Below are 144,179 nucleotides of genomic sequence, written 5' to 3'. Positions count from 1 at the left end.
TGGCTTTCCCTATTATCCTGTCCCTGTAAAAGTAGCTCCCAGTGTCTGTACAGCCAAAAATTGAAGTAATTTGAAATTCCCAACGCGTTTCCTCCAATACAGTTGTGACCGGATTCATCAGGGGAAAAAAGAAGATGTAAATATATTGTATAGATGTGGCATAATAGCCCTCAGCAACAATGGCTCTTCTGTTGATAAATCCAACTGGGTAATGCAGTCCAGGGATCTCTCTGTGACTGCACCTCTATATATACGCTAAAGTAAACTGGACAAACTTTAGATGAATTAATTACCTCATGGTGTGTATGATAATCGGCGTGCGTTCCACCGCCAGCCAGGCAAAACCGGAAGTGCGTCAGGTCACGTGCGCCAACCGCTGCTATTGGCCGGCGGTGGAACGCAGGCCGTGGATGAACCGCATGAAAACCGGAAGTATGTCACATACACCGGAAGTGACACATGCGGAGCGCTGAGGCGCATGGTATATGCGTTCCAAGATAATCACCAGCGAATAAACATACATGGAAAGGAATAATAGAAAAAAATACTATTTGAAATTTAAAGATACATAGTCAATGGACGTTATTAGATGAATGGTTGTCAAGTGAAGCATATATGAGTTGATTAAAAAGGAGGGTTGGATTAATAGTGTGGGAGATTAAATAGAAACAGGAAGGAACATTATATTGTCATTACTTATGACTAATAGAGTCCTAACAACCGATAAAGATTCCATTTAAATAAAGATATTACAAAGTAGACCTATTGCGGTCTGATGCCTTCATTTGTATAGTCCGAAAAAAGATAAACAGTAATTTTGATCAATGCAATGAGGTATATCAAGTTATCGAAATGGATATCCTATATTTTATATCAATTGGACCATGACCACAAAGAGATTTATGATGAGAGCATGGTAGAATTGATGATATATAAGACTAAATAATTATAAAGTAACGCCATTCAAACGCCATACTCAGATAAAGCAACTAAATGACAAAATTTCGTTGAGTCCGGACGGGCTCACAGTTTTTAAACGGTAAGGTCCATTCGGACTCTTTTTGTAGAATTCTCTTGTCGAGGTCACCCCCTCTGGGGGATGGACGAATGACCTCAACAACGCAGAACTTCAGACATTTTGGATTTCCACCATGGAGATCATGCACATGTCTAGAGATGGTAGTGTCCCTTTTGTGCCTTATGTCTCCAAGGTGGTCTCCAATTCTTCTTCTGAGTTCACGTTTTGTTTTGCCGACATACTGAAGTTTACATACACAGATACAGAGATAGACTACCCCAGTTGTTTTGCAATTTGCAAAGTCCCGAATAATATAGGTTTTGTTGGTAGTGTGGCTTGTAAAGTTTTTAGTTTGGTATATGTATGGGCAAGCTATACACGATCCGCATCGGAACATACCCAGAGGTTTTCTATCTAGCCAAGTGCCTATTTGTTTGGGCGCTGTGTAATGACTATGAACAAAACGGTCACCTAAAGATCTACCCCTCCTGTATGTTATGGCTGGTTTTGATGGAAGTATATCATGGATATCAGGGTCCAGCAAGAGCATATCCCAATATTTTTGGAAGATATTTCTAACTTCTCTACTACAGGTGTCATATGTCCCAATGATGCGAAAAATGGGATCCATATCAGTTTTTTTAGGGTTGGGTGACAAAAGATCCGTTCTGTCTTTACTCAAGGCTGACCTGAAGGCCCTTTTTAAGGGGTAATCAGGATACCCTCTTTGATTAAACCTGGTTTTAAGGTCTTTAGCTTGGCTGAAGAAATCACTCTGGGTAGTGCAATTTCTGCGGACTCGCAAATATTGCCCCTTAGGGATACCACACTTGAGATTTTCAGGGTGATGGCTTTCCCACCTAAGCAAACTATTAGTTGCTGTGGGTTTTCTGTGAGTCCTTGTAGTGATAGTCCCATTCTGTAGGGTGATAAAAAGATCCAAAAAGGCCAGACCTTGGTTATACACCTCACAGGTGAAGTGCATACCTATATCGTTCTTATTTAGATCGGCCAGAAAGTCTGAGAATAGTCGTCTGGGGCCACCCCAGAATATCAGTATATCATCGATATAGCGGCCCCAGAAGACTATTCTCGACGTCCAAGGGCATTCATCTGCAAAGACTACAGTATCCTCCCACCAGCCCAGGAACAGGTTAGCATAAGTGGGGGCACAAGCGCTCCCCATTGCCGTGCCCCTGAGCTGGTGGAAGAAACGGGCATCAAAAAGAAAGTAATTATGTCTGAGGATGAAATCCATTAATTTCAGAACAAAGTTACTATGCGCATGATATTGTGTACCACGGCTCCTGAGGAAATGATTTATGGCATACAGTCCCTTGTCATGTGGGATATTGCTATATAAAGCCTCTACATCAATAGAGGCTATGAGAATATCATCTTCAAGATGTATACCGTCTATCTTGCTCAATAGATCGGACGTATCCCTAATATAAGAGGGAAGGGCTGTGACATAATCTCTCAAGATCTTATCAATGTAGATACCCGCATTTTGTGTAAGGGAATTAATACCTGAAACAATGGGACGTCCTTTTAATGGGCTTAGTCCTTTATGGATTTTTGGAATAGTGTAAAAGGTGGCAATTTGGGGGTGTGGTACAAGTATGAATTTAACTTCATCATTTGATATTACTTTATTATCTAGGGCTTCTATCAAGATGATTTCAAGGTCCCTAGTGAAATCATCTGTAGGGTCGGCCCCAAGAATCTGATAGTAATTTTTGTCATTTAAGATGGTATTACACATTCGTTTGTATTCTTGGTGGTTCATAGCCACCAAATTGCCACCTTTATCAGATGGTTTCAAAATAATATCATGGTTTGATTGAATTTGCATCATGGCCTCTATTTCCTTTTTATTCAGATTTGAACCGTTTTTAGGCTGTTTATTGTCCAGTTTTTCTAGCTCTTTAGTTACTATTGTCAAAAATAAGTCAATAGAGCTATTTTCTGTTGGGGGAGGGAGTTTAATCCCTGGACTGCATTACCCAGTTGGATTTATCAACAGAAGAGCCATTGTTGCTGAGGGCTATTATGCCACATCTATACAATATATTTACATCTTCTTTTTTCCCCTGATGAATCCGGTCACAACTGTATTGGAGGAAACGCGTTGGGAATTTCAAATTACTTCAATTTTTGGCTGTACAGACACTGGGAGCTACTTTTACAGGGACAGGATAATAGGGAAAGCCACCGATAAGTGGGGTCGCCTCCTCTGGAGGTGATTCTCCCGCATTTAGGCGGGAGATTTCTCCGCTTTTAGGCAGGATTATATAGTTTGATAGGGATATTTCTCTCCCCACCTTCTGCCTTTTCCATCCCGCAAATAGAAAATATCGCTCTATTTTCAAATTCTCTCAACCAAGATGCCTGTGGACATTCTCTCAACCAAGATGCCTGTGGACCTTCCCACTACACCTGTTCTGTCGTGGTTTACAGATGATTTCACTAGGGACCTTGAAATCATCTTGATAGAAGCCCTAGATAATAAAGTAATATCAAATGATGAAGTTAAATTCATACTTGTACCACACCCCCAAATTGCCACCTTTTACACTATTCCAAAAATCCATAAAGGACTAAGCCCATTAAAAGGACGTCCCATTGTTTCAGGTATTAATTCCCTTACACAAAATGCGGGTATCTACATTGATAAGATCTTGAGAGATTATGTCACAGCCCTTCCCTCTTATATTAGGGATACGTCCGATCTATTGAGCAAGATAGACGGTATACATCTTGAAGATGATATTCTCATAGCCTCTATTGATGTAGAGGCTTTATATAGCAATATCCCACATGACAAGGGACTGTATGCCATAAATCATTTCCTCAGGACCCGTGGTACACAATATCATGCGCATAGTAATTTTGTTCTGAAATTAATGGATTTCATCCTCAGACATAATTACTTTCTTTTTGATGCCCGTTTCTTCCACCAGCTCAGGGGCACGGCAATGGGGAGCGCTTGTGCCCCCACTTATGCTAACCTGTTCCTGGGCTGGTGGGAGGATACTGTAGTCTTTGCAGATGAATGCCCTTGGACGTCGAGAATAGTCTTCTGGGGCCGCTATATCGATGATATACTGATATTCTGGGGTGGCCCCAGACGACTATTCTCAGACTTTCTGGCCGATCTAAATAAGAACGATATAGGTATGCACTTCACCTGTGAGGTGTATAACCAAGGTCTGGCCTTTTTGGATCTTTTTATCACCCTACAGAATGGGACTATCACTACAAGGACTCACAGAATACCCACAGCAACTAATAGTTTGCTTAGGTGGGAAAGCCATCACCCTGAAAATCTCAAGTGTGGTATCCCTAAGGGGCAATATTTGCGAGTCCGCAGAAATTGCACTACCCAGAGTGATTTCTTCAGCCAAGCTAAAGACCTTAAAACCAGGTTTAATCAAAGAGGGTATCCTGATTACCCCTTAAAAAGGGCCTTCAGGTCAGCCTTGAGTAAAGACAGAACGGATCTTTTGTCACCCAACCCTAAAAAAACTGATATGGATCCCATTTTTCGCATCATTGGGACATATGACACCTGCAGTAGAGAAGTTAGAAATATCTTCCAAAAATATTGGGATATGCTCTTGCTGGACCCTGATATCCATGATATACTTCCATCAAAACCAGCCATAACATACAGGAGGGGTAGATCTTTAGGTGACCGTTTTGTTCATAGTCATTACACAGCGCCCAAACAAATAGGCACTTGGCTAGATAGAAAACCTCTGGGTATGTTCCGATGCGGATCGTGTATAGCTTGCCCATACATATACCAAACTAAAAACTTTACAAGCCACACTACCAACAAAACCTATATTATTCGGGACTTTGCAAATTGCAAAACAACTGGGGTAGTCTATCTCTGTATCTGTGTATGTAAACTTCAGTATGTCGGCAAAACAAAACGTGAACTCAGAAGAAGAATTGGAGACCACCTTGGAGACATAAGGCACAAAAGGGACACTACCATCTCTAGACATGTGCATGATCTCCATGGTGGAAATCCAAAATGTCTGAAGTTCTGCGTTGTTGAGGTCATTCGTCCATCCCCCAGAGGGGGTGACCTCGACAAGAGAATTCTACAAAAAGAGTCCGAATGGACTTACCGTTTAAAAACTGTGAGCCCGTCCGGACTCAACGAAATTTTGTCATTTAGTTGCTTTATCTGAGTATGGCGTTTTGAATGGCGTTACTTTATAATTATTTAGTCTTATATATCATCAATTCTACCATGCTCTCATCATAAATCTCTTTGTGGTCATGGTCCAATTGATATAAAATATAGGATATCCATTTCGATAACTTGATATACCTCATTGCATTGATCAAAATTACTGTTTATCTTTTTTCGGACTATACAAATGAAGGCATCAGACCGCAATAGGTCTACTTTGTAATATCTTTATTTAAATGGAATCTTTATCGGTTGTTAGGACTCTATTAGTCATAAGTAATGACAATATAATGTTCCTTCCTGTTTCTATTTAATCTCCCACACTATTAATCCAACCCTCCTTTTTAATCAACTCATATATGCTTCACTTGACAACCATTCATCTAATAACGTCCATTGACTATGTATCTTTAAATTTCAAATAGTATTTTTTTCTATTATTCCTTTCCATGTATGTTTATTCGCTGGTGATTATCTTGGAACGCATATACCATGCGCCTCAGCGCTCCGCATGTGTCACTTCCGGTGTATGTGACATACTTCCGGTTTTCATGCGGTTCATCCACGGCCTGCGTTCCACCGCCGGCCAATAGCAGCGGTTGGCGCACGTGACCTGACGCACTTCCGGTTTTGCCTGGCTGGCGGTGGAACGCACGCCGATTATCATACACACCATGAGGTAATTAATTCATCTAAAGTTTGTCCAGTTTACTTTAGCGTATATATAGAGGTGCAGTCACAGAGAGATCCCTGGACTGCATTACCCAGTTGGATTTATCAACAGAAGAGCCATTGTTGCTGAGGGCTATTATGCCACATCTATACAATATATTTACATCTTCTTTTTTCCCCTGATGAATCCGGTCACAACTGTATTGGAGGAAACGCGTTGGGAATTTCAAATTACTTCAATTTTTGGCTGTACAGACACTGGGAGCTACTTTTACAGGGACAGGATAATAGGGAAAGCCACCGATAAGTGGGGTCGCCTCCTCTGGAGGTGATTCTCCCGCATTTAGGCGGGAGATTTCTCCGCTTTTAGGCAGGATTATATAGTTTGATAGGGATATTTCTCTCCCCACCTTCTGCCTTTTCCATCCCGCAAATAGAAAATATCGCTCTATTTTCAAATTCTCTCAACCAAGATGCCTGTGCACCTTCCCACTACACCTGTTCTGTCGTGGTTTATTTCCATATAAGAAAATACCATCAAACCGTGAGTGGGACTATGTTGGTCCAAATCTGAGCATATGAGATTATTTATGTATTAGCCCTTGGGTCCTACTGTACTTAAGTCCTTATTATTTTACTTGTGCAGGTATCAAAACATACACATTGTTTCTTGTGGGACTTATTTTTAATTAATAATTACTAAAAGTTATGTTTTAAGTAGGATAATTATTCAGTGACACGCAGTTTATATTCCTACATTGTATTTATATTTTCTACTGTGAATTTATTTTGAATAGACTGTCACCTAGAACCCATGCGTGAAAATCGCACCGCATCCGCACTTGCTTGCGGATGCATGCGATTTTCACGCAACCCCATTCATTTCTATAGGGCCTGCGTTACGTGAAAAACGCACAAAGAGGAGCATGCTGCGATTTTCACGCAACGCATAAGTGATGCGTGAAAATCACAGCTCGTGTGCACAGCCCCATAGAAATGAATGGGTCAGGATTCAGTGCGGGTGCAATGCGTTCACCGCACGCATCGCACCCGCACGGAAAACTCGCCCGTGTGAAAGGGGCCTTACGTGTCCCAAATTGGGTGGGAAAAAGTCAAGATGGGAATGCAAGAAATGCTTTCAATGACATTCGGCAGCCAAGTTGTTCATATGCTGTAAGCATGTTGTCTACTAATTCAGCATGGTTTGCAGCTCGTCTGTTCCCAAGGAAGTTCTGCACTACTAGCACAAATGCATCCCAAGCTGCAGATGCACTCGCTTTGTCAGATTCTTGCGCTGATCATAATTAGTGCATCTGCCACATATATAGAAGAAATTGTCTTGATCGTTAACACATTTGCGTTTATCCACCTTAAGTTTAAAAAATGATAGCACTATAACAGATCACTTTATCAAAATCTGTCCAGCTTGCCTTCTATACTTATTACTGACATCAGCCTGAGTGCGTCCGAACAGGTCTGGACATGTCAATTGCAATATCTCCAATATAATGCATTAATATTATAACTGAATGGGCTTTGCATGTATAACTTAAAATCTAGGCATGTCAGGCAAATTCCGAGTTCATATTTAGAATCAGTGCGTTCATTTTAGTATAAATCACATGTTTTTCTCTCAGTAGCAAAATCATTGTTGCGCGATGTTATAAAAAATGACAAGTTGAGAACAGAAACTCAAAATGCTTTGGAAATGTCAGAAAAGAGGAGAAGAAGAATTGTCGAGAGAGAGTGAGAACAAGAGTGTTATTGTGGAAGATGTATCACCAGTTAAATGTCCTATTACCACAAAACTTGTTTTAGATGAAGAAACAAAATAATTGTTGGTAAGGGTCTACAAGAACTTGGTCACAAAACTGAAACCCCATCACATTGAAGGTGTCCAGTTTGTGGGATTCTTGCTGTGAATCTGTGAAATAAACCAATAAAGAGAGAGGCTCTGGGTGTATTCTGACCAGTGGCGTAGCAAGAAATGACTGGGCCCACAGAAATTTTTTGAATGGAGCCCCCCTCCCACAGTAATTTTTTCTCAACCCCTTTCTTTCATGCCGCCCCCAATGTGGCTAGTAAAGATCGCTTTCTCAGACCAGGGCCAGCAGCTGTTCCATCCGTTTTATACACTGTCTATACTGCCACTGTATATAATTTCATTGTGTAATACTGTTGAGGGGGCCCTGACAAAATCTTTTAGTCCTCCTCCTCCTGGATGGGCCCCTTCTGGGTCAGGGCCCCAAAGCAGCCGCTTACCATATAGTTATGCCCCTGATTCTGACTCACTGTATGGGTCTTGGAAAGACAATACAGGTGGTATCATTTTTTCACACTGTACTTCTGAGTGACAAGCTGGACTTTTTCACAGCTCTAGTGGTTTGTCCTTTCAACAGAGTTTTGAATTGGACAAATGAATTTGAAAAATGGCAGGATGGCCTCGATGATGATAAAGCTTTAGGGGTTTGTAAACTAGCTACTGTCAAGTGTCCACAAGAGTGGGGATTCATGCTACAATGATGGCATGATAATGGAGGAGTGTTGAGCATTGGCTATGAGATGTATCGAAACCTCAAGGAAGGAATGGGAAGAGTGAAAAGCTCAAGGAGACGTACCTGAAGACCTTGTTGATTGAGGCCCAGACTTTGTGGTATGTGATGTAGGCCATATTCTTAAAAATGAGGCATCTGCTGTTTCTAAGGCTATGAATTCTATAAGGACAAAAAGAAGGATACTCTTGACTGGAACCCCACTTCAGAATAATTTGGTGGAATATGACTGCATGGTTAACTTCATGAAGGAAAACTTGCTTAGCTCTATTGAGGAATTTCAGAATCGCTTCATAACTCCAATACACAATGGGCAATGCGCAGACTGCCACCAAGGTAGATGTCAGAGTAATGAAGAAACAGGCTCACATTCTGTATGAAATGCTAGCAGGTTTAGTGCAAAGAAGAGACTACATGGCTCTGACAAAGTTTTTACCACCAAAGTATGAGTATGTCTTATCTGTTCGGATGACTCCTGTTCAGCGCAAACTCTATTGCTACTATTTGGACAATATAGCTGGTGGACGTGCATGAGGCAAATCTGGAACCAAGCTTTTCCAGGAGTTTCAAGTTTTATATAGGATCTGGACTCGCCCTTAGTGCTTGCAGCTGGAAAAAGGGTTTGAGTCTTGAGATGACCTCTTCCAGTTTGTCCACAGACCACTGCAAGCCCAAGCTGTGGAACTACTACACAAAGCTTGGAGATGCCTACATGGAATGTAAGGTCTGCAGGAAACAGCTGTCTTCCCAAAACAGCACTGCAGCCATGCGGGAGCACCTCGTGAGGAGCTGGACTATATTAGTAAAGAAAATAAGGGTTACTTTGAAGAGGACAGCATGTAGGAGTTTATAGCGTGTGACTCAGATGAATCCTCAATGTCCCTGAGCTCTGAAGAAGAAGCCTCAGTGGAGAAGATGCTATTTGGACATACCCTGGGGGAAGTGATCTTCATAAAAGCACCAACATATTAGCTGAAAGGTCAAATGAATGGGTCATAAAGACTTACTTTGTCTAAAAGTGGAATTGTGTCCTGCAATTCTCATAAAATCATGGAGGACGAACATAGAAGCATAATTAATATTTCAATTAAAACTCCATGGAATGTCCTACAACACTTCCATGGCTAGAACATGGATTATTTATTGAACGGACTCAAGCTTTGTATATAATGATGTTCGTTTTGTTTCTTTGCCTTTATTATTGAATTTTTCATTGTTTAATATTCCAGAGAGTTGCCCAGATACAATGACAAGCTGGTTTAAAGCTGTTTTCCAAAACCATGTGGATTTATTTTGGGATGCTACACAAGTGATCAAATTCAGGAAAGTATCAAAGGGGGATCTGGGTACTGATATATTATCAGGACTCAGTTTGGGTACATCAATTTTGAATAGGATAGACTGAGAAGGTCTTAAAGAAGACCTTTTACCTCTCCTGACATGTCTGTTTTAATAGCTGTATGCATTCCCATGTAATAACAATTTATTGCTTTATTATTTTAATTAGAAGTTATGAATGAATTGCTAGCAGTCTGCAGTAAGGGTACAGAGGGGTGTGGGGGTATATACCTTCACAGTCTGAAAATGGCAGCGCTGATTGGATAGAGCGAGTCTGTGCATGTACACACCCCCAACTAGTTACCACTCCTCTGTATTCTTACTGCAGACTGCTAGAAATTCATTCTTAACTTCTAGTTAAAATAATAAAGGAATGGCACAACATAGAGACATAAGAATAGATGTTCCTGAATTGTTATTACATGGGCAATGCATGAAGCTATTAAAACAGGCATGTCAGGAGGGGTAAAAGGTCCTCTTTAATATCAGAGACCAAAATTTGGTAGGAGGGTTGGAGCAGATACTGCTTAAAGAGGGAAGAGTGGATTTAAACACTCTAGCAGACATTCACACAATTGGACATTCACACAATTGCTGCAGATTTGCAGGGTATTCAGAAGAATGTGAATGCACTGAATGATTTGCTTTGTCATAATAATGTGTCCAAAACTATGGTTTGTGGTATGATAGGGAGCCTGTTAAGTGAACACCTAAATCTAGGACTTCAGGAAATAAAGCGAGGAGAGTGGCTAAGAATAATAGACTCTAGTCTTGTACTCCATCTCTTGAAGAAAAATGGACTAAGCTGTAAAAATCTGGCCCTTGCACAAATAAAAGGTCTTCAAAATTTGTGCAACAAAGATTAAGTTGGAAAGAATGTCATAACTCTGACCATGGACATTCCTGTACGGACTGAACCACCCACCCTGGTCTACAAAGCAATGGTACTGGGGGAGCTGGAGATGAGCAATTGCACCTTAATACACAAACAACTTCTTCTACAGAAACGTTTTCTTATCAGGGAAAGCCAAGTGTGGAAATCGATGGACCCCAACTGCTGTGACAAACTAGACCAGGCATGGCTGTGCTCTTGTACACCACAAGAGTTAAAGATGTGGATGGCAGTGCTGGTACGCACACAGGAAGCTGTCCAACTGAAAAGACCCAACTCTGGATGGAAGCAAATAATTCATGGAGATGAACTCAAAGTGCATTAGGGGTATCCTTGTTCACATGGCAAGGGCAAGTACAGTGCCTGGGGCCTCTCACAGGGTGGTGTGTGAATCTGACACATGGACTGGTGACAATCGGAGGAGAAAACATATGAGCTAACACAACTGAAAAGACCCAACTCTGGATGGAAGCAAATAATTCATGGAGATTAACTCAAAGTGCATTAGGGGTATCCTTGTTCACATGGCAAGGGCAAGTACAGTGCCTGGGGCCTCTCACAGGGTGGTGTGTGAATCTGACACATGGACTGGTGACAATCGGAGGAGAAAACATACGAGCTAACATAAAATTCAACCAAATTTCTATGGACATTATTCAGAGGGACTTGGGTGATTGGGAAGAAATGGTTTTCCAATGTTTAAAAAAAATACCACCATTTACAATTGAATTGGACACATTATTTAAGAGGGATGATATGAGAGTTTTAGAATTAGATAATATATAGAAAATATAGCCAATACTAAAAAGATAACTGAAGAATTTCAGGAGCCCTGGTGGAGTATTCCATACAATGCCTATACTTACCCTTTACTACGAACCATGTCCACAATGTTCATACTCATGCAGTTTATGTTAATATGTGTTTTGTTTGGATTATATTGCTGTGGGAAAAAACAACCTAAGAGGATAAAAGAAAGAGAGAAACACTTAAAATTAGCAGCTATACTTTAACATGAACCAGAATGTGTATTTTGTTGTGAATTAATTCAGATCTGATGTGGGGGATTGTTTGGTATACTATATATTGTTATATATGTATTATACATTATATTCACACATGGCCATTACATTGATCTAGCATTGGAGTACATTTAAAGGGGTTCTCCGGGAATTAAGAAAATGAAAATACGTAAATATTACTTTATTATAAATATATTCCCAAATACCTTTCATTAGTTATAATGGCTCGTTTTGTCTAGGGAGCAATGATTAGGAGAAACAAAATGGCTGCCGCCCTGTTAGTACACACAAAACCTGTCCTAATCACACAGCAGGACAAGTTACTTCACAGAGAGAAAGAGCTGGCTCATCCTCCTCTCTGCTCTACTGGTCAGGGATTATGATCCTGACTACAGTTTAATATGATATTTAGCTGAATCTTTGTTGGAATGGAGTTTATCAGGAGACATGAAGTACCGAGAGAACAGACTGTGGTAATGGAGACTGCACACAAGTGCTGCTGCTTATTAGCCACATCTGCTCATGAACTCCGTTGAAAGGAGGATGAGGCAGCTCTCTATCTCAGTGTTGTGAAGTAACTTGTCCTGCTGTGTGATTAGGACAGGTTTTGTGTGTACTAATAGGACAGTGGCCATTTTGTTTCTCCTAATGACTGATCCCCAGACAAAACGAGTCATTATAAATAATGTAAGGTATGTGGGAATATATTTATAATGAAGTAATATTTAAGTATTTTAATTTTCTTAATTCCCGGAGAATCCCTTTAATCAGGTGGTAAGCATAGTTACACTCAGAAGCTATTTACAACTCTTAGGTGATGTCTAGAGCTTAGATTGGAAAGATAAAGATCCTTTTGTTTAAATCAAATGCAAAAATGTAGACCTCAGGGTTTTCTAGGGCAGCAGAGACTCCCTGACAGTCAGAACAATGTATAAAATTTTCTGTCTAGAGGAGTTTCTGTCTACAGTAAAGGTGACTACTGTATGTCAGAAGCGCCTGGACAAGAATTTTCACTCCGTATTTTATATCAGTTTAGTTTTAAAAAGACCGATAGACTTATGTTTAGGTTTGAAATTTAGCTTCAGCCAATTAGATGTCCTCCAATTAGTCAATGGGTAAAAATCGTATAAGAAGGACACCTGAGAAGTTTAGAGGTGAATGAACTGAGGTAACATCATGCTGGGTATAAGTAGGTTCATTCATCATAAGAGCTATAAACCCTGCTGTATCTGGGCCTGATAATCGAACTAAAGCTTCATCTTCTCAGCCTTTTGGCTCAGATCAAGTGTAGTCTGCCCTTTGTCTGCTTTGACTTGACGGCTTAGGTCCTTTGGGTACCCCCTACCATTGGCCTTTGGGCATCGTCAAATAAATTCGGCTTCAACCACAGTGCCAAAACTGGTGTACATGCCATGCTTCGGATTTATTAAGATACTTTTTGCTCATTGCTAGACAAGAGGTCATGGCTTAGTAGAAAGAGCAAATAACCTGACTGGAGCACAGAGGGACTGGCCAAAGCCCTCAGAGCACCAGTTTGTTACTTACTGTTTCTTTTAGTTTTGGGAGAAATTAGATGACAGAAGATACAATATAGGCAGGAGAATACGGGTCTCGGCACTTGAAGAGCAGTAGTCACCAGAAGACTAGCCCTATCAACTCAGGGGAAGGGAGGAGGGACAGAAGCTGAAGGGGGTGTATTTACTGGTGCTCTGAGTGCTGTGGCCATCTCCTTGGTGCTCGAGTTAGGTCATGTGCATAAAAATAAAAATGTATTTTCCTCAGCAATGGGGCCACATAGAGTCATAGTAAGGATATTGTTTTTAGTAGAATGATCAACCCAACCAGCCTGTATGCCTAAATACGGTTGATCATGCTGACAGATGTTCTTTATAATGTTGTAATGACCGGCAACACGCACAGGGAGGAAAACAGGGAAAGCCCTGCCCAAGGGAGAGGGAAAGGTGGTGACCCCTAACTCACCTTGAAGCTGGCACCTGCCTGCCCTGACGTCCCTAGACGGGTTCCTCACCCGTGCGGCGATCACGTGCCTAAACCCTGGCTTTCCCTGAAATGAGCCCTAGATAATGAATGGGCCGGTGGGATCGCTAGTCCTCACCACTGCACTAAGAGGGAAACACCAGGGAGAGGACAGACAAACACAGACAAACACAAACACCCAGGTGGACGGCAACAATTGTCCACAAAGGTCCAACAGGGATCCGGAGGGTAGCGTTCTGGATCAACTACCAGAGAACGCAGCAACACAGCTCCAGTGGGTCAGAATAGATGTCCAGGCAGGATACTCTATATCTGGCAACCAGAGAAGTGTGAGAGGGGAATATAAGGAGGATTGGGAGTGCTGGACAAGGAACAGCTGAGAGAAGGAGCTACGGATCCCTGAGTGAGCCAAAAGGGTTTGTAAAGCAAACCCAGAAAGCTACAATAAGGAAACTTCCCTATCTGACATAGAGCGTGCAGCCAACCGCTGCGACCTCCTGACCCTGGGTACAACGGAGTCAGGCGTGGCTCTTGACACCCTCGTGACAGTACCCCCCTCTCTACGAGGGGCCTCCGGACACTCAGGACCAGGTCTCTCAGGATGAGAGGCATGAAAAATCTGGACTAGCCTGTCGGCGTTTACCTCAGACGCAGGAACCCACATTCTTTCCTCGGGACCGTAACCTCTCCAGTGCACCAGATATTGGAGAGAGCGGCGGACCCGACGAGAATTAACAATTTTGGATATCTGAAATTCCAAACTACCATCCACGACAACAGGAGGGGGTGGCAGCGGTGACGGTTCTAGAGGTGGAACATATTTTTTGAGTAACGACTTATGAAAGACATTATGGATTTTAAAAGTCTGAGGTAACTCCAGGCGAAAAGCCACGGGGTTGATGATGGCTACAATCTTGTAAGGACCAATAAACCTAGGACCCAGTTTCCAAGAGGGAACCTTCAACTTGATATTCCTAGTAGACAACCACACATAGTCATTCACTCCTAGGTCCGGACCTGGCGACCGTCTCTTATCAGCCATGCATTTGTATTTACCTCCCATATTTTTCAAGTTAGCTTGCACCTTCTGCCATACTGATGAAAGAGATGACGAAAACCGTTCCTCTTCGGGAACCCCAGAAGACCCCCCCTCTTTGAAAGTACAGAATTGGGGATGAAAACCATATGCACCAAGAAAAGGTGACTTGCCAGTGGATTCCTGACGGCGATTATTTATGGCAAACTCAGCTAACGGTAAATATGACGACCACAACTCTTGGTTTTCAGACACAAAACATCTTAGATATGTCTCCAGGTTTTGGTTGGTACGCTCAGTCTGTCCATTCGACTGAGGATGGAAAGCTGAGGAAAAGGACAAGTGAACCCCCAAACGGGAACAAAAAGCTTTCCAAAATTTAGAAATAAACTGGGTTCCCCGATCCGAAACAACATCGGAGGGGACCCCGTGAAGCTTCACGATCTCACTGACGAATACCTGAGCAAGAGTTTTAGCATTAGGTAGTGCGGGTAACGCAATAAAGTGTGCCATTTTGCTAAACCTGTCCACTACTACCAAAATCACTGTTTTACCCGCAGACAAAGGTAAGTCAGTGATAAAATCCATAGACAGATGTGTCCATGGTCTATTGGGAATGACGAGTGGTAATAGAGACCCTGCAGGACGTGTATGTGAAACTTTTGCGCGCGCACAGGTAGAACAAGAAGACACAAAATCCAATACATCCTGACGCAACCTTGGCCACCAAAAACGACGAGACAATAGCTCTAAGGTTGCTTTACTACCCGGGTGCCCAGCAAGTGCCGAATTATGATGTTCCTTTAATAATTCGAGACGTAGGTTCAACGGTACAAACAATTTCTCTGAGGGGCAAGAGACCGGGGCGTCCCCCTGGGCCTCTAACACCTTCCCCTCCAAAGCAGAGTGTACCGCAGAGACAACTACTCCTCTTTGTAGAATGGGTACCGGATCACTCACATTACCCCCTCCAGGGAAACAACGAGATAGTGCATCAGCCTTGGTATTCTTTACCCCAGGACGATAGGTAATCACAAAGTTAAACCTGGTAAAAAATAGCGACCACCTAGCCTGTCTAGGGGTGAGACGCTTAGCTGATTCGAGGTACAGCAGATTTTTGTGGTCCGTAAACACAGTGACGGGGTGGACTGCCCCCTCTAAAAAGTGACGCCACTCCTCAAACGCAAGTTTAATAGCTAACAGTTCCCTATTGCCAATATCGTAGTTCTGTTCTGCTGCAGATAGTTTTTTAGAAAAGAAAGCACAAGGACGCCATTTGCCAAGAGACGGACCCTGAGACAGCACAGCCCCCACTCCCACCTCTGACGCATCGACTTCAACAATAAAAGGCTGAGAGACATCAGGTTGGACTAGTACAGGTGCTGAGGTAAACCTCTCTTTTAGAGAGGAAAAAGCAACTTTAGCGGCGTCAGACCATTTAGAAAAATCAGTCCCCTTCCTAGTCATGTCAGTAAGGGGTTTTACGATCACCGAATAATTTTTAATGAATTTCCTATAGAAATTCGCAAAGCCCAAGAACCATTGTAGTGCTTTGAGGTTCTCAGGAAGATCCCAATCCAAAATTGCCTGGACCTTCCTAGGATCCATACGGAAACCTGACGCAGATAAATAATAACCTAGGAATTGTATCTCCTGAACGGCAAAAACACATTTTTCAATTTTAGCATATAATTCATTTGTCCGTAGGACCTGTAGTACTTGTCTGACATGCTCCTCATGTGTTTTCAGATCAGACGAATAAATTAAGATATCATCTAGGTATATTACCACAAACCTGCCGATTAGATGACTAAAAATGTCATTAACGAAATGTTGAAAGACGGCAGGAGCATTGGTCAGGCCGAAAGGCATAACTAGATTTTCATAATGCCCCTCAGGGGTGTTAAAAGCTGTTTTCCACTCATCCCCCTCTTTAATACGAATCAGATTGTAGGCCCCCCTAAGATCGAGTTTGGAGAACCACCTAGCACCCGCAATCTGGTTAAACAGGTCAGGAATGAGAGGAAGAGGGTATGGGTCTCGGATGGTTATCCGATTTAATTCACGAAAATCAAGGCAAGGACGCAGGCCCCCATCTTTCTTTTTAACAAAGAAAAACCCTGCAGCCACGGGTGAAGAAGAGGGTCTGATGTGTCCCTTAGCCAAACTCTCGGAGATATAATCCTTCATGGCTTGTCTCTCTGGACCTGAAAGATTATATAACCTGGTCTTGGGTAATTTTGCGCCGGGAATAAGGTTAACCGGGCAATCATAAGGACGATGAGGTGGTAACTTCTGACAACCCTTTTCAGAAAAAACGTCCTCAAAGTCTGAAACAAAAGTAGGTAGGGTAGTTATGGAGGCGACTAAGCAATTGCTATTTAAGCAATTTTCTCTGCACGGCTCACTCCACTCCAATATCTCCCTGGCCTGCCAATCCACCACTGGATTGTGCGCTACCAACCAGGGAAGGCCCAGCACCACCGGAGTGGGAAGCCCCTCCAGAACATAACATGAGAGCATCTCGTTATGGTGGTCCCCTACCCGAAGGTGTAAATTATGAACGATGTGGGTGAGGTTTCTCTGAGACAGAGGAGCAGAATCTATAGCAAATATGGGAATAGGTCTCTGTAACGTACAGAGAGACAAACCCATAATGCGGGCAAAATGGGCATCTATCAAATTTACCCCTGCTCCACTGTCTAGAAAGAAAGAAACAGTCTCTGTCTTATCACCAAAAACAATAACCACTGGCAACACAAATTGCGATGTACGTATGGAGGAAACGTATACCCCCCGGCTGACATCCTCCACACAGCCTGGGGTTAGTAGTTTTCCAACGGTTTTTTTGTTTCTGAGGAAAGAAGGACAGACGTTAATGAAATGACCCCTCTCCCCACAAAAAAAACAACCCCCACGCCTACGGCGAACCTCAGGAGGACGGACCTGACGAGTAGTTCCTCCTAGCTGCATAGGCTCGTCTATGTCCGTACAGACTAACTGCTGCTTGGGAGGGGTTACCAATGGCTCCGGTTTTTTCAACCTGTCCCTAAGGCGTCTATCTATACGGATAGAAAGGGACATAACTGCATCAAGGGAAAAGGGGGTCTCATACAATGCAAGCGCATCCTTAACCCTTTCGGATAACCCAGAGCAGAACTGACTCCTGAGAGCCGGGTCGTTCCATTGGGTATCCGTAGCCCACCTACGGAAGTCAGAGCAATACTCCTCTACCGGCCGCTCTCCTTGTAGGAGTCTCCATAATTTTGATTCAGCCAGTGCGACTCGGTCAGGGTCGTCATATATGAGACCCAAGGCCCCGAAAAACTCATCCACTGACCGAAGAGCCTGGGAATCAGTAGGTAAAGAGAACGCCCAGGACTGCGGGTCCCCCTGCAGCAGGGAAATAACAACACCCACCCGCTGTTCTTCATTACCAGAGGAGTAAGGACGCAGTTTAAAGTATAGTTTACAGGCCTCACGGAACGTCAAAAACTTGTCCCTTCCCCCTGAAAATCTGTCAGGGAGAGGGACCTTGGGTTCCGCAACAACCTGGTTACCAGTAGCAACCGCTGGGCTTGCGGTCTGTTGTAATTGCTGCTGTTGCTGGAGGACCGACGCCTTCAATCCTGCCACCTCCAAAGACAGGCCATGAAATTGTTCGGACAGAGCAGCAATTGGATCCATACTGGATTCTAAGTAGGTAAAAAAAAAAATTTATTTTTTTCCTACACAAAAATAAGGGCCAGATATAATGTAATGACCGGCAACACGCACAGGGAGCAAAACAGGGAAAGCCCTGCCCAAGGGAGAGGGAAAGGTGGTGACCCCTAACTCACCTTGCAGCTGGCACCTGCCTGCCCTGACGTCCCTAGACGGGTTCCTCACCCGTGCGGCGATCACGTGCCTAAACCCTGGCTTTCCCTGAAATGAGCCCTAGATAATGAATGGGCCGGTGGGATCGCTAGTCCTCACCACTGCACTAAGAGGGAAACACCAGGGAGAGGACAGACAAACACAGACAAACACAAACACCCAGGTGGACGGCAACAATTGTCCACAAAGGTCCAACAGGGATCCGGAGGGTAGCGTTCTGGATCAACTACCAGAGAACGCAGCAACACAGCTCCAGTGGGTCAGAATAGATGTCCAGGCAGGATACTCTATATCTGGCAACCAGAGAAGTGTGAGAGGGGAATATAAGGAGGATTGGGAGTGCTGGACAAGGAACAGCTGAGAGAAGGAGCTACGGATCCCTGAGTGAGCCAAAAGGGTTTGTAAAGCAAACCCAGAAAGCTACAATAAGGAAACTTCCCTATCTGACATAGAGCGTGCAGCCAACCGCTGCGACCTCCTGACCCCGGGTACAACGGAGTCAGGCGTGGCTCTTGACACCCTCGTGACAAATGTGCTACATAGTGCCAAACATTTGGCATAAAACATTGGTCTAAAACACACCAACTAATAGGTGGGAAAAAGTTTGTAAAAGCGTCTAACTAAATTTTTATCATACAACATTAAGTTCTAAACTGTCTATATTTAAAGGGGCTCTCTAAGACTGGGACATGTTGACACCTGTTGACATGGCCAGGCATGGTGCAGAAGTTATATTTAGAAAACTCTCACTGATATACAGATGAGGAAAGCACACGGATGATCCGTGTGCTTTCCACATCCGTATGTCCATTCCACAAAAGATAGAACATCTCCTATTCTTGGCCCCAAAATGTGGTCCATGGACCCATTAAGGTCAATGGGTCCACAAAAAAGCAAATGCTATATGGACATTACATGGACGCCATCCATATTTTTCAGATCTGTGTTTTGCAGACTGCAAGAGCATGAGGCCTTAGTAATATAAAGAGTGTATCAATTCTGCTGTATCAAGTGCTGACCATGAACAGTAGAACCGCAAGGCAAGCACCTAGAAGTCACATAATCATATTGTAGAACGTGCAGGATAGAGTTTTTATTTTTTAAAGGGGTTATCCCATCCTGATACTGACAATTGATACTGACTGTCCCACCCTGACCGCCTTCCATGAAATGGCAGCTTTCAGCCAGAGAAAAACTGTTCTTGTCTGGACGAAAACTGGCACTTATGCATACTTACCAACGTTTAGGTTGGTAAAATTGCAGAATCCAAAATCCTGCCCATGGGAACACCCTGACGCGCCTAATTATCCCAAGCACTGCCCATTTTTGGCCTGGGACAGCCCAAATTTGCAGCGACTGTCTCTAAAAATCAGGGACAGTCCCCGCAAATTCTGAACAGTTGGCAACTATGTTTATGCCGGAAAGCGACCGTATCCCATTATAGTCAATGGGGTCTGGCAATGAACGATAGTATATGGCAGGGCCGGATCTGACTGAGACTGAGTTGCAGATCCGCAAAACACAGATACTGGCCATGTGTGCTCCAATTTTTTTTTATTTTTTTCGTTTTTTTTATTTTAGCTTGATCAAAGGACCATTTTGGATACCCCTTTTCTTATTGGGCGAACACACATTTTCTCTTCTTTGCTTTTCTGATACAGAGAATGGAAAGGCAAAAGCTCACAGGGGGCCCAACAGACAGCCGGGGTCCTAAAGCAATGGCTGGGATCAAATATAAGCTTGTTTTGGCTTTCAATCCCTTAGATGCAGTGATATAAGCAACCGTGACATCTAAGGGGTTTCAAGGGTGACTGACATCCCCACCAGCAACCACTTTGATACGTTCACAGGGTGCCCACACATTGCTATGGCAGGCAGAGGTCTAACATTGGCCTCCATGCCTGCCATATACATAAGCCTATTAGGTCCTACCAGAGGCAGGGCCTACTAGGGTGTATGTCAATGTATAGTTATAATACATTTCAATAAAGAAGTATCCTCTGTCTCCATGGGCTCGAAAAAGGCAGCAACCGCTTCCTCAGGTTGCTCCCGGGAACCCCCCATTCCGCACATGTTCAGAAACGCAAGTGGACGCGGCTCATGCATGCACAGATACAGGGGGTTCTGCTGCCTGGATCTGCTCCTGCCCTGGCCCCATCCACTTACCACCTGAGCGCAGTTCCACATTTTACAGAACGTCTGGCCCATAATAGAACAGTCCTAGCCTTCCATGTAATGCAGACAAGAATAGGACTATTCCTAAATATGTTTGAAATCACCCCCGTCAAGTTATTCAAAACCGATTTTACAAACTCTGTTAACCCTTTAGGTGTTCCACAAAAATTAAATGGAAAAGGAGATGAAATTTCAAAATGTCACTTTTTTGGCAGACTTTCCATTTTAAACCATTCTTTCCTGTAGCACAGCAAGGGTTAACAGCTAAACTAAACTGAATATCTATTACTCTGATTCTGCAGTTTACAGAAACACTCCATATGTTGTTCTCGACTGCTGTAGGGGCGCATGGCAGAGCTTAGAACAGATGCAGCACAATCGCATTTGAAGTTACTCTGAGATACCCCGAAACCCCAAAAAAGTGACCCCATTTTGGAAACTACACCCCCCCAAGGAATTTTTCAAGGGATGCAGTGAGCACTTTGGCCCAACATGCTTTTCATAGAATTTAGAAACCCTTGGCTGTGAAATAAAATAATCCTATATTTTACTGGAAAATTTCACTTTAGGCCCAAGTTTTTCATTGTCACAAAGGGTTACAGGAGGAAGTCACCCCACAATTTGATACCCATTTTCTCCTGAATACGACAACACCCCATATGTGGTTGTCAACTGCTGTATGGGTGCACGGCAGAGCTTAGAACAGATGGAGCAGGATATGGATTTTGGAGGGCAGATTTCCTGGAATAATTTTCAGGTGCTGTGTCGCATTTGAAGGTGCCTTGAGGTACCCCAAAAAGTGACCCTATTTTGGAAACTACATCCCCTAAAGTATTCATTTACGGGTATAATGAGAATTTATTTTTACATTTTGGAGTTTGTTTAATTTTCCAAATTATAAATGGCTAATAATATAATAAAATGTGGAGTGTTAAAAAACTGTGGATTGCATAATAAATTAAAAATGGATAAATGTGCATAAAGAAGTAAAAAAAAATGCAAATTGATTAAATTAATAATCTAGGGAAGTATGGTCAATGCGGAAACACTGCTTAATGCAAACTCTAGGCCTGTGATGGAGTGCCAGAGGTTAGACATCACTGGTTTAGGCCTCATGCACACAATCGTTGTTGTGTTCCGTTCCGCAAAATGGGGTTCCGTTGTTCCGTGATCAGTTTCCGTTTTTGTTTCCGTGTCTCTTCCTTTATTTTTGGAGGACCACCAGACTTAAAGGAAGGTAAAAAAAAGTATAAGACAGGTTTGCCATGCAAATGGTGGGAATAAAACGGAAGCGGACGACAATCTTGTGTGCCTCCGCGTTTTTTAGCTGTCCCATTGACTTGAATGGGTCCGCGAACCGTTTTCCGCAGACAAGAATAGGACAGGTTATATTTTTTTGACGGACTGGAACCACGGATCACGGACGCGGATGGCAAACGGTGCACTATCCGCATTTTCAACGGTTCCATAGAAATGAATGGGTCTGCATCTGAAATGCTAAAATCGGCAGAACGGATGCGGAGACATAAAACGGTCGTGTGCATGAGGCCTTAGGCTTATCAGGACAGGTGTCACATTGATACAGTTAGCGCCATATATATTTGGACAGAGACAACATTTTTATAATTTTTGTTCTGTGCATTACCACAATAGATTTTGAACAAAACAATTCAGATGCAGTTGAAGTTCAGACTTTCAGCTTTAATTCAGTGGGTTGAACAAAATGATTGCATAAAAATGTGAGGAACTAAAGCATTTTCAATCCCTTCATTTCAGGGGCTCAAAAGTAATTGGACAAATTAAATAATTGAAAATAAAATGTTAATTTCTAATACTTGGTTGAAAACCCTTTGTTGGCAATAACTGCCTGATATCTTGAACTAATGGACATCACCAGACGCTGTGTTTCCTCCTTGCTCGCCCAGGCCTTTACTGCAGCGGTTTTCAGTTGCTGTTTGTTTGTGGGTCTTTCTGTCTGAAGTTTAGTCTTTAACAAGTGAAATGCATGCTCTATTGCAGTGGTGGCGAACCTATGGCATGGGTGCCAGAGGCGGCACTCAGAGCCCTCTCTGTGGGAACCTGCACCCTGGAAAAAGTCTATGGTGTATTGATATGCCTTAGACTTTCCCTGCCATTCATCAGCGCAGGGCGCACTATAAACGGCGCAGGCAGCACATTGAATGTAGGCAGGATATTATAGCTAAATAATAAAGTACATGGAAGATTTACTAAATTGCTGTGTTGACACTTTGCGATAAATAAGTGGGTTTTGGGTTGCAGTTTGGGCACTCGGTCTCTAAAAGGTTCGCCATCACTGCTCTATTGGGTTCAGATCAGGTGACTGACTTGGCCATTCAACAATATTCTACTTTTTTCCTTTAATAAACTCCTGGGTTGCTTTGGCTTTATGTTTTGGGTCATTGTCCATCTGTATTATGAAACACCGACCAATCAGTTTGGCTGGATTTGAGCACACAGTATGTCTCTGAAAACCCCAGAATTCACCCGGCAGCTTCTGTCCTGTGTCACATCATCAATAAACACTAGGGACCCAGTGCCACTGGCAGCCATGCATGCCCAAGCCATCACACTGCCTCTGCCGTGTTTTACAGATGATGTGGCATGCTTTGGATCATGAGCTGTACCATGCCTTCGGCATACTTTTTTATTTCCATCATTCTGGTAGAGGTTGAGCTTGGCTTCATCTGTCCAAAGAATGTTATTCCAGAAGTGTGCAGGTTTTTTAAGATATTTTTTAGAAAAGTCCAATCTAGCCCTCTTATTCTTGAGGCCTATGAGTGTCTTGCACCGTGCAGTGAACCCTCTGTATTTTCTTTCATGCAGTCTTCTCTTTATGGTAGATTTGGATATTGATACACCTATATCCTGGAGAGTGTTGTTCACTTGGTTGGCTGTTGTGAAGGGGTTTCTCTTCACCATGGTAATTACTCTTCGACCATCCACCACTGCTGTCTTCCGTGGGCATCCAGGTCTTTTTTCATTGTTGAGGTCACCAGTGCTTTCTTTCTTTCACAGGATGCACCAAACTGTAGATTTTGCCACTCCTAATAGTGTAGCAATTTCTCGGATGTTTTTTTTCTCCTGTTTTCACAGATGAAGGATGGCTTGTTTCACCTGCATGGAGAGCTCCTTTGACCATATGTTTACTTCTTAGCAAAATCTTCAAAATGCAAGCACTACACCTCAAATCAACTCCAGGCCTTGTATGTGCTTAATTGAGAATGAAATAATGAAGGGATTGCCCACACCTGCCAATGAAACAGCCTTTGAGTCAATTGTCCAATTACTTTTGGTCCCTTTAAAAACAGGGTGCCACATGTAAAGGAGCTGAAACTCCTAAACCCTTCATTTTCAGAATATTACAAAAAAATTATACAGGGCTACTTGCATGAGGTGGGCTGCAAGTTTCTTATACCAAATGCAGGATTTCCTGACCGCTCTGTAGGGCTGCAGCATTTGGTCTGCACACTGTATATTTATTGTAATCCTGTTTGCAGACAGGCTAAGGCTACTTTCACACCTGCGTTCGATCGGATCCGTTCTGAACGGATCCGCTCATATTAATGCAGACGGTGGCTCCGTTCAGAACGGATCCGTCTGCATTATAACTTAGAAAAATTTTCTAAGTGTGAAAGTAGCCTGAGCGGATCCGTTCCGACTTTACATTGAAAGTCAATGGGGGACGGATCCGCTTGAAGATTGAGCCATATGGTGTCATCTTCAAGTGGATCCGTCCCCATTGACTTACATTGTAAGTCGGAACGGATCCGCTCGCCTCCGCACGGCCAGACGGACACCCGAACGCTGCTTGCAGTGTTCAGGTGTCCGCTCACTGAGCGGAGGCTGAGCGCTGGCAGGCGGATGCATTCTCAGTGGATCCGCCTCCACTGAGAATGCATTAGGGCCAGACGGCTGCGTTCAGGGCCGCTCGTGAGCCCCTTCAAACGGAGCTCACGAGCGGACACCTGAACGCAGGTGTGAAAGGAGCCTTACAGACCGTGGTATTTGTACTGCGCACAGGAATAGGGCTGCTGCTGTCTGGATGTATAGATAAACTCAAAGATTGGCAGCACTACTCATCCCACACACTTGGGTACAGACCAGTGAAGAAGAGGCTTGCAAGCCAGATGGTGCACGCAGATAGGGATCCTGGCTGGGGGTCCTGACTCTTCCAGAAATTTCAATAATCCGCAGCACTCACCAGTAGTTGGTGAAAAATGGTAATTTATTCACTCAGACAGCTAGATTACAGCGACCAAGGTCGAAACATCGCTGTAATCTAGCTGTCTGAGTGAATAAATTACCATTTTTCACCAACTACTAGCGAGTGCTGCGGATTATTGAAATTTCTGGATGTATATATGTTATTATGAGGACATCTTTTTTGTCTCGAAATTTTACAAGTAGGATGTCCTCATTGCAAAGGCCCTTTATTTTCCGAGACTTCAATTTTTGTTTGACAAAAGGCTTGAGTAGGCCTCTTTGATTGCACTGCTACGGTCTTTCTGACTGAAAAGCACCTGAGAAATGGTACGCTGGTGTAATAATTGTTAAGTGGTACCCGTTACATAAAAGAGGGTGCTAAAGATCCCACACTTTTACCAGCCACACTGAGGGCAAAATGGGGTATCTTTGCCCTCATACACTCTAAATTTATAGGTATAGCCTAGAGTACTCTGGCAAATTAACTATGGCTATCTAATTACCAGTAATGTGTGTGTGTATATATATATACACACACACATATACATACAGTTGTGTTCAAAATAATAGCAGTCAGACATCACTAACCTGATCAATCACTGTTTTTGGTAAAAATTATATTTCTACATGGAAAATAATTTACTAGCAGGTGTAGTAGAGTATGTAGGGGATCAGCTCTCTTTCGGGGGTCAGTCTCACAGATATCTACAGGACACCAAGTTTAAGATCCAAACACTGTGCTTTATTGTGGCACATCCGCATAAACATAAACAATAATACAAAATAACAAACACTTGCCCGGCTAGGCTCTAACTAAACAAATAGATCCCTGACTCACCTAAGTCCCTGTTCACACCCTGTGAACACGTGCGGCTTTCTGAGCCAATGTCCCCCAGCCTCCTGGCTGTACAGAGCACAGTACGCCCACTGTCTCCAGTCCAGTGTCTCTTGGGGAATCGTGGTCACTCAGCCCCCCTGGCTTGGACCACACTGACAGAGCCTCCAGGCCTCTGTCCACAGGCAACACACTCCCCCTTGCTGACACTCTGGGAGGTGCCTTATGCCAGACTGATTACCTCCAGCTTCTCTCACCTGTGGTGGAACAGGGGTGTGGACCGCACTATCCACCCCTTCCTTACCTCCAACCTGCGTGAGACCTGTCACTGTCTCACAAGTAATAGAAACCCAACAGTCATGACATGCATGCTGCTGATTCTCTGTAATTCAATCACTTATTGAAAGGGGCATGTTCAAAATAATAGCAGTGTGGAGTTCAATTAGTGAGGTAATTCAGAGGATAGGTCATCAGTTAAAACAAAGTGCAGAAGCCCTTTAAGGAAGGAAGAAAGGGCATTACTACAATGAAGTGGGCATTATTACTGTGCCCCCTCCACTGTGATAAAGTCCTCTGTTGCCCCCTCCACAGTGATAAAGTCCTCTGTGCCCCCTCCACAGTGATAAAGTCCTCTGTTGCCCCCTTCATAGTGATAAAATTCTCTGTGCCCCCTCCATAGTGATAAAGTCCTCTGTTGCCCCCTCCACACTAGGGTTGAGCGATATACCGGTATCCACGATATATCGCGATATTAACAAGCGGCGATATAATATCACCGTTTCCGAAAAACCGCAGTATTTAATAAAGTCATAGGAGTGGTCACATGTGTGCTGACCTACTTCTAAAATGTCCGATTCCACCTGCTTATGTTCGCCGGTCACTGGCCTCTGCCTCCTGCATTACTACTAGCACGCGGAGGGCTGAACCTGGCTGCAGGGACGAGCAGGCTTTATTTTTTTTCTTCTTCACTTTATTTAAACCTGTGATGGCAACTTTACCAAGACTTTGTACAAACATTAAAGAAGACCTTTCATGGGTCCAAAGAATATGAACTTAGTAGCAGGCTGCATAGAGCGGCGCCCAGGGATCTAAGTGCCCTTCCTAACCTCCCTGGCTCTGAGCTCTGCGCTGTGATTGGACAGCGCTGCTGTCAGGGAGAAGGAGAGACACTGGCGTCTCCTCCTACTTGCACCGAATGTTGAGAAATTACCGGGGGCCACAGTGGACGAACGGGGCGGTGCCCAGGAATAATATGAAATGCACTTAGATCCCTGGGCACCGCTCTATGCAGCCTGCTACTAATGTTCATATTCTTTGGACCCATGAAAGGTCCTCTTTAATATGTGTCACCAACGCATGTGTCTTCACTCCAGTGTCCACCTGTGATGTGATACGCATATAAATAGAGATGTCATTGTGTACATACATGACGTGTATATCTGTATATATTGTGTGTACTGGGCTCCGGTAGACTGATGGTTTACATTGATGGTGTTTTCTGTGTTTTCATCTGCGTCGCCCTTCTTGACCGACAGCCCACTACTGACTGCTAACATAACCCCTGGCTATGTCACTACTCCTTCAGGTAATGACTGCAGTCACTGTCCATGGGGGTGATTTATAGGGGTAGGAAAACTTCATATTTGAAGTCAGCTTCCTTATGTAGTGCTATTTTGGGGGTGGAGAGTGACATTACCACAGAATGACCCCCCCCCCCCCCATACCAGTTGTCACTTCTAGCCCATGTGGAGCCCTGTCCTCTTCTTTAAAATCTCCCAAAGAAGACTTTCTCCACGAATTATCCTAATAGGATTTTACCCCAGTTAGATGGATCGTAAGAGGCGTCCCTACACTACCATACACCACCCCATACAGTATAACATTTCCTTGTGGCCCACCGCCCCATACAGTATAATGTCTTCTTGTAGTCCACCGCCCCATATAGTAAAACGTCTCCTTGTGGCTGCCCCATACAGTGGAACGTCTCCTTGTGGCTGCCCCATACAGTGCAACGTCTCCTTGTGGCTGCCCCATACAGTGGAACGTCTCCTTGTGGCTGCCCCATACAGTGCAACGTCTCCTTGTGACTGCCCCATACAGTGCAACGTCTCCTTGTGGCTGCCCCATACAGTGCAACGTCTCCTTGTGGCTGCCCCATACAGTGCAACGTCTCCTTGTGGCTGCCCCATACAGTGCAACGTCTCCTTGTGGCTGCCCCCATACAGTGCAACGTCTCCTTGTGGCTGCCCCATACAGTGCAACGTCTCCTTGTGGCTGCCCCATACGGTGCAACGTCTCCTTGTGGCTGCCCCATACAGTGCAACGTCTCCTTGTGGCTGCCCCATACAGCAGTGTAACGTCTCCTTGTGGCTGCCTCATACAGTGCAAGTTGTGTAACCTACAGTCCATAAGAATACACTGCACTATGGTGTGTAGCCTACAGTCCATAAGAATACACTGCACTATGGTGTGTAACCTCTACTTGTGGCTGCCCCATACAGTGTAACGTCTCCTTGTGGCCCCAAGTGTTTTTTTTCTGCTAAATGGGTATTTATCGCGATATATATCGTTATCGCGATAAATTTCTGAATATCGTTATCGTGGGAATATTTTTGATATCGCCCAATCCTACTCCACACTGATAAAGTCCTCTGTGCCTCTTCTGTATTAAAAAATAAAAAACACACTAACTCACCTTGTCCCGTTCCTGTAGTTCAGTCCTTTCTTCCCTGCAGACACAGATCGCTATGCAGCACTGTGTGGGGGCGGCGCTTATGCAGATTTCCCGGCTGCAGGCTCCGCCCACACACTTGCTGGCAGCGCGATCCGTGCCTGCAGGCTGAATGGTGGAGTGGGGAGAAGTCTTCCTGCTTCACCATTCAGAGCGCCGCAGGAGGGGAGGAGCGCTGGGAGCTGAGCGGTGAGTGACAGGACATCAGCTCCCTGCGCCCCCCCTCCCCTTAGTACGCCACTGTTTAGCTCGGTCTCAGTTCCCTGCCTTTTGGTGTGGGCGGTGACCGTGCGCTGTGCATGCGCACTTCAATAATCGGCACACACACACGGACACCAGCCCTGAGCACTCACACAGGGCTTTTATTAGTATTGGTACCCCCCCTTCTGCTGGATATATGGTTTTGATTTCAAGGGGATGAGTATGAGTGATAGTCTTGCTTGATATCACTCATACGCGATCACACAGAATATTTAATAATACAAGTTATCCCCTATCCTACCGTTGGGACCCCAACCGATCATGAGAACACGGACCTGTACCCCCTGCAGGCCCCTTGTTACTCCCCTAAATTGACCGGAGTGGCCAGTCCCACATCCGCTCCATTCATTTCTCTGGGAGTTCTGGAGATAGCGGCCGTGCATATGTGCGGCCGGGCGCCCCGGTCATTTCAGGGGAGCAGCAGGGGGTACGGGCCCCCATTTTTGTGATCGGCGGAATTGTACCTACCGGAATACCCCTTTAAAGTTTTATTCAGACATCAGTGTTTTGTCAGTGATTATGAGCCGAAACCAGGAGTGAAGCTACACTGAGATAAGGTATAATGAAGATTTGTACTTGTTCTGTATTTTTGACCCGCATCTGGTTTTGGCTCACAATACGGGCTCAAGCACGTAACCAGGTGCCGGCCAGGTCCGTAATGCGGCCTGCAAACAGTGGGTCCGCAAAATACAGGCCCCGGATGCATACACTACTTTTTTGCTGTGCAGACCGTCGGATGTGGATGATTTGCATGCAGCGGCCCCGCGGTTGTTTCCCGTGCCATGCGGAACACAATTTGCGGTCTGAAGCATTGGCCTGGTCCGGCACACAGTCGTGTGCATGAAACCCTTACTGATAGAAATCACTGACCAAACACTGAGGCCTCGTGCACACAGCCATTCCATGCATTGGGGACCTCAATTTGCAGTCCCCAATGCATGGGCACCATCCGTGCAGCTGCCACAGACGGATCCAGACCCATTGAACTTGAATGGGTCCATGATCTATCCGCACTGCAAAAAAAAAAAAAATAGAACAAGTTCTGTTTATTTGCGGTGTGGAGGCATAGAGAGAAACCCCCACAGAAGCACTCTGTAGTGCTTCCATTCTGCACTGCACCTTCTGGATTGCGAAGCCATTCAAGTGAATGGGTCCGCATCAGTGATGCGGTGCACAAACGGCCGGAGCTGTTTGCGGTCGGCAATACAGGCACTGGGAACACACGCTCGTGTGCATGAGCCTTTGTGTTCTACTAATGAATAAAGCAGTATGGAACATTTGGGTCAAGCAGTAAGTGACCAGTGCCTGGTCTGTTTATGATGACAAAGCAGTTCAGTGATAATCTATCCCCGCACTCAGGCTTATGGCTACCTACTTGAAAATGTCATTTTAATACGGCATTTAGGTTTCATGCACAAAAACGAATCCACAAAATATGGATATCATCTTAGCGATTTTCACATTCCTCTCAACCCCATCAATAGACAGGACTCTTCTCATCCACATATATGGGTAAGGCCTCTTGCACATGAACATTGTGTGCCCCTGGCCATATTGCGGCCCGCATACGGTGGGTCCGCAATACACGGGCACCGGCCTATGTGCACTTGAATGGGTCCGCAATCACGGAGATGCGGAACCCCGCGGAAGCACTACGGAGTGCTTCCGTGGTGTTTCTGTCCGTGCTCCGCACAGCAAAAAATAGAACTTGTTCTATTTTTTTGCGGTGAGGACGGATCACGGACCCATTCACGGTGAATGGGTCTCGATCCGTCCCGGCCGCCGCACGGATGTTGCCCGTGCATTAGAGACTGCAAATTGTGGTCCCCCAATGCACGGAATGGATGCACAATGTACGTGTGCAAGAGGCCTAAGGGTAGGACATGTCCTATAATTTGCGAAAGGGCCACACAGATCCGCAAAAATATGGACGTGTGTATGGCACAATAGAAATGAATGGGTCAGTGTGCTATCTGCAAAAAAAACGCAGATGCAAAGAGATGAAAAGTACGATCGGTGTGCATGGAGCCTAAATCAGTCCCACTATTTTCAGACATATGGTGGAGATTTATCAAACTGGTGTAAAGTAGAACTGGCTTAGTTGCCCATAGCAACCAACCAGATTGCACCTTTCATTTTCCACAGCTCCTTTGGAAAATGAAATGTGGAATCTGATTGGTTGCTATGGGCAACTAAACCAGTTTTACTTTACACCAGTTTAATAAATCTCCACCATATGCTCCAAAAAGATGAGAGGATTTGTGGTATTTTCTCCATTTCACCACTAGATGGCGCCCAACGCCATCATTAGACGTGTCAAACACAAAAACAGCGAATGAGTCAATGGGTTTCCTCTGTCTGACATCCCCCGGGATCTACCTCACCCCGCCTGGCTGTGTTACTTCCCATCTATCCGCTGCTCTCGCGATATCAGCCGGGCGGATCCATCATGGCGGAAGGTAAAGAAGTGGCCCTGGGGGGAACCTCAGGGGGTGTTGGGGCAGGGGGTTGGTGGCAGGTTAGTGCGTGATGAGGCTGCTGCCACCGCGGACAATATTGGGCGGAAGCCCGGGTGTGTGCGTGTGTTCAGGCCGGGCAGGTGACCCCGGCTCGCTCTCCGCTGGTCTGTCAGTGTGTAGGGAGGTGTGTGCGCAGGCTGTCTGACTGTAGGCGCTGTGCAGTGGATGTCACTGAGGCTGCACAGGGAGGAGTACACCGTTATCTGGAGGGACACAACCACTGCACTGTGGTGTGTGAGCTACAGTCCAGAAGATACACTGCACTGTGGTGTGTAACCTACAGTCCAGAAGAATACACTGCACTGTGGTGTGTAACCTACAGTCCATAAGAATACACTGCACTGTGGTGTGTAACCTACAGTCCAGAAGAATACACTGCACTGTGGTGTGTAACCTACAGTCCATAAGAATACATTGCACTGTGGTGTGTAACCTACAGTCCAGAAGAATACACTACCTTATGGTATGTAAGCTAAAGTCCATAAGAATACATTGCACTGTGGTGTGTAACCTACAGTCCATAAGAATACACTGCACTGTGGTGTGTAACCTACAGTCCATAAGAATACACTGGCAGAAATACAAATGGCATAAACTTAGACCGGCGGGCTCTCCTCTACGAAGTTCCTTGCAGCACAATTCTGCCCTAAGTGACACTTTTTTGGTGCAAATTAATTTGGACAAATTTATTATTAAAAGAACAGACGTCTCCACCTTGTAAAGCACCGAGTAGACAAGGGAACGTGGGTTCCTAAAATATGCCAGATTTATCAAAGACGTGCGCGGTTTTTGGCCCAGTAAACAGTGTACTGTTGGACCAGCCCTGAGCTCCAGTAAGTAATAGAAAGCGTCTACCTTCCCAAGTGACATCATGCCCCAGAAATGCACAATTACATTAGTAAATTTGCCCCCATTGAACCTTGGTAGGATAGCCGCAGTCCACAGCAATCCATTGAGCCCTAGACCATAGAAATACATACATTGACCTGTGGTGCGGCTATGGCAGGCTACAAAATATGGTCAAAAACCTCTGTTTATCCCTAAATGCTTTTATTCACTATAGGCGAGTAAATAACTGCAATCTATTGAGTTGATGATGAAAATGTGTCACAAGCAAGATTATTCCTCGGCAGGAGACAATCTGCAGGCCATTTCCGTGGACAGACTGTAGGTGTGAACCTTGAGGGCAGAGCAGCTTCTGCTTATCACAATTGTGGGTCAGTGTGCCGCCTTCTCAGTAGAGAACCAAGGAATATACCGCGGAAATAGATGACATTTTGCAGTAGTGAATTCTTTTGAATAGCATGTCAGTAATATTAGTAAGAATTCGGAGCATACTTTGATCATGTGTGATGATACCGTGCTGTAATATACGGATGAGTATATGGTGAACTTTGTTGTACATTTAAGTTACCGGCCTATTTGATGGAGCGATTATTGTTTGAATTTTCGTGTGATCGTTTGAAGTTAAAAGGGGTTGTCTCACTTCAGAAAATAGCATTTGTCATGTAGAGAAGGCACTTACTAATGTCTTGTGATTGTCTATATTGACCCTTTACTAGTTGGATTCATTTTTCCATCACATTATATACTGCTCGTTTCCATGGTTACGACCACCCTGCAATCCAGCAGCAGTGGCCGTGTTTGCACAATGTAGGATAAAGTGAATGCCTATGTGCCCTCTCTCCCTTTACCTGTAGTGTGCAAGCACGGCCACCGCTGCTGGATTGCAGAGTGGTCGTAACAATGGAAACGAGCAGTGTATAATGTGATGGAAAAATGCATGAAGCCAGCAAAGGAGGCAAAATGGACAATCACAATACATTAGTAAGTGCCTTGTGTTAACTGTGTCTACATGATACATGCCATTTACATAGCCTCCAACGATCGAACGACAAGGGATACATTGTTTTTCTGTGGATTGGACAGCTCTGTCTGACTGGAAGATTATCTTAAGCAGTGATGGCCAGTTCGCAGTGTTCGCAGACGAACACGTGCGATCTGCCATCTTTATTCCCAAGTCCGGCGATGTAGAGGTAAGTCCTTACCTGTGCCTGCTCCGCAAGCCGCTCTGAAACACATGCGGTCACTGGGAGCAGGCAGTTCTGAGAACAGCCCGATGAAGGCCCCCAGAGGCTGTTCTCGGAACTGCCTGCTCCTGGTCACCGCATGTGTTTCAGAGCGGCTTGCGGCGCGGGCACAGGTAAGGACTTACTTCTGCATCGCCGGACTTGGGAGTGAAGATGGCAGAACGCATGTGTTCGTCGGCGAACACTGCGAACTGGCCATCACTGATCTTAAGTCGCTGCCACATCCCCTCATCTAATCAGAAATCTGCCGGTCATATTAGTAGTGTAAATTCTCTAGGGGCGAAAACAGCAACTATCGCAGTAACGAGCAAACAGCACAAATATTAAAGGATAACTATCATATTTTCACTCAAAATAAAATTTTCATATATGCTGTTGCTGCTGTGGTGATAATCCATAATTACTAATTATTGTGTTCACAGACCACTTGTTTAATTAGATTCCGTCTATAGCAACCGCTCCTCACAAGACTTCTTTCTCACTATTTTCTCAAGATGGCCGCCAATGCCCTTACCCTAAGGCCTAGTTCACACGAACTTTTGGCTTTTATAGTTTTTTGCTGTCCGTTTTTCACGGATCCGTTGTTCCGTTTTTGAGTTCCGTTGTGTTTCCGTTTCCTTTCCGTTTTTCCGTTCCGTTTTTCTGTATGCAATGTACAGTATACAGTAATTACATAGAAAAAATTGGGCTGGGCATAACATTTTCAATAGATGGTTCCGAAAAAAACGGAACGAATACGGAAGACATACGGATGCATTTCCGTATGTGTTCCGTTTTTTTTGCGGACCCATTGACGTGAATGGAGCCACGGAACGTGATTTTCGGGCAATAATAGGACATGTTCTATCTTTCAACGGAATGGAAATACGGAAACGGAATGCATACGGAGTACATTCAGTTTTTTTTTTGCGGAACCATTGAAATGAATGGTACCGTATACGGAACACAAAAAAACGTCCCGTACACTCGCAAAAAAAACGTTTGTGTGAACTAGGTCTAAGGCTAAGACCTCCCTCCCTAACTACCCAGAATTCATTCGGCTCGTCTCGGGAACGCGCAGCCTCACCCAAACCAATCAGCTTTCTCCAGACTTAAACACGCCCTCTTCCGCTTGAGTAATCGCGAATATCCTAATCGCTAATTTTTATCGTGAATGCCGGCACTATCCCGGTCCTACGAGAGCGCGCACACAGCGTTCGGGACTGCCCATTACTACGTCCTCCCTCTTCTGTTTGGCCGCACCACTGAAATGCCTCGGGGAGGAAAAAACATGCTGCAATTACTAGGTAATTCAATACCTTTACCAAAGTATTAACTAGGGAACTAAGATAAACTTTAGTCAGACCAATCCAATTACATAAAAAAAATATATGACAGTCACCCTTTAAGTGATTGAACACAAACAACTTCCTAAATCGTTTCTCGACGCTCTTTAAAGCGGTTGTGTCACTTTAGCAGATGGCATTTATCATATAGACAATGTTAATACAAGCCACTTACTAATGTATTGTTATTATCCATATTGCCTCCTTTGCCGGCTGGATTCATTTTTCTATCACATTGTACACTGCTTGTTTCCATGGCTACGACCACCCTGCCAGTCCATCAGTGGTGGCCGTGCTTGCGCAGTATAGGACAAAGCACTAGCCTATGTGAGCTCCCATGGTCCTGGCCACCAGAGAGGCCGGCACTTTTTCCTATAGTGTGCAAACACGACCACCGCTGATGGATTGTAGGGTGGTCGTAACCATGGAAACGAGCAGTGTATAATGTGATGGAAAATTGAATCCAGCCGGCAAAGGAAGCAATATGGACAATTGAAGTCACTGGTGCTGGGCTGCAATACCAGGCACAACCGCTGTACAATGTATGGCGCTATGCCTGGGAGAGATGCTGGGAGCCGGCTGCGCTCACCAGAGCTCCTATGAGCATGGCGGCTTCTCGTAACAGCTGATCCATAGGTCCTGAGGATGGGTCATCATTATATATTCCTGGATAGCCCCTTTAATGTTGGATACCTGTAGTACAGACTTCTTCCTAGTTACGGTGCATTCACATAACCATATCCATTTTGCAGTCTGAAAATTCTGGATCCTCAAAATAGGGATGCGGGCCCCATTGGAAAAAATGCCTATTCTTACCAGCAAAAAGGACAAGAATAGGACATGTTCTATAATTTGTGGCTCAGCTGCTCTGATGTGGACAGCATGCGGATGGGCTCTGTGTGCTGTCTGCATTTTTAGCGGCCCCCATATAAATGAATGGGTCTGTGTGCGATGCTCAAAAAAAGTGTATCGGATGCGGACCCAAAATACAGTCGTGTGAATGCACCCTAATTGTAATTGAAAATTGACATGTTAAAACCGCCATTTGTTTCCATTTTACTGCAGTAATAATGTGCAATACTTATGTCACTTTTAAATACATCCCCGTTCCACTAAGCGTCTGCTTACACGCCGACTTGTCGATACTATTGATCATCATTACAAAAAAAGTTGACTTTTCTGTGGCGAGAAGCTACGCGACACATGCCTCCATGTAGTTGTAGCTTTGTCACTCGACTTCCTGTCACACGGCAGATGTCACTGTGTAGCGGCTCCTAACCAGTCAGCAGATTGTCAGGAGGACCACGGGGTCTTAAGGTGTCCCTGTCACAGCTGAATGCACAGACCTTTGTCAGAGGATCTGGAATGTCCTTTCATTAACCAGTTCTTAGCTGGTTTTCTCAAATATTTCATTAAGAAAGCCACAAAGTCCTTTCTTTCACAGTTACATAAAATTAGAATATCTTCTGCGACTATAAATCCATCATTTCTGAGGCTGGCTGAAACCTCCGACAATCTCTCCTGGCTTTCCCGGTATCCTGAATGGCAAGTTTGCACAATAAGGCGCCGTGCACACGACCATGTCTTTAGTGCGCGGGTGTGGACCCATTCATTTCTACTGGGGCTGCAAAAGATGCGGACTGCATACCGTGCGCTCTCCGCATCCATGTGCCTGTTCTGTGGCTCCGCAAAAAAGATAGGCAAAAAGATTTTTTTACAACAGCGCTGGACGTGCGGAAAGGGAAAGTGCGGGGTGCACACGGCCGGTATCTGTGTTTTGCAGATCCACGGTTTGCAGACTGCAAAATGGGTATGGTCCTGTGCATGAGGCCTTATACAGAAAATTGAAGGTATCATTGAGAGGACACAACACTTCAGTAAGTGGTACTTATCATGTAGAGAAAGTTAATACAAGGCACTTACTAATATATTGTTATTATCGATATTGCTTCCCTTTGCTAGCTGGATTCATTTTTCTATCACATTATACACAGCTCATTTCCATGGTTACAGACCATCAGTGGTGGTCGTGCTTGCACAATATAGGAAAAAGCACTAGCCTATGTGGGCTCCCATGGTCCTGGCCACCAGAGAGGCTAACGCTTTTTCATATAGTTTGCAAGCATGGATGGTCTGTAACCATGGAAACGAGCAGTGTATAATTAATCCAGCAAAGGAGGCAATATGGACAATCACTATACATTAGTAAGTGGCTTGTATTATCTTTCTCTGCATGATAAATGCAACTTGTGAGACAACCCCTTTAATAATGTTCATCCTGAAGTGTAAGACCAGTTACAGGCATGATGCAATAAAAGTAAGAAATCTAGACAGTCTTGCAAGGAACTAAGTGTTTCCTTAGAAGGGCGGTTGAAGTATTTCAACAGGAGATAAGTCTGTGTCGTCACATGAACGGAGGGATTAATGTTTGCTCAGCTTCTTTTTACACTTGGTAAATGAACATTAGCCTCAGTGGCAGAGGTCACAATACCGCCTGTACAAGCGTCATTGACGCCTGTTCAGGCCATTTTACTCCCTGGAAAAAGTCTAAGGCGTACCAATACGCCTTGGACTTTTCCCCTACATTCAGCACTGTGATCGGCACAGGCAGTGCAGCGATGCTGCCTGTGCCTGCAATAACCAATAGCAAAGCTCCTCACAGCACGGAGCTTTTCTGTTGGTTAGTTTGGGCGGGTGCCGGAGCAATACAGACCTCTGCAGCAGGGGAAGCTGGCGGGAGATGAGAGGAGGAGGGGCCGGCTCCCGAGGATGGCTGTACCAACGAGAGCAGGGCACACTGCCCAAGGACCACAGCAGATATGTCCCAGACATCAAGAAGACTATGACTATGTCCCAGACATCAAGAAGACTATGACTATGTCCCAGACATCAAGATGGAGGCACAGAACAAGGTGACAGCAGCAGCCTGTGATGTATGTAGTGCAGTGTGTGTAATGTATGTGGTGCAGTTTGTGATGTATGTAGTGCAGTGTGTGTGATCATCACACCCTGCCTGCCCCTCATGCATCCCACCCTGCCCCACACGCATCCCACCCTGCCTGCCCCACACGCATCCCACCCTGCCTGCCCCACACGCATCACTGATGTATGTAGTGAATGCAGGCAGGCTATTATAGCCAAGTGATTAGTAATGGTTCCCCCACGGAAATACCCACCTCTTCACACCACCACTATATATTTCTGTTGTTCTGCTCCATTAGATGAGCAGAACAATGAATATAATGGAAGTGCTGGATCAGGCATGTAAGGCTGGGTTTTTGTCATAAGTTCAACATACACAAAAACCGTATATGTTAACAGAAGCCTCAGACTCATGCCATACTGTGACATCCGTCACCATAGAGTTACATTTTAAGGCCTCATGCACACGACCGTTGTTGTGTCCGTTGTTCCGTTTTCTGTGATATTCTGCGGACCCATTGACTTTCAATGGGTCCGTGGAAAACTCGGCAAATGCACCGTTTGTCATCCGCGTACTATTTTTTTCACGGACAACAGTTCGTGGACCCATTCAAGTCAATGGGTCCGTGAAAAAACACGGATACACACAAGATTGTCATCCGCGTCCGTTTTTTTCCTATCATTTGCATGGCAAACTAAACTTAGATTTTTTTTTACTTTCCTTCATGTTTGGAGATCCTCCAAAAATAAAGGAAGAAACACAAAAACGGACACGGAACAATGGAACCCCTTTTTGCGGACCGCAAAAAAATACTGTCGTGTGCATGAGGCCTAAAGTCCAGCAAAAAAAAATGTATAGGCTAATACTTTATTCTATTTAAATTTTTTTTGCAATGGAATTCTGTGGTGACAGATGCCACAGTTTGGCGGCGTCTATTAACATATATACATCTTTTGTGTGTACAAGTTAAATGTATGACAAAATCTTGATGTGAACCCGGCCTAACTGACAGGGAAGAAGCTGAACAGACCCCGCTTACTATGATGGAGTCCGTTCAGTTTCCGTTTGGGATCTGTCTTTTTACCAGACAAAGTGCTGCATGTGAGGCTTTTTTCTCTGGTATTTTTGACAGAATCTGCAACAGAAGCTCCAAACTCAGCCTCTAACACAGATGTGAACAAGTGTAGGCCGATATATTATGTATTTGAATTACCGCAAATTTCATACTCCTCAAAAATGGTAAGAGGAGTATTTTTTACTCTTCTGGAAAAAATGTCACCACTGAGCAGAGGTCGCACTACATGTCCCCAAGTGACACATCACTGCTGAGGCCATTTGGATGTGTACATGGAACGTGGGATCGGAAGAGTAGGTACAGTGCAAAACTTTCTAAAGCTAGAATATCCCTTTTAAGGCCCCTTACACGGGCCAGTGCATAGCCCTTGGTTCACTGCCGTCTTGCTGAGTAGAGAATAGCTGCATTTACATGCAACAGTCCTCTCCTTTTTATGGGCATAAGTGATCACTGCTGTGATTGTTTGTTCCCATACTCATTCATTGTTTACCAGTAGCAGATTTATGTTTACACTAGACCAGGGATCAACAACCTCCGGCGCGCCACCTTTCTGAAACTACAACTCCCAGAGTCCTTCTCTCACTTTTTTGAGGTTTACAAGAACAGCTGAGCAAGTGTGCATGCTGGGAGTTGTGTGCTGATCCTTGCACTGCCAATCTGCAGGACAAAAGCTGATTTTATGGACCACATCACGACAAACGAGCTGGTCCCCGATCATTGCTGTCATCCTTGGCCCATGTAAAAGGCCCTTTAAAGCTGAATATGATTAGTTCCTGTATATAGTTTTTCTAAAGCATTTTTTCCAGATTAATGGCATTTCATCGTCATGTTTTCACCTGTAGACCAAAGCATTGTGAAGAATTGCAGGTTGTAAAATGTTCACGTTTCTTTCTTATTTCATGCTAGTTTTCATTTGATTTTCTGTTAGAGGAAGTGGGCAAATTGCAGAAGCACTTGGCGCTTCTACGCCAGGAATATGTCAAACTACAGCAGAAACTGGCAGAAACAGAAAAGAAATGCACCCTTCTAGCCGCCCAGACGAGCAGAGAGGTTTCCGACGAGTCTTTCATCAGCCGCCTCCTGGCAATTGTCGCCCAGTTGTACCAACAGGAGCATTACAGGTCAGACGCTGGGGGGAGTTTCTTACTTTTCTGTATTGTCTCTTACCTATGTCTTCCTTTCTTTATATGCTTATTGTTCTCTGATTATTCTGTTGGCTAAGGTGAACCCTTGTCCAGGTGACACCCCAGTATATCTTCACATACACGTTAATTCCATGTCTACACATCTGGTTCCACAGGGGGTATGCCGTATGGCAGTGAATTCTTGAAAACAATGGACAATTCTTCTCCTTTTTTCAGTGGGAGAGACCTTAACAGGTTATATTGTGCTTCAAGGTGTGGTATTGTGTCTTCAAGGTTTCTTCAAGTTTTGCACTATGTACTTACATAGTTGTAAACCAGGAAAATCAATTAAAGGAAGCTGAAAGGAGCTGGATTGTATTTCATAATTCTCTACACATTAAATCAATGCCAAATCCAATATGTAAATCCAAACAAATTTGGTTGCCTATGAAGTATGGCCACACAGGGCTGATTTTGATGCAGTTTTGTTGCGGGCTTTGCTGTGGATTTCATCCTGTGAAATTCTTGGTGGAAATCTGCATAAAAATTTACGTATTGCAGGGTTTTTATCGCACTACGTGGATGAGATTTCTTACATTCTCTTCCACCTTGATGGTACTGTAAAACTCTCACATAAATCCTCGAGGGCAGATCTCCAGCATATGCGTCCTGTGGGACGTACCCTAAAGCCTCCAGAGAAAAGATTTGATCTCACCACAGCTATTATTGACTGCAATTTCTTTAATTTCAATGGATGGTGTTGCTCTATGGAGATGTGTAACTTATTGCATAGGGCTGACATTTGAGACAAAAATATAAATAAGGCCTCTTTCACACGGGCGTCGCGCGTGAGGGTCAGATAGGATGCGGGTGTGTCGCTGGAAAATTGTGTGATTTTTGCCTGCGAGTGGGGGGAGTTTTGTATACGATTGCGTTGCGTTCTTCATTTTTTTCCGCACTAATACAATGCGTTTTGCATGCGCGTGAGAAAAAACTGAATGTGGTACCCAGACCCGAACTTATTCACTGAAGTTCAGGTTTGGGTTAGGTATTCTGTAGATTTTAATATTTTCCTTTATAACATGTTTATAAGGGAAAATAATAGCATTCTGAATACAGAATGCTTAGTAAAATGTAGATTGAAGTGTGAAAAAAATAAATAAATTAACTTGCGTGTTCCAATTTATTGCAAGCCGGCATCCTCTTCTTGCTTTTTCTTTCAGGACCTGCAAAATGACCTTTGGTGACGTCATCGCGCTCACCACGTGGTGAGCGCGATGATGTCACCAAAGGTCCTTTTCCAGCCAGGTCCTGCAAGAAGAAGAAGAAAGAGGACCAGCCCGGCTCCCGGGTAATTCATCCCTCGTCTCCTTAGCAACCATGCATGAAAATCGCATTGCATCCACACTTGCTTGCGGATGCTTGCGATTTTCAGGCATCCCCATTCATTTCTATGGGGCCTGCGTTGAATATAGAACATGCTGCGATTTTCACCAACGCACAAGTGATGCGTGAAAATCACTGCCCACCGGAAACCCCCTATTGAAGTGAATGGGTCCAGATTCAGTGCGGGTGCAATGCGTTCACCTCACACATGACCAAAGGTACATTTTCATGCACTGGAGAGCAGCAAGTTATCTTGAAAGAAGCTTTCCTTCCAGACAACTGGCTGCTCGTTCATTGGTGTTGAAGCACTGTATTTACATGCAGTGATCTCCTCCACAGTATGATGAGTGATGGCTATTGCGATCACTCGTCCTTATACAGATGCATTGTTTCCCGGCAGCAGATCGCTGTTTACACCGCATGATATCGGTGATACGGCTTTATGCTCTTAAGGCTCCATTCACACGTCCGTATAATGGTGCGGACCCATTTATTCTCTATGGGGACAAAATGGATGTGGAGAGCACACTATGTGCTTTCCGTATCCGCATTTCCGGAGCGTGCCCCCGATCTTCCAGTTCGCGGCTCCTGAAAAAAATAGAACATGTTCTATTCTTGTCTGCAATTGCGGACAAGAATAGGCAGTTCTATGGGGGTGCCGGCCAGGTGTATTGTGGATCCGCAATGCACTATGGACGTCTGAATAGACCCGGAATACAGCGGCTCCCCATAGTATGATTATTGTGTTTACTGAAGACATGTCCCTGGATAGTAGCTGGAGCAGGGTCAGGAGGGAGCGGGCTCAGCTAGCAATGGCACCATGGAATTCTCCTCCAGCGCTACAACCCAGCCAGATGTATATAATGATTATACCTCATGGCAGTGACTTGCACTAGACAGCACATAAACTTCACATTGCTGTATTAGACAGTGTTCACATCTGCATTGGAGTCTCTACATGAGCCTTCATCGCAGATTCCGTTATCTCTGAATGTAAACATTTCACTCACTGCGATAATATTTTTCCAGCATAGTGAATAATATGCAATGAATCCATCACTTTATGGAAACCACAACACGGATACAAACAGAGCTTTTCACAGCATCACCCAACAGGGATTACCCTCTAATAAGTGGAATACAGATGCATGTATGATTAAAGGGGTTGTCCGAATTTTTTAGGACGGTATAAGTATTAAAATAATTAAAAAAAACATAGGAAATATATGAAGAGAAAATAATAATTAAAAGGAAAAACCATATACTCACCATTCTAAATCCCCTCTAATCCAGCACCGCAAATTTGTCTTCTTCTACAGCTGGGACCCTCACTGATCATGAGACACCCACACCCCCTCAATGATGTAGTAGTTATCCCCTATCTTCCAAAATGAATAGAGTGGCCGGTGGGGAATGTGCGTAGCCGCTTCATTCATTTCTATTGTAGTTCCGGAGATTGCTGACTACAGCGGTCTTCTGTCTCCGAAACTACCATAGAAATGAATGGCGCAACTGCACACAGGCCCCACCGGCCGTTCCGTTCATTTCAGAGGACTGCACGGGTTCCTCATTCTCGTGTTTAGTGGGGTACCAGCTGTAGGACCTCCACCATCTAGTAGTTATTCTCTATCCTGTGGATAGGGGATAACTTTCATAACTGGAATATCCCTTTAATAATTCCTCATATACAAAATGGCTCAGCAGGTATGTGTGATCACGTCTCAGCACTTGTTGGCTAGAATAGCGCAGCATGCAGCAATATTCTTGCTATCAGAATGACAGAAGCTGTGATGGAAGTCCTACAAACCATGTTTTCAAACATTGTATGGGTGATCTGACACCAAATAATGTCTTCCATAAACCAAAGGGATGACCCTACTGTGCACATAATCTGATGTGTGGGGGGTCAAAAGAAACCATTTCATAGGCTGAAGTCCTTGTCATTATGCAGTTCTGCAGATCCATGGGTTTGGGCTGTTTGTGCATATTGTATCAGAACTAAAAGCCATGTGATCACCATGGCCATAATATTTCCATGTGCGAGATGTCAGCTACATTGTGGATACCTAGAAAGCATTCTTCCCATAGAGAAGTATGTTGCTTTTCAGTTGCCTGGCATAAATAAACCAGGTATGTATGAAGCTCACTGGCTTGCACAATGTATCACAAGCATGGTACTTACTCTTCCATTGACACTTGCAATGTGACTGGGTTCTTTCATTGGGAAAATGTGCCTATTTTGCACAATTTGATAGTCTACTAACCGGTATAACTACAGATTTATTGCTAAGTTAGTTCCTGTGTGCATTTATCACAGGATACGAGTGGGAAGCTCATTTCCCTGCGATGGGAGCAGATTTTGGCTCCTTCCAGATTTTTGCACTGGTCAGGTTTCCTGCTCTGTAGCGTGGTGCATTCCTGCCACTGATTCCATTCATTCACTGTATGCAGCCCTGTATGACCTCGTTTATTGCTCACTTGCTCAATGGGCTATAGTTGAAGTTGACCTAAAATCAATTATATGTTTACTGACTGCTTGATGTGCTTTTGGTTCATTGAGTCTGAAAAATTAGACCTGCAGTATAAAGCACGTGGGATGGGCAGCATTGTCCTGAACCGTTTATAATACATTTAAAGGGGATTTCCAAGGTTCTGATATTGATTACCTCTCAGAATAGGTCATCAATTTCAAATAGGTGGGGGTCTGACACCCTGGACTCCCACCAATCAGCTGTGTGCTCCTTTTCGCAGCTTACCAAGCACAGCGCAATCTATTAGAAAGCGTCCATGGTTGGTATTGTAGCTCAGCATCATGAACGTTGTAAAAGAAAATATTAATTATTAATATTTTGGATAATTCCACTCCAAAATCTAGCTTAAACATACACTCACACACACGTAATAGCAGCACCCTCCCAAACCTAACTATAAGCTGTCCTTACAGGGTAAAAAGGGTTAATGCAGGGGTTAACAGTGCAATACAGGGGTAGCTGTGGGATACAGGGGTATGGCAGGGGTTAATGGGATATAAGACTGCGTTTGTGGTATAAGGTAATACAGGGATATGGCAAGGTAGGGGTAAATGATTTATTTGGGGTAGGCACTGCAGGGGTTAATAATATTTCAGGGATAATGCAGGGTTAATATTGTATCGATAGGGGTTAATGCAGGGGTAATATTGCAGGGAGTAGGGATATATAATGTAGGGGTTAATATTGCGGGGTGTATGGATATATTGGTGGCAGTGGGAAGGGGTTACAGGGGTTAATGATACTCAGCCAGCCTTTAAGGGGTTAATGCTTGTTCCTAGAGGATGATCCTTGCTTAGGCTCGATTTCCAAGGATTAAGGGCACTTTCACACAAGCGGATCCCGTGCGTGGAATCCACTGCTTGAAAGAGTGCCAAGCCCCATTCCGGACAGCAGGGTGGGGAGAGCATAATAACTAGGCTGGTATATACTGTATGTATATATATATATCGACGCTCACTGTAACTACACTGCCTTTTCAAACAGCCTATTGGTTGGGGTGCTGGGAGTCAGACTCCCGCTGATCTGATACTGATGACCTATTGGTAGGTCATCAGTATTAGAATGTCGGAAAACCCTTTAAAGTCCAGATTTATCAAACTGGTTTTGTCTTAGTACTGGAGTAAATTTTGATTTCTGTTGTTTTCATTGTAAGACGCTTTTGTTTATTTTTTGCACCTGCTAAGTCAGTTTCCGAAATCCTGCTGTTTTGTGGGCGTTCCTGTGGAGCACATTGATTTTCGTCCTCAGTTATGATAGGAAATGTCCCAAAAAATTGTCTCGCCTGCACTCCGCCGTAGCTGCGATAGGTGAAAATTAGCCAGAATGTGAGAGTTTGCTTGTGCTAAATTCAGCAAGTTCTGTGCCACTTACATAGATTTGTCTCAGACCTTTACCTTTAGGCCTCTTTCACACAAATGTGTGCGCTCTGTGGCCGTATTGTGGACCGCATTTGCGGATCCGCAATACAAGGGCGCCGTTCTGTGGGCATTCCGCATCAAGAATGCGGACCCATTCACTTGAATGGGTCTGCAAATCTGTAGATGCGGAATGGTGGGGAACGGAACCCTATGGAAGCACTACGGAGTGCTTCCGTGGGGTTTCGTCCCGTACTTCCGGTCCGCAAAAAGATAGGACATGTTCTATCTTTTTGCGGAACGGGCGGATCGCGGACCCATTAAAGTGAATGGGTCCGCGATCCGCTGCGGCTGCCTCATGGTTAGTGTTCGTGCATTGCGGCCTGCAGCACAGCCACGGGGGGGCGCGCACGTTCGTGTGCAAGAGGCCTTACACAAATAGACAAATGTGAAGACAAACTTCAATTTGACCCCTGTTGATAAATCAGGGCCTAAGTGTATGTAGGATAGGAGCATTGGGGCATTTCCTTGCTCCGATGCTCCCCTTGGATTGCGCTGCATCATGCAGGGCAAGGTCTATTTGTTGTGAGCCGTTGACATACCGGGCTTCACAATCGCTGTTCTGGGCAGTTTTAGAGGCAGATATCACTAGTTCCCACCTTTAAAACCGCCCAGAACAGCAATATACACCGCGCTGTTGGCGTCACCGTGCTCTCTGCTAGGTGGAAGTCTGCGCCTAGCATAGTGATGTGAAGCCCGGCTCACAGCAAGCAGACCTTGCCATACGAGGTGCAGTGCAAGGCACGGGGAGCATCGGAGCAAGGCAGTGCTCTGATGCTCCTATCCTACATGGTAAAGGAGTGAAGGGGAGCTTATATCTGGGTTCACTTCTGAACCCGAACAACCACTTTAATAGAGCAACAAGGTAGAAGTTGTTCATAGCTGTGCCTTCCTTTGCTATATCTGCCTAGTAGCGTTATGTTGTAGTCAATTCTTTTTAACTGATTTATAAAATGAAAGAAAATAGTAGGACTCTGTAATGAACTTTAAAACGGCTCAACTAGTTTTATTTCAGTCAAGATTATTTTATCATTTTGGAATGCCCTTTGCATGGGGTGCTTGTAGCCCTGATGCTTACTGACATGTAAAGTAAAATATCACCCCTTTCCTAGTTTGGAGATGGGAAAGGGCACTGATACATTTTTATATGTCACATTAGTGCCCTCCTAAAATCGGGGAAGGGTGCCATCCGAGCCCGAGTTCTGACCTTGTGGATAGTGCACCCCTGCTGGTGGCAAAAATAAAACTGAGCACACGTTAGGAGACTACCGGTAATTCCTGACTAACTTTTGACCTGTTTCATTCTAAGCCCTTTTTCATTCTAAGCCCTAAGTGGTAAGAAAAGTGGACAGGGTTCCCTGAGTGGTGCCATGGCTAGAACCTTCTGTCAGATTTATCATTTATCATAGTAAAATTTAGCGCAGTGTTGTGATTGGCATATGAAACACTGGTCTTAAATCTGCTCCACAGTTTTTAGTTGTTGTAGAGATACATTTGTACATTGCTTACAATTGGTGAATAAAATACAATCTCAGTGAGTTTGTGAAGTCTGGTTTTATTTAAAAAAATGTAATTCTAATGTCAAAGGCTATGGACATCATTCTACTGATTTGGGACTAAAAATCATTTTTTCCACTTTAAACATTTTCAACAGTTTTTCCTCTACAGCTTTCACTTTCATTACATGTGCAGGCTGTTGCTTTCTTCTTCACAGTGCTATAGCCCTTATCTGTATTTTCCTAACTGCTCACAGACACTCCTTACAGCAGCCACTTGGTTCTTGGCATTGATGGGTTTTTGGTGGTTAGACTTCACCCGACCAGATAGAAATGGCATATCCTTGTATATCATCACTTAGTATGCTGGGAAAACGCTTTCAGGTGCTGAAAATACTGTGCAGTTCTCATGACTGGTAATGGATGAAATTGTGAGCAGTGTGAAGAGAATTATTTTTGGTAGACTGTGATAAGCTAAGAGATCACACAGGTCTTAATTGTTTGCTTTACTTCTGTGCCTCAGTGACCTGAAGATAAAAGTTGGAGACCAGAACATCAACGCTCATAAGTTTGTGTTGGCTGCCAGAAGTGAGACATGGAGTCTGGCCAACCTGGCATCTACAGAAGAACTAAACCTGTCAGGTGAGTTCTGCTCTGCAACATTACATTTGCTTTATCGGTTGTGTCTTCTCCTATCATAAAGGGGTTTCTTATGATTTGAATATTGATGACCTATACTCAGGAGAGGTCGTCAATATCTGATCATTTGGGGTCCGACTCGTGGCACCCTGCTGATTCCCAAGTGAAGGGTTTTGAGATGCAGTAACAAGCGAACGGCTCTGTGTTTGGCATAGTATAAAGAGGCTACACACCAGGAGCTGAACCCCTATGATCAGATATTAATGAACTATTCAGAGGATCATCGTTTAGTTCCTGGAAAACCTCTAAATACAAATTAATGTTATGTCAATTCTTGCATACATTTTTATTTTTTACTTTTATCCTAATATGCAAAGTTTTTACTGATTTAATTTGTTAATGACTCTGGACACCTCTGGGCATTTTTATTTTGTTCATTTGCTTCCTAAATCCAAAATTCCTTAACTTTATAGTCTTCAATAAAAGTTATTACTGCTACTGCTGACATGCAGATCTCTTAGCTCAGCGAACCAGGCACAGGTAATCCTGGCATAGCACATGGTTACAGGGTACCCATGTGCCATACCAGCATTTAGTAAACCTCAGGGGCCACAGGCATCAGCAGCAATGTGTGCTCCTGCCCCTACAGCGAAGCGTGCACTTTTGGGAGGGAAAAGTGTATTAAAAATACAAAAAAACATTAATAAACTGTATTACAAAAACTGTTATTAGGGTATCCCATGATGCACACGTCTTGTTCATTTTAGAGGTAATACAACTGGATCTGTTCAGAACGGATGCAGTCGGTTGTATTATAATGACAAAAGCGTTTTTCCTGATCCCTGCCGGATTAAGCAAAAACGCAGATGTGAAAGTAGACCAATCTAGGCATATAGCTGCTGCCACTAGAAGGCGACACTAAGCTGCAAAGTGTTAGCTCCTCCTCTCAGCTATAAGCTTCCTGCAGACACTGAGCTCATCAGTTTTTGTAGGAGGCAGACACCTTTTTTTGCAGGTCTGCTAAAGTTTCAGGTTCAGCTCCAAGCAGTCTTAAACCACCCGTTTTCCCACACACGAGGGGGGAGACCAGTGGGTCCCCAACCCTGCCTCTCGTTCCTCTCCTCTGAAAGGCGAGGAGGAACAGTAGATCTACAAATTGGATCACCTTAATCACTCCTTCAAGAAGTTTCCCCCATTACCGGAGTAGCTGCCCTCCCCAAGGGGCAGCACACCGATAAAGGCGACACGGCTGGAGTTAGGGTGGGCAGAAACCGTCAGATAGGTATATTACTGTCTCTCTGTTCCTGGCCCTGGTTCTATGGGGTTAATCTGTTCCCTGCTGGCTCCCTCTTCCTCTCAGGGAATACAATGAAATAGGTTGTTACAACCTCTTGTTTCCCTTACAGCTTGCGGCACCTTCTCATCACGACCTCCCCGCTTCACTTCCCTCCCTCCTTGGTGTGTTCCCAGCAGTCGCTTCTCTCCTGGGGCGGCTGCTGCTTTTCTTTTTAGGGTTTGGTGTGCCGTCTTGGGCTTCTGTGTTAGGTGGAGTAAATGCACTACCGGTGGATACTGTACATCCGGTCGCATTAGGGTCCATTCACACGTCCACAAAATGGGTCTGCATCCGTTTCACAATTTTCCGGAACAGGTGCGTACCCATTCATTTTCAATGGGGCCGGAATGTGCTATCCGCATTTGCGGATCCGCACTTCTGTTTTGCAAAAAAAATAAAAAATAGAACATGCCCTATTCTTGTCCGCAATTGCGGACAAGAAAAGGCATTTTTTATGAGAGTTCCGGCGATGTGCGGTTTGCAAAATGCGGAACGCACATTGCTGGTGTCCGTGTTTTGCGGATCCGTGTTTTGCGGAATCCGTACGGACGTGTGAATGGACCCTTATTCGGGTGGAGTATTTACGCTAGCACTAGATGTCGTGGCTACTTCTGTATGGCCTTCTTCTCAGGTGCAGTATCTATGCTAGCTCTAGACACCGTGGCTACTACTTTATGGCCTCCTTCTCAGGTGCAGTATTTGCGCTGGCCCTGCATACTGTGGCTACTACTGTTTGACTCCCTTTCAGGTGGAGTATTTGCGCTACCACTAGGTTCCGTGGCTACTACTGTCCTTCTCAGGTGGAGTGTTTCCAGTCATCCGAATTGCGGTAATGGAAACTGTGTTACCTAGTTCCTCACATGACACATTTGCATGGGGCACTGGATCTGTAGTTTCTGCCACATTGACCTCTGCTCCATGCAGAGGATCAGCCTTGGCATTGAATGCTGTAGCTGCTACCGCATTCTCCCTGCTGTAGGTGGAACCTTCATTCTGGTCCTAGGTGGGTGATTGTATCTACTCTTCCTTCTCAGATGGATCTCCTGCTCATTTTACGCTACCAATGGATGCCGTAGCTCCGACAGTGTTGTCTTCATGTTTGGGCTTGGTGTCATAGCTGACAAGTCCTCTCCATTGCTTCCATCAACATACCAGGTATTTGCACAGGACTCTGTAGCTGAGGACTCTACTCACTTCTGGTGTTCTCTAGTTTGGGGTTCTTCAGCTGGCATAACATACTCGTTTCTATGGCACTTGTTCCCTTCACAATTGGGACATTGGCTTTAACAATTTCTGCAGTTTCAGCATCAGCTTTGCCCCTTTTTATGAGATTGTGTAATTGCCCTGACGTCCTGCTGTAGTGAACATGCCTATTCAGTTCACGTGCTGTGAGTCGCCTATATTGCCCCCTCTCACCGGACGGAGCTGTTGTGCTGTCACAGTAAGTAGCTGATTTGTTGCTGAGATGCGACACCCTCTCTATTTTCTCCTTCCATAAGACATTGCACTCCTCCCAGATGCCGTTTTGGTCTATTTGACGAGTATCCATGTTCCTTGGGTTAGCGTATTTCTGCTCTGGCTTACTGTTAGGTCTGCCCAGTCCAGGCAGTATTTTTTTCAGAGGAGTGTCAGGAGGATACTCTCCTCTCTTGTTCTTTTTTAACAGCTATGAATGCTGCAGTCTTTACCTTTTTGGATATGCATCCATTAGCATTCTCATGGTGACATCTCTAGATATTCCTGGCGAGGGTATGTCATCTCCCTCATGTGTTGTAGGCTACTCTATTCATTTGCAGTGCTGTTGCTTTGTCTCTGCTCTGTTTGTCCAGCCTGGCCAACTCCAGTCATGATATTGTCCTGGGTCCAGCATCACTTCTGGGGTCTGATGTTGGTGTGGGTACCTCTTGACCGCATGGCTGACAAGGATGTTATTGATCCCCAAAGGCACTGTCTTTTTCCTACCAGGCTACTCCCCATTTTCTTATGGTTTTAAACTTTTAAGTTACTGCAACTGATTTGTCCCCGTTGTGGTTTTTCCATCTACCTTGGTCACTTCTCTTTCTTGATGGACTTTATTCCTTAATTTTTTTCCTTTTACGGTGGTTCAGCCTACAGACGTTTTCATAAATAGTTTATTCCTTTCAAGATTTAACGAGTATCCCTTCCTAGTATTTGCACGTTTGCATATTCCTACTTCTTTGTCCCCATGGAGGCGAGATTTGCTGCAACAACAGTTCTGCGGTCCTCGATATCTAGCTGTCCCTTCCAGGACATAATGTTCAGTCGGTCTCCTTCCAGTTGGTGTTTCACTGAGTGGTTTTCCTTGGTTCTTTCTGCACTGCTCCTTCGCAGACTTCTTTTTCTTCTCATCTCCTATTGTCACAGTTGATGACTCCAGGGTGTTTTTTCCTGTGACACCTTTTTGACCCATCTCCAGCTTTCTTTCTTCTGTTGTTTTTGTTCGCTTCTCCTGCCACTTTTGTACAAATTGATTAGTGTCTGCAGGAGGGGTGTAGCTGAGAGGAGGAGCTAATGCTTTTCAGCTTGGGGTACCTCCTAGTGGCAGCAGCTATACCCATCGTCTTTTGCGTCCCTCAATCAACTCAGTGAGAAAAGGATTTTACAGGTAAGCGCAAAAGCAGGATGACCCAGCTTCTCATGGGTATATTTCCACTATTTCATTTAATGTTTGTTTGCAAGGTTAAAAGATATCCACAGTGTCCCCCATAATAGTGTCCTCTACAACAGCCCAACCCCTTAACTTTGACCTACACAGCAGCCTGTCCATTTAACAGAGACCTCCACAGTGCCCCATCCCGTTAACTTTGACCTTCACAGCCCTCTGTCCCCATAATGATAGGTCGGACTATGGTAATGGAGACTACATATAAGTGCAGCAGCTCAATACTACACTCCCACCCTCCTCTCTGTACCTCATGCCTTCTCATGAACTCCATTCCCACAGAAATTCAGCTGAAGATCATATTAAACTGGATAATAATCCCTGACAAGTAGCGCAGAGAGGAGGATGAGGCAGCTCTTTAGCTTAGTGTTCTGGAGTAACTCGTCCTCCTGTGTGATTAGGACAGGTTTTGTGTGTACTAATAGGACGGAGGCCATTTTATTTTCCCTGATGATTGCTCCTTAGACAAACGAGACATTATACCGAATGAATGGTATTTGGGAATATACTTATAATAAAGTAATATTTTAAGTATTTTCAGTCATTTTATTTTCTTATTTCCAGGAGAACCCCTTTAAAAGTGCCCCCCCCCCCCCCCCGCACCACTCCCTTTTAATATAAAACCTCCACAGCACCCCATCCCCTAACAGTGACCCCTAACAGTAAAGAAAAGTGTACTTGTTATGGAAACCTGGTGTAACCGTGTATGTCAAGACTGAAGGACCTGCGAATTTCTGTCGGATAATAAGGGTCATGTGACTGTGTGAATGGCAGTTAGAATGTGAGGAAAACTAAAAGCTCCTATTGGCTAATACATTTTTTGGAATATCTCAGGAATGGTACATCCTAGAGGGCTGACACCTGATGCCTTCCAGGACACCTGATGTACCTACGTGCCAAATTTGGTGCAGATCGGTCCAGTTGTTTGGCCATGCATATAGAACAGACAACAGAAAGACAGACAGAAATTATTTTTTATATAGAAAAGGCCGCTTGCAGATGAGCGAGTGTCTCGCTGCGGACTTGCAGTGAGGCACCAGGCCTGAACTCCCAGCACTGCCAGGGTCACATAGCATCATAAATCAATATAACGCTATGTGACCCTGGCAGTGCTGGGAGTTCAGGCTGGGTGCCTCGCTCGCTTGTTTGCAAGGGGCCTAAGAGGTATGACTACAAGGGGCTCCCGCTCAGTAATGTGTTGCATGGACAGCTTTTTGAATGGCAGCTGTGCAAAAGAACCTTCCCCGTCCTGCCCCCTCCTAGTAAATCATGCCCACTTTCCTTGCCACTTTTGGTGAGAAGTGTAAAGGCCAATTATAGTGCAAATATAGCATGCGCCATAATTTGTGACTTTTTTTAAGCCTCTTTTGTGGTGCAAAACCAATGATATATCTTCCCACTGGTTACAAAAGCTTGATCTGTTCTCAGATTCTGACCCCGAGGTGACCATGGCAATGCTTCGCTGGATCTATACTGATGAGCTGGACTTGCGGGAGGACGATGTCTACTTAACAGAGTTGATGAAGCTTGCAAACAGGTTTCAGCTTCAGCTCCTGAGAGAAAGGTATGCTTCTTCTTCCAAGCATTATCGTATTTGTCTTTTCCTGATATATGATGTGTGTTGGCATGAATCTTTTGTCTTTGTGGCAGGTGTGAAAAGGGAGTCATGTCGCTGGTGAATGCAAGGAACTGTATCCGCTTCTACCAGACAGCAGAAGAACTCAATGCCACCACCCTGTTAAACTATTGTGCTGAGATCATTGCAAGTCACTGGGTATGAGGCTGTTGAACTAATGTTTTTTAGTCAATGTTACTTTATTGCAGGTATTTCTAAACACAAGCAGTAAAAATAAAAATGATATAGGACAAAACTACTGTATAAACATTTGATCTGTTATTTCAAGTGATCTAGCACAGTAGTTGTAGTCCACGCTGTAATAAAGCAGCGGTTACAGGCTGGGGTCCACAGGCTGGGTTTTTTTTTAATGCAGTTTTTGAAGTCCGGGTCAAGAATGAATCGTAAAAGGAAGACACCCACGGTATATAGCAGGGATGCTAAACCTATGCGCCTCCAGCTGTTGTAAAAAGGCAACTCCTACCTGCTGTAGAATAATCGCTGTAGGCTGCCTGGGCATGCTGGGAGTTGTAGTTTTGCAACAGCTGGAGGGCCGCAGGTTGGGCATCCCTGGTATATAGGAAAGAATGAGACTTCTATGTTATATTCCCTGGGGGCTTTGGTTTCAAAAACGGCATAAAAAAAGCTAAGCACACCCTTAGGGTATGGTCATGTGGAAAGGAATTGCTGCTGCAAATTTTTCTGCAGCAGAAATTCCGCTGTGGATTCGTTTTTGCTGCGCACTTGTAGCCGATTTTATCCTTTGCATTGCAAAGGGGCTATGAGCCTCAGGCGTCAGGCCTTCTTTCAGATCAGCAGTGCTGGCTGTGTGACCAGTGCCCACCTTGTGTACTGCTGATGAACTAGGCCTTAGGTAAAATGTGCTGAAAATTAAATGAAAAGAGAATTGGGATTAGGGTAAAATGACTACTTATCAAGCGAGCTCTCCACAGAACTAAACTAACTAAGGGGACTCAGGGTGCCCCACCCTCCACCACTGCCCATACACCCCCACATTATCAATAAGTGTGTGGGGGAGGTGGCCCTCCCTGAGTCCTCTTAGTCAGTTTAGAAGGGCCAGAGCCCTCAGTTTAGTGGTGTGAAGTACTCCTTTAATAACTATAGGTGGTGGTTAGGGGTGTAAATGTAAGAGTGGTACTGGAAGGGGACCCTCAGTCAGGCCCTTTGTCAACTATGTTTTTGAAAAGGGGCATGTGACACAACCTGTCCATCAACGAGTTCTATTGAAATGCACAGCGTCCACACTAGTTTCCGTCTCATCCAAAAGATGCCTAAGGGCAGAAAAAAGCTAGGTGTGACATTAGGGCACAGAGATACTCTATTGTACACCAGGTGGGACAGTTGCTCAGGTAGACGAGCAACATCTGGCAAGTGCACAAGTCCTATTATTCGATAGGACATATACCCGCTGGTTGGGTTAAATGGAGCTTGTGGGGTACTGCCCTGAAGGGAACATGTCAGCTGGCTTTTTATCTAATTTAGTTGCTCTGCATGTAGCGCATTGTGCTATAGCCATTTCAACAAGCAGGGGTTTCCGTGGCCTGGGATTAAGTTCAGATAAAATAAATGCATGGCTACAAGACTGGACTTCTTGGATGAGTCCCGTTTAGTTAAAATTTGCCATGGACTCCCTCTCCCTGTACATGATAGTTGTCAATCATTCACTGATAGGTGAGGGATCTGGAGGGCTAATATAGGACTCTATGGGCTAATATAGACACTATAGCTTGTGTGCATATGAAATACCACAACTACTACCTACCTATAGGATAGGGAGCCAGTAGACTTGCTAAACTACTGGGACCATTTGGTTGTTTCTGTCTTCTCCATAGAGTTGTATGGAGTGGCAGTGCTGCTATGTGTGACCTTACCCAGTCTCCCTTTGCCATAACATGCAGTCAACAGATCCACGTATACATGTTCATGCGTCTGGATCATTCCCGCAGTGCCACTGTTTTCTATAGTAAGCCATACATCCAGACTTTCCTGAAGCAGTGCCACTTTGCTTGCAGTATTCAGCATTTGCTGGTTATGTATCTCCCATAGGAGATGGGTTCATTGATGATTTGTTTGGTTGCATTTTTAGGACGATCTAAGGAAGGAAGACTTCAGCTCAATGAGTGCTCAGCTATTGTACAAAATGTTTAAATCAAAGACTCAATTTTCTTTACACAAAGCAATTAAAGTGGAAAGAGAAGATGTTGTTTTCTTGTATCTGATAGAGATGGATTCCCAGGTATAGTAACATGGTGAACATTATATAAGAACGGTTGCTATTCTTTCATTTACTGCCGATAAGAGGGGTGTGGGTGAAATCTTTTTTTGCATGCTGCCAGTGAGCTGTCTGCAAGCTATATGATAGTAGTATCTGTATACTATGAGTGCAGTCTGTAATTTTACAATAGCAAATGTTGACCACAGAGCCTCATAAATCATAACTGTTTGCCTTTAGAATCCAAATCAGCATAATAATAGAGTGTAACCTTTTTCTTTTAGTTGCCTGCAAAATTAAATGAGCTGGACCAAAATGGAGATCTTGCCCTGGATCTTGCTCTGTCTCGGAAGCTAGAGAGCATAGCCACCACCTTAGTCAACAGTAGGGCAGATGTTGATATGGTAGACAAGAAAGGTTGGAGTCTGTTGCACAAAGCAATCCAAAGGGGTGAGTTGATACCATTTTTTCCTGAAAGTACATGATCTTGCATATTATTTGCCTAAAAATTGTTAAATTCTTTTTTTCTCTACAGAGGATAAATTTGCTGCCAATTTCCTAATTAAAAATGGTGCACGTGTAAATGCTGCTACGATTGGGGAACAAGAGACTCCACTACATCTTGTAGCTGCTTGCTCAATGAAGGAGCGCTCTCTAGAAGTGATGTCCGATATAGCACAAATTGCTGAGGCACTCTTGCATGCGGGAGCTAATCCCAACATGCAGGACAGTAAAGGAAGGTAGGCTGATTCTTTGCTGTTTCTTTTGGCGCATGTTGAAGAGGCTGACTTCTTATTGAACACCCATTATAATCTATCCTATTAGAGAAATTCTGAGCGAGTAGATGGGAATCCTCTGTCCTGTTCTGGGAGACAGTGGAGACCAGTTATGTAGTCCACCTCTTGCTCTGGAGGACCTGTCATGCATCATCTTAACAACCTTTTGATTTGTTTGGGGCTGTGTAATGCTTTATTTCATCTGTGTTGAAAATTTTGCCAGGTTTTTCTGCATATAACAGCTGATTGCCAGGAATCCCAGCACATTGTGATCAGCTTATTGTGACAGATAACAGTTGATGGCTGAGGCTACTGGTGTAGTGTGGGGGGAACTCAGAGAGAGACTTGGTCTAGGCACCAAATTGCATGGGGGTGGTAGCCCCATCTCCCATCTCATCTCAGGCAGCTGATAGCAGAGGACATGAGCCCTTGGCTCCCGTTGATCACTTTCATAGGCCACTAGGCCTGAAGGCTATAAGACAGTGGAACAGCACAGGTCACAATGACATCATTGCGACCTCCTGTGCCCTGTCATAGGAAGCACAATGGCGTAATTACCACCGCCTTTGTGACCGTTATCGCACTGCCCAAGACCTGGCTCAAGAGGTCACAGGCAACCTAGGCTGAATTAGAGAAGTCATCATAGTCATCCGTACAGGATTGAGAGAATAGAGAAATAGAACTACTCCAGTCTGAGGAGACATCACCTGTAAATCGCGAGTGAAGACTAAACGGGATTATTAATGACTGGGACCGAAATGAGTGTGGTGTATGGTCATAGTGGAGTGGTATTATTTGGCCTTTAAATAGTGTTATCATTGGTAATGTTGGTTGTGGGATACTCTGAGGCATGGTTGTATAAAAAGAAACGTATCTATAAGTTACAAGGCGCAATACTTTTCTTGTGTCCAAACGGCAAGAGGGAAAAATAATAATTTTCTTGCAGCACTTAAATAAAAAGTAAGCCTTTATTGTCACACGTTAAAAAACATCAAAAAGGTTTGCTACGGGCGCTCACGGGTTTCGAACCATAAAATCCAATTTCTTAGTCATAGCATAACATGTAGTATCTGAACACTCCCCTATAATACGTCAGTCAACACCTCAGGTGCTAATTCATTGGCTCGAACTATTTCCTCACTAGTGGCAGGCTGAATAGTCAGAATACACAGAATCAAAAAAAAGAAAGAAAATAATGTTAAAAAAAAAGGAGAGAGAGAAAATGCAGCACAATACAAAATCAACAAAAATCTGTTAAATCTGTTCATTTGTTCATTCCAGCGGGGTGTCTGGTATCCAAAGTCAGGATCCAGTATGCCTCCCTTAGATGTAGCTTACGTTCCCAGTCTCCACCTCTATTAGGTCTCTTGACCTTTTCCAAGCCCATAACCTTTAAGGTATCGGTGTTCCCTTGATGTAACTGATGGAAATAGGTAGATGCTGCAGAAAGAGTGCTGTTAGATGGGTTAGCAATATGTATAACATGTGCAGCTATGCGTTTATTGAGAGGCCTGGTCGTACAACCTATGTATTGGACTCTCCAAGAAACGCAAGCTATGACGTATATAACATGATCAGTGGTACAATTGATACATGAGTTAATTTTAGCCTGATATCCAGGGGTGCACCACCATTGAGGCCAGGTGAGGCGATCACCTCAGGCAGCACCAGGTAGGGGCAGTCGAAGGGCCATGTGCTGAAGGGAAGGGGTTAGGTTAAGAAATTGGCATTGGGGAGGGAGGGGCGCCATTTCAGTTTTCAGTTCAGTTCTGCCTCAGGCAACAGAAAGGCTAGGTGCACGCCTGCTGATATCCTGTATATTATCTGATCAGTTTTGGTCATAAACTTGCATAATCCACATCTATTGAGCCACATTTACATGATCCTTTTAAATGTAACCATGTATCTGAATTAGTTAGATGCCTGTTAACATTATACATACTAGGTGATATTCTGTTACCAATGGTACGGGATCTCTTGGCAACAAAACTCACACTTTGTACTATACTTTATACAGTACTGGTAAAATACTTCTTAATAATACTACCCACCTTGGGGTATTCAATGCTATAACCAGTACTAAAAGTGACTTGGCCTATCTTCTGGCAATTGGGGGCTCTAGGTTTTCTGCGGCGACATAAACAGTTCTCTGTAGTTCTGGATTTGGCTATGATTTCTGCTGGTTTTAATTGAGGAGTAGACTATCCTCTTTGTGAAAGCTTAGTTGCAATATATTCTCTATAGTTCCTATATTCTCTTTAGGATTCCTGTATATTGAGGCATCTACTTTATACTGTACTACAATTACCGGATAGCCATAAATCTAAGAACGAAATGGCCTGTTCAGACCCCTGTGCCGTAAATTTGAGGTTAATTACAGGAATTATTGTTCCCGAGGAGCACGTCATCGATATAACAAGCGCACCATTGAATATCCATGACAAAGGGGTTATTCTCTGAAAAAGCAAAACAATGTTTCCACCAAGAAACACAAAGGTTTCCTAAAGAAGGGGAAAAACAGGCTCCCATCAGACATATTTTTAAGTGTAAAAATAATTGATCATTAAATGTGAAAAAGTTATGCTGAGTAAAAAGTACTTTGCTTGCCCTGGGTGCTGGCACGCCATGCTACACCACTGGCTGGGGGTCCCAGCATTCTGTGATCAGCTTCTTGTCAAGAGATACTTCTACCGAGTAGAGTTTGTCCAAATGGAGAACACCTTTCAGGATTGTTTACATCTGCATTGACTGTTATGTTCCATCAGAGGAACAGAATAAGACATCCATTAAATGCATCGATTGACTGATACTAATAGAACACGTTCCATTTCTCTCCATCATCCATTGATGATAAGAAAAAATGGAAAGCTCCATTCTGTCATGCATCAATTATCTTTGGTGGAAGGAAAAGACAAATGTTTTTTTCCACCAAATGTAGTGGAAACCCAACGGAGCAGACACTGATCACGATTCATACTCAAAAGTAACCCATTTAAACAAATAAAACGGATGCTTTTTTCCATTTTCTGTTCCTCAATTCTTTCTGATGGAACAGAATAACGGAAAGGTCAATGCAGATGTAAACAAAGCCTTAAAGAAAACGACTGTATAGCTCATTTTTTTTACTCTTTTATACAAGAATTGAATGTAATTTAAATGTAAGTTGTCTGACTTTTAAGCACTTTTCTTATTTTAGTAGCTTCATTTCATGTGGTGCTATAAAGGGAACATCTAAGATCTCTTTCAGTATGGCAGAAGCTGTATTGTTGGTTAACATGATACATGAGCTCGGGTTCATCTCTACAGAGCTGAAAAATACCATTGAGTGCAATTAAACTGCTCTACGTGACAAGCAGACCAGATTAAAATAGAGTCCTGTGACCACTGCTTCCTCAGGGGTAACATAATGACTGCAATGGGTATTCCTCTTATGTCTTCTGGCTGGGTTTAGTAATAGTTGATGGGGCACTTAATGAAGCCTACAATAGTTTTCTTTGATTCCCGAATGAAAGTTCATACAAACCGTTTTTGCTTCTAATTTAGTATTACTGCTGTATTTTAATTATACCAGGAACATCCAATAATGCTACCCTGTGATGTCCATTGAGCTTTTGCTTAGATTATCAGGTATATGTGTTGATATTGAGAGCTCAGTCAGTAGTAATGTATTGTGAGGCATTACCAGTAGACCAATGATGTCTACAACTGTTTTACTGAAAGGGTATCTGTCGCCACGATTTTAGGTTATATCTGCAGTAGAATGCATGAGTAGTACTGTAGATAAGGAATCCATATCACTATTTTTTGTTCCCCCCCCCACCACCCCGCTCCCCACACACAGTCTGGATTGCTGTGCCATTCTAATATAATGTAGAGGACTGCTGTGCATATGCACAGCAGTCCTGATAATGTATCTCAGGGCATCTTTGAGCCCTGACAGTGGGGGAATGGAAAATAAAAAGACATTTGGACTCCTAATCATTAGTACTACTTCTTTATTACAGCAAATAATAGTCAAGATTGTGGTGACAGATTCCCTTTAATAATTCACAAACTTAGGCAGGAGCTACACTTATGCTGCCCATACACATTCATGTTTTGATCAGGTATGGAGGCTCACTTTAAATGGACTATGCTACCAGTACCTTTCACAGACTGAACAGCAGGCGTTAGCGTTATTTTTCTACTAATACTTGTTCCTTCTTGCTTTCAGGACTCCTCTACATAGAGCTATTCTTTCTAGAAATGAATATGTGTTCAACCAGCTGCTTCAATGCAAACAGTAAGTAGCAGAGACTGAGATCATTTTAGACTGTTGATTTTTAAAATGTCAGGTTTTATTCATTAAAAATCATTCGACCACTAATGCTATTTTGCTACTATATAAGGATAAGTTCACACTACGTTACTGCCATACAGTTGAGGCATAGGCTTCTTACTGGATACAGACCCTTTACTTCCCATAGTATAAATGTTGGTTAACCACGTTCAGGCTGGGGCTGCAGACATACTTTTTATACTGTCATCTGTATTCTATTGGAGTATGGGATTGCATTGTAATTGTTACCCAGGGTGTCATTTTTGTGAATAAACTACAATTGAAAATAATTTTGCCATAGAGGTGCTTGAAGAAAACTGTAGGTAGCTACCGTGTAAGTCAATGCCTGACACATTAAAGGGCCTTGAAACATGACTACGGTTTTCATGTTTCAAGGCTCTTTATAGGGCCAGGTATTGACTTGTAGGATAGCCACCTATAGGGGGTGTTAGAAAGATTGTGTCCTCCCTTGCCCCTTAGGGTTCTGTTAGATGAGCAGATACTTCTTCATTCATGAGCAGCAAGCAACGAGTTAGCAAGTGATCAAAAAGTGATTAGTTACACAAAACAATAATCACTAAATATTTTTCACTATTATTATTGTGATTGTTGCTCGTTTGCCCCTAGTGTATTTACACTGCTAACGACTGTCAGATTTCTGATTAGATGAGGGGATGTGGTGGTGACTAATGATAAGCTTTTAGTCAGGCGGATTTGTCCAATCCATGGAAAATAAACACCTTATTGCTAGCATACTATTAACATGACCATCATTTCTCAAATTTGAACGATTATATGAAAGTTACAATTATAATTTCTATGTCTAATAAGCCTCTTACACTAGCTGGACCTCCATGTCATGAATGGATCATGCAGCAGGTTGTAAATTTGTTTTTATTAGGGTTCTTTCACACTAGCGTTTTTCTTTTCCGGTGTTGAGTTCCGTCACAGGAGCTCAATACCGGAAAAAAACTGATCAGTTTTATCCTAATGCATTCTGAATGGAGAGCTTTCTGTTCAGGATGCATCAGTCCAGTCCCTCTTCCTTTTTTTGGGCCGGAGAAAATACCGCAGCATGCTGCAGGTTTCTCTCCGGCCAAAAATCCTGAACACTTGCCGGATCCAGCATTAATTTCCATTGAAATGTATTAACTGTTCCAGCAAAACGGATCCAGTTTTCCGGTCTGCGCATGCGCAGATCTTTTAAAAATGCAAAAATAAATAAATACCGGATCCGTTTTTCCAGATGACACCGGAGAGACGGATCCGGTATTTCAATGCATTTGTCAGACTGCTCCGCATCTGGATCTGTCTGACAAACGCCATCCGTTTGCGTCAGGAACTGCCTGCCGGAATCCTCTGCCGCAAGTGTGAAAGTACCCTAAGATGTCTACCTTCTGCTTTTTATTGAACATGTTTCTTATAACGTCCTCCTAAGATGCACATCAATGGATAGGCTTTGAAAGAGTCTTTTTTGTTAGATTAGATTTAGAACTAAAGGATCATGAAGGAAGTACGGCTTTGTGGCTTGCTGTCCAGTACATCACAGTGTCCTCTGACCAGTCTGTGAACCCTTTTGATGATGTCCCTGTGGTTAACGGAACTTCGTTTGATGAGAATAGTTTTGCAGCAAGGCTGATTAAACGTGGCAGCAACACAGATGCTCCCGACACAGTAACAGGTAAACACAAGAGGTTTGTATTCACTGCAGAGCTAAGTGCTCCATCTCTCCCGAGGGCTTAGATTATTTTCTATGCGGATGTTTTACCATAGACTTTGGGGTTCCCACTTCCAGCACCCCTGCCGATCTGTGCTTGATCAGCTCTTCATACTGTGCTTGGTATTGCAGCACATTCATTCACTTGAAGGTGACTGATCTGCACAAAGCGGTATGACCAACAGACAAGATGCCACAGGCCTAGAAACAGCGTAGTGGCCTTTGCAATCAGCTGAATGGCAGGGTACCAGCAGTCAGATCCCCCACTGATGAGATATTGATGACCCATTTAAAGAGAATGTATCACCACATTTTGGTACCCCTAGCTAATACCACTTTTGAATAGCTGGAACCCGTATTATGAAGATGGGACTACTTTTCTAAATCTCACCTTCCGCTGTGATCCTGTATTCATTTCACCCTCCAAAGTCCTGATGAGTCGTCTTAATGACTCAGCAGTCTTGTTATGCAAAAGGCAGCATTGTGGCCTGCCCATCTGCTCTGATACTCATCAACCCACCCAGCCAGCCCTGCTGCTGCTAAGTGTGAATATTCAAGAGTCAGTATCTGACATACTATGCAGTTTGATCTGGTTACAGGTGATGATAGGTTTCCTTTAAATCTTGGAAAACCCCTTTGAGATGCTTTAATTGAATATGTGATCATGTAGTACAGGGATCAGCAACCTTCGGCACTCCAGCTGCTATGAAACTACAACTCCCAGCATGCAAACATGCTTGGCTCTGTTCTTTTAACTCCCACAGAAGTGAGTGAAACATTCTGGCAGTTGTAGGTTCTTAACAGCTGGAGTGCCAGAGGTTGCTGATCCCTGATGTAGTATATAGTCCTGTCAAGTCCACCGGAATACTATAAAAAACAGAAGCAGGACAACAGTTTTGACAGTAATGGAACATTAGAGGGAGCAGCACTGTACAAGATCCAGGTTCCAGGACTCCGGTGTTAGTTGGAGATATAGCACTGTTGTATTAATATTATTTATTTTAAAACACCATCAATTCCAGCGTACGGTATATATATAAAGGATTTACTTATTGTAATGTATTAAAAATAAGTACTATAAACATAAAGTGAGGGAAAGAGAACTATGTCTTGCCCATGAGGCTTACAGTCTAAAAGGGAAAGGGGAAAGCGACAGTTGGTGAGGATAATTGTCCTATAGTATATCTATAGTATTATTAAAGGGGTTTTCTGGGATTGGAATAAGTGAATCGACTTCGGAGCAGGAGCTCCGTACAGTATGAGAATGTATTGGCTCCGTTGAGCCTAAGTTACTTTGCGAAGTCTCACGAGACTTTGTGTAATAACTTCGGAAATTAATTTCTACTGTAAAAAACCTTTGTATCTAACTGTGGTTCGGTTCCAAGTGGTACCTTGGAACCGAACCCAAGTTTGGTACAAAGGTATTTTATAGTAGAAATTAATTTCCGAAGTTATTACACAAAGACACTTAGGCTCATTGGAGCCAATACATTCTAATACTGTACGGAGCGCCTGTTTCGTACAGTATTTAAACAACGTTTTGTGCAAATCACTTCAGTGTACGGCGCTGTGCTTGGTAGGCCACTGCGCTCACAGGAATGCCAGTGCCTTTAAAAAACAACTGATTGATGGGGGGGTCCAGGGTGTCGGACCCCCACCGATCAGATACTGATGACCTATTCTGAGGATAAGTATCTGTATCAAAATCTCGGAAAACCTCTTTAAGGGCCCTTGCACACGACCGTATGCCCTCCGAGACATACGGTCTGTGAGCCGGCCATATGTCCCAGAGCGGCATTGATCGTGCGCATGGGAGCACACAGCATCATAGATCACAATGATGCTGTGCACGTCGGGCCGCCCGTGGGACTATTGTCCTGCACTCATATGATCTTATGAGTGCGGGACAATAGCTCCGCGGGCGGCCCGACGTGCACAGAATTATTGTAATCTATGATGCTGTGTACTCCTGTGTGCACGCTCTATGATGCTCCGGGACATATGGCCGGCTCACGGACCGTATGTCTCGGAGGGCATACGGTCGTGTGCAAGGGCCCTAAGTCTCATGTGGGCTGAATGGTTGCAAATATCGGTTGAAGATATGATATTTAATTCGCCAAACAGTAGCCTGCTGAAGGCTTTCTATATGGGTTATGAACCCTCCAGAATGTGAGCCGCTGTTGTGGACTATGTGTTAACTCCTATAGAGAGAACCTATGTGGACATTTTACATCCCCATACCACTACTGACCGTGAAATTTTGCACATGCACCAGTACAGTGAAGTAGTCGTTCCCACTCTAAGATCTTTACTGCACATGCGCTGATAGTACCACCTTTGGCGAAAGCATTAGATTTCAGGGCCAGGCATCAGATGAAATGAGGTTGCCTTGCCCTGTCAATCTGACTGGGAGGGGGAGTAGCAACAATGAGGGTGAAGGTGAAGTGGTGCTTTGAGGGACTAGGTCAACCCCTTGGTGTTTGAGCACCTTACATATAATTAAAAGCAAGAACTTCTCTGGGTCAGTAATACCGATTGCAGAGACAAAGTGCTCATTTTAGTCACCATGATCGACCCTACCAGGCAGTATTCTTGGTTTAATAGGGTTTATCATGGTGACGGATGCTTTTTAAATATTCATGTCAGTGACCTTAAAATTACAATTTAAGGGAAAAAACAACTAGTTGACTGTAACTACGTGCACAGGTGTATGACAATTCACATAATAGGCTAGAAGCCCAGAGCTCTTTCAGGTGACCAGTATGTAGCGCGTCCATGTTCCATATAGTAAACACGCACACGTTTTTGAACGGACTGCACATGGATGGTGTCTACATACAGTCCTTTCTTCTCACAAACGAGTTCACTTACAGGAATGTGGTGCATGTTGCAACCTTTCTTGGCGGAAAATCACTCCTGAATTGACTCTTTGACTTAAATGGGTCAGTGGTGAGTGTGTGTGCTGTCCGTTCTGCACTCTGAATGGGAAAATCGTCCTTCTGAATCAACCTATAGGCCTCATGCACACAACCGTTGTTGTGTTCCGTTCCGTAAAATGGGGTTCCGTTGTTCCGTGATCCGTTTCCGTTTTTGTTTCCGTGTGTCTTCCTTTATTTTTGGAGGATCACCAGACATGAAGGAAAGTAAAAGTCAAGTTTGCCATGCAAATGATAGGGAAAAAAACGGACGCGGATGACAATCTTGTGTGCCTCCGCGTTTTTTCACGGTCCCATTGACTTGAATGGGTCCGCAAACCGTTTTCCGTGAAAAAAATTGGACAGGTTATATTTTTTTGACGGACTGGAACCACGGATCACGGACGCCGATGACAAACGGTGCATTAGCCGAGTTTTCAACGGACCCATTGAAAGTCAATGAGTCTGCAGAAAATCACGAAAAACGGAACAACGGACACAGAATGAAACAACGGTCGTGTGCATGAGGCCTTAAAGAGGTATTCCCATTTTATAATTATGACATATCGCTAGGTAATCCCAAGAATGTAAGGAACAGAGCTGGGAGCATGGCTGTGCTGGTAAAAGGAGTGAAGGTGCCCCCATTGTGGCCTTCATTCTTGGGATCAGTGGCGGTCCCAGAGGTCAAACCCCCTACAAATTTTTACTTGACTGCACTTTATGAGATGATAATGCCACATTAACATAATCTGATATTGCTGTTTTACATAGAGTACTTGATCATATGTATAACATCCCCTTTTCAACTTAATGTACAATCTTCCTAGGTAACTGCTTGTTACAAAGAGCTGCGGGGGCAGGGAATGAGGCGGCTGCTCTGTTTTTGGCAACCCATGGGGCTCAAGTCAATCATAAAAATAAATGGGTAAGTTCTTTTTTTTTATTTTTTAAATATATATCATATAAATTATATAAATATATATATATAGAGAGAGAGAGAGTTTAGTGTTTTGAGAACACTGGATAATGATTGAGAAAAGTAAGTGATTGCATTTAATGTGTGTTTGGTCAGCCTTCATATTTGTATCACAAAATCCTCTTGTGATATAGTGACATACATAAGGGGGAGTCTGTCAGATTTTATGTGCATATTACACTAAGCAGAGTCGCTTGTAGGCCTTTAAAATAGTACCTTTACCGTGGCTGTATTTAACAGAAAAATCACAAAAAAAGTGATTTTTCTCCTAAAAGCAGCCATGGATTCCAAAGGCAAAGGTACTGTTTTAGTTTTCTATTCAAGTCCTACATTGCCACTCTGCTAACGGCTAAGCTTAATATGCAGGTACAAGCTGAGACTCTCTTGGCTAATTTCTTTTTTTGATGCAATTATTGATTTCCTTGTCTCATGGTGGTCCAATGTTTGTCCTTTGCTGTGCTTTTATTATAATGGCATATTGCAGGCGATGGAAACACTTGGTCTGTGTTTTATCAGGTAGAACAGGTTCTACCTCAAGATTTTATGTTCAGCCATCCCACAGTATAACTGTTATCTGATACCAAATCTCACCTGAGAACTTGTTACTTTAAAGAGAATATAATGTGGGACATGTCACAATCCCTCATGATTTTACTGCATGCCTTATGAAAATACTCTGTGGATAAGGCTGTGTTCACATCTACATCTAGGTATATTGGACGCCACAATACTGTGACTGACCTGTCATACAAAAAACCTCATTGACTTTTCTTATAATGTCGACTCAGGTTCCATCGTGATCTCTAACCTTCTGACAGCTAGAATAGCTCTGGATGTATTCTTCTTGTCAAATTTGATATATGTGAGCCTGTAGTCATGGTTGTGCTGTTCTTATCCTAGGGGGAGACGCCTTTACACACAGCTTGCCGACATGGTCTTCCCAACCTAACTACAGAGCTATTACAGCAAGGAGCCAATCCAAACCTACAGACACAAGAACCCATTTCTGCGCCTAAAGGGTCCCCACCAACCAGCACATATCTCCAAACACCACTGCACATGGCAATAGCCTACAACCACCCAGATGTTGTGACAGTCATATTAGAGCAGAAAGGTGAGCGCTCCTCCTTATAGTGACTGTAAGACATGCATATTAGTTACATTTTTTAAACTGATGGTGTCCATGTTTTTCTTTGCAGTGCTTATTATATGTAGATAATTGTTCTTTGTTTCCCCTAAAGCCAATGCTCTGCACGCAACAAATAATCTTCAGATCATTCCTGACTTCAGCCTGAAGGACTCAAGAGAACAAACTGTATTGGCACTGGCCTTATGGACAGGTAAGATACAGGATTTTAGAAGATCTGTTATATGGAGAGGAATTTCATGTACCAAGAACCCTAACCAAGTGAGCGAAAGACCAAACTAGAGTGTCCCCCCACCTCTTTAAAGCTTGCTGAAATGTATTCATTGTTATTAAAGTCCTACGTACAAGTCTCACTCCTTTTTATGCCTTACTGACTATCCTGGTGCCACCTTTAGGGATGCATGTCATTGCTGCACAGTTGCTTGGGTCAGGCGCCGCTATCAATGACACCATGTCAGATGGACAGACCCTGCTACACATGGCAATAAGAAGACAAGACAGTAAGAGTGCCCTCTTCCTACTGGAACATCAGGCCGATATAAATATCAGGTATGGTTTCACTTCATAAGTGGCTGGTAATTGGGATGTCAGTAAAGTACAACTTGTTTTGTCAGTTGTCTTCACATGTTTTACGTATAGTATCATTTATCTTATCCCATGATTAAGAGCATATACCCCTGATGGTCCTATATAATTGTTATTGTCCAGTCCCTCTTAAAGGGGTTGTCCAAGGTATTTTTATATTTCACTAAACACCCGGGGGCCTGTCGAAATAATAAGCAATTTTACACTTACCTTCCCAGCCCGTTCCCGTCCAGCGGCACCACTTTTTCATCTACCCTGGGCTGCAGCCAGTGACGTATTGTTGAGGCTGCAGTGGTGACGTTCCATATGGGGCTGCAGCCAATCACTGGCCTCAGCAGTATATGACATTGGTATATGGGTTGTCACCTCTGCAGCCCCAACAGTATGTCACTGGCTGACGCCCAGGGTTGGAAAAGGAGCGGAGGTGCTGAATTGGAACAAGCTAGGAAGGTAAATGTAAGATTTTTTATTGTTTTGACAGGCCCTGGCAGTTAAGCAAATTAAATTATTTGGAAAACTTCTTCAAAGCTGAACAGCACTAGATAGGGGTCAGGAAGAGCAGCACGAGCATATATTTTGTGGAGTTTTTATGATCAGGAGAAATGTAAATATTTATTTTTAATCTGTCAAATTCCACTCCTGGGAGTGTCCAGGAGGCAGAACTTCACTGGGAAGTGTTCTATACCTTGAGCTGCTGCATAGTCCTTCCCCTCTCCGGTCAGGAGGACACTCAGAGCATTCACACTACTCCTCCACCTCCAGTGCAGTCAGCAGTTTAGCATGCAGAAAACTGCTGACAGCCTCCTCCCTGACAGCTTGCACAGTACATGTTACACATTAGTTGATAAACTGAATCATCTTTAGCAAATTCTTCTGCCTTTTCCGTTCAGCAGATTATCAAACACTTTGAAGCCATTTAAATGAAGGCACAAAGTGTAGAAATGTAGATTTCTACTGGTGCAGCAGATACACAAAGCAAGACAGTAGCTGCTCTGTAGATGAATGCATTTACATATTTTCCCTTTTAGGACCCAAGATGGGGAGACTGCACTTCAGCTAGCCATTAAAAATCAGCTTCCCTTAGTGGTTGATGCTATTTGCACACGAGGGGCAGACACGTCTGTTACTGATGAGCATGGAAACCCCCCACTGTGGATCGCACTGGAGAATGACTTGGAGGACATTGCATCCACATTGGTAAAATAAACCTGTTTCTCAGAATTGTTTTTATTTTTGGCTTGACCAACTAAAAATTTAATTTTGTGTGCATGGCATGAACTGTTAATATGAATAGCCGGAACCATGCCGGTACAAATCCCTGTTCGCAGAGAACTCCTTTAACTCCTGAAAAGAGTTAGAGGGTTTTTATTTTTCTTTCATCCCCCCACTCTTTCAGTATTTACTGTGTGTGAGCATACAGAACATAAGCTAGAAGTGCCTGAGCAGCACAGTAATGTACATTAAGACTCTTTATTTTTGCTCTCTTAGGTAAGACATGGATGTGATGCAACATTTTGGGGTCCAGGCCCTAGTGGATGTCTACAGACCCTTCTACATAGAGCCATCGATGAGAACAAAGAGCAGGTTGCTTGCTTCCTCATACGCAGGTTTGCTCTATGTATTGTTTATTACTGTGATTTAGTGAAATTTCTTATACTATTTGGGAGTCATTTATCAAACACCACCGTTTTATACCAGTCTTTTATATTGCACTCGTTGCCAGAGGATGTGCTTAATTTATGAGGAGATGCCGACCTCGTCATACATTAGGTGCATCTTCTGTGCACCTAGACTGAAATCTGTCTGAAAACTGGCATCAATCATAATGAATGAGCCAGGGCCCATGGCCTCACCATGCCCTCTTTTCAGAAAGTGGCAAGGCGACATAATAGCACTGCTTGTGCTTAAATTTAGGTGCAATGGCATTCAAAAAGTTGCATATTGCAGAAGTAGAGGAGCTGACGTGCACAGAGTGTCTAGAGCCCACCTTTAGGTGCACTGAGGCCCTTAGGGTCCATTCACATGTCCGTAGTGTATTGCAGATCCGCAATACACCCGGCTGGCATCCCCATAGAAATGTCTATTCTTGTCCGCGGACCGGAAGATCGGCGGCGCGCTTCGGAAATGCTGATGCGGACAGCACACTATGTGCTGTCCGCATCCATTCCGTCCCCATAGAGAATGAATGTGTCCGCACCCGTTCCGCACAATTGCGGAACGGATGCGGACCACAATTGCGGACGTGTGAAAGGAGCCTTATTTGCATTTTCTTGAGACCATTGCAACTTATTTTTACAAGTCAGGTATCTCTCTAATCAGCAGGAACAACCATACCAGGCAGTATGCCTGGTTTAATAGTTGATCCTGCTGACAGGTGCCCTTTAAATTTTATAAATAACTGTATCTCTGGTAGTATATGGTTGCAGTATTTAGAAGGCATTCTATCAAGTTTTTTTTTCTTAGATTTTCTATCCTGCATATGAAAACATTACACATTGGAGTGAAATGGCACCGCATTTCTCTTTCAGTGGCTGCGATGTAAACAGTTCCAGAAAACCAGGACCAAATGGAGAAGGGGAAGAGGAGGCCAGAGATGGGCAGACCCCTGTGCACTTGGCAGCAAGTTGGGGATTAGAAGAAGTAGTTCAGTGCCTTTTGGAGTTTGGTGCCAATGTGAATGCACAGGTAGGATTGGAGAAAACAGGCTTATCAGGACAGCGAATATACAGCACTTTGTCCACCAATTTAGGTAAAAGGAAAGTTGGGATCTGATTATTGCTTATGCAGCATTAAGTCACATTTTTGTATTACAGGATGCAGAAGGAAGAACTCCAATACATGTTGCCATCAGCAATCAGCACCGTGTAATAATCCAGTTATTGATCTCACACCCAGAAATCAGGTTGAATGTGAGGGATAGACAGGGCATGACCCCTTTCGCATGTGCCATGACATTCAAAAATAACAAAGCTGCAGAGGCCATATTAAAGCGAGAACCAGGAGCGGCGGAGCAGGTAATAAAATGTTAATACAGTGAAAAGAAACAGGGAAATGTGTTTAAATGGAATGTATCGACTTAGCTTTATTAGTTATACTAATTAGTATAAACTAGATTGACACTTTTTTTCTAATCTGTTTTTATTTTCTGATTGTACATTTTTGTATTTTATTTTCTATACATCATCAAGATGGCTTGTTGACTTCTATCAGAAAGTATAGTGGTCATTTTGCAGGGGAAGGGGGGAGGAGGTGAGCTATGTCTATCACCTATTGCCAATGGTGAATCCCATGTTATCTGCCTCCAGTTGTGTAATGGAGATGGTACCATTCATTGGTGTGCCTCTCTTGATAATGAGATGATTGATGAGAAGTGATCTCTACATAACAGGAAACGTCAGCCTATAATGGAGATCAGTGGCTACAATACAAGCTGCAAGATTTCAGGACTTTTTTTTTAAATATAGTTAAAGGGGTTATGCCATGATTCAGGTGAAAAATGAAAATCAGACATCATATAGTACAGTGATGGCCAACCTATGGCACGGGTGCCAGAGGCGGCACTCAGAGCCCTCTCTGTGGGCACCCGCGCCTTGGAAAAAGTCTATGGTGTTCCAATATGCTTTAGACTTTTCCTGACATTCATCAGCACAGGACGCACTATGAACAGCACAGGCAGCGCACTGAATGTAGGATATTAAGCTATTATAGCTAAATGATAAAGTACATGGAAGATATACTATATTGGTATTCAGGTTAAATTGCTGTGTTGGCACTTTGCGATAAATAAGTGGGTATTTGGTTGCAGTTTGGGCACTCGGTCTCTAAAAGGTTCACCATCACTGATATAGTACATGCCAATCCCTTTTAACAAGCCTAGCTCTGTACTGCACATGTATCCAGAGATCTCTACATTGACTGCTCCAATTGCTCTGCTAGATTATCTTCAGCCTGGCAGCTCAGGGAGCATGTCCTTTCTGCTGCAGCTCTCTCCCTGTACGGCCACAGTTTCTAACAAAACATATGACTGGTGGCAGTTGACAATTTAAACTGAGCACGTTCGACCAGCTCAGTGAGATGGACAAAAAAATAAAGAAAAAACAAACAGCAGGTGGCGCTATACAGATATGTTATTGAATAGCTCACTGGCTATACTACATTTTTAGATAGATGCAATTACAAAAGTATTCAGATCCAGGTGGTGGTTTGAAAAATGTATAATATGCCTGGAGAATTTGAAATAACATGAGTAAATTATTTAATGTTTTTTTTTCCCCAGGGAAATGTATTTTCCCAGGCCACAAAGAGCAAAAAAAATAAAAAATAAACCATACTCGCCCTCAGCAATCCCCATCTCTACCATCCTGGTGCTGGTCCAGGCCCTGCTGATCTTCACTACCTGGTCCTGGCTCAGCACTCTAGAAACCCCATTAAAGGCTTACCCAGTCAAGTCATTGGCCGATTGGGCCTTTCTTGACATTTCCAACATGTAAATCCAGACCAGGAAGTGGAGCCCAGCGGGAACAGCATGTCCAAGAAAGCTTTGAGCAAGTTTCATAGTTACATGAGAATGTATGATTTGTACAGTTTGCATTCGCTGTAGTGTGGACATTTGAAAATAATCAATGTCTGTTATTGTGCCTGCATTTGTATTACTTACTTAGGTGGATAACAAAGGAAGGAATTTTCTGCATGTGGCCGTGCAGAATTCTGACATTGAGAGTGTGCTGTTCCTGATTAGTGTGCAAGCCAATGTCAACTCAAGAGTGCAGGATGCTTCCAAGTTAACGCCTCTGCATCTGGCTGTGCAGGCGGGATCTGAGATCATTGTCCGCAACCTGGTATGTGCTTTATTGTCTACATTTATTTAACATGGGCTTTACACGTTTATTACATACTCACTAAATTCCTTTATATTTTCAGAATTTTACTGCTGTTTCTACAAAGCATAAATAGCCTGACAGATTGCAGACACTATGACTTTGCTTTCATTTTTTTGCCGTAGTTTCCTTTATCAATAAGGTCTATGATCTGCTGCGTTGTTAGCTTCTTGCAGGTGCCAAAGTGAATGAACTGACAAAACACCGTCAGACTGCCCTTCACCTTGCAGCACAACAAGATCTCCCTACTATCTGTTCTGTACTTCTGGAGAATGGTGTTGATTTTGGAGCTGCAGATGAAAATGGGAACAATGGTAATTCTAGTACTTTAAAAGCTTGTCTTTTGAACAGAACCCTGATTGATTGTTCCACGTCTAGCTTCCAGAGCCCCTGGCGATCAGCTGATCTCGCTGAAGGAGGCATTCTCCAGCTATGTAATATGTGTAGGCTGGGAATCCACTCTTACTGAAAGGGGTTGTCCCATCTGGACATTTAGGAGATATCCACAGGATATGCCATGAATGTCCGATAGGTGGGACCTGCCCTTATCGGACATTTATGGTATATCCTGTGAATATCTCATAAATGTCGAGATGAGATAACCCCTCCATGCTGACTCATATGGGGGGGGGGGGGGGGTCCAAAGAAACTGTGTGTTATCAGATTGCCCTTCTTAGACCAAAATATGGATATGGGTATCCATATATAAGACAACCCCTTTTAAAGAGAATGTCTCCTGTATGCTGTTAGTTTAATTATTTATTTTTTATATTTAAGTATGCAGAAGAATGATAATGTGCGTTATTATTTTTATAAAAATGTATTCCTGGGACAGCCATATTGAAGACACACTACCTACTTGTATATACCAGCAGGGCATGTGGGCTTTATGGCATCAAATTGGGAAAAGTCATAGACTATTGCAGTCTCCAACAAGTGCTGAAACACAACCCCACACCTCGAGATGATGGAGTAGCGAAACAGATGCAAACAGAATTTTAGGGTTACTGTCTTGTCTTTTCTAGACATAAACCAGCAGTGCAACAACTAGAGTATACTGTTCAGATACTGAAATAACTCTGCTTATTCTCTCAGTCTATACTGCAAAGTTGACAAGTGAGCTACAGAAAACACGAAGTGTCAACCTATTGTGTCTGATCTAGAGGGCAATATGTTAACTGGAGTACTAAATTACTAAAGATTTGAAATTTTGTGGTAGTCAAAAAAAATGTAGAAAATGAGGTGATAAATGTGTGACCACTGGACATCTAGCCCTGGGACCAACTAGCAATCATAAAGAAAGGATTCTCCTGTGTGTATGGAGCTGTGGTGCACATGCATAACGACCTATCTATTCACTTTTATGGGACTGTTGGAGATAGCGCTGAACTTGCGTGTGGTCCATACATGCAGGGGAATTGGAGACCCCCTTCCCTCGGCAGTGCGGGGACCAAGAGCAGTGCAGGGAGCGGGGTAAATATATTAAATGTGAGGGGCATATGGGTGAGCTTTTTATAGTCTCGGATAACCCCTTCAGGCCAAATGCACACGTTCCGTGGTATCCCGGCCTGGCATCCTGCTGAGAACAGGAGCGCACGGCGTCATTGGTTGCTATGACGCCGTGCGCTTTATGCCGCAGCTGCACTACAGTAATCCACTCCTATGATCTATAAGAGTGTATTACTGTAGTGCAGCGGCGGCATGAAGTGCACGGCGTCATAGCAACCAATGACGCCGTGCGCTCCTGCTCTCAGCAGGATGCCAGGCCGGGATACCACGGACCGTTCACGGCCGTGTGCATTCGGCCTGAAGGGGTTATCCGAGACTATAAAAAGCTCACCCATGTGCATTCGGCCTTAGGGTGTATGCAGTTTTGCCCAATATTAGTTTGTCCTAAATCCCCAAGCTTCAGCCAGTTTATAGTGATTGAATTTCAGTACCAAGAGTTGGACTGCACTGCATAGTCACAGACGCAGAGGATAAGGACTGTAGCTGCCGGTCACTTGATGTTTCTATAGTAGATTTACTGAACACATTCACACTACTTTCACTGGTCTCATCAGACATCACAAGTGTGACTTTTTTTGTTCACCTTTACAGCACTTCATCTAGCAGTAATGCATGGTCGCCTGAACAATATTCGCTGTCTTTTAACGGAATGTAATGTTGATGCAGAGGCACTAAATTTGAGGTAAGCAGTGATTACGAGCATTTGTGGTACCTATAATTTAACACGACTGTCGTCGATTTTACATTGGCGCTTTCATTTCGGTTGTTCTGCTCTGTTATAGGAGCAGGACAACGAAAGTGACGGCAGTGCCAGATTCATCTCACGATTTACACCAGTGGCGCCCCAAAGGGCCCCACTGAATATAGTGGAGTCAGTGGGGTTTCCATTGTGGTGTCTTTTATGTTACCGGACAAAATAAAGCTGCATGCTGTGCTATTTTGTCTGACGTTTTTGAGTTGCTCCAAGGTAGATGTGAACAGAGCTTAAATTTGAAGTACATGTTGCCCGCAATGCCATTTAGTGTGGTCCATGGCACACTGAATGTATACATACTAGCCATCAATTTTTTTTAACAAAGACTTTTAATGTTGCTCATGACAATAAATTTGATTGGATCTTTTATTTTATTCTGAGCGTGATTGAAATTTGAGCAACGTTATGGGCTTATCTTAAAAGGGGATTGAGTCAGGGCCTAGCAGAGGTTGAGACTGTCTATTGCCTGTACCTCTACTAGTACCTTTGCTGGTGCATCAGTATATGATTATTCCACAGAATTTACTTCATTCAAGTATTCCAACAAAGATAATAAGGGACATTAATTAACCAATTACGCCACTATTGTGGCTTAAAAAGTTGCACATTATGGAGCACGCCATAGGGCTTCTTGACACTTTTCCGAAGTAGTGAGAAAAGGGGTGGGCTTAGTGGAAGTAGGCAAGTTTTTGCGCAGCCCACCGTATTTACTATAACTTTCGCCATAAAGTGGCGTAAGTTATAGCTGAAGTCTACGCCAGCCTGTAGCTGGCATAGACTACAGTTTCTGGCACACAGCACGACAGAGATGCGCCTGATTTGTTAAGAGGCTTCTGCACATCTCACGCCAGTGCAGATAGATCAGGACTGGCAAATTGTCTATAATGCACCATCCTGTACCTTATATCATTTTAGAAAGATGTGTGCAGTACTTTGGCTAAGAAATAATATGGCACTCTTGTAGTAACCGTTATTATTTCTGTTTCCTTAAAGGGGTTGTCTGCTTTTTACTATCTATGACCTATCCTTACAGATTGCTAGGGGTCCAATTCCCAGCACCATTGCTGATCAGCTGTTTGAGGAGAAGGCAGTGCTCATATGGGCGTTGCCTTCTCTGCTCTGTTTACCTGATCGACGCAGGTGTAATTAAAAGTATTGAGTCCCCATTTACTTCTGTGGGATGGCTCTGTAGTATTCACTTGAACAGACAGAGCCATCCCATAGAAGTAAATGGGGATGCCATACAGGTAAGTACATCTTCTCACCTCTGCAATTGCTGCGGCGAGCAGGTAAACAGAGGATAGAAGACAGCACTCGTTTGAGAGCTGCCTTCTCTTCAAACAGCTGATCCATGGGAGTTCTGGTTGTCGGACACCCACCGATCTGGTATTGATGACCTATCCTGAGAATAGTTCATCAATCGTAAAAAAAACTGACACCCCTTTTTAATGGAGAACTATCAGAAATGCCACGCCTATTGCTAGGCTCTGAGCACAGGATTTCCTGGCCAGGTGTGGTTTAGCTTACCCCCACACATGCTCTCCCTTAACCACACAGACATCCACATCAGTGCACTCTCGCCTACACAGGCATCAAAGCACGCACTATCTTAGCTGTATATTGACCTTCCCAGACATCTACTTTTTATTTCCATTGTCAATAAAGTTAGAGTTATATAGGTTGTGATGCTTATAAATTACAGTTTTCATTGTCCTGTCTTCCAACTTAACGGGGTCATCCCATGACAACTTATTTCCTGGATCACTAGAATGAGGGAACGTGTTCTTTGTTTTATTGGCACGACAGACGCACATGCATGTTTGCCTCTGCCTTGAAATCTGTCGGGCTGCCATATATAGCGAGCACTTTCACCAGCATTTGGATAGAGCTGAATGTATCGGCAGACACATGGAACACGTTCTAGTGATCGGCGGGGGGCCCCAGCAGTAGGTCGGGCAGTTATCTCTGTGGATAGGGGTAAGTTGTCGTGGGACAACGCCTTTAAATAGATCTCTGAATATCTAACAAAAAACCTATTCATTTTGACAGGGGCCAATCGCCAATGCATATTTTGGGGCAGTATGGAAAGGAAAATGCAGCTGCTATCTTTGAACTCTTCCTGGAATGTATGCCAGAATATCCCCTTGATAAACCAGATTCAGAAGGAAACACAGGTGATTACATTTTTGCCGATGGTTCTTTCCCTCAATCTTTGAAAATACTTTGCATGCAGTGCCTTTAGGGCTGTATTAGACCTGGAGATAGTCGGGCAGATCATCGCTAACTAGCATTCGTGGGAACTGCCTGTGTAAAAGTGCCACTGATTACCTGACGAACGAGCAAACACAGGTTAGGCTACTTTCACACTGACGTTTTGGCTTTCCGTTTCTGAGATCCGTTCAGGGCTCTCAAAGCGGACCAAAAAGGATCAGTTTTGCCCTAATGCATTCTGAATGGAGAAGGATCCGCTCAGAATGCATCAGTTTGCCTCCGTTCCATCTCCATTCTGCTTTGGAGGAGGACACCAAAATGCTGCTTGCAGTGTTTTACTGTCCGTCTGACGAAACTGAGCCAAATGGATCCATTCTGACACACAATGTAAGTCAATGGGGACGGATCAGTTTCCTATGATACAATCTGGCACAATTGAAAACGTATCCATCTCCCATTGACTTTCAATGGTGGCCAAGACGGATCCGTCTTGGCTATGTTAAAGATAATCTGAACGGATGCAGACGGTTGTATTATCTGAACAGATCCGTCTGTGTAGATCCATGACTGATCCGCACCAAACGCGAATGTGAAAGTAGCCTTATAATCACCAGCCTGTGTCTGATTATAACACCAATACCCCCAGCATGCACATGTACTTGGCTTGGTTCTTGTAACTCCCATAGAAGTGAAAGGAGGATTCTTGGAGTTGTAGTGTCAGAACAGCTGGAGTGCCAGAGGTTGCTTATCCCTGGCTTGGAAGGAGGGAGAGCGGAGGTGTCAGTGATCAAAGTTATAATCAGACACAGGCCAAAATCGCACAGACTGATCTGTGTGATTACAGCTCTTGGTGGGGGTTCCAGCAGAACGACCCCCACCAATCAGTTACCGGAATACCACTTTTAAAAAAATTATGTCTTCAGAAAATGGTCTATTGTTTAAATCACAATTTTATGTTCAACGTTTTTTGTTTTTAATGTTATTTTATTTATTTATTTTCTTCCAAGTCAATTAGAGATGAGCAAATTTCCATTTCCGTTTTGCAGCCCATAGACTTCTATTATGACGGAATGCCTCTAACGACCACGTTATGGTCCGTGGTGACGGACTCCATATCACAATTCACCTTTTACCAACAAACGAAGTTCAAAATGAGATTCGCTCTCTAATGTCAATATTTATATAAAAATGTTTTTATATAATCCTGCAATTTTCACACTGGTCACTAGGCCTAAAATACAGTATGTTAAGACTTTCTGTATTTTGAGAGCAGCTACATGGGCCATAGCCACAATGGACAGGAGCTGATCCTATTGACTTGTACGGAATAGTTTTCTAGGCATGCTCCATGACCTGTGCAGGAGGAAGGGAGCTGGTAAGCGGTGATATCACTTATTGTGAATGGTGGATCCTGTGTTATCTTTATAGAGAGATGTTACCTGTCACTGTAAATTCTGCCTGTTGTGATAAAGAGATAACTACTGAAAAGGTACCTGTACAGGAAAGCACGACCTATTATTAGAACTAGTGGTCCGTGTGAAAATTGCAGGATTATGTAAAACAAAATTAAATATAGATAGTGAACTGAATTTTTTTTTAAAAAACTTGGCAAAAATATTTTAACCTTAATGTGTCATCGGAAAATGACCTATTGTTTAAAGAGGACCTTTCACCAGTTTAAAAACTAACTATATCAGTGGGCAGAGCGGCGCCCAGAGGTCCCGCTGCACTTACTAGTATGTCTGGGCGCCACTCCGTTCGCCCGGTATAGGCTCCGGTGTCTGCAGCTCCCTCTGTTGTACTGGGCGGAGTTTTTGTATTAGGGTTGTCCCTTGCTGCAGCGCTGGCCAATCGCAGCGCACAGCTCATAGCCTGGGACTCCCAGACATACTAGTAAGTGCAGGGGGACCCCTGGGCGCCGCTCTGCCCACTGATATAGTTAGTTTCTCGCCCAGTTTCCTTGGGGGACACAGAAGACCTTGGGGTATAGCTCATCTCCATAGGAGGCGTGACACTAAGTGAAAACTGTTAAGCCCCTCCTCCACAGCTATACCCTCAGCCTGGAGAGAGAGGCTGCCAGTTTTTTTGCTTAGTGTCCAAGGAGGCAAGACACTCCCTGCTACTGCAGGGCTGTTTTCTCCTTGTTTTTAATTTAGATTTTTACTTTTTCTTTTCTTTTTGTTCCAGACATTACGGGACAACAGAGTCGCACTAGACCTCTCTGTTTCTCCCGGGGTTGAGCTGCGCCAGTGCCGGTCATCCGCACTGCTGCCTCCCCCACAGAAGGCAAGGTGGACCAGGGCAGCCCAGCTCCCCTGCATCCCGCCAGCGCAAGGGTCGCCCGCACGCCAAGCCCCTCTTCCAGCGTCCTGCCACTACGGTGCCAGTAGCTGAAGGGGCGACCCTGCTGGAACGGACCGAGGGTGAAGACGGCTGTGGTGAGAGAGTGGCTTCTCCAGCCCTACGACCCCCTCCCCCCACCCAGGTCTCCTGCGTGACTGACCCCCATATTGGTCCCTGCTGGTCCTAGGCTGGCCCCATCCTAGCTTGTTTTATTAGCTCCCTCTCCTCCCCTCCACAATAGGTGCCCACTGAGGGGTTATGCTGGCGTCCCTATCATGCCGCCCAGGGAGCTGCCTCTATACGGGCACCCGGTCACAGGGTTCCCCCCCCCCCACCCTATCGCCTTACCGGTGCGCTGCTCAGGGCCAGAGGCCCTCTCCTGACGGCTGCAGCGTAGGGCCCTTGTTTCCGGTCCGCGGGGTGGGCACCCGCGGCCGGCATGACTGGTGCGGTGTCCCAGCAGACCCTGGCGACCACTGCTGCTCTCAGAGGCTGTCTTTCCGGTCGGCCGGGCGCCGCAGAAAGATTCTTTCCAGCTCCTTCCCGGGCCCCCTGACTGTTCCGGCCCGCGGGGTGGGCTCCCGCGGCCGGTATTATGCACGCGCCGCTCCGCTCCCTCCAGGTCCTTGCCGGTACCTCCGGGCACCGCGAAAATTTAGGCCCCGGCTTCGCGGCCGCGAAAATTTAGGCCCCGGCTTCGCGGCCGCGAAAATTTAGGCCCCGGCTTCGCGGCCGCGAAAATTTAGGCCCCGGCTTCGCGGCCTAGTAGGCCGCAAATTTCCGGCCTCGATTGGAGGGGGCGGGCACTCTCCAGGCGCGAATTCTTCCCGCCGGAGGTCCCCCCGCCCCCAGGGCATCGCTGCACCGCTCTCAGGTCGGATCCCTGTTAACCTCTTGGATGCCGACGGCTCCCATCTGGAGGAGACCCTAGGATGGCTAGCCTCTCAAAGAGGCTGTGCCCTTATATGGTGGCCCCTTCCTGCCTCAAAGAGGCTGTGTTTTAGAATAATAAATAAAAAAAAAAAAAAAAAAAGAATTAACAGTATGTGTGTATATATATATATATGAGGTATCTGTATTTTTTTGTTGGCTGCGCAGGATGCTGCAGCCTGACCTTAGAGCGCTGGCCGTATGCCTGCCCCTATTCCATAGGCGGCATGTTGCGCTCCGTGGCACTGGCCAGGTATACATGTTCCCCTTCTAGGCGGACCCTTGCCCTCTCCTGGGATACGGCGCTGGCCAGGTGCAGGCCGCCCTTTTCTATAGGCAGAATTAGTCGCCTTCTCCAGTCACGGTACTGGCCATGTGCATGACCCCCCATTATAGGCGGCATACTGCACTCTCTCTGGCTGCGGGCTGGCCTTGTGCATGACCCCCTTCTGTAGGCGGAATACTGCCCTTTTACCGCATACGATGCTGACCATGTGCACGACCCCCTTCCATAGGCGGAACGCTGCACTCTCGCTGGGTTCGCTACGGCCATATGCATGACCTCCTTCCATAGGCGGAATGCTGTACTCTCGCTGGGTTCGCTACGGCCTTATGCATGACCTCCTTCCATAGGTGGAATGTTGCACTCTCTCTGGCTTCGCTGCTGGTCATACGCATGACCTCCGTCCAAAGGAGGGCTGCTGCGCTCCCTCTCTCTGGATTCGCTGCCGGCCATATGCATGACCTCCGTCCATGGGCAGAACGCTGCACTCTCGCTGGATTCGCTGCCGGCCATATGCATGAGCCGGCCATGTGCATTGCCTCCTTCCATAGGCGGAATGCTGCACTTTCTGGATTCGCTGCCGGCCATACGCATGACCTCCGTCCATAGGCGGAATGCTGCACTCTCTCTGGATCTGCTGCCGGCCATGTGCATGAACTCCTTCCATAGGTGGTTTGCTGCACTATCACTGGATTCGCTGCCGGCCATGTGCACGACACCTTCCTTGGGTGGTGTGCTGCACTCACTGGAATCGCTGCCAGCAATGAGCATGTATCCTTTCCTCAGGCGGCATATGCACAACGCCACTGACTGTGGTTGTTTTCTCGCCAGTGCGTTGCTGGCCATGTGCATGTCCCGCATCCTTGGCGGGGTGCTTGCATTTTTGCTGGATGCGATGACGGCCGTGTGCATTACCCGCCCCTTTCTGGGTGGAATACTGCTCTTTCGCCGGATATGTTGCGGGCCATACACGGCCCACCTCATCCATGGGCAAGAATTTGCACCCTCACGTGACCCATGGCTGTCCTTGAAATGCTGTGCGGGATTCTTGCTTGTTCTCCTTCGTTGTGGAGTAGTTGCACTCTCACAGTATTCGGTGTTAGGTGGGTTATTGCGCACTCGCTTTATGGTAAGATAACCCCGTGCATGTCCCCCTTTCTCTGGGCGGACCTCCTGCGTTCCCGCTGGGTACTGTGCGGCCATGTGATTAGTCACCTTCTGGGCGAACTATGGTATGTTCTACTTCTCTGAAGTTGTTACTGGCCTTGGGCAACCCCCCTTTGGGACGGGCCTTTGCATTCTTACCAGCTGCAGTGTTGCCAGGTGCATTTCCCCCTTTTCTGGGGGGCCTGCCTGCGTTCCCATCGCATGCCATACTGATGTCTTGTGCATCACTCCCTTTCAGGTTGCATTTTGCACTTCCGTTGATACTGTTGGGCTCTGTGGCTGATCCCCTTCACTGGGTGACTATTTTTTTGCAGTGAGCGGAATTTTCTGGTGCGCTCTGTCCGTTGTTTGGGCCGTGTATGCCTTCTCCTCCCATAGGTGGGTTGGCCTTCTCACTGCTTGCGGGGCTGTTCGTACGTATGCCTCACTTCCTCCTGCGACATACCCTTTTTTCTCTTGGGATGTGGTGCTGTCACGGGCCTTGCACTCTTCTCTAAAGAGATCATTCTGTCCACCTGTATAACCCTTGGGTGCTGTCATACAAGCATTACAAGTATGCCGCTGTATTCAAAGGTGTATTCTTTAGATATGAGTAGATGGGCTCTACTTGCTCTCTACTTCGCCGAGCTGGGTGGTGCTCGTTTTTCTGGTTTGGCCTGTATATTGTGGTCCCGTTGTTTCGGCATCCACCATGTCCGTTGGCCTTTCCACCTGGGGAGTGTTCGTGGTTCTTTGATACGTACCCTTTCGTTCTCCCGTGCACTCGCTTCCCGGCGCAAGTGGTCACTGGGTCGAGAGTGCCGTTTGCAGTGCCACTCGATTTCTGCGTTAGCTCTGGCGGGACTGCTGTTCCCTCGCCTGCTACTGTTTTTTCCTCCTCTTCGGGTGTCGTGCAGTATGAGTTTTTTCTTTTGGCGCCCCCTCTGCGCTTTAGGCTGGTCCGCTACCGGGTTCGGGCCGCTTTTCTCGGGATGGTCACCCAGCTGCTCTTGGGTGCTCACTTACCCAGGTCCGTAGGACCTCCACCTTGGGTTCTTCAGGGTACTCGCCTTCTGCGTGGCAGTGAACCGGGCGTCTCGGTGAGCGGGGTTCTGCCTTTGAGCTGTCCTATGGCTTCCCTGTTGCCCACTCCTCCTTTCAGTTGTAGGGTGTTATGCCGGCCTCTGTCTCGACTGCCTTTTTTCGCCGGCTCTGCTTGGCTCCCACTCGGTTTGGCTCGGCTCCCTCCGATGTGGCTTTTGCCCGGCCGCGCTTCAGTGGCTGTTCCTTCGCTGCCCTCCCCTCTGGGGAGAGCTTGGTTGTTCATGTGGATGGTTCTGATGTTCCTCTTGGCCTCGTGCTGTCTCCCTTGTTCACTCTGGCTGTAACTTGGGAGGACCCCCATTCAGTCGAGATTGTCATTAGATCTCCCACACCGGGACTGTAGGACGTCTTCCTGTGGTGGCTACATCAGCATGGACTTTAGCCTGTCTTGTCCTGGCGGTTGCTGGGCGGACCCTTCGGTTCCTTCCGTCTGTCCTTCTGCTCCCCCACTCCGGGTGGTTACAGGACTACGTTGCTCGGGGGCCGACGGGACCAGTTTTGCCGACCGTTCTGCCGGTGTTACTGGTCTGCGCCTGTTCACATTGGGTTTCACCCGCTTGCCCAGGCGACTCTAGCGGGCTCGCTAGTGTTCGCTCCTGGCCGTGTTTTGTCCAGGATCTGTTGTAGGACTTAGGGGTTTTACCGGGGGTTCTGTGGGAAGCTGGGCGTTCCCCCACTCTGCCTTTCTCTCTCCATGGTTCTGTCTTTCTCCAGTCCGACCTGGATCTGGGACTGGGACTCTGTTGCTTGAAGTGTCAAGTGTCAGCGCTGTCCTTCCCCTTTCGGCGTTCCCCGGCCCTCTGGGCCTGTCAGGGCCCTTTTCCGTGGAGCGGCTTTGGGGTTCCCTCGTACTGCCCCTGGGTACCGCCCTGGGCATTGCATACTGGGCTCTTGGCGCTCCAATCTTTCCCTTGGAGCCGTTACAGGAGTTCTCTCTACTCCTTCTGTCCTGTACGGTTATGTTTCCGTAGCCGTCGTGTCTCTGGCGGGTGCCTGGGTGGCGGCCCTTCTTGTTCCGAGCCTTCTCTTTCCTCGGGACAGGGCTGTTCTCCATCCCGTCTCTTCCTTCCTTCTGAAGGTGGTGTTTGTCTTTCATTTTAACGGGGCTTTCGTCCTCCCCTTCCCACCCCCGGGAACGGACACTTCACCGATTTGGGAGTTGTTTGGGCCTTGCGGTTTTTACTTGGAGATCTCCGACTCTTGTCGACGTTCGGTCTCTTGGTTTTCCAGGAGGTCCGCGCAACGGGTTGGTGGCCTCCGGGGTGGCTTTCCTCCGCTTTCTCACAGTGGTTGTTGCTGTGGTTACCGCACCAAGGGCAGGGTTCTGCTTTTGGTGTCACCGTTCGTTTCACCGGAGCGGTCGGTGCCTCCTGGGCCGGTGGCATTTGGTTTCGGCCATGCGTCTGTGCGCGGCGGTCACTGGTCTGCCTTACAGCGTTCTACAGGGTGCATACTCTGGCTTCGGCAGATGCTGCCTTGGGCCGCCTGGTCTGCGGGCGGCGGTTTCTTGATGCCTTCGGGTGATTCGCCTTGGTGCTGTGGTCCCTCCCCCTTTTGGACTGCTTTTGAACGTCCCAAGGTCTTCTGTGTCCCCCAAGGAAACTGGGCGAGAAAACGAGATTTTTGTATAACTTACCAGTAAAATCTCTTTCTCGCTCTTTCCTTGGGGGACACAGCACCCACCCATTCTTTGTTTTTTCTCTACACGGTTTCCGAGTTGTTTTACCCGTTGGGTAGTTGGCTTGTTGGTTCCACTTTTGGACTTTGCCTTTTTTTCACTACTTGGACACGCAACTGGCAGCCTCTCTCTCCAGGCTGAGGGTATAGCTGTGGAGGAGGGGCTTAACAGTTTTCACTTAGTGTCACGCCTCCTATGGAGATGAGCTATACCCCAAGGTCTTCTGTGTCCCCCAAGGAAAGAGCGAGAAAGAGATTTTACTGGTAAGTTATACAAAAATCTCGTTTTTTAAACTAGTGAAAGGTCCTCTTGAAATCACATTTTTATTTTAAACATTTTTTTTAAAGTCAGTAGCATCACTAGGAATATTACCAGGGAATGTGCAAACCTTACTGAGCAGCCTTCTGCCTCATATTCTGATTCTTCAGTGCAGAAATATTTTTACATTTATAGTTATTTCCTCTTGTAGAGATAGAACTCAAGGGACTTTTAGGAAATGGCTACATTAGATATGCATATTCATTATCAACCTCTCATCATGGCTTTATGACTTCTCTTTCTAGTTCTTCTCTTGGCCTACATAAAAGGTAACGCCAATCTCTGCCGAGCCATTGTGAAAGCAGGAGCCAGACTTGGAGTGAACAACAACCAAGGGATCAACATATTTAACTATCAAGTTGCTACAAAACAGCTTCTTTTTAGACTTCTAGGCAAGTTACTCTAATGCAATGGAAAAACGATTCATATATATTATCTCTGATAACTTTATGCAAATCCTACCGTAAGTTAAAAAGTTCCTTTCCATTTTCAGACATGTTAACTCAAGAACCTCCATGGTGCGATGGTTCCAATTGCTATGAGTGTGCTGCCAAGTTTGGCGTTACAACACGAAAGCACCACTGGTAAGATGGATAACTTTTATACATCTATGAAGATAACACAGATTCTGTTACAATAGTAATCATAATATAATTTAATGTTTAAGTAGAAGGCCAACAATAACTGAAGTTTTACTGCCGCTACGGTTCACATAATTGTGTTCCTTGGTAAAGGTTGTTCTGCGCCTGTCAAGTTCATGCTTTGTTTTCTCTCTTCCTACAGTCGACATTGTGGACGACTCCTGTGTCATAAATGCTCAACAAAGGAGATTCCCATTATCAAGTTTGACTTGAATAAACCAGTTCGAGTTTGCAACATATGCTTTGATGTTTTGACTCTGGGTGGAGTATCTTAGTATACTTGGCGGCATAATCTTGCTACATGAAGAATGGCAGCTTAAAAGGCTGTTGGGTTGAGTTGCAGATGTTTGCACTTCATCATGGACGAAGGACCATATTATGATATATTACAGTATAAACAATTTGATTGTACATGTATAGGCTTTGCTAGATACTAACTGGACTCCTTTTTAAGTCAAGTGCAAAATATCTACTAGTTTGGGAAAATACGACGTTGATCTGAGGATCAATGCATCATGTCAACAGTCTCTTCTCTGTCCTCAAGAGCTTTTCAGACTACCACTAATTTACATGATCTTAAAATGTCTTCTGCCTGTAAAATACGTGCTGTGTCCTCCCATAATCCGTGGGTGAATATACAAGAGGAACTTCTTTTGTAATACAGGGTTCAGTTTGAGGAAAGCCAATAAAATTGTGGCCTTAAAATTATAAGCTGTAAAACCAACATGATGATGAAATCTTCATAGCACCTTCCCCATTTAGTATGCCCATCTCATGAAATAGAAACTGGTTTCGCCATCCTTATTACCAACTAATCAGAGGCCTCTATAATTTTGTCATTACCGATCCTGATAATTTCATTGTACTTCTCACACACTTGCACAATGTCTCTCATTTCCTCATAATACAAGTGTTCCATGTAATAGATTTAAACACTAACATGTCATAAGAAAAAAAATCATTTGTTATAGAAATTAAATATCCAAGCTACATGGACATATGATGTATGTTTTGTACTTATTTAACAGAAAAATGAGAATATTTGTGTTGAATCTCCCTTTTGCAGAAAAGGGTCAATTGAAGGGCCCATGGTATTTTTCAAATTGACGTAAACAGTAATGTATGCTCCGTAACTGTATACTGTCCTAATAGGGCCTTTCTTAGGGCATCTGGGGGACAGTATGCAGTCGTGTATGCTTGTATGGAGCGTTTATGGCATTTTGAGAAATTCCAGGGGAATTTGGCCAACCCCTTTAATGTCTGACAGATGTGATAGCTGTCTTATAGTACTGTGCAAAGGTTTTAGGCAGGTGTGGAGAAAAGAATGCAGGACCCACTGTAAAAAAGCCTATTCTTGTCTGCAAAACAGACAAGAATAGTACAGGTTCTATCATTTGTGGCCTGGCCACCACCGTGTGTTGTCCATTTGTTTTGCAGACCCACAAAAATTAATGAGGTCTGTGTGCGATCCACAAAAAATGTGGGCAAATAAGCCAGTTTTCCATTACACCAGTGTGGTGTTGTTTTTTTAGAACACACTGAATAAAAAAAAAACTCACTAAGAGCTTCTTTTAGACGTGTGGTTAAAACCACAAATCCATGCAATTGTGATGCAGTTGTTGTTTTTCAAGTGCACTGAAGTCATGGCAAAAAACACATGCGTTTTTTTTATTTACTGAAGTGGTTTTAATAACTAACCACACTGTCTGAATACACCCTTACAATAAAAGCACCCACATAACCAACAAAAACCACAAATCAAACCTGTTCCTACATGTGTGGATCAGGTCTAGATGTAAAGCCTCCAGTTCCAGCAATCTGCTGTTGTTTCTACCCTGGTTTCTGTAGGCAGTTGGATTGCCACTTATGTACATATATTCTCATTCACACGACCGTAGACCGTCCATGCCCATATTGCCAACCGCAATATACAGACCCCAGCCGTGTGAATCACGGATAAAGACCCATTGACCGCAGCACAGGCACGGACGGCCTACGGTTGTGTGAATGAGCCCTAAATCAATAATAGAAGATATAATTGGTTGTTTCAGCAAAGACCTGAGATGGGAGAGGCCTGCCACTGGTTTGGCCTACACTAGCTTCATATAAAAAGGATGTGTGCCCAGAATCTAGCTCACACCGTCACTTCACCTGTATGAAGCCCCATCAATACTAATTACTGATGTTACCGAGCTTTACAATTTTACCTTGTATAAGGGTCCATTCACACGTCCGTTGTTTCTTTCCTGATCTGTTCCGTTTTTTGTGGAACAGATCAGGACCAGTTCTGGACCTATTCATTTTCAATGGGTCCTGAAAAAAAAAAAAAAAAAAAAATCGGACAACACAATGTGTGCTGTCCGTTTCCGTTGTTCCGTTCCGCATGTCCGATTAAATATAAAACTTGTCGTATTCTTTTCCGCAAAAATCGGATCCTGGTACAATACAAAGTCAATGGTTCCGCAAAAAACAGATGACATTCGTATGTCATCCGTTTTATGCGGAATCCGTTCCTGGAAATTAAATCCTGCCCACAGAAATCACTTATTCACTTTTTTTTTTTTTTTTTTTTAAAGAAATCCAAACAACTTTATTTGCTTTGTGAAATTTATACATGTTTCTGTTTTTTGCGGATCCGCAAAAAACAGATGACATACGGAAACATTTTCAGGAACAACAGATCTGCAAAAAACGGACCGAAATTCGGGATATAGAAAAATACTGACGTGTGAATGTAGCCTAACTGTGAACAGGTTATAAGAAAAAAAAAAAAGAAGGATTTCTGCTCACCCACTTTCCTTCGCCATGCACGGATCCCGGACCAGGAATCAATTCAAACAGTAGAAAAATAAATCCAGGCGCAGGCTCAGGATAAAATCCAATTTCTTTATTATAAAATTCATAGGCTGACCAGGCAGGCAAGGTCTACACTTTTCGACTGTATGTCTTAAGATGTACAGTCAAAACGCATAGCCCTTGCCTGTCTGGTCAGCCTATGAATGTCATAATAAAGAAATAAATTTAAAAAAAATGTACATCAAAATGTATAAAATACCTGAATATAAAAGTGCCACCCAAAAAAAACCTCATAAAATGTGTTTTTTTTTTTTTTTTTTTTTTTTTACACAGCAAAAAAAAAAGCCACAAAATTGTGTGAAGGAAGAGTAGTGTTCTAGCTCTTCTCTTAGGCTGGGTTCACACCTGAGCGTTTTACAGCGCGTTCAAACGCGCTGTAAAACGCTCAACACATGAAAACCAATGCTTCCCTATGGGAATGGTTCTCACCTGGGCGTTTTACAGCGCGTACGATCGCGCTGTAAAACGCCCGACGCTCAAACAAGTACTTGAGCTTCTTTGGGGCGTTTTGACGCGCGTTTGTGGCCATAGGACACTGTAGTCAATCACACAAACGCGCGTCAAACGCGCGTTTACTATTACAAAGAACGCGCATAAAAATGCGCGACAAAAACGCGCGTAAAACGCGCGTTTGCACAACGCTCAGGTGTGAACCCAGCCTTAGGAATCCATTTTAACTATAGCATTTAGCATGTTGCAAATATCAGCCAGTTAGGATTATAGGTATATCATTTATTCTTTAAGCCAGCACCAGTCAAACAGAGGGTTGCAGTCTTTATATTCCTTTAGGGATGGATTGTCTAGATCTCCCCGATCATTGTGTTCTTTAGAGTCTGGATTTTCTGATGGGGGACCATTAGTCCTGACGCACACACAACGATATCCATCATATCCAGCTAGATACAATTTTCTGGGGACACCAACCCAATCTCTTTTTATTCCACCACTACAAAGAAAGAATAATGAGTCAATTACAAATACACATAGTCCATCTACCTCAGATTTTTTTTTAACATGGTAACTTTTCAATTAACGGGTTTGTCTTACATCTTTTATATATAGGGGAGGGGCGTACCTATAGGGGAAGCAGAGGAAGCGGCTGCTGTGGGGCCCAAACTCAAGACTGCCACCCAGAAAGAGGACTAAAAGATTTTATTGTCAGGGCCCCCTCAACAGTATTAGGCCTCTTTCACACTACAGTATGGCTATTTCAGTGTTTTGCGGTCTGTTTTTCACGGATCCGTTGTTCCGTTTTTCCGTATGGCACATACAGTAATTACATAGCCCAAATTTTTTTCTAGGCATAAAATTTTTAATATATGGTTCCGCAAAAATGGAACGGATACAGAAGACATACAGATGCATTTCTGTATGTATTCAGTTTTTTTTTGCGGACCCATTGACTTAAATGGAGCCACTGAACGTAATTTGCAGGCAATAATAGAACATATCCTATCTTTCAACTTAACGGAAAATTTTTTTTTTTTTTGCGTAACCATTGAAATGAATGGTTCCGTATACGGAATGCAAAAAATGGGGGGAAAAAAACGGTAGTGTGAAAGAGGCCTTATACAGTGATTTTTTTTTTTTTTTTATACAGTGACACTGTAGGATATGGATGGAGCGGCTGCTGGGGCCTTGTCTGAGAGCGCAGTCTTGACTAGCCACAGGAGTTGGGTTGTAAAAAAGTTACTTTGCATTCAAAATTTGCTGTGGGGCCTAGTCATTTCTAATTACACCACTTATATAGGATCATGGATCTATAAAAGGAAATGGCAAGAGATGTCTGCTCAGCCAATCACTGGCCACAGCATTAGCCCTCCACAGCTAGTGATTGGCTGAGCAGTCATCTTCAGGTATTTTGTATGTGTCAAGCTGGGATGTGAACACCACCGGGTTCCCCGTGTCAAAACGGCACACTACCGGTGAGGTGAGTAAATGCTTTGGTGGTCATGACTAACTGCTGGACCATAAGATAGGAGAGTGGATACTGAATTACACTCAATCCTGGGCATGTGCTTCCCTATATATCTCTACAACAGAAGTGGCTGTGTGTGGCATATAATGGTCAGAGAAAATTTTCACACACAGCTTTTCTTTTCCTTTAGAAAGTCACTGTTTTTGTAAGTTTTTCATGCAGTCCTTTGAAACAAAGCCAGAAGTTGATTCAGAAGGAATTGGAGATATATGACTTCTACTACCCCTTGCTGCTAGATCTATCTTTATGTTGAAAATGGGCAGTGGCGTTTTAAAAAAAAAAAAAAAAAAGAAAATGCTGGGGGAGATTTATCAAACTGGTGTAAAGTAGAACTGGCTTAGTTGCCCATAGCAACCAGATTCCACCTTTCATTTTCTAAAGGAGCTTTCAAAAATGAAAGGTGAAATTTGGTTGCTATGGGCAACTAAGCCAGTTCTACTTTATAACTGTTTGATAAATCTCCGCTGCTGTGTTTAAAACCACCTAAGGCCTCATGCACACGACCGTGCAGATTTTTGCAGACCACAAACCGCGGATTGTAGACATGCCTATTCCTGTCCGCAAAACAGACAAGAATAGGACATGCTATATTTTTTTTGTGGTGCCTCAAAACAGCGGCTCGGATGCGGACCCGAAAAACGGTTGTGTGCATGAGGCCTAAAGGAGCCTTCACATGTGGCAGACTTTATTCTGCGACTGAAAATCAGTTCCAGTCATTTGAATGGGGTTGTTTTGGTGGGGAGCACATCGATTTCTGCAAACCTCATTCAGATGAGTGAATGCAACTGATTTTCAGTCAAAGTTAATGATCTGTACCCAAATGTGCCATGTATGAGAGCTCCCCAAAACTCCATTTAAACACTGGGGCATATTTTTCAGGGGAGTACAGGTGAATCGGGTGCAAACGACACTACAAAACGGACATGTTACCGATTTGACCACGTCATACAGTTTGCAGCCGTTGTTATGCTCTGTTCTCATCACATTCAGAGCCCACATTGGGCATATAGCCAGAAAAAGCATAAGGTGTAAAGGCAAACATATCCGATAGGGTCCCATACACTCAACTGAGGCAAAAAGGGTGTCCTCGGCCTCCATGATATCAGTTTACTTTATATACTGGTATTTTTTTCTGGTGGAGAATAGTGTAGTAGATTGTGCTAGTTAATTAAAAGGTATGGGTTTTTCTAAGAATGGGAGCCTATTATTGATGTATCCTGTATGTCCATACAGTGAGATATGAAGCAGTCTTCCTTTGGAAGTATTTGCCCAGAGATCCTCCCAACATGTACCTCTGACCGACTTTAAATGTGATGTGAATAGAGCCTTAGGCCTCATGCACACAGCCGTGGCCGTATTGCGGGCCGCAAACAGTTGAATAGGTCTTGAACCGTCCCGGACGCCGCACAGACGTTGCCCGTGTGACTGATACTCACCTATTTTTGGAACACCACACTTTGCTGGCCCCAGAGCTAAATTCTGAGTTACATGGTGGGAATTGCTTATTCTCTTCATGTCTCTGCTCTTTTAACTTTAACCCAACGTCAATGACTGTTAAAGCATCTTCTAAAGCTTTGGTAGGATCTCCATCTTCATCATAAAAGTGTCCTATGAGTTTACCTTATAAAAAGAAAGAAGTAAAATAAGTGCTTCTAAATATATATATTTGTATCTGCGAGCTGGTAACTCATGGACCATCAATATAGTCCAATATAACCTTATTATCAGGACAAAAGTCTCATACTGGGGACACTGTCCCACCAAAAACATACCAACCGCGACATAATTCTTCTGGTAAAAGCTGAGCCAGTTGTTGAGGTGTAACATCTGTGTTGGGGAGAGTTCGGACACATCGTCTACTAGGCCAGCATCTGTGAAGTCTCCAGTCACGTAGGCTCGGGAGGCATCCTTTGCTGTGCATAAGATACATCAATAGTCGTTTTACACAGATCACTTCCTCCTTTGTTAGCGTAAATTAAAAAAGAAAAAAAAAAAAGTGCCTTTGAATGTTTATATGTTCTGGCCACGGTGCGGATTTTGCTGCAGTTTTCTGGCATGGCATTAAGGCTGGGTTCACACCTGAGCGTTTTACAGCGAGTTCCTACGCTCTGTAAAACGCTCAACAAGGAGAAACCAATGATTCCCTATGGGAATGGTTCTCACCTGGGCGTTTTACAGCGCGTACGATCGCGCTGTAAAACGCCCGACGCCCCAAGAATTACATGAGCTTCTTTGGGGCGTCTTGTCGCACGTTCCCGTACATAGACTTTCGGGAACGTGCGACAATGGGCGTTCGCTTGTCTGTATGCGCGATTGCAAACGCCAGTACAATCGCGCATACAGAACGCTCCATCGCGAACGCTCAGGTGTGAACCCAGCGTAAAAATGCCTTGATTTTCAAAAACCATGGCAAAACAAGTGTGCGAGTGCAGCCTTGGTAAATGATAGTCATTCAATACCACCTTTGTACATCCGTATGCAATAAGCTCCCCCTAAGGCCCCTTGCAGACGAGCATGTCCGGATGTGTTCAGTGAGAACTGCGTGATTTTGCAAACAGCCTCTCAGTTTTGTTTGCGATCGCGTTCAGTTTTTATCGCACAGGTGCAATGCGATTCACTGTGTTTTGCACGCACGTGTTAAAAAACTGAATATTTACAAACAACATCTCTTAGCAACCATCCACCCTTGCTTGCAGATGCGATTTTCACGCAGCCCCATTCACTTCTATGAATAAAAAAATAATAATAATAAAATAAAGCACTGAATATAGAACACGCTGAGATTTTCACGCAACGCAAAAGTAATGTGTGAAAACCACCGCTCATTTACACCTACCCATTTAAATGAATAGGTCCGGATTCCGGAATGCGTTCGCATTGCACCCGCACGGAATTCTCACGCGTGTGAAAGGGGGCCTAAGGGTAGCGGCACCAGGCATCCAGATGCATCATCATTTACACTATACACTGCTTACTATAGTTTAGGAGGTGTTTTGGAGCTGACGGATTCCCATGATCGGTGGTGTCAGACGCCCAACACTCCTGTGAGTGCCGCGGCCTTCTCTCTCACTGCTTAACAAGCACAGTGCTGTAAATCGTATAGCAGATGCTTGGTATTGCATTCACTTGAATGGGGCCGAGTTGCTTCTAGGCCATATGACCAACGAACGTGTCGTCACTGGCATAGGAAAAGCAGGACGAGTGCTCCTGCCCTCTTGAACGGTATGTAAATATAATATATATATATATATATATATATATATATATATATATATATATATATATATATATATATATAATCCCCACAGACAGCAATTGTGAATTAAATATGTACATTATTTTATTATTTCTTCACAATTTTTTTTTATATACACATGTCGGATAACCCTTTAGTTTGTCGGACATATATAAAAAAAATATTTGCACTGATGGCTTCATTTTGAGCCTCTACTACAAATTCTATTAGATTTGATGGGATGAATGCTGTTATTCTTCAAGTGGTGAACAGAGCCTAAGGATGTCTGAACACGCGGCAGATCTTGTTGCAGAAAATTTCGGCAACTGAAAAATCAGTTCTGCAACTAGATCTGCCGCAGGTGAAGGCACCCTAAGGCCACTTTCAGACGAGCGAGTGTCACACTCCGGACTCTCAGCGCAGCACTGCCTGGGTCCCATAGCATTATATTGATCTACAGTACTGGAATGTATTGTATAACATTGACAGCATAGTGTTAGGGCTCATGCACACAACCTTATTTTCTTTCCATGTCCGTTTTTTTGCGGTATCTTTCACTTCAACGGGTCCGCAAAAACAACGGAAATTAATAAGTTTGCATTCCGTTTCCGTATGTCCGCTTGGCCGTTCTGCAAAAAAGTAGTGCATGTCCTATTATTGTCCACAAATCACGATCCATGGCTCCATTCAAGTCAACGGGTCCGCAGAAAAATACAGAATGCATACGTATATCATCTATATTTTGCAGATCCATGCCCACTTTGCCCATTTGTTTACTGTTTGCAAACATTACAGTAATGATAAACTTACTTTTTTTGCGGATCACAAATGGAAACAGGATCGCATACGGAAACCTCATGGATATGTTTTGTAGCATAATGGAATGGATGCGGCCACAAAACAGAAAAAAAAAAAAAAAAAAAAACGGAACAACGGATCCGTTAAAAACAGACCGCAAAATTACAACGGTCGTGTGCATGAGCTTACATTCTAGACCTCTAAGGCCCCTTTCACATGAGCGTGACGGATTAGGTCCGGATGCTTTCAGTGAAACTCGCACTATTTTGCAAACAAGTTCAGTCAGTTTTGTCTGCGATTGCGTTCAGTTTTTCCGCGCGGGTGCAATGCGTTTTGATGCGTTTTTCACGCGCGTGATAAAAAAACGGAAGGTTTACAAAAAACATCTCCTAGCAACCATCAGTGAAAAACGCATCGCACCCGCACTTGCTTGCGGATGCAATGCGTTTTTTACGCAGCCCCATTCACTTCTATGGGGGCCAGGGCTGTGTGAAAAACGCAGAATATAGAACATGCTGCGATTTTCACGCAACGCAGAACTGATGCATGAAAAACAACGCTCATGTACACAGACCCATTGAAATGAATGAGTCAGAATACAGTGCGGGTGCAATGCATTCATGTCGTGTGAAAGGGGCCTAAGGGTTACATAGCATCATAAATCAATATTACTTTACGTCACCCTGGCCGTTCAGTCCGGGTTCCCTGCTGCAAGTCCACAGCGAGACAATCGCTCTTCTGAAAGGGGCCTAAGGATACAAATAGAAAATCCGCACAGCTTTCCATGCTTTTTTTGCCACAGAGCTCACTCTTGCATTGAAAAGGGTGAAATCTACACACACGTGCTGCGGTAAAGTACTGCTTGGCCGTATGAGCTGCAGTGGGCTCTAATTAAACTAATTAGGACCACTCTGTTTAGTTGGCCTGCATTGTTAATTGCTGCCCAGCACCCACAATACTGTATGGCCATTAACAATGCAGACCGTTTTATCAGCGCAATCCTAATTATTTTAATTAGAGCCCATTGTGGGGCCGAGCAGTAGTCCATCGCAGCATGTTTGTGGTACAACCTCGACACCTCTGCTCTGTGAGGCCATGGATCAGCAACCTGCTGCTGTGAAACTACAACTCCCAGCATGCACACATACCTGGCTGTTCTTGTAACTACCATAGAAGTGAAAGGAGGATTCTGGGAGTTGTAGTTTCAGAACAGCTGGAGTGCCTTGCTGATCCCTGACCTATAGACATGGTCTCCCAGTAGTGACAATAATGCCTCCCATGTTACAGGCAGACTGCCCCCATATAACCAGTGATGAGGTCTGCTACCTGCAAAGAAGCTGTAGGAGCCCCCAGGCCCGTAGTGCTTTATTCCCTTCTGCACATCAAACACCTGGCCCAGCACGGCCAGGTACAAGCCGGGGCTGCCCTGCCCCCCATGGTATCTGGACAGCTCCTCCCGGCTCAGCAGCCGCCCTTCCTTCACCTTGCACTGCTCTGGAAAGATATAGCTCAACCCGGGGACCTCAGGGAAGGACCATGGATCCGTCCGCAGGACTAGCACTGCCGCCAGGCACACAGCAGCGGCTGCCAGGTATCCGAGCATGGGCACTGCAATGCATGGAAGCCTCTCCTCCCAGGGACAATGCAGCTTCTTCCGGGAGCCTCCGGAGATTATTTATAGGGGAGGACACACATTCCGTGCTATTTCACTGCCCTCTAGTGGTGACAGTGTGAATTACATCTGGCTCACTACATGCGCACATTCACCACTGCAATTAGACGGGGTTTCTACCGTAACTGAAGAGAAGGCGCAGGTAAAGTGACGCAAAAAGAGGCCATGATGCGAGTGCACCTCTGACTACAAAGGTTGTGTCTCCCGCCATAAGTTTCACACGGACAGCCGGAGACACAGGCAATACAGTTAATGTATTAGTCACCAGATAACCATACACCACAAGGATCACCTCCTACTTAAGGGAATGTTCACACAGGACAGATTTTGAAATCCACCTACAAAATTCAGAGCAAAATCAGTTTTTTACAGTTCTTCGTAAACACTTTTTTTAACGACTGGGTGTTTACCTGAATAAAAAACAGCGTTTTCAGCTTGCAGTTTCTTGTGCGCAGAAAATGTGTGGTCAAATACAACACTGTTTATATCAGCTTCCCATGGCAGAACATGTCACGCACATACACCAACTCAACGCAATTATACAACATCACTCATACAATAAATCGAAGACCCAAAGAGTGGAGGTAAGCCACGGCCTGTTTATTAAATACATTTAGATAACTTCCATATAAATATAACCTTAAAATACCTTATAAAATTAACCCCAAGAGTCCAGTCATAAACTCAGACTCAAACAATTTTCTGTTCATAGCACATAACTACCAATTCCATCCCTCAAATGGGACGACTCATTTTAAAATTACTCCAACAGGCCCGCGCCACTTCAAGCAAGTGGCAAGGGCCCCACCCCACCCAAAGCTATTTCAACCAAAGCTTGTAGGTTTAAATTAAAAATGTTGTTACCTATTTCCGACAAATGAACACAATCCTTAAAGAACAGACCGGCCGCTCCACTCTCCAAATCCGTGTGCCTAAACGACTGACCTCCAATAGATAACATGAAACGAGCCAAAGCCCTGTTGACTCGCTTCCTTACCTTGTCCATGAACTTCCGTGTCTTCACCAACTTCCAACATCTCCTAGAGATTATCTCCGAAAACACCAACTTAGCTCCAACATGGTCGATTTCATTCTAAAAAATAACTTAACAGTCTCCTCCTTACCCACATCATTACCTCCCAAATGCACAATCAAAACATCTGGCTCAGGAAGGACACCATGCAATTGGAAAACCAGTTCTAACATACCTGTCCAACGAAGGCCTCTTACACCGCTCCAGTAGACCCGGACGGCTTCCACAGGCAAGGACAAGTTCAGCCCATAACACCGATCTGCGACCCTCCTACTCGCCCAATGCACATAGGAGTGACCCAGAATCCAGACTTTGAAACCTGAAACTAGAATAAAAGATAAGATTAATCAATTAATAATTGCGGCCTAACATATAAACGATATCTTTGAGACGACCATCTTCCAATGCGTCGAATCACTGATTCTTGCAGGCCCATTTGAGCTGCAGCCGTCGCAGCCCCTATCCTAAAGGAGTGTGATGAAAAGTACTTACCCTGCAAACCCAGTGACTTCAAACATCTAGCCAGAACCGCCCTGAACTGGAATTGGGACAATGGAGACAAATCCCTATGAATTAACAAAAAATCCTCCCTTCCTAATGGTCTACATGCCAAATATTGCCTAACCATATCAACTGCACAAATTCTCTTATCATCAATACTACCCAATCTCAAACGACAACCCTTACCTGCCTGATCCATCTTTGACTTCTGAATAAAAATAAACAACTCTGATGGCTTTAAAACCACGTCCCTCAGGCCCAAACCACCCTTACAAAACCTAGACCTAGGCAAAAGCTCTCCAATCCGCAATGCCGCAAAGAACATGACTACAAAAGCAGTCCTAAATAACAAAACTTCATAAACATCAAAACATATGGAGCTAGCCACCCCACATAAACGAACCAGCAGATCCGGCGAAATTGGACACCGCCCATCCTGCAAACAACCTTTAGCTTTGTAACCTTTCAAAACCTGTTTAACCAAAAAACAATCCGAAAACCAGCTTACACCCAAATGCCTTAAGAAAAAATGAAACACCAGCTAATATTTTACAAACAGAACTATACACTAACTTCTCATTAAACAAACTCACACAAAATGCCAATGACACTGAATCATTACCGTCAAAAAACTGAACAAGACATGCTCCCCATAAAACGCTCCCACCGCATCCAAGCAGCCAAATAACTCTTCCAAGTACTTCCTACCACTGAACGGCTCAGCAAATCCATGATCACTGCCAGATCAATCCCCATAGGTGCTCCGGACACGGACTCCCGCAAGCGTCTGCCGATGGGACCAGATCGTAGAACCGCTGCATCTGCAAACGGGACAATGCGTCAGCAACCTCATTGTTAATACCTTGCACATGAACTGCCTTCAACCACACATTCAAACGCAAACATGATAATACTAAATGCCTCAACAACTTAACAACCAGCCTATTCTTAGACGATAAACAATTAACTGAGAACATCACTCCCATGTTATCAGTGTGCAGCCTAATTCTCCTATTCTGAAATGCCCTACCCCAAACCGACAAAGCTACAACCACAGGAAACAAAAGTAACATGAAAACTCTAAATTCTTAATTCCTGCAATCTTCTGAGACAATTGCCTACAGAATACCCTGCCCATAGGCATAACTCTACAACAAAAGGCTAAAAGTCCCAAAAGAGACTGAATCTCCTTCACTGTGACAGTACGGTGTAACAAAACACTTTTAATGAAATTCACTGTCTTTTCAATTTTCTGTTCTGGCAATCTAACTTCACCTGCAACTGAGTCAATAACAATCCCCAGATATTCAATACAACCTGTAGGAAAAACTGTTTTATCATTTGCTAAAGGAACACCAAAATCTGCACATACCTCAAAAAACTCCTTCATAACCAAACTACAAGCAATATCATCTGCAGGACCAATAAAAAGAAAATCGTCTAAATAATGAACAATGCCCCCCTTCATAACCCGAACTTAAACCACCCATTCTAAAAATGTTGCAAATGCTTCAAAATAAAAACACGAAATTGAACAGCCCATAGGCAAACATCTATCAAAAAAGAAACTACCTCTAAAATGGAAACCAAGCGAACTAAAAGCTGAAGGATGATTGGGTAACACTCTAAACGCGGATTTAACATCCGCTTTAGCCATAAGGGCACCTAAACCGAAAGACTTAACTAAACTAACCGCATAATCAAACGTAGAATAACAAACTTTAGACAAAGAACTGTCAATCTCGTCATTGAGAGAAGATCCAAATGGGTAGGACAAATGATGAATTATCCTGAAAGCCCCCGCCTCCTTTTTTGGAACTACCCCAAGAGGAGAAAGACGAAAATCCTCAAAGGGCGGTTGCATAAACGGACCAGCCACTCTACCCGCCTCAACCTCAGCATTCACCTTTGCTTGTACCACTAAAGGAAATTCATCAACTGAAGGCAAACTTTTTACCATCACACAACCATGCCCAGAAAATGATGGTAACACAAAACCATCAGAAAATCCGGGCGCCAGCAGATCAGCCATCTGACGGTTTGGGTAGCGGTCTAGCCAATAGCGCATTCTCTCCAACCTTACTGGCGTCCACGCTTTTCTGAAGAAATTCCCTGGCACTTGGCTGTGCTGGCAAACTGGCTTTTTTGAAACACCTTGACATTGGGTGCCCTGCTCCACAAAACGCACATTCATGTTTATATTTGCAAGTAGCAGGCCACTTACAGTGAGACTCGTTAAAGGCAAAGCACAACCCACGTTTCCTCACCCCAGAGGCAGATGGAGCTCTAACTTGAGTCACCGCCTGCGTCCTCTGAAGAATTAATAAATTCAGCCATAGCCCAACATCTTTCACACCCCAACGTAAGTGGGGGTAAACAGCCATCTTCTGCCTGAAATTTTCATCATAGAAAAACCATCCCAAACCGCCAAAACTCTTGTAAGCTTCCAACACTATGTCAACATGTTGGAATAAACCAGAGCATTTCTCAGGCTGCTTCTCACCAAGCACGCTCGCAAATATACAAAATGCCTGTAGCCAGTCATTGAAAGATCTGGGAATAGGTCTCCTCCTTTCCTCCTCTGATTTATCCTCTTTCTTATCCATTTTTGCCACAAAATCTTTAGAGGCAGGAAGGAGGGACAATATATCCACAAAATCACTTTTCCAGATCTTTTCCCTAACTGACAGAGACAGATGGAAACCTAAAGGCGACATTTCACATGACATAACTTCTTCAAAACATTTTTCAGCTACACCTTTGACTCTAGTAGGAACAGCCTTTGATAATGGTTCTATAACACTCTCCCCTTCACAACCCCCCAGCTCTTCCCCCGACAACCATGCAGCAGCTACATTTCTTAACTGCTCACCTGCCATGGCTGCAGAAGTAACAGGTAAAGAAAACGATGATGGAGGAGGAATGACAGGCTGAGAAACAGTTTGAGGAGGATTAACACGAGAAGCAAAAGATTCAAGAGCTGACAGAACAGAAGACAGGGATGAAATTACAGAGCCCAGCTGACCCACAGCACACTCACCGGCTTGAAGACTCTGCCCGGGAAGAGAATTTGCTGCAGCCTGACCGCCGGCTCCTAGGGTTCCTTGCTGTGCTCCCACCTGGCCAGCCCCAGATTGGCCGGTGCTCACTGGTCCAGAGGGCCCCCCCGCGCCCTGAGACCCGACTTCTGTGAGTCCCAGGGGGGGGGTTAGAAGCCCTTATAGGTTGCGCCGCTTGACCTCCTCTTCTCAGCGATACCTCCGGTGCAGCCGCCATAGGAGTGCCGAAATCCCGCGAGACCTGAGGAGCCGACGTCACGATCCCGTGAGATCTCGGCCGGGAACCAGCAGAAGGGGACGGAGAATGCCGGCGCTTAGATCTTCTGCTCCACTTCTCAGGAACCTTCACATCGGACGCCAGGACAGCACCAGTAGCCGCACCACCAGCCGCAAGGAAATCTTATGCTCCCACAAAGATACCGCAAACGAAATCTTCAGCCTCCAGGCCAACATGCGACTCCTCTGCCGGGTCAGACGCTGCAGCCACCGGTCTTGGTAACAGCCGCACACATTCTTTAATCCAGGCAGGCGCTCCTTCCTCCGCAGCTCTGGCAGTCAGTTGTTCAAGTAGAAGATCCATCAGGTAAGCGATGACAGATGCAGGCAAACCTCTTCTTCTTACCCAGCTGACAGTTCTAAGGTGCAGAACCCCCTCAGACTCCGCAATTTATTCCCACAACCCCTACTCTATCATCTAATCATATGCTGTCGCCAGGGTCCAGGTAAACCTGCCCTGGCCCTGGCAACCCCATAGGTCAGACCCTAAACCAATCACACCTATGTCACTGGGCGAACCTTGTCTGCCCAGTGACCATCATGAAAACAGCGGGAAAATCTTTTCCCGCTCTTACCCTCCACCACCTAAGTTCACCCAGAGGTCAGGTGCATAATGGCAGTTCTGCCATGTATCCCCCTCCTTATAGTCCGGGGGCTAACCATTCCGTCTGGTGGAGATGGATAGTTTTAAAGGCCTTATGGCGGTGGCTGTCCCACAGTACGTCATGCCCAGCCGCCACTACTTTTTTAGGAGAGCCATCCCTTCCCTGCACAACCAAGTAGGGGACAAAATCAGTTGTGCACTGCGCAATGCCATCTGTGGCAAGGTGCACCTGACTACAGATACGTGGACCAGTAAGCACAGTCAAGGACGTTATATCTCCATAACAGCACACTGGGTAAATGCAGTGGCGGCTGGGCCTGAGGCGGATAGCAGTTTGGAGCATGTCCTTCCACCACCAAGGATTGCAGGGCGCTTCAGTTTGCCTCCTGTTGCTTCCTCCTCCTACTCTGCTTCTTCATCCTCTACCAGCTCCTCATCCAGTCAGCATAACACCTTCACCACCAACTTCAGCACAGCCAGGGGTGAAGGACAGCAGGCAGTTTTAAAACTTATCTGTTTGGGGGACAAACCCCACACCGCGCAGGAGCTGTGGACGGGCCTTGAAGAACAGACCGATGAGTGACTTGTGACAGTCACCCTTAAGCCCGGCCTGGTGGTGTGCGATAATGGGCGAAATCTCGTAGCAGCTCTGGGACTAGCCGGTTTGACGCACATCCCTTGCCTGGTGCGTGTGCTGAATTTGGTGGTGCAGAGATTCCTTAAAAATTACTCCGATATGTCAGAGCTGCTGCATAAAGTGCGGGCCGTCTGTGCGTGCTTTTGGCGTTCTCACCCTGCTGCTGCTCGCCTGTCAGCACTGCAGCGTAACTTCGGCCTTTCCGCTCACCGCCTCATATGTGATGTGCCCACAAGGTGGAACTCCACCTTGCACATGCTGGCCAGACTGTGCGAGCAGCAGCATGCGATAGTGGAGTTTCAGCTGCAGCACGCATGGGTGAGTCGCTCGGCGGAACAGCACCACTTCACCACCAATGACTGGGCCTCCATGCAAGACCTGTGTTCTTTGTGCGCTGTTTCGAGTACTCCACCAACATGGCCAGTGCCGATAACGTGGTTCTCAGCGTTACTATCCCACTTCTATGCCTCCTTGAAAAAACGCTCCTGGCGATGATGGAAGGGGATGTGGCACAGGAGGAGGAGGAAGAGGGATCATTTTGTAGGGTTTCCGGCCAGTCATTCCCAAGTGCCTCCGAGGGTGGGTTCCTGCACCCACAAACGCCAGGTACACAATTGTCCAGCCAGGGCACAGTTCTGGAGGATGACGAGGTGGAGGATGAGGAGATGGAGGAGGAGGAGCCATGTTCACAGCAGGGTGGCACCCAGACCAGCTCATGGCCATCAATGGTGCGTGCCTGGGGGGGATACAGAGGACACGGACAATACAACTTCCACAGAGGACAGCTTTTCGTTGCCTCTGGGCAGCCTGACACACATGAGCGATTACTTGCTGCAGTGTATCCGCAATGACCACCGAGTTGTCCACATTCTAACTTGTGCTGATTACTGGGTGGCCACGCTGCTGGATCCCCATTACATCTACAACGTACTGCCCTTAATTCCCTCACTGGAGCGTGATCGTAAGATGCACGAGTACAAGCGCACGCTGGTTGATGCGCTGCTGATGGCATTCCCACCTGACAGCGGGGGCACAGTGGAAGCACAAGGCGAAGGCAGAGGACGAGGAAGAGGTCGCCAACTCAGATGGGGCACCGCCAGCACCTCAGAAGGCAGGGTTAGCATGGCCGAAATGTGGGAAAGCTTTGTCAGCACGCCACAACACCCAGCACCACCAGCTAATATGGAACGTCTTAGCAGGAGGCAGCATTTCACCAACATGGTGGAGCAGTATGTGTGCACACGCCTACACCTACTAAATGACGGGTCTGCCCCCTTCAATTTCTGGGTCTCCAAATCGGGCACATGCCCTGAGCTTGCCCTTTACACCTTGGAGATGCTGGCCTGCCCTGCAGCCAGTGTATTATCTGAACGTGTGTTTAGCACGGCAGGGGGCGTCATCACAGACAAGCGCAGCCGCCTGTCTACAGCCAATGTGGACAAGCTCACGTTCATTAAAATGAACCAGGCATGGATCCCTCAGGACTTGTCCGTACCTTGTGCAGAATAGACATGTATACCGGCACTAACCAGCCATTGTTATACTGCAGCGCAATTGCTCATTCTTGTATTTTGGATATTTCACACTCGTTTAGAGTGTACCCCAATTAAAAAAATATATATTAAAACCAAAAACCTGTGTTTGCTACCTCATCCTCCTCCACCGCCGCTTCCACCTACACCGCTAAGTCCACCACCTCCTCAAACTACTAGGAACTCCACCTCTTAAATCAAATTTTTTATTTTTTTTGTAAGTATTTTATTTTATATTATTTCACTACTTTGTCAGTTACATTTTCTGGTGAAATTCACCAATTTTTGGGTGTGATGTACCACTGCTATACCTAGTAGAACGGTAAATAAAAATATAATAATTGTCAGTTACATTTTCAGTTGAAATTCAAGAATTTTTGGGTGTGAAGTACCACTGCTATACCTAGTAGATTGGTAAAAAATAAAAATAAATTGGCAGTTAAATTTTCTGGTCAAATTCAGCAATTTTTTGGTGTGATGTACCACTGCTATACCTATTAGACTGAAAAAAAAAACAAAAAAACATTTGTCAGTTACATTTTAGGGTCAAATTCACCAATTTTTGGGTGCAATATAGCCCTCCTCTACCTAAGTTGATAGCTTAATAAATTTCAATAATTTTTATTTTACATTTTCGGGTGACAATAAACAATTTTTTTCTGTTATAGACCCCTGCTCTACCAAGTAGACAGGTTAATAAATTTCTGTAATGTTTCTGTTACATTCTTGGGTTGACATTATACAATTTAAGACGTAAATAAACCCCTGCTCTGCATAGGTGACAGGGAATAAAATTTCTGAAATGCTTCTTTAATTGATGAGCGCCACCTTCTTTGATTCAATGCTTAAACTTAAACAAGTTATCCCACATTTCCGCTATACTCTTTTGGCCAACATTTGCGCTTCAGTAGCTATTCCCACATTTCCGCTTGACTCATTTTGGCCCACATTTGGACTTCTGTCATTTGTCCCACATTTGTGCCTCAATAGCATTTCCCACATTTCCGCTCCAATTTTTTTTATAACTTTATCTCCCTTAAATTTGGTCTCTTTTTCTCACGCTACCTCTCCGGCGTGGAACCCTGATTCGCCGATAACTGTGATCAACATGGTAGGCTCAGAAAAGAACATCGAAAGTTGGAGGTGCTGGCCTGCCCTGCAGCCAGTGTATTGTCTGAACGTGTGTTTAGCACGACTGGAGGGGGTTATCACAGGTTATATTTCCCAATGTTTTGGGGTGTACCCTGATTTATAAAAATAAAAATAAATTTAAAAGCAAAAAGCAGTGTAGACTACCTCCTCCTCCTCCACAGCCGATTCCACCTACACCACCACATCCACCGCCTCCTCAACCTCCTACTCCATATGGAACTCGTCCTCCTAGATCAAGATTGTTATTTTTACGTATTTTATGTTATTTAAAGTAATTTCCCTATCCACATTTGTTTGCAGAGCACTTGCCGTGCTCTTTACCACATTTTGATGCCATTTGCAGCCCTCTAGCCCTTTCCATGACATTTTTACAGCCATTTTAGTGCTCAAGTTCGGGTCCCCATTGACTTCAATGGGGTTCGGGATCAAGTTCGGGTCAAGTTCGGGTCCCGAACTCAAACTTTTTTTCTGAAGTTCGGCCGAACCCGTCGAACCTGAACATCCAGGTGTCCGCTCAACTCTAATTAGGACTCTTAGACTATGGAGATACTAAAATTTTATTTATTTTTTGTTTAAAAAAGAATAATATAGTGTAAAACCAAAATACATTTAAAAAAATAGACATATTAAGTATCACCGCGTTCGTAAGAATCTGCTCTATAAAAATACCCCATGAACTAACCCCTCAGATGAACACGGTCAAATAAATTAAATAAAAACTGTGCCAAACCAGAATTTTTTTGGCAAATTTTCCATTTTTATCCATTTTTTCCAGTAACAAAGCAAGGGTTAACAGCCAAACAAAACTTAATATTTATTACCCTGATTCTGCAGTTTACAGAAACACCCCATATGTGGTTGTAAACTGCTGTATAACCAAATGGCAGGGCGCAGAAGGAAAGGAACGCCATATGGTTTCTGGAAGGCAGATTTTGGCACCCCTAGAGTAGAAACTTCATAAAAGTGACCCCATCTAAGAAACTACACCCCTCATAGAAATAGAAATTCATAAATTTCATCTCCATTTGCCAATAACTGTTGTGGAACACCTAAAGGGTTGACAAAGTTTGTAAAATCAGTTTTAAATACCTTGAGGGGTGTAGTTTCTTAGATGGGGTCAATTTTATGTAGTTTCTACTCTAGGGGTGCAGGAGGGCTTCAAATGGGACATGGTGTAAATAAACCAGTCCAGCAAAATCTCCCTTTCAAAAACCACACGGCGCTCATTTCCTTCTACGCCCTACCGTGTGCCCGTACAGTAGTTTACAACCACATATGGGGTGTTTCTATAAACTACAGAATCAGGGCAATAAATATGGAGTTTTGTTTGGCTGTTAACCCTTGCTTTGTTACCGGAAAAAATGGATTAAAATTGAAAATTTGCCCAAAAATTGGAATTCTGAAATCTCATCTCCATTTGCCAATAACTCTTGAGGAAAACCTAAAGAGTTAACAAAGTTTGTAAAATCAGTTTTGAATTCCTTAAGGGGTGTAGTTTCTTAGATGGGGTCACTTTTATGGAGTTTGTACTCTAGGGGTGCATCAGGGGGCTTCAAATAGGACATGGTGTAAATAAACCAGTCTAGCAAAATCTGCCTTCCAAAAACCACACAGCGCTCCTTTCTCTCTATGCCCTGCCGTTGTCACGGTGGGGAGTGGGGGAAACCCCCCACCGTGCGGTGTCAAATGGTAAAAGGGAATCAGCCTGGCCAAAAGGAGAAATAAGGGAGCAGGTCACCTCCTACAACGTCCCTAATCCTCTCCCTGACTCTTCACCATATGAGCGGACCCTGATGGTAGGACGACTCATATTCAGGATTCCTAGAGACCCTAAGTCGCCCTGGTAATCCCTCACCAAGGAGCAGGGAAGAGATGACCTGTTCATCCCAGTAATGGAGGAACAGGAGTCTCTATCTGAGGCCAGGCTGCAAGGAGAGGGGAACACATACAGCATAAGGAGATGGCAGGTAAGCAAAACCAATAACACACTTACCTGCCACAGACACACTGACTGGAACCTGTGCACTAGTGCTGCTGTCCACACAAACATTAATGGACACAGCACAGACCACAAACCACACAGGAACCCAGGACACCCATAGCTGCAATAAACATGAGACTGGGGAATGTCTAGTAAACATGCTGGACACCAAACACCACCAGACATGTAACACCAAACTAGACATACAAACACCCTGAACATAACCCACTCCATACAAATAGGGACAGGAAGGGAAGGAGACACCGGGATAACATTGATGACCACAAGGGTGGCCCTCACTGGACAGATGGAACACCCTGGACTGGAGCAGAACTCCAGCACCAACCACATCTGAAGTACAACTGACTCCAGCCAGGAAACCACAGAAGATATAAGCCAAGAGACCACACCCAGTCAGGGAGTTAACCATTACAGCATCAGAGGGAGGCTACAACTTAACCCCTTAGGGACCCATGACGTACCGGTACGGCATGGATCCCGAGTCCTTAAGGACCCATGACGTACCGCTATGTCATGAGTTTAAATTGAGATTGTGGCGCCCCAGGGGTTAATCCGCACAGGATGCCGGCTGAAATCATTCAGCCGGCATCCTGTCACAACGCCTGGGGGGGTCATATGACCCCCCCGTATCGGCGATCGCAGCAAACCGCAGGTCAATTCAGACCTGCGGTTTGTTGCGATTTCTGCTGTTTCTGATTGTCGCGGTCCCTGACTGCGGCGATCAGAAACTTTGGTGTGGCTCAAATATATAGTTATCACCCCCCCTGCATGATTTTAGCCTGGTGGGAGGTGCAGGGGGGGTGGTGTGGGCGGTGCGGGAGGCGGGATCGCGATCGCGATCCCACGCCCGCCTCCCGCCTAATAATCGTTGGCTTCTAGTGGGTATACCATGGTGCCAGCACATTGCTGACACCCTGGTATAAACGGCTGACATCTGTGAATGGATGTCAGCCGTTTAACCCTTTCCATACAGCGGTCCGTACGGACCGCTGTATGGAAAGAGTTAACAGTAAGATGCGGCTCCCTCTCCCATCGGGGGGCTGCTGTGCCTTTGCAGCCCCCGATGGGAGAGAGCCCCCAGACAGCCCCCGAAGCCCCAGTCCTTACCCTTCCCCGTCTGCGAAGTTGTGGCAGACGGGGAAGGTTCCCATGGCAACAGGACGCCTGCTCAGGCGTCCTGCTGTCCATGGTGCTGAACAGATTTAGCTGCTAAAAGCATAGATCTGTTCAGTGTAAGTAAAATACAGTACAGAACCCTATATAGGGTTCTGTACTGTATTATACAGACATCAGACCCACTGGATCTTCAGGAACCAAGTGGGTCTGGGTAAAAAAAAAGTAAGAAAAAGTGAAAAAAAAGTGAAAATCCAAAAACACATTTATCACCAATTAAAAATGAAAAAAAATAAAATTCCCTACACATGTTTGGTATTGCCGCGTCCGTAACGACCTGATCTATAAAGCAGTCATGTTACTTTCCCCGCACGGTGAACGCCATAAAAATAAAAAAAAAAAAACTATGAGAAAATTTTAATTTTGCCCACCTTACTTCCCAAAAAATGTCATAAAAGTGATCAAAAAAAGTCGCATGTACGCCAAAATAGTGCCAATCAAACCGTCATCTCATCCCACAAAAAAATGAGACCCTACCCAAGATAATCGCCCAAAAACTGAAAAAACTATGGCTCTTAGACTATGGAAACACTAAAACATGATATTTTGTTTGTTTAAAAAATGAAATCATTGTGTAAAACTTACATAAATAAAAAAAAGTATACATATTATGTATCGCCATGTCCGTATCGACCGTCTCTATAAAAATATCACATGAGTTAACCACTCAGGTGACCACCTTAAAAAAAAAAAAAAAAAGGTTGAAAAAAAGCAATTTTTTGTCATCTTGTCACAAAAAGTGCAATAGCAAGCGATCAAAAAGTCATATGCACCCCAAAATAGTGCCAATAAAACATCCATCTCATCCCGCAAAAAATGAGACCCTACATAAGATAATCACCCAAAAACAGAAAAAACTATAGCTCTTAGACTATGGAAAAAAACTTTTTTTTTTAAATGAAATCATTGTGTAAAACTTACATAAATAAAAAAAAAAGTATACATATTAGGTATCGCCGTGTCCGTGACAACCTGCTCTATAAAATTACCACATGATCTAACCTTTCAGATAAATGTTGTAAATAACAAAAAAAACTGAGCCAAAAAAGCTATTTCTTGTTACCTTGCCGCACAAAAAGTGTAATATAGAGCAACCGAAAATCATATGTACCCTAAACTAGTACCAACAAAACTGCCACCTTATCCCGTAGTTTCTAAAATGGGGTCACTTTTTTGGAGTTTCTACTCTAGGGGTGCATCAGGGGGGCTTCAAATGGGACATGGTGTAAAAAAAAAAAACAGTCCAGCAAAATCTGCCTTCCAAAAACCGTATGGCATTCCTTTCCTTCTGCGCCCTGCCGTGTGCCCGTACAGCTGTTTACGACCACATATGGGGTGTTTCTGTAAACTACATAATCAGGGCAATAAATAATGAGTTTTGTTTGGCTGTTAACCCTTGCTTTGTTACTTGAAAAAATATATTAAAATGGAGAATCTGCCAAAAAAAGTGAAATTTTGAAATTGTATCTCTATTTTCCATTAAATCTTGTGCAACACCTAAAGGGTTAACAAAGTTTGTAAAATCAGTTTTGAATATCTTGAGAGGTGTAGTTTCTTAGATGGGGTCACTTTTAGGGAGTTTCTACTCTAGGGGGGCATCAGGGGGCTTCAAATGGGACATGGTGTCAAAAAACCAGTCCAGCAAAATCTGGCTTCCAAAAACCAAACGGCGCACCTTTCACTCTACGCCCCGCTGTGTGGCCGTACAGTAGTGGCTAATTTTTCCATTTTTTTTTGTAAATTAGGTATTTTTTTTATGCAAAAATAATAATTTTTTTTTACTTCATTTTACCAGTGTCATGAAGTACAATATGTGACGAAAAAACAATCTCAGAATGGCCTGGATAAGTCAAAGCGTTTTAAAGTTATGAGCACTTAAAGTGACACTGGTCAGATTTGCAAAAAATGGCCAAGTCCTTAAGGTGAAATAGGGCTGAGTCCTTAAGGGGTTAAAGGGGAAGTGCACACACAAGCATACCAAACACGTAACCACCGGCAACAGCATGCGTGGAAACCATGTCACGGCAATCACCCAGAAGGCCGAGACACTGCTACCGCATGCTCTCACAGCAACACAAGTGTGGCAACAGTGTCACAGCGTACACCATAGGCCGTGACAACCGTGTGCCTGTACAGTAGTTGACGACCACATGTGGGGTGTTTCTGCAAACTACAGAATCAGGGCAATAAATATTGAGTTTTGTTTGGCTGTTAACCCTTGCTTTGTTACTGGAAAAAATTGATTAAAATGGAAAATTTGCCAAAAAAAATCAAAATTCTGAAATTTTATCTCCATTTGCCATTAACTCTTGTGGAACACCTAAAGGGTTAACGACGTTTGTAAAATTAGTTTTGAATACCTTGAGGGGTGTAGTTTCTAGAATGGGGTTTTGTGTGGTTTCTATTATGTAAGCCTCACAAAGTGACTTCCGACCTGAACTGGTCCTTAACCACTTTAACCCCCCTAGCTGAAACCCCCTTAATGACCAGGCCACTTTTTACACTTCTGCACTACACTACTTTCACAGTTTATTGCTCGGTCATGCAACTTATCACCCAAATGAATTTTACCTCCTTTTCTTCTCACTAATAGAGCTTTCATTTGGTGGTATTTCATTGCTGCTGACATTTTTACTTTTTTGTTATTAATCGAAATTTAACGATTTTTTTGCAAAAAAATGACATTTTTCACTTTCAGTTGTAAAATTTTGCAAAAAAAAACCGACATTCATATATAAATTTTTCGCTAAATTTATTGTTCTACATGTCTTTGATAAAAAAAAAAATGTTTGGGCAAAAAAAATGGTTTGGGTAAAAGTTATAGCGTTTACAAACTATGGTACAAAAATGTGAATTTCCGCTTTTTGAAGCAGCTCTGACTTTCTGAGCACCTGTCATGTTTCCTGAGGTTCTACAATGCCCAGACAGTAGAAAACCCCCACAAATGACCCCATTTCGGAAAGTAGACACCCTAAGGTATTTGCTGATGGGCATAGTGAGTTCATAGAACTTTTTATTTTTTGTCACAAGTTAGCGGAAAATGATATATATTTTTTTTTTTACAAAGTCTTATATTCCACTAACTTGTGACAAAAAATAAAAACTTCCATTAACTCACTATGCCCATTACAAAATACCTTGGGGTGTCTTCTTTCCAAAATGGGGTCACTTGTGGGGTAGTTATACTGCCCTGGCATTTTAGGGGCCCATATGCGTGAGAAGTAGTTTGCAATCAAAATCTGTAAAAAATGACCGGTGAAATCCGAAAGGTGCACTTTGGAATGTGGGTTCCTTTGCCCACCTAGGCTGCAAAAAAGTGTCACACATCTGGTATCGCCGTACTCAGGAGAAGTTGGGGAATGTGTTTTGGGGTGTCATTTTACATATACCAATGCTGGGTGAGAGAAATATCTTGGCAAAAGACAACTTTTCCAATTTTTTTATACAAAGTTGGCATTTAACCAAGATATTTATCTCACCCAGCATGGGTATATGTAAAATGACACCCCAAAACACATTCCCCAACTTCTCCTGAGTACGGCGATACCACATGTGTGACACTTTTTTGCAGCCAAGGTGGGCAAAGGGGCACACATTCCAAAGAGCACCTTTCGGATTTCACAGGCCATCTTTTACACATTTTGATTGCAAACTACTTCTTACACATATGGGCCCCTAAAATGCCAGGGCAGTATAACTACCCCACAAGTGACCCCATTTTGGAAAGACGACACCCCAAGGTATTCCTTGAGGGGCATGGCGAGTTCCTAGAATTTTTTTTCACAAGTTAGCGGAAAATTATGATTTTTTTTTTTTCCGCTTTACAAAGTTGGCATTTGACCAAGATATTTATCTCACCCAGCATGGGTTTATGTAAAATGACACCCCAAAACACATTCCCCAACTTCTCCTGAGTACGGTGATACCACATGTGTGACACTTTTTTGCAGCCTAGATGCGCAAAGGTGCCCAAATTCCTTTTAGGAGGGCATTTTTAGACATTTGGATCCCAGACTTCTTTTCACGCTTTAGGGCCCCTAAAAAGCCAGGGCAGTATATACCCCACATGTGACCCCACTTTGGAAAGAAGACGCCCCAAGGTATTCAATGAGGGGCCTGGCGAGTTCATAGGCATTTTTTTTTTGTTGGCATAAGTTAGCGGAAATTGATTTTTATTTTATTTTTTCTCACAAAGTCTCACTTTCCGCTAACTTGGGACAAAAATTTCAATCTTTCATGGACTCAATATGCCCCTCAGCGAATACCTTGGGGTGTCTTCTTTCCAAAATGGGGTCATTTGTGGGGTGTTTGTACTGCCCTGGCATTTGAGGGTCTCCGCAATCATTACATGTATGGCCAGCATTAGGAGTTACTGCTATTCTCCTTATATTGAGCATACAGGTAATGAGATTTTTTTTTTCCGTTCAGCCTCTGGGCTGAAAGAAATAAAATGAACGGCACAGATTTCTTCATTCACATCGATCAATGTGGATGAAAAAATCTCTGCCAAAAAAAAATAAAAGGAGGGGAAAGGCGTCTGCCAGGACATAGGAGCTCCGCCCAACATCCATACCCACTTAGCTCGTATGCCCTGGCAAACCAGATTTCTCCATTCACATCAATCGATGTGGATGAATAAATCATTGCCGGGATTTTTTTTTTATATACTAAGTGTTTGCCAAAGCATAGGAACACCGCCTCCTCCTCAGCTCATGCCTCAGCAAACGTATCTTTTACTGCAGAGGAGAAATCTCGTCTTGCAGAGCCGCATACACCGACTTGTGTGTAATCTGACAGCAGCGCAATGCTTCTGCCAGAATGCACATCAGTGCTGCAGCTAGTCGATCGGTTGGTCCACCTGGAAGGTAAACAAAAAAAAAAAACAGGCCGCAACGCAATAAATTAACTTTTGAACAGAACATATAAACTTTAACTTTTTGAACTGAACATTAACCTTTTTGCTTACTGGTGATTATTTTTATTTTTTTACCTCTCCTTCCCCATGGGACAATGTGCAAAGCGCAAAGCGCCCCCAAAGATGTGGCGAAGTGCGTTATGCACTTTGTCCCAGGTGAAAGGAGAGGTTTGCAGCAGCTCTGTGTGAATGGGCCCTAATAGCCCTGTGTGCCTGTCCTGGTGAGATGTGATCCCTATGCTAGGTGTACCTGTGTGTGGTACTTCCGGAAACACTCCCCTAAGCATAGGGCAGGGTGATCAGGGCAGTCAGGACAGAAATAGCGGGTGTCACGCCTTATTCCACTCCTGCTACAGACACAACATCTTTTTCGGGGTGACGGTTGGGTTGAGGTACCGGCAACGTCATTGGGGAAATGTCGCTCGTGTAGACGGCTAACTACACTGGTGGATGGGGCCACGGAACCTCCTGGGTACAGGAGGTTCTCGATGATCTCTTCCTGAAATTTGAGGAAGGATCGTGTTCTCCCAGTCTTACTGTAGAGAACAAAACTATTATACAGAGCCAATTGAATTAGGTATACAGACACCTTCTTATACCAGCGTCTGGTTCTGCGGGACACTAAATACGGAGACAACATCTGGTCATTGAAGTCCACCCCTCCCATGTGAAGGTTATAGTCGTGGACTGAGAGGGACTTTTCAATGACACGGGTTGCTCGCTCAATTTGGATTGTCGTGTCTGCGTGAATGGAGGAGAGCATGTAAACGTCACGCTTGTCTCTCCATTTCACCGCGAGCAGTTCTTCGTTACACAAGGCAGCCCTCTCCCCCCTTGCAAGACGGGTGGTAACGAGTGACTAGTTCGCGCGGTGCCACAGCAGCCAATCTGTTCTAGAAACAAATGCCTGAAGAGGGCCACACTTGTGTAGAAATTGTCCACATTAAAATAGTACCCCTTTCCGAATAAAGGTGACACCAAGTCCCAGACTTCTTCCCACTGCTCCCCAGGTAGTCAGGGCAACCGACCGGCTCCAGGGTCTGATCTTTTCCCTCATAGACACGAAATTTGTGGGTATAGCCTGTGGCCCTTTCACAGAGCTTATACAATTTGACCCCATACCGGGCGCGCTTGCTTGGGATGTATTGTTTGAAGCCAAGGCGCCCGGTAAAATGTATTAGGGACTCGTCTACGCAGATGTTTTGCTCTGGGGTATACAAATCTGCAAATTTCTGGTTGAAGTGGTCTATGAGGGGCCGAATTTTGTGGAGCCGGTCAAAAGCTGGGTGGCCTCTGGGACGGGAGGTGGTGTTGTCGCTAAAGTGCAGGAAAAGCAGGATGGTCTCAAATTGTGTCCTGGACATAGCAGCAGAGAACATGGGCATGTGATGAATTGGGTTCGTGGACCAATATGACCGCAATTCATGCTTTTTAGTTAGACCCATGTTGAGGAGAAGGGCCAGAAAAATTTTAATTTCGGAAACTTGGACTGGTTTCCACCGGAAAGGCTGGGCATAAAAGCTTCCCGGGTTGGCGGTTATAAATTGTGTGGCATGCCGATTTGTTTCTGCCACAACTAAGTCTAAGAGCTCCGCAGTCAAGAACATCTCAAAAAATCCCAGGGCCGAACCGATCTGAGCTGTCTCAACCCGAACTCCAGACTGGGCGGTAAAAGGGGGAACTATAGGTGCGGCTGAAGTTGGGGACTGCCAATCAGAGTTTTCCAGCACCTCAGGGATTCTAGGGGCTCTACGGGCCTGTCTGTGCGGTGGCTGCGACGGGGTAACTACTGCACGTGCCACCGTACCAGCTTCAACTGCCATTCTGGTGCTCGCCACTTCACCATGTTGTACGGCAGTGCTGGTACTAGGTCCAGGATGGGCTGCGCTGCTGGTGTATGCCTCACCACGTAATTCGACAGCGCCAGCCCCACTCTGCTGCCCTTGAAGCGGATCCTGCGCAACCTGTGGTCTAGCAACACGGGGCCGGGTACGTCTGGTGCTATCAGGGACCTTAGCCTCCTCGTCCGAACTTTGAGTCAGACTGCCACTGCTTTCTACAGGTTCATATTCTGACCCGCTAGATTCATCAGATGAGGGTTCCATTCCTCATCCGACTGGGTCAAAAGCCTGTAGGCCAGAAGAATACCCCCTGTTTGACATTTGGGCAACTAAATTTAGGGGTATTCCCTGAGACTACCCAAGAAAAAAAGCAAGCCTGTCTTACAAATGGGAGGCTAGCGAAGTACCGGAGGCCGCTGCGGTTGATAAAAAATATCAAAACTGATTTTTTTATCGCCGCAGCGCGTGTAAAGTGAATGTGCAGTGATCAAAAAATATCTATTTTTTGTCACTGCGGCGGGGCGGGCGTGGGTGAACGCACGTGTGGGCGACCGATCAGGCCTGATCGGGCAAACACTGCGTTTTGGGAGGAGGGCGTACTAAGGTGACACTAATACTATTATAGATCTGGCTGTGATCAGTTTTGATCACTTACAGATACTATAAAAGTACAAATGCTGATTAGCGATACGCTAATCAGCGAATAAGTGACTGCGGTGCGGTGGGCTGGGCGCTAACTGATCGCTAAACTACCTAACCAAGGGGCCTAAACTATCCCTAAAACCTAACAGTCAATACCAGTGGGAAAAAAAAGTGACAGTTTACACTGATCACTTTTTTCCTTTCACTAGTGATTGACAGGGGCGATCAAAGGGGTGATCAAAGGGTTAATTGGGTGCAGGGGGTGATCTGGAGCTAAAGTGTAGTGTTTTGGTGTACTCACTGAAGCCTGCTCCTCTGCTGGATCCAACCGACGAAAAGGACCAGCAGAGGAGCAGGGAAGCCATATAAACACATCATATTTACAAATATGATCTTCTATATGGCTTCTGATTCGACATTTTAAAAATTGCCAGCCTGCCAGCCACGATCATTGTCTGGCAGGCTGGTGATGAGATGACGCGCGGATGCGTCCAGGAGGAATAAATCAACCGCCTCCCGACCATGTAACGCACGGATGCGTCCGGGAGGCGGTTGATTTATTCCTCCTGGACGCATCCGTGCGTCATCTCGTTAAAAAGTGGGTTTTTGAACATTTCTGAAAAATTTCAAGATTTGCTTCTAAACTTTTAAACTTTGTAACATGCCCAAAAAATAAAATGTCATTCCCAAAATGATCCAAACATTAAGTAGACATACGGGGAATGTAAAGTAATAACTATTTTTGGAGGTATTGCTATGTATTATAGAAGTAGAGAAATTGAAACTTGGAAATGTAAACATTTTTCAAAATTTTTGGTAAATTTGGTATTTTTTTATAAATAAAAATGAATTTTTTTTACTCCATTTTGCCAGTGTCATGAAGTACAATATGTGACAAAAAACAATCTCAGAATGGCCTGTATAAGTAAAAGCGTTTTAAAGTTATTCACACATAAAGTGACACTGGTCAGATTTGCAAAAAATGGCCTGGTCCTTAAGGTGAAAATGAGCCCAGTCCATAAGGGGTTAAAAGACAAAAGAAAGGACTGATTTCGTAAAAAGTCGTAATGATATTTTAACAAACCACATCTACATAAAGCGGACATTTTTCAGCACAGAATTTGACCTGAAATGCAGATTTTTAAGTATTTTTACCATGGAGGTTACTTTTAGGATGCCTTTCCATTCATGTGGAAAAACCGCAGCGTAGTAGAGTACCAGCAAAGTGTATGAGATTAGACAAATCTCATCTACACATTCTTTTTACCTTAGGTGCAGAAATTGACCTGATATGCGGATTTTGAAATCTGCGGCATGTCAGGTGTTGCTGCATTTTTCTTGAGTGGATTTCACCCTTTTCAATGGAAGGATGAGATCTGAGGGAAATCCACACCAAAAACCACATAACCACACTGTGCGGCTTTGGTGAGGAATCCATGCGGATTTTCTGCACACAAATCTGCAGTGTGCAGCTGGCATAAATGTCCAGCAAGGTGTATGAGATTGCACAAACCTCATGTACACTTTGCCGTGCGGATTACGAAATCTGCAGCATGTCGGCTATATTTGTGGCTTTGGTGTGGATTTCACTCTTTTCAAAAGGAAGGGTAAGGTCTGTGGCAAAACTGACCTAATACACACCGAAACCCGCAATTAACACTTGTGGTTTTTGGTGGGGTTTGCGGATTATGTGCAGTTTTTCCACATGGATGCTTCTGTGGAAAAAACACCGCATAATACAGTGCCAGCAAAGTGAATGAAATCTGACGCATCTCATGTACATTTTGCATATTTTTTCCAAGCAGAAAATTATCTGCTGTTCCCATTTTAAAATGTACAGCGTCCATTATGTGTGCTGGTTTTAGTGTGGAATTTTCAATGTATAGGGTGAAATCCATGGCAAATCTGCAGTAAAATCCACAACAAATTTGCATGTAACACATAATTATGCCAGGTTTTCATTGCGGATTTGGTTCTCTTGAACAGTATGTCCACCTACATGAAGATTGTATGGAGCAATAGGTCATATGGGCAGGGATCATATCCCAACACCAAATGAAAGGAATACAAAAAACCAAATCTATTATGGTGGGGGTATCTACGTAGGTACTGTGACACAGTAAAGTGAATTGTATGTGGAGGCAGGTATTTTCCTCCCAGTGTGTGCTGCTGGACTAATTAGCAGTCAAGTAAGGTCAAACCTTTGTGTCAGGTGGAGGTGGGAGTCACTCTCGTGGTGGCTCTGCTGGACTGTGAGGGCTTCCCATGTGAGGGCTTCCCTGGTGCAACCCACCGAGTTTACGGGACGGAAGTTCGGGGGGCTCAGCATACATGGGGATTTAAAAGATTACCCCACTGCTCTGATGTATTTAATCATGTGTGCCAGCAGGCAGATCCATGAGGTGGCCGTAACCACCAGCATGCTCTATAAAGTGATACTAGGAAGAGACTTTCCATTGTTCCCAGCCCAGTACATACTGATCCTGCGAGATAGGGAAAGCTCCAGTATCGAGGCCTGGCCCAGTTGTGGTGTTAGAACACCAGAAACCCAAGATGGAGGGGCCCACGGTAGGTCCAGTGGGTGAGGGGGAGACAATCCCACTGAATAGGATAGGTAGGGAGCATAGGAAGATAGCTCAGCCAGCCCAGAATCGGGCCTATAATCGAGCATTTGGGGTCCGTAACTGTTGCTGGGGAGATCCGGTTTTGGTTTTTGGGCCTCCTGTACAGTAAGTTCCTCGCTAGGTGTCAAGGGCCCTACAAAACATCAGAGAAAGTTGGAGACACAAATTACAAGGTACGCCAGCCAGGTCGGCAAAAGCCGAGGCAGGTCTACCATGTCAATTTACTAAAACCTTGGAAGGTTAGGGAGACCTGTACTGAGAACAGCCCGCGGCTGTTCTAGGGGAAGAGATTCTGGTCACTCTGCTACAGGTGAAGCGGCTGACACAGAAAAGATTACTGACAGCCTTTTCCGCTAAACAGACACAGGGGGTTCGTTAGTCCGAACACAGATGTGTTCTGACCTCCCTGAATGTCCTTCCGTAACCCACCGTGATATTGTCACTGAGCCCCAGGCAAAAGTCTGGTTAAAGCCATACCGGGTGCCCGTGGGTCGGCGGCAAGCCATCTCTGAAGGAGCGATATGGAGTTGGCCATGGCCTGTCACCACCTGGACAAAGAGAGAAAGTCCCAGGTCACCAGATGGCTCTGGTCACTGCAGAACTTTGAGTTCACGGTGGAGCACACAGAGCAGGCCGCTTGCAGGGAAACGCGGAGGCACTGTCCCGGGTGCACTGTTTATGCATGTGTTCACCCCCTCAAGGTTGAACCAAGGGGGGGTTAGTGACACAGTAAAGGGAATTGTATGTGGAGGCAGGTATTTTCCTCCCAGTGTGTGCTGCTGGACTAATTAGCAGTCAGGTAAGGTCAAACACCGGACTGGAGTGCAGGTGCCGGTCCAGGTTTTTGTTAACACCTAGCTGCCTTTAAAAGACAGCTGGGTTCATGCAGAGGGATCTCTGTATTGGGATCTGAGGCTTGTGCCGGGGAGGAGGGCTGAGACCCTATGTGAGGGGAAACAGGCCGACTAAAGCCTGCTGATGGACTCTTGTTGGCAGAACAGGTCGCATGGTGTGAACTGACACCAATCCTGCAAGGTTTTGCTTGAAAGTGTTTTTTTGTTCTGTGAACTTTCTAACGTGTGAATAAACACTGAACTTTTGGTTTACAAATTGATGGTGCCTCTATACTGCGTCCGCTTATCCTGTTTACCAGAGCGAATCCCCACAGTACATAGAAATAAAATAGGTACATATGAGATTGTAGATATTATAGACAAGAGAATGATTGATTGATAGATAGACATAGAGGGATGGATGGATGGATAGATATAAGAGATAAATAGATACAGTATGAGAATGATAGATAGGATATATAGATAGATAGACAGACATATAGACAGACTGACATAGAGGGATGCATGGATAGATATGAGAGATAAATAGTTACAGTATGAGGATATGTAACACCCCAGAGTGATGTTACCACTTCTGCACCTTGCTTTTATATTTTATGGTTCTAACCTGTATGTCACCTATATATTTATTTCCAGGTCCCTCAACATTGTGCATTTATAATATTGTTATGTAACGGTTCGCTTCATGTGCCTGGTTCACCAGCAGGTGGCAGCGTTTCTGGCAGAGCTGTCTTAGATAGAATAGAACTTACCATTCCATTCTACCCCCCCCCCCCCCCCCCGGAGAGAAGTGGGCTAGTCCTACTTCCTGCAAGAAGGGTGGGGACCAATTAGAGTTAGAGTTTACCCCCTGCAAGAGGAAGGGTGTGAAGGGGCATGTCTTTGCTGGACGTGCCCACTCCTGCCAGAGCACCTTAAGCTCTGCTGGCCATGGAAGCAGAAGCCTAAAGCCTCAGGAGCCAGGAGTAAAGTTTCTTGGCTGACAATAAGAACAACTAAAAAGTGAAGTTCTGCATAAAGAAGAAGCCAAGTTATCCAGTCAGCTTGTCAGTACAGCAGAGTGAGAGAAGGATACAGCAGAATTGAGTTTGCCTGACAGTTTAATGCTAAATCCTGCTGGAACCAAGACAAAGCCTGTGAACTGTTTGAAGAAACGTTTATTCAAAGTAAAGCTGCCATTAAACTTCATCTGAAGGTCTGGACTCAAGTTCTTTCCAATCCCTTAATTGTTCCCCCTTTTTATTGCTTCGGAGCCAAAACCTGGGGTCCAGCAGTAGCCACGTAGTAGCTCCGTGGCACATAAGAGACATTTAGGCCGCACTACACCACTTGGCATTTCCTACATCTGGGACGCGTTATAGGAGGGCTCTGGTGGGAGGTGCCCGTTGCAGATAGACAGACTGACATAAAGGTATGGATGGATAGATAAGAGAGATAAATAGTTACAGTATGATGATTGATAGATAGATAGACAGACTGACAGAGGTATGGATGGATAGATAAGAGAGATAAATAGTTACAGTATGATAGATAGATATAGATGGATAGATAGTTACCAAAACTCATATTTACCCTAAAATAGTACCAACATAACTGCCACCCTATTCCTTAGTTTCCAAAATATGGTCACTTTTTTGGAGTTTCTACTCTAGGGGTGCATCAAGGGGGCTTCAAATGGGACACGGTGTCAAAAAACGAGTCCAGTAAAATCTGCCTTCCAAAAACCGTATGTCATTCCTTTTCCTTCTGCGTCCTGCCGTGTGCCCGTACAGCAGTTTACGACCACATATGGCGTGTTTCTGTAAACTACAGATTCAGGACCATAAATATTGATTTTTTTGGGGCTGTTAACACTTGCTTTGTAACTGGAAAAAATTGATTCAAATGGAAAATCTGCCAAAAAAGTGAAATTTGTTAATGTTAACTCTGTTTTCCATTAATTCTTGTGGAACACCTAAAGGGTTAACAAAGTTTGTAAAACCAGTTTTGAATACCTTGAGGGGTGTAGATTGTTAAATGGGGTCATTATTGGGTGGTTTTTATTATGTAAGCCTCACAAAGTGACTTCAGACCTGAACTGTTCCTGAAAAAGTGGGTTTTAGAAATTTTCTGAAAGATTTCAAGATTTGCTTCTAAACTTCTAAGCCTTGTAACGTCCCCAAAAAATAAAATGGCATTCCCAAAATGATCCAAACATAAAGTAGACATATGGGGACTGTAAATTAAATACCATTTTGGAGGTATTACTATGTATTATAGAAGTAGAGAAATTGAAATGTGGAAATTAGCTAATTTTTTGAAATTTTTGGTAAATTTAGATTATTTTTATAAATAAACATATTTTTTTTTCACTCCATTTTATTAGTGTCATGAAGTACAATATGTGATGAAAAAACTACCTCAGAATGGCCTGGATAAGTAAAAGCGTTTTAAAGTTATTCACACATAAAGTGACACTGGTCAGATTTGCAAAAAATGGCCTGGTCCTTAGGGGGAAAAAGAAAAAATAGTCTGTTCATTGGTGGCCAGTGTGTGGCCTCCCCCCCGATCATTGGTGGCAGCAGATAGTTCCGATCGGAGTCCCAGTTTAATTGCTGGGGCTCTGATCGGTAACCATGGCAACCAGGACGCTACTGCAGTCCTGGTTGCCATGGTTACTTAGCAATATTAGAAGCATCATACTTACCTGCTGCGCTGTCTGTGACCGGCCGGGAGCTCCTCCTACTGGTAAGTGACAGGTCTGTGCGGCGCATTGCTTAATGATCTGCCACTTACCAGTAGGAGGAGCTCCCGGCCGGTCACAGACAGCGCAGCAGGTAAGTATGATGCTTCTAATATTGCTAAGTAACCATGGCAACCAGGACTGCAGTAGCATCCTGGTTGCCATGTTTACCGATCGGAGCCCCAGCGATTAAACTGGGACTCCGATCGGAACTCTCTGCTGCCACCAATGATCGGGGGGGAGGCCGCACACTGGCCACCAATGAAATTAATACAGTAGAGGGAGGGTGGGCCGGGGGGCTGCACACTGGCCACCAATGAAATTAATACAATAGAGGGAGGGGGGGCCGCACTGGCCACCAATGAAATTAATACAGTAGAGGGAGGGGGGGCCGGGAGGCCGCACTGGCCACCAATGAAATTAATACAGTAGAGGGAGGGAGGGGGGCCGCACACTGGCCACCAATGAAATTAATGCAATAGAGGGAGGGAGGGGGGACCGGGGGGGCCGCACTGGCCACCAATGAAATTAATACAATAGAGGGAGGGGGGCCGCACTGGCCACCAATGAAATTAATACAGTAGAGGGAGGGAGGGGGGCCGCACACTGGCCACCAATGAAATTAATGCAATAGAGGGAGGGAGGGGGGGCCGCACTGGCCACCAATGAAATTAATACAGTAGAGGGAGGGAGGGGGGGCCGCACACTGGCCACCAATGAAATTAATACAATAGAGGGAGGGGAGGGAGGGGGGGCCGCACTGGCCACCAATGAAATTAAAACTGGGGAGGGAGGGGGATCTGCCCCCTGCTGCCTGGCAGCCCCTGATCTCTTACAGGGAGCTATGATCCGCACAATTAACCCCTCAGGTGTGGCACCTGAGGGGTTGATTGTGCAGATCACGGCCCCCTGTAAGAGATCGGGTGCTGCCAGGCAGCAGTCATGTACACAGTTTGTAGTATATTCTAACTTGAAGCGTCCCCATCACCATGGGAACGCCTCTGTGTTAGAATCTACTGTCGGATCTGAGTTTCCACGATCTAACTAAATCCGACAGTAGATTCTAACATAGAAGCGTTCCCATGGTGATGGGGACGCTTCAAGTTAAAATATACCATCGGATTGGAGAAAACTCCGATCCGATGGTATAATAGGGACTCCAGACTTTACATTGAAAGTCAATGGGGGACGGATCCGTTTGCAATTGCACCATATTGTGTCAACATCAAATGGATCCGTCCCCATTGACTTGCATTGTAAGTCAGGACGGATCCGTTTGGCTCCGCACGGCCAGGTGGACACCAAAACGACTTTTTCCTTCATTTCCGTGGATCCTCCAAAAATCAAGGAAGACCCACGAAATAAAAAACGGACATGGAACTACGGAACCCGTTTTTGCGGACCGAAACGGTGGTGTGCATGAGGCCATACTTTAAGGTACTGTGATTAGTGTAAATTGTCTTTTCCAGGTGACAGATTCCCTTTAAGAAAATATGAAAACAGACCATTTTTTCTTTTTTCTTTTTCCCAAAAACAAAAATAATAAATATATCAGGGGAAGAAAACAGAACTGGATCGCACATCTACAATGCTATGCTTTGATCTAAATAAACTCGCTACTCAGCACCATATTGAAGTGTACAGCCCCCATACGACATGCTGTACAAGAGGCATTAGTGTACATTTTGATCAAAAAGCATAAGCCCACTCATCACACCAAGGTCGCCTCTATGAGTGGGAACTACTCTGACAAAAAGGCGCAGCACAATGCGTGACAAAGTGGCACTTCCCTAGAAGGCGGTGGGACCCAGGAGTCAAACAAAGAAATGTGTCAGCCTCTCTGGTGGATGGGACCTTGGGAATACTTACAGAAATACTTAAGAAAATATGAAAACAGACTATTTTTTATTTCTTCATTTTCCCAAAAACTAAAAATTACATAAAATGTCTCACTTACCACAAAAAAATAAAAAACATAAAAAAACGCAGACATTATCTAAATGACCAAATAGGAAAAGAAAAGTTATGGCATTTAAAGACACATGTACTAAATAATTAAAAGATGTGTCTGTTAGGGTGGGGGGGGGGGGGGGTTAAACGTCTTGAATTAGTCAATAATCATTGTCATTTACTTAGAGAAGATTGTTGAAAACTAAAGAAAATGGCATTTCTCTGTAAGCAGAAGGAGCTGTTCCCTGACTATAAACTTCAAGCACATTTGGCCATTTGATGGGGCCCAACCTTGGCACCTAACACAGGGGCCCACTCCCTGCGAGCATTCCATCCTCTTACTCAGTGTCTCACAACTGATAGGTGTTACACGCTGCAGTTCGGTCTTCCTGACTATCAAAAAAAGAAATGGCATCAGAGCGTTGTATTTGGGACTGGAATTCCTGTTCTTCTGGAGTAGCAAGGAAACCTGGCATCAGGACATTGTATTAGGGCTTGGGACTCCCCTCTAAGAGCTAAAACTGAGAGCTGCTTTGTATGAGCATCCCTGACTCAGTCAGACTTAGGTCACCCTTCTATTACAGGGACAGCCATTCATCTGAAATGAAATACCTGGCTGGATGTGGATGGTCGAGTCTTCCCCCAGCAAAACCAGCTGTTTTCTGGAGATGTTGAGAGAACATCAGCTGATGACGCCAGCGGCCACATTTTCAGTGAACAAGGAGTGAAGGAGTGACAGCTCCTTTAACTTAGGGGTTTGCTACGAGGTCTGAAATAATTTAGGGTTCTCGTCAGAGGTTAGATTACATTTTTTGGTTTGGTTTGGGTCTGAATTAATTCAGAGGTCAGATCTGGGGTCTCAATTACATATACAGCAAGCTGTAATGCACAGTGTGCTCTGACTCCTTTTTCCTGCTTCCAGTACATCAACTTCAGGAACTGAATGTTCACTTGTCACCTTATATGTATGATCCACAATTGATATTGACACAATATAATGTTATTCAGTCCACCTACGGTATGTGGTTCCAATGTTATGGCTGATCGGTGTGTAATGTACTGTGCACCGCAGTTGGGCAGCCATATAGCAGAGCAAGTTTTCATTGCAACTTTAATTCTGATGCCCTTTCTTAGGTTAGGCCATCAGTGCTTGATTTCTTGGAGTCTGCCATGTCCCCTTCACAGTATACACAGGCACAATGCACAGCCCCTTTCTGCAGACCATGCCCAATTCTAATAGGCCACACATCCTTTTCATGACATGGCACTGCCCCCTCGGTGTACATTTGGGTGCCAGAGCTGCATCTGATCACACACAGATTCATGGAGGACTGTAGTACGGGAAGTGCCAGAATTCTTCCGTGATGTCCAGGAGATTTGCCAACTCATGCAATAGATCTCTCCATTTTTCAGAAGCCTCCTGGATATTCTTCTTTTTTCTTTTCTTTTTGCTTTTTATCTCAAATACAGAATTAAATTAAACATATTGCAAAAAAAAGTTAAATACAAAAGCAGAGAAATAAAAATTTAGAAAGAGAGTCTCTTAATGGTTTGGATAATTAAAGCATCCCAAAGTTACAGATTTTGAAAACTAGGCTCTGTCAGGAAGGTGAAAAATAACGGGATAAAATACATCTAGTGGGATTGATAATAATGCTTATTTACGGCATAGTGAAATAAAAAAAAAATGTTTTCCTTTAACCATATGAACAAAAAAGTTGAAGTATTTCAGGGGAAAAAGAGCAAAAGTATGGACACTAATGGGAAATTTAATTTGCATCAACCCTCCCAACACTTTGCTATGGGGGTAATAATTGGTCCTTTAATGAAGAAAATGCCGTCCACCTCACAGTCGCACACATCAGTTGTGCTGCACTCAGGGCTCGGGCTATTGTGTGCTCCTCCAGTCCCAGGCTGTAGAGAACAGAGAGCTGCTGATTGGTGGATTAGAATCTGATCAACCAATCAGCACTTTCCCTCAGAAACATGAATGATAACTGCTGTTACAAACTGTCATTCCTGGTTGCTGGCTGCAGGAGGAGGAAGATGTCTCCCAGCTTTGCTGTATCACCCCCTCTGTCTGCAAGAGAGAAGCATCCGTGTGTCTGTAGTGACGTCTGCGACCCCTCTTTATATCATGGTAAGTTCTCAGTCAGACATTGCAGGAGGGGGATCATTACTGGACCAGGGAACTGTATGGGATGATTTATGTGTATGAAGAGGTTCATCTAAACCACTGCATAAGACAAGCGGAGCTTGTTCATAGCAACCAATAAGGTTCCAGCTTTCAGACCATTTGGAAAGTGCCTTTGGTTCATCTATTCACTGCCCCCTTCATCGTACTGGTCACTTCCCACCCTAATTTACAGATCACTGCCTTATCTTACAATTCACTTCCATATATTACTGGTCACTGTCCTAACTTACTGGTTATTACCCTAGCTTACTGGTCTCTATCCGCCCTATTTTACTGCTAACTGTCCTATCTTCAATTCACTGAGATTGATGATATAGAACACCAAAGAAGATATGTTGGGAATTATGGGTTATCTCAATGTCCTGTTTTTCGGTATGGTCATGAATCAGTAAAATCAGTTTTTTTGATACTACAATTGGGGTTATGGATGATATTTTTTTGTTGGTGACTCTCACAATTTACCTATTATTAATTACTGTATCGCCCATTATCGTATGTATCATTGGTCTTAATAGTCTGACATTTCCACTGTGCTGTCTTACTGGTCATTACCTTATCTTACTGGTTGTTATTCATCCTATCTTACTGGTCTCTGTCCTATCTTACTGCTTATTATCTCCCCTATCTTCCTGGATGCTGCTCTATCTTACTGGTCAATGTTGCCCCTATTTCACTGGTCACTGTCACTGGTCACACAAACAATAGCAACCATGATAACACCAAGGTAAGGAGAGGCGATGATTAAGGCTACTATCAAACTGGCGTTTTGGCTTTCCGTTTGTGAGATCTGTTCAGGGCTCTCACAAGCAGTCCAAAACAAATTTTGCCCTAATGCATTCTGAATGGAAAAGGATCCAGAATGCATCAGTATGCCTCAGTTTGCCTTTGTTCCATCTCCATTTCGCTTTGGTGTCAGTCTGACGAAACTGAGCCACAATGTAAGTCAATGGGGACGGATCCGTTTTCTATGACACAATCTGGCACAATAGAAAATTGATCCGTCCTCCATTTCAATGGTGTTCAAGACGGATCCGTCTTGGCTATGTTAAAGATAATACAAACAGATCCATTCAGAACGGATGCAGACGGTTGTATTATCTGAACTGATCCATCGGTGCAGATCCATGACGGATCCGCACCAAACGCGAGTGTGAAAGTAGCCTAATTATTAAGTCCACTGCTTTTGGTAGTTCACAGCACAAGGAGAGATTTATCATTCCTGTACACCAGAAAACTGATAAACAAAAGTTGCAAATTCTGTTTCAAAAGTTTGTAAATGGCGTTTTACCGCCAGCCTCTCCATTTTTTGAAAGGGGTGGGCTTAGACATTAGCCCCAGAAGATTTACTTGATGTATGCCAGTTTTCTGCTGTAAATGATGACCGAAATCCATGGCAGCTGTGAGCTGGCCAAGAATTCATTCAGGACGCATAGACTGTCAGAGGATGCACTTAATTTGTAACCAGGCATGAACTTCATAATAAATTAAATGCATCCCCCCTGCTCTTGATAAATTTACCCTGAGATGTTTGGTGAGTGGAAAACAACTCCAAACATGTTCTGACAGTTGATGGCTATTATGGGATGATGGGAGTTGTATTTATACAGCAGCACTTGCTGAGCCAGAGGTTGGAGACCATTGTTCTAGAAGTTGAAATAATTTCTTGCATCAATCGTTATCAGGGTTTTGGTTTATTTCTAGTTTACATCAAATTTTATATTTCTCCTCTACTGCTTCCATAATTGCCTGGAAATGATTTATATGTTATATTCTTCCTTGCAGGTGTGCACAGTTCCATTTTGTAGGAAGGATGACATCACAGCTACAGAGTTGAGCGTCTGAGAGCCTAGCTCGACTGCCCACCTCTCCTGAAGACCCCCTCAGTCGAGTGGAGGACATCATCTCTGAAAGAGGGTGCCACAGATGCATCCTAGCAGTTTGAGCACCACTCCTACAAGAGTCAATGCCCTGAGTTATTTCACTGGGGAATTACTCCAGGGTGATACTTGTGTTGGGACGCACATCTGGCTGACTATCATCATTCTATAAGATAATGATTTGTGAATGTTTAGATTAAATGGCTACTATCAGACAACCAGGAATGGATGTCTAACATCCCATGATCTATGCAGCTTATCTGGATACTTCATGCAGTACGGGAAGTCTAAGTGGCCATTTATGGACAGGTAGGAAAGATAGTTAGCTAACAAATCAGAAATGCATATATGAGTGATAATGTAATGATCAAAAGAGGAAAAAATGTGTCAGGAAAGAATTTACTCAGATTTCTTGTATCAATCATTATCAGAGTTTTGGTTAATGTGTGGTTTCTTTCCACTTTCCTGCTTTTTCTCCTCTATTGATATAACATTCAATTATTGCCTGGAAATGATATGGAATATTCCTAGTTGAGGGCGTGGATATGTCCATTTTGTAGGAAGGATGACATCACAGCTACAGAGTTGACCGTCTGATAGCCCAGCTCGACTGCCCACCTCTCCTGAAGACCCCTCAGCTTTTTGAGAGTTGGGTGGAGGACATCATCTCTGAAAGAGGGTCCCACAGATGCACCCTAGCAGTTTGAGCACCACTCTTACAAGAAGAGTCAATGCCCTAAAAGCGTGATTTCACCGGGGATTACTCCGGGGTGGTCCTTGTGTTGGGATGCACCTCTGGCTGGCTGTCGTCATCCTTTTAGGTAGATAATGAAGTGTGTGCTGTCAATAACCCCATAAAGAAGCCAAATGGTCAGATGAAATGGCTACTATGAGGTGGTGAGGAAGGGATATCTAATATCCCATGATGTATACAGCTTACCTAAATACTTCATGCAGTACATGCAGTTTAAGGGGCCTTTTCTAGACAGATAGGACAGATAGCTAACAAATCAATGAGAAATGCATATATGAGTGATAATGTAATGATCAAAAGAAGAGAAAATGTGAAAGGAAAGAATTAACTCTGATTTCTTGTATCAATCATTATCAGGGTTTTGGTTCATGTCTGGTTTCTTTCCACTTTCCTGCTTCTCCTCTATTGATATAACATTCAATTATTGCCTGGAAATGATATGGAATATTCCTAGTTGAGGGCGTGGATATGTCCATTTTGTAGGAAGGATGACATCACAGCTACAGAGTTGACCGTCTGATAGCCCAGCTCGACTGCCCACCTCTCCTGAAGACCCCTCAGCTTTTTGAGAGTTGGGTGGAGGACATCATCTCTGAAAGAGGGTCCCACAGATGCACCCTAGCAGTTTGAGCACCACTCTTAAAAGAAGAGTCAATGCCCTAAAAGCGTGATTTCACCGGGGATTACTCCGGGGTGGTCCTTGTGTTGGGATGCACCTCTGGCTGGCTGTCGTCATCCTTTTAGGTAGATAATTATGTGTGTGTGTGTTGTCAACAACTCCATAAAGATGTGTGAATGTTCAGATGAAATGGCTACTATGAGGCGGCCAGGAATGGATGTCTAACATCCCATGATCTATGCAGCTTATCTGTATACTTCATGCAGTACAGGCAGTCTAAGGGGCCTTTTCTAGACAGGTAGGATAGATAGTTAGCTAATAAATCAATGAGAAATACATATATGTGATAATGTAATGATCAAAATGGTGAAAAACGTTAAAGAAATAAATTATTTCTGATACCCTGCCTGCCTGTAATCTAATTTCATTCATATTAATAATATATTCTGTTGTGCTTGAGAAAATTATACTTATATAAGCATAAAAACTTTTTTAACAAGAAGACCTCATATCTTGAGGACCCGTCAAGCCTACCATCAACACCCCCACATTCCAAGAAGACAGAAGACAAGGACACATATCTCTGGAATATGACTGCTCGCGTTCTAATTAATTGTTTACCATGTTCAATACTACATGCTCTTTGCTTGCTGTATGTGACTATATTGTAATCTTACAATATATTGTCATATTACTTTATTGTAATCCCCTGCGGGGACCCTTAAAATGAGTGACGAGGCAATTCTACTTGAACTAGATGATCGCGCTAATTGTCTTATGAAGAATGCCTTCGGTAAACTGGGCAATGTTAACCAGTTGTTGACTGCCCATTTATATACATCTGGGGGGGTGTTGCATTTAACTCCACAAGGACATTTCTGAGTGTCCTCGCAGAGTTAGGATACTTTTACATCTGCGCTTTCACTTTCAGCTATTGAGATCCATCATATGATCCCAAAAGTCGGGAAAACGCTTCATTTTTGTCCCAATTCATTGTCAATGTGGACAAAACTGAACTGAAGGGAACAGAGTGCACCAAAATGCATTCCGTTCCATTTCATTATGTTCCAATGACGCACACAAAAACACTGCAAGCAGAGCTTTTCAGTGCGTCCTGGAATGCAGAGCAAGGCGGATCCGTCATAAATCACAATTGTGACAGATACATTTTCTCTGAAAAAACAAAAAAAAAGATCCGTCCCCCATTGACTTAGAATGGTTTTAGAGACGGATCCGTCATGGCTATTTTAGAGAGAATACAATCGAATCCGTTCGTAATGGATGCAGAAGGTTCCATGACGAATCCAGAATAAATGCAGATATGAAAGCACCCTTAGCAGTTGCAAATACATCATGCAGCTGCAGAAACAGTATTCCCCCTTAGCTGGGGTTAATATGTTGGCCTCTGTTACAGGAGAAATCAGCAATTAAAAAAAATGTTAAAAAAATAAAATAAAAAAAATTAGAAAAATTATAAAACACCACCAAACAGGGGCATTGCTGGGGTCTCAAAAGATCCAGGGCCCAAGCCCCAATACATATGGCTCCAGTCGACACCCCACCGCTCGCACTAGCATCAAATACATTTTAGGCTACTTTCACACTTGCGGTAGCAGGGTCCAGCAGGCATTATAGTGATTGGGGCCGGAGCAGACTTCCAGTGGCATGGTGGGCTAGTGTTAGCAAGGATCGGGCAGGCTGTTCCCCCGCTGGAACAGCCTGCCGGACCCTGCTACCGCAAGTGTGAAAGTAGCCTTAATTGCTTTACTTGCTGCATAGACACTATCAAACATACAGGACTATACAGCAGCACATACTTCTCACATCCAGAGCCTCCCAGGTGACGTCTACTCTGATGTAGATTTTTTTTTTTTTTTCATCTTCTCCTAGACAACTTATTTCAGCCATGCCTCATCTCTGCAGAGATTAACACATAGACATCTTAGGTTCCTCACTTTTCTATCATTCTCCCCATGCTCAAGTCCCAAAAAGGGGGGGGGGGAGAAGAGAGTGACAAGGGAGGGAGGGGGGAGAAGAGAGTGACAAGGAGTCCCCAGAGCCAGACTGCAGCCAGAGACCAGATCATCTTATTGTCCTGGTGGTAAGTAGACAATGCAATATGTTTATTATTTAATTGTTTAATTATTAATACTACATTGGAAACTAATTTACCTCACATTTAGGGTCCATTCACACATCCGTGTGTGTTTTGCGGATCCACAAAACACGGACAGCAGCAATGTGCGTTCCGCACTTTGTGGACCGCACATTGCCGGCACTAAGAGAATATGCCTATTCTTGTCCGCTATTGTGGACAAGAATAGGACATGTTCTATTTTTTTTCAGGATTGGAATTGCATATCCGGGTCCACAATTCCAGATTGGGGCCGCACATCGCACATTGGGGCCGCACATTTTCAGTGAACAAGGAGTGAAGGAGTGACAGCTCCTTTAACTTAGGGGTTTGCTACGAGGTCTGAAATAATTTAGGGTTCTGGTCAGAGGTTAGAATACATTTTTTGGCTTGGTTTGGGTCTGAATTAATTCAGAGGTCAGGTCTGGGGTCTCAATTACATATACAGCAAGCTGTAATGCACAGTGTGCTCTGACTCCTTTTCCTGCTTCCAGTACATAAACTTCAGGAACTGAATGTTCACTTGTCACCTTATATGTATGATCCACAATTGATATTGACACAATATAATGTTATTCAGTTCACCTACGGTATGTGGTTCCAATGTTATGGCCGATCGGTGTGTAATGTACTGTGCACCGCAGTTGGGCAGCTGCCAATTCCTTAGGTTAGGCCATCAGTGCTTGATTTCTTGGAGTCTGCCATGTAGTTCATAGTATACACAGGCACAATGCACAGCCCCTTTCTGCAGACCATGCCCAATTCTAATAGGCCACACATCTGTCACGGACGGTGTACAGGAAACAAGACAAAGCAACATGCATATATGACTTACTGGATCCAAAGCTAAGGAACCAAAAGGGAGACCCCTGCACAAGACCTGAGACTTTCCCTGGCTGCTCAGCCTATGCAAAGATCCCAGAGGTGGATGGTTGCATATCCACGTACCTCGACTATATAACCCCTGAACATCCTACAATAGTGAGGGGACACGACCACCGGCTCCCTACACCAGACACGGAGGGAGTCAGGGTCACCTGGAATCCAGCAAACAGAAAATAACAGATAAATGTTCAGCACTTAACTTTGTAGCAGACTGGAAAACAAGATCAGCATGCACACACACTCCAGGAAGTAGTATAAGCCGCCCAGTAATGCATTATGGGGCGGAATTTAAAGGGATGCAATCAGTCCAACTACATGACAGCTGAGAGAGGCTAACGAGATGAGGAACTGAACATCACAACAAAGAAACTCAAGGAGGAGGTTCTGAAAGGCTTCTGTCAGAGCTTCTTAGCTGTCTGGTTGTGACAACATCCTTTTCATGACATGGCACTGCCCCCTCGGTGTACATTTGGGTGCCAGAGCTGCATCTGATCCCACACACAGGTTCATGGAGGACTGTAGTACGGGAAGTGCCAGAATGCTTCCGTGATGCCCAGGAGATTTGCCAACTCATGCAATAGATCTCTCCATTTTTCAGAAGCCTCCTGGATATTCTTTTTTCTTTTATTTTTGCTTTTTATCTCAAATATAGAATTAAATTAAACATATCGCAAAAAAAGTTAAATAAAAAAGCAGAGAAATAAAAATTTAGAAAATTTAGAAAAAGAGTCTCTTAAAGGCTAGGATAATTAAAGCATCCCAAAGTTACAGATTTTTAAAACTATACTCTGTCAGGAAGGTGAAAAATAACAGGATAAAATCCATCTAGTGGGATTAATAATAATGCCTTTTTACGGCATAGTGAAATAAATAAATCAAACATTTCCTTTAACCATACGTACCCTGCTATAAACAAAAAAGTTGAAGTATTTCAGGGGAAAAAGAGCAAAAGTATGGACACTAATGGGAAATTTAATTTGCATCAACCCTCCCAACACTTTGCTATGGGGGTAATAATTGGTCCTTTAATGAAGTAAATGCCGTCCACCTCACAGTCGCACACATCAGTTGTGCTGCACTCAGGACTCGGGCTGTTGTGTGCTCCTCCACTTCCCCTCAGAAACATGAATGATAACTGCTGGCTGCAGGAGGAGGAAGATGTCTCCCAGCTTTGCTGCATCACCCCCTCTGTCTGCAAGAGAGAAGCATCCGTGTGTCTGTAGTGACGTCTGCGACCCCTCTTTAGATCACGGTAAGTTCTCAGTCAGACATTGCAGGAGGGGGATCATTACTGGACCAGGGAACTGTATGGGATGATTTATGTGTAGGAAGAGGTTCATCTAAACCACTGCATAAGACGAGCGGAGCTTGTTCATAGCAACCAATAAGGTTCCAGCTTTCAGACCATTTGGAAAGTGCCTTTGGTTCATCTATTCACTGCCCCCTTCATCGTACTGGTCACTTCCCACCCTAATTTACAGATCACTGCCTTATCTTACAATTCCGTATATTACTGGTCACTGTCCTAACTTACTGGTTATTACCCTACCTTACTGGTCTCTATCCGCCCCAATTTTACTGCTAACTGTCCTATCTTCACTTCACTGAGATTGATGATATAGAACACCAAAGATGATATGTTGGGAATTATGGGTTATCTCAATGTCCTGTTTTTGGGTATGGTCATGAATCAGTAAAAATCAGTTTTTTGATACTACAATTGGGGTTATGGATGATATTTATTGTGGGTGACTCTCACAATTTACCTATTAATTACTGTATCGCCAACTATCGTATGTATCAATGGTCTTTATAGTCTGACATTTCCACTGTCCTGTCTTACTGGTCAATACCTTATCTTACTGGTTATTATTCATCCTATCTTACTGGTCTCTGTCCTATCTTACTGCTTATTATCTCCCCTATCTTCCTGGATGCTGCTCTATCTTACTGGTCAATGTCCCCCCTATTTCACTGGTCACTGTCACTGGTCACACAAACAATAGCAACCATGATAACACCAAGGTAAGGAGAGGCAATGATTAAGGCTACTTTCAAACTGGCGTTTTGGCTTTCCGTTTGTGAGGTCCGTTCAGGGCTCTCACAAGCGGTCCAAAACTGATCAATTTTGCCCTAATGCATTCTGAATGGTAAAGGATCCGCTCAGAATGCATCAGTATGCCTTAGCTTGCCTTCGTTCCGTCTCCATTCCGCTTTGGTGTCCGTCTGACGAAACTGAGCCACAATGTAAGTCAATTCGGACGGATCCGTTTTTTATGGCACAACCTGGCACAATAGAAAATGGATCCGTCCTCCACTGACTTTCAGTGGTATTCAAGACGGATCCGTCTTGGCTATGTTAAAGATAATACAAACGGATCCGTTCAGAACGGATGCAGACGGTTGTATTATCTGAACGAATCCATCTGTACAGATCCATGACGGATCCGCACCAAACAAAGTGTGTGCCGTCAATAACCCCATAAAGAAGCGGAATGTTCAGATGAAATGGCTACTATGAGGAGGTGGTCAGGAAGGGATATATAATATCCCATGATGTATACGGCTTACCTAAATACTTCATGCAGTACATGCAATTTAGGGGCCTTTTCTAGACAGCTAGGACAGATAGTTAGCTAACAAATCAATGAAAAATGCATATATGAGTGATAATGTAATGATCAAAAGAGGAGAAAATGTGCAAGGAAAGAATTTACTCTGATTTCTTGTATTAATCATTATAAGGGTTTTGGCTCATGTCTGGTTTCTTTCCACTTTCCTGCTTCTCCTATATTGATATAACATTCAATTATTGCCTGGAATTGATTACTATGTTATATTCCTAGTTGAGGGTGTGGATATGTCCTCGGCTCGGCTATCGGCTGTGCAGGGCTGCGCACAGCGTGAGGTCTCTCTGTGACCTCACGCTGTGCGCCGCTATACACAGCCAGCCAACAGCAGAATGAAGAGGATCACGATGGTGACCAGGAGCAGGAGAGGTAAGTGTTTTTTTTTATTAATTTTTTTTTGCACTGGGGGCTGATGGCTGACCTGGGGGACATGGGGCAGACATGAGGTGCTAATAGGGGCTTATGGCTGACATGAGGGGCTAATGGGGGCTTATGGCTGACACGAGGGGCTAATGGGGGGCTTATGGCTGACATGAGGGGCTAATGGGGGGCGTATGGCTGACATGAGGTGCTAATGGGGGCGTATGGCTGACATGAGGGGCTAATGGGGGCTTATGGCTGACATGAGGGGCTAATGGCTGACATGAGGGGCTAATGGGGGGCTTATGGGTGACATTGGGGGGGGGGGTTTATGGCTGACATTGGGGGCCGATAGATGGCTAAAGGTTTGGGGGTCTGATTAACATTGGGGGTCTGATTGCTGGTCTGACCTGAGGTGTAATGAAATTTTTTTTCTTCTAATTGTTCTCCTCTAAAACTAGGTGCATCTTATAGGGCGAAAAATACGGTACAGTGCAGCAGAGACCAGTGCAGCAGAGACCATAGTCAGTTTATATAGTCGTTATATATTTTAATATGCACCTTGTGTTTTGTTATGCACGTAAATCAGTTAGCCCCGCCCACCCCCTAATCCCCGCCCAAAGACAATGTATAAGAAACTGGTTATACTAAAATCTTGTTAATGTGATAGTTTGGTAGATCGCTACTTATTGGCACCAAAAGAAAATTCCACTGGATTCTGTGTAAATTCAGATGTAGCGAATGGACTTGAGGGCATGGATGTGCATATTACAAATCTGTCACAACACTCCCTAACGTACTATTGTTAGGGCAGCTTTTAAATACCATAGTGATTAGAGGCCTTTCTAGTGACAAGTACACTGTAGAGTCTCCAGTCAGTCAAGAAAGGGTTAATACTTGGGACCACTGTGGCTGACTTCATAGTTAAAGTGCATGAGGTAGGTATCAATAATAAGCCCCTGTAGTAACTATGGCAATTGTGCTGCTGATGTCATAGACGCATAAGTCTATGACATATAGAACCCCCAGATGAAGGTTCCATAACAGAAGGACAAACGGCCATTTGCAGAGCCATGCTTTATGTGTCTGGAGACCTGGAGCTTCACCATCTGTAGAGGGAGGAAGGGGACGCCCGCCAGATCAGCCCTATCGCCTAGCCAGTCAGATCAGACCAATCCACCTAGCCAGTCAGATCAGCCCTACCCACCTAGCCAGTCAGATCAGCCCTACCCACCTAGCCAGTCAGATCAGCCCTACCCACCTAGCCAGTCAGATCAACCCTATCACCTAGCCAGCCAGATCAGCCCTATCACCTAGCAGTCAGATCAGCCCTATCCACCTAGCCAGTCAGATCAGCCCTATCCACCTAGCCAGTCAGATCAGCCCTATCCACCTAGCCAGTCAGATCAGCCCTATCCACCTAGCCAGTCAGATCAGCCCTATCCACCTAGCCAGTCAGATCAGCCCTATCCACCTAGCCAGTCAGATCAGCCCTATCCACCTAGCCAGTCAGATCAGCCCAATCCACCTAGCCAGTCAGATCAGCCCAATCCACCTAGCCAGCCAGATCAGCCCTATCACCTAGCCAGCCAGATCAGCCCTATCACCTAGCCAGCCAGATCAGCCCTATCCGCCTAGCCAGTCAGATCAGCCCTATCCGCCTAGCCAGTCAGATCAGCCCTATCCACCTAGCCAGCCAGATCATCCAAATTAACCCTAGTCATCAATGGGTCGACAGAGGCTGCAGCCAGATCTCCCTCACATCCAGCGCCAGCTGCTGAAAATTTACGCGTAAGGCCAGGAGTGGTCGAATTTGGCTATCTCCATAAGAGGCTGGCACAGAGTGTTTAATATTGTGTAACTGCTTACTAATCTGTTTCTTTACCCATTTAACATGTATGACTATTTGATGCCCTTTCTGTCATATCTTTAATGTATTTCTATCATGTCTCATTGAAAATGTACACCTTCTGATAAAATATCTTGTTCCGTTTTGGCATTAACCTTCTAAGCCCAAGGGAAGGGCAACCTTCCAGCCATGGTTCCCTAGAGGTTTCCCCAACAGGGGTTTTTCCCCTCCTGAGTGCGGGGGGGGGGGGGGGGGTAGGGGTGACTCTTCATGAGTCGGGAGTGTGCCATGTTCAGTGCCCTATTCCTAGCGATTGGCCTGAGAATAAATTGGAGGCACTGAATAAATATACAGTCATTTGATGTTAAATAAATTCTCTCTATTTAACACCTAATTTAAGTGTTTTGTGCACTTCTTTCATAATCATTGGTTCGGGTCGTATTGCTTGGGAGTGACCGTCCACTAAATATTGCATAGCGACAAAGCCAGAAGTCCAGGGGTGCATTTTTAAACCTGTGCAGAAAGAGGATGGAGCAGAGATGACAAGCTTTTGAGCGATGACAAATTTATCACAAAGGAACTCGTGTCATGATAAAGTTGATGTGCAGCGCCCTGGCTCATAGGAAAGGCACCAGGTGAGGAGAGAGGAGAGGGTAGGAGCAGTGACTGACACTGTGAGCCTGTGGCTTCATTTTTCAGCTAAGTGCATAATGATCAACCCTGGTAGTTGAACGGACATGGCCGCTCATTGTGTCCTGACCACAGTTCCATGGCCCCGGGTACCAACCTCCCATTTTCTTGTTTCATTAACCTCAGGTACTGGGACTGTGAAAGGATGCTAGCTCCAACTCAATAGAGGTCAGTCATGCCGAGAGGACTGCTTCATCTTCCTCCCTGGGGTTTAAAGGGTTTGTGTAGGTGCTATACATTGATGAGCTATCCACAGAATAGGGCATCAATATCTGAGCGGTGGGGGTCCGACACCAGGCACCCTGACAGATCAGCTGTTTGAAGAGGAGACGGTGCTCCACTACCTGTGATCTCGGAAGTGAAGTGTAATCACAAGTACTCGCTCTATTCACTTGACTGCCACCACTGCAAAGGAGATGCTGCGAGTGTAATGAAGAGGAAGCAGCTCTCGCATGGAGGGTCACCTCTTCAAACCGCTGATCAGCTGGGTTGTCAGACCCCCGCCCATCAGATATTGATGACCTGTCCTGAGGATAGGTCATCAATATATTCCTTCTGCACAAACCCTGTAATCTTCTACTGGAATCGTAATGGGACCCTAGCAGTCGCTGAGCCCACACCAGAGTTCCTTGTCTCCGGGAACCAGTGGCGCTTTTCCCCCCAGAGACCCCGAACGGGTGGGGATTGGACCATGGAGGGGGACGGTGCTTGGGAACCGTCTCCTCATAGCAGGGCACATGTTGATTTTTAAAGCAAGCTCAAAGAGGTAAGGTTCGAATTTTCCATCGGAGGAGGAAATCCTAAATTGCTCCCTTATGGAGCATCAGCAGATGCTGTGTCTAGGCCAGAGTTTTGCAGCCTCGGGTTCCAAACTGAGGTTTTTCCAATGCCTGGATCTTGGCTCCTAGAGTTCGCGGAAGGAAAAAGCAGGCGGTAGACTGCCGTCGATCCCAGCAGGGGCCATACATCCTGCCAGAGGTTTAAAACTGTGTTTAAATGGGTCTTGCAAACATTTATTAAGCTTACCATGGGAATTCATTTGAAGACCATTGGCCGGGATACCCAACGTTCTGCCTGGCCCTCAAGGACTCGGTGGTGGGCTTAAATACCCCACAGTGGGCTTCATATTCCTCCCAGAAGCTCAATCTTCCTTCCTGGGCCTTCATCTCCACCCTGGGAAGTTCACCAGTAATGACAGTAAAGTCATTCTGCACAATCCACCTTTCCCCATGCCACATTTACATCAGCCAGTTGTGCTCACCCAGGTGCTTTTGCTCTACAGACACATCAGATATACCAAGTGGACTGACATGCAGGCTTTCTCTGACTGCACCCAATCATTCCAAAGAGAACCAGGATATTTTTTATTAACCTCTCAGTGTATTTGACTGGCCAGCTTTAGCACTAATTATCCTATTATTCATTTATGCCTTTAATAAGGCCTGAGGGCATTATTATACATATTACATCCCAATTCTGTAGAAATACTCACCAACTTCCGATTGCTAGTCATCTTTTAAATGCCCAATTGATAAGGGCCTGTCTAGTGACGTGTTCATATTAGAGGTTTTTGTAGACCCACAAAAACCCACACATGGGTGAATTTGTTAGGGCAAGAAGAGTTTCCAGTGAAGAGTCTGCATTTGAAAGGAAATGTGAACACATCATGATCAGATTGAGCAACCGCGGGTATAATGTCAATCATTTAAGTGGGGCCAAAGAAAGGGCTGCTGCTTGAAGAACCTGTGTACACAACAAGATCATCTCAAGATAGATGTGCCTCTACATGTGACAAATATACCATTAGTTTAACCAACAAACTTGTAGGTCCTTCAGGAGGTGGCTACACTGTATTTATTTACATATAAGATTCAGGGGTCTCTAGGACCAAAGTGTGACTTTTTAACACCTCACTGACTAATTAATTATTTAAAACATACATTTTATTTGTTCATCTTAAAATGTGTCTTTGAACTCTTAACTACTAAGATTAAAATTCCTCAGAATTTAGAGAGGTGGGAGTTATATCATTTATCTGAATACACGTTTTCCCTGGCGGGGTGCCTGATGACTTCTCAGGACTATCCCCCTTTCCTTATACCGCCGATTACTTTAATCTCTACACCAGCTGTATATTTAGCTGTGTATTAATTCCCCTGCTGGGGTTCCCTTCTCTCTAAATCTGAACTAAAATGTTACACCTGCATCCCTACATGTTTCGCCATATGACCGGCGTCTTCAGGAGATGGCATGCTGGTAACCGCGTGTGGGGGCTGTCCCTGGGCTTTAAGCCTTCTGTTCCTGTGGGTGGATATCTACCAGCCAATCAGCAGGAGGGTTTTCATAAATGACATTTTTCGCGGCCAATCTCCTCTCAGTTCCGGCGTTCTACAGTGACGTCATCTGTCCATCATTGATGATTCATCGTCGCTCTCCTATGGCGTTTCTATCCTGCTTCTCGGGTCCACCTATGATGACGTGTGGCTCCTGTTAATGTTATCGTCACATCTTTATATTGCGCTTGCGCCGGGACTTTTTCCGCATTTGTCCCGATGAATTTCATCGCCGAATCTCTCTCCTGCGCCTGCGTCCGGACTTTATGAGATTTTTTTCAATCCCTCAGGTGATCCCTCTTCACTGTGGGTGCTCTGGATTTCTGGTATCCTTGCTTTTGGGGATCAGGTTCTTCTCCTATTATGTCATTTTTTTGCCCCTTCCGGAAGGGATATTTATTCTTCTCCTACTGTTCTATCTTCCTCTCCTTCCAATTCCCTATTATATGAACCTCTGATATCAGAGATGATGTCTTCCATCGTTTATTCTATATATATCATATCTCTAATCCACATCATGTGTCTAATATTTATTTTTTGAATTTTAATTAGTTTATATGATAAATTTCATATTTTAGTTAATATTTTTTTGGGGGGGGGGGGAAACAAAATTATAATTTTTCTTTTTTAGATTATTTCATATTATTATATATATGTGGGAAGTGTAATATTAATTTACCGTTTAATTTATTTTGTTTCATTTGTCCTTAATTCATTTATTCAAAATGGATGAGGTCTTCTTTTTTATTTTTTATTTTTGTTATTATTATTTCTCTTCTAGGTTCATTCTCCTTATCCCTCCGGATGGCACAGTCTCTAGGATCCCCTTCTGGACCAGAAACTCCCGGTCAGTACCTCACAGACATCTCTTCACTCCGGGTCATTAATCCCTTGTTTAATATTTTTCTCGTCCTTTTTCTTTCTTTTTTTCTTTCTTTATGCTGAATTGGATGATGTTTCTCTTTCCACTTTTATTAAATGTTCCTTTGCAGGTAGATCTATTTCCAGTATGTTATATTTTATTTCCTCTGGGCGTAGTCTTCACCCCTTATGGATCTTTATATATTATTTTATCTTAAGGAAGCCCCCCTAAAAATCTCCATTAGAGTTCTTCATTTATTTGTTTCTTCTTCCTTAGCTTTTATTTCTAAATTAATAAGAATACCGTTATCTCCAAATTATAAAAAAGAAGAAAAGGTGAATCCTTCATTCAGGCCATTAGGTGCTAGTGCATGGAGATGGTATATCCACCTAGTCTCCTCCTGCTGTAATTTTTTATCTATGCCACGTTGTCTAGGGCTTGCCTTTATTTTCTGTATACCCCAGATCTTCAGGCCTGTGGTTTGGCCCTTGTGGAATCTCTGCAAATGTCTAGATAGGGGTGTTTCTTCCATCGTGTTCAGGACACTAAAATGTTTAGAGATCCTTCTTCTGAGTTCTTGAATCGTTTTACCTACATATAGCATATTGCACTCGCATTGTATTCCATATACTATACCCGTACTTCTGCAATTTATATATTCCCTATTCTTGTAGATCTTACCGTCTACAGGGTTGACAAATTCCTTCTTGGGTACCATATATTTGCAGAAGCTGCATGCTCCGCTTGCAGGGGAGCACCCAGGAATTTTGTCTGGGGGGGGTCCGAAAGGCAAAAAAATGTGGCATGTGTAGGAAATCAACAAAGCGGCGCGCGAAGCGCCTATTATTAAAAGCCCCTCCTACATATAATAGGCCACTCCCAACAAACACTGTACAGCTGACATTCTATAGTTGCGGCCTGTCTCTACACATCATACAGAGAGAGGGGGAGGTCTGTCCTGGCAGACTGCACTGCCTGCTTCACATTATACAATAAACAGCAGGCTACAGCCAGGAAGCACCTCCGCTCTCCTCCCTCCCCAGATCCTGCTCAAGGCCTGTGGTCCCCCCCCATCTGCCTGCTGCCCCCCCTTGATCGTCCTCATCCAGCTCTGAATCCTCCTTCTGCAAATGGCAGGGGGAGGAGCCGGAGCATCTCCTCTCCTACATAGCGCCTCATACCTCTTACATCCAGTGATGTCACCTTTGTTGTAGACATTCTCTTTCCTCATCTTCTCCATTCAGACCAGACCGCCATGATGATTTTTCAGCCATCTCACGTCTTTGTAAAGATTAACAAACAGACATTAGTTTCCCACATTTCCATCATCTTCACATCTTCTGAACACCCTTTCCTGCCACCCCATTAATGTGCCCGCTGTGCCCCCAATACTATACTGCAGAAACAGTCCCCCTGGAAATACTACTACCACACAGATAGCGCCCAGTTCAACAATTATCGGCACACAGTGCTCTAAAAAAATAACTGCGCCCAGACACTAATAGTATAAAGATAATGTCCCCCAAAAATTATTGTGCTAAGCTGATACTGTGGCAGGGTGCCTCCCAAAGTAACAGGGCTCCCAAAAATAGAAATAATTCTCTGTCAGAGCACACTTAGTAGTAATAATGCCCCTATAGTGCCCATACTAGTAATCATGTTCCTCATAGCCCCCCAGTATTAGCAAAGCTCCGCATAATACCTCCTAGTACTAATAATTCTCCCTACAATATGACAGTACATGAAATACCCCCGCTTAGTGCCCGCTGTTGAGCTAATGTCCCCATAATGTATGCCAGTATAAAATACTCCTATATAGTGCCCCAGTAAATGCCCTCAGTGCTCCTCTCCCCCTTCCCCATAGTGTCCCCCATAATATGCCAGTAAAAAATGCCCCTTCTAAGTGCCACCATATGCCCCAATAGTGCCGCTCTCCCCTATAGTGCCTACTATAATGTGCCAGTAAAAAATGCCCCCTTAGTGCCACCAGATGCCATAATGCCCCCATAATGTGCCAATAAGAATAAAGGCCCCTTTAGAGCCCCCACTTCCCCTTAGTGCCCCCAAATAATGCCCCTATAGTGCCACCAGATGCCCCATAGTTCCATTCTCCCCTATAGTGCCCCCATAATGTGTCAATAAAAAAAATCCCCTTTAGACCCCCCAGATTCCCCCATAGTGCTCCTCTCCCCCATGGTGCCCCCCAGTATTAGCAAAGCTCCGCATAATACCTCCTAGTACTAATAATTCTCCCTACAATATGACAGTACATGAAATACCCCCGCTTAGTGCCCACTGTTGAGCTAATGTCCCCATAATGTATGCCAGTATAAAATACCCCTATATAGTGCCCGAGTAAATGCCCTCATAGTGCTCCTCTCCCCCTTCCCCATAGTGTCCCCCATAATTTGCCAGTAAAAAATGCCCCTTCAAAGTGCCACCATATGCCCCAATAGTGCTCCACTCCTCCATAGTGCCGCCCTCCCCTATAGTGCCTCCCATAATGTGCCAGTAAAAAATGCCCCCTTAGTGCCACCAGATGCCATAATGCCCCCATGTGCCAATAAGAAAAAAAGGCCCCTTTAGAACCCCTACTTCCCCATAGTGCCCCCAAATAATGCCCCTATAGTGCCACCAGATGCCCCATAGTGCCGTTCTCCCCTATAGTGCCCCCCATAATGTGTAAAAAAAAAAGCCCCTTTAGAGCCCCCATAGTGCTCCTCTCCCTCATGGTGCCCCCCAAATAATGCCCCTATAGTGCACCAGATGCCCCCTAGTGCCGTTCTCCCCTATAGTGCCCCCCATAACGTGTAAAAAAAAAATCCCCTTAAGAGCCCCCATAGTGCTCCTCTCCCCCATGGTGCCCCCCCAAATAATGCCCCTATAGTGCCACCAGATGCCCCATAGTGCCAGTCTCCCCTATAGTGCCCCCCATAGTGTATAAAAAAAAAAGCCCCTTTAGAGCCCCCATAGTGCTCCTCTCCCCCATGGTGCCCCCATAATGTGCCAGTAAGAAGTGCCACCCAGAAATAAAAATACCACCAGATGCCCCATAGTGCCGTTCTCCCCTTTAGTGCCCCCATAGTGCCAACTCCCCCCCCCTCCAAAAAAAATAAAATAAAATACACTGATACTTACCTACATCAGCAGCGATGCGATACAGGTCTCTTCCGACCTGTGTCCCTGCTGTGTGCTGCCCGGCTCAGGCGGCGCGATGATGACATTAGTCATTAGTGCCTGCGGCCTATCAGAAGAACAGGGGAAGGACACACCTCTCCCTCCCCTGCTCTGCCACAGCACAGGCATCTGTATCGCTGTCCAGCGATACAGATGGATTAGATAAATAGAAGCGCTCATCTCCTACTGCCCCCCGCCCCCCCCCCCCCCCCACCATCGCCGCCACCACAAATGCCCGCAATTACATCCAGGGCCGCGCCGCCTGTGGTGATCGGCGGTGCGGCCCTAAAGGATAAAA

The 144,179-nt window shown here is 44.4% G+C and overlaps 2 protein-coding genes and 1 pseudogene across 6 annotated transcripts; 2 read left to right on the top strand and 1 right to left on the bottom strand.

Annotated features, from left to right (window-relative positions):
- Positions 1-3,405: 3,405 nt before the first annotated feature.
- LOC122931524 lies at positions 3,406-9,424 on the top strand (annotated as a pseudogene).
- Positions 9,425-31,247: 21,823 nt separating this feature from the next.
- ANKFY1 (ankyrin repeat and FYVE domain containing 1) lies at positions 31,248-86,454 on the top strand. The gene is made up of 25 exons (XM_044285191.1): positions 31,248-31,299; positions 39,701-39,893; positions 47,248-47,366; positions 52,811-52,946; positions 53,033-53,156; positions 55,105-55,254; positions 55,515-55,680; positions 55,766-55,970; positions 60,220-60,288; positions 61,806-62,005; positions 65,784-65,881; positions 66,833-67,046; positions 67,174-67,272; positions 67,475-67,628; positions 68,693-68,861; positions 69,153-69,271; positions 70,193-70,349; positions 70,478-70,678; positions 72,326-72,502; positions 72,708-72,855; positions 74,642-74,732; positions 76,854-76,978; positions 85,063-85,209; positions 85,311-85,401; positions 85,601-86,454. Exons 1-25 carry the CDS (start codon positions 31,290-31,292, stop codon positions 85,731-85,733), a joined length of 3,495 nt encoding a protein of 1,164 aa, XP_044141126.1. The 5' UTR covers positions 31,248-31,289; the 3' UTR covers positions 85,734-86,454.
- A 2,414-nt stretch (positions 86,455-88,868) lies between these two features.
- LOC122932053 (neuferricin) lies at positions 88,869-96,008 on the bottom strand. Of its 5 annotated transcripts, none has more exons than XM_044286232.1 (5): positions 95,809-96,008; positions 94,998-95,074; positions 92,069-92,205; positions 91,729-91,912; positions 88,869-89,260 (listed from the first exon to the last, which is right to left on the bottom strand). In XM_044286232.1, exons 1-5 carry the CDS (start codon positions 95,926-95,928, stop codon positions 89,047-89,049), a joined length of 732 nt encoding a protein of 243 aa, XP_044142167.1. In that variant the 5' UTR covers positions 95,929-96,008; the 3' UTR covers positions 88,869-89,046. The 5 variants fall into 5 exon arrangements, with proteins under 5 accessions (XP_044142167.1, XP_044142169.1, XP_044142165.1 ...); XM_044286230.1 differs by having other exon boundaries at positions 88,873-89,260; positions 95,008-95,074; positions 95,652-96,006; XM_044286233.1 differs by having other exon boundaries at positions 88,877-89,260; positions 92,065-92,205; positions 95,008-95,074; positions 95,809-96,002.
- Between the last annotated feature and the right edge of the window lie 48,171 nt (positions 96,009-144,179).

This window comes from Bufo gargarizans, chromosome 3 (genome assembly GCF_014858855.1).
Source record: "Bufo gargarizans isolate SCDJY-AF-19 chromosome 3, ASM1485885v1, whole genome shotgun sequence".
NCBI lineage: Eukaryota > Metazoa > Chordata > Amphibia > Anura > Bufonidae > Bufo > Bufo gargarizans.
Note: the sequence above shows the minus strand (reverse complement) of the source record. Positions and strands in the feature narration are given on the sequence as shown.

What these genes read in the sequence shown, in the direction of transcription:
- ANKFY1 (XM_044285191.1), top strand. An exon ending in GCACAAAGCAATCCAAAGGG is followed by an intron (nt 55,681 to 55,765) that starts GTGAGTTGATAC and finishes TTTTCTCTACAG; the next exon opens with AGGATAAATTTGCTGCCAAT. An exon ending in GTGCCAATGTGAATGCACAG is followed by an intron (nt 70,350 to 70,477) that starts GTAGGATTGGAG and finishes TTTGTATTACAG; the next exon opens with GATGCAGAAGGAAGAACTCC.
- LOC122932053 (XM_044286230.1), bottom strand. Translation starts at nt 95,928, where the DNA reads ATGCTCGGATACCTGGCAGCCGCTGCTGTGTGCCTGGCGGCAGTGCTA. An exon ending in ACCAGAAGAATTATGTCGCG is followed by an intron (nt 91,913 to 92,068) that starts GTTGGTATGTTT and finishes TCTTTTTATAAG; the next exon opens with GTAAACTCATAGGACACTTT. An exon ending in GTGTGGTGTTCCAAAAATAG is followed by an intron (nt 89,261 to 91,728) that starts GTGAGTATCAGT and finishes CTTTCTTTGTAG; the next exon opens with TGGTGGAATAAAAAGAGATT.